This window comes from Macrosteles quadrilineatus, unplaced genomic scaffold (genome assembly GCF_028750875.1).
Source record: "Macrosteles quadrilineatus isolate MER2022 unplaced genomic scaffold, UCM_ALF_1.0 Scaffold_6__1_contigs__length_79288215, whole genome shotgun sequence".
NCBI lineage: Eukaryota > Metazoa > Arthropoda > Insecta > Hemiptera > Cicadellidae > Macrosteles > Macrosteles quadrilineatus.
Window position 1 is genome coordinate 51,792,032 of NW_026542599.1, and position 144,179 is coordinate 51,936,210.

Here is a 144,179-nt window from a genome sequence, read left to right on the forward strand (position 1 = left end):
TGGCGTATAACTCACAAACGGAGTATTTTTTTTGCAATAACTGCCATTTACTAAATTAAAGTACACTAAATTCCCTACAATATACGTATAATAACTTTATTTCTACGATGTTCCAAACTGACGCTAGAGCGCGCTAAAAATTCATCATTTTCTTTTACCTATTGGAAAACGTAGGAAACACCATTATAAATCCTTGGATTAGACACCCAACTAACTCTATTTTATGAATATTGATAATTTTATAATTATATGGTATCTTTAGGTCACATTTAGTGGTAAAAAATGTAAGTGAAGTTTATAGTCGGTAACCATGGCATAAAAAAAACACAAAACAATTTACATTTGAAAATTATTATTATAAATCATAGGGTCGATTAAAAATATAGTTTAATATGCTGGGACTGCAGTATAGATACAATTTTCCCCATATATGTACATTATATAGATAGTGTATAATATGGACTCACTATATACAGAAAATAGACAGGGATGTTGACTAAAATGCTGTAGACGAGCTTCTATTTATTAAATTAACTTGTACAACTATTGTTTTTATTTTCCTATTTTCACCTCACTTGCCGTCTTTATTTTCTTGACTGTCTTTAGTGCCTTTACTTTACCTTGTTGGAATAGAGCGGACGTCGAGTCATAAGACAGTTATAAGTCATAACGACCTACCTATCTTTGCTGGTTTTCTAATCCCAATTCAACAACAAACGAAATTACCGAGGCAGGGGAGAGACTCTTGGTGGCCTTGTATGGTGGTAACCATATCACTAACAAGCTGAATAAGCTGCGATTCAAGAGTTGTATTACATCAGCTTATAAGATGAATGGTAATATATTATCTCTTCTACCAACTGAAGCTGCAGCTGAACAACACTCCCAGAGGGTGTTTTACCAAATTCAAGAAAGAAGTAGTCACCCGAAAATTGTGGCTGGAGAAAGACTGCAAACTCATTTGTTCCTATTACTACCTTACGGAGCCCAGCCCCAGATGCTCTCTTGAAACTGGTAGCATGCTCATGCAAGAAGGTAACTGCGGCTGCCGACGAGTAGGGCTCTTTTGCTCAAAAATATGTGGGAAATGTGAGGGGAACTGCTCCAACTCCGAACCAACCATCGTAGATGATGAAGTAGAAGATGTTCCCTTAGATTAATTAGGACAACATCCCAGGTCTTCTACAGAACATCAATTTTAGCTCAGCCCACATCCCTAGCCAGTCAAGAAAATAAAGACGACAAGTGAGGAGAAAATAGGAAAATATAAGTTATAGTTGTACATGTTAATTTAATAAATAGAAGCTAGTCTATAGCATTTCAGTCAACATCTCTGTCTATTTTCTGTATAGTGTGTACATTTTATAAAGATACTATCTATAAAATGTACATGTATGGGGGAAATGGTATCTATACTGCAGCCCCAGAATATTAAACTATATTTACAATTGATTGATTTATAATAATAATTTTCAATGGTATCTTACATATAAACAAATTGTTTTCGAATTCTTACATCAATTTAAGATGTATTTCACCAGTTATAATTATATAATCCTATATATTTTGGTCTAAGAACTTTCAGTGAAATATCGGCTTTTACTTAAGCGATTAAGATAATGTATTGTTCAATCAAAAATCATAAATTTGATTATTTCTCCGATATTATATTTATTTTAACGCTGCGGAGCAGCATGGGTCCTCTAGTTTAAATTGAAAATTGTTTTGTTATTTATTTATTGCTATGGTTACCGACTATAAACATCACTTACATTTTTTTTTACCAATAAATGTGACCTAATGGTACCATATAATTATAACAATATAATCAATATTCATCAAATAGAGTTCGTTGGGTGTCTAATCCAAGGATTTATAATGGTGTTTCCTACGTTTTCCAATAGGTAAAAGAAAATGATGAATTTTTAGCGCGCTCTAGCGTCAGTTTGGAACATCGTAGAAATAAAGTTATTGTACGTATATTGTAGGGAATTTAGTGTACTTTAATTTAGTAAATGGCAGTTATTGCAAAAAAATACTCCGTTTGTGAGTTATACGCCAAAGAGTAAAACAAGTACAGTAAAACAAGTATTTTATTTGTTTTTTGCGATTTCTGAAGTTAGCTCACCTCTGGCGAGGTGGCAAAGTTTAAAATCGGATTCAGCGTCAAAAAATACATAAGAAACCACTGAGAAAAAAACTTCGGGAATTTTTTCCCGGGAAATTCCTTATATGATTGGACTAGAAGTGGTTTTCACATGTAGATTTTGTAGCATATAATTATGGAAATAATTACATCAAGAACAACACTATAATATATCCAAAATTCAAATTAATTATTCTAATATTATTTTTTATTTTTCCAATATCTTTTAAATCATTTGTTTTAACTTTGTTTAAAATTAATTTATTAAGTAAATATTTACTTTTTGTACTAATGTAAACACAGCCTGAATTTGGAAACCTAGGTTCTAGTAAATAAAACAAATTATTATAAAATTTGCCTTGTTGAACATTTAAATTTAGAAATACATTTCATCAGTGTGGTAGTAGTTTTTTCCTCAGTTTGTTACCGGGACATTACAGGATATCCAGTGGATTTTGTACATGTCCCGGGATGTCATGGGATATTCTGGGATATCCTATGGCATTTGTACATATCCCGGGACTTTACAGGATATACTGAGGTTAACTTAAAAATCCCAGGACATTACAGTATATTGTAGGATATCCTGTGGATTTCGTACTCGTCCGGGATTTTGCGGGATATCCTGAGGCTAGCGTACATATCCCGAGACATTCTGAGGATATATGGGACTACTATGGGATGTCCCTGGGATAAAGTGTGCTGTCTGGGAAGACCTGAAACATAGCTAAAATCGCAGGCTGGCGTGAGAAATATTTTGTAAAATTCCAAATAGTTCATAAGTGGTGTTCAAAAGGGATATTTTTCTATACTTTAATTCATTTAAGAGCAGATTATACACAATTTCAATCTTTAAAGGTCATATTTATCTACTAATAAGAGTTTATTGGAATTTTTAGTGCTTGAAAGGCTATATACCAACCAAACTCCTAAATTAACTGTAAAAGTTTTTGTTTTTGCCCTGCAATAGATCTCAAAAGGGGAAATCTTTATTTTTTTTTAAATGTACACTCCTTCAATTAAACCAGCCCAACCCAAAATATGTGGTTAACAATTGAAAACAATCATCAGTTCACTTCAAGGCCTGACATTTAGACATGAAATGTAGCTAAAATTGCAGTCCAGCCTTAGAAATAATTTGTTAAAGTTCCAAATAGTTGATGAATGGTGTTCAAGAGATATTTTCCTATACTTTAAATCATTTAAGAGCAGATTATACACAATTTCAATCTTTAAAGGTCATATTTATCTATTAGTAAGAGGTCATAGAAATTTTTAAGTGCTTGAAAGGCTTAAAATTTGCCAAACGCTTTAAATATCATACTATGAAATGAATGGTTATAAGTCACAGATACTTAAATTTCCTGACTCTTGACACTTTGAGACTGTTACATGTACTTTCAATTTCAAAATTTTTGGTATTTAAAAAAAAGTTAACTGTTTGGAAAAAACTTTTATCGTCCAATTTTACTGTAATTTTCAGTATTTTATTCATCAATTCCTTTTGCAATTTTTTTATATTTTATGACTATTTACGCTTAAAAACATATATTATTTGAAGCAAATAAAGGTTAAGCTTAACTCATTCATATCATAAATTTAAAGAAATATTACAGTTTTAACGGTTACAAGTCTAGATGTTTTCCACTGTGAGTAACTCTTAGTATGGGAAATAAATGGGAGATCTTGTAGAAATATGATTTATTGTTCTATATTTCATGTAATTGTGTAGCTTTTAGAGTAACGGTTTTAGAGTATCAGAGAGAAAATCGGTCGGTAAATAGATTGCATACAGCCAAAACTAAATATGTAGGCCTAAACTAAACTCTGAAAATAACTCAACAATTTTTGCCCTGCAATAGATCTCAAGAGATAAAACCTTTTGCTTTCTGTATAAGTGTCCATTAGCACGATAACTTGAGCAATAATTATCAGATTTTGATGAAATTTTGTACAAACGTGAAGACTTAAATTTAATTGAACAAATTCACGACCCAGCATAATTGAGCCATGGGAACAGGGTTATGGGGGGTTATATGGGGTAAATATGTTTTTTCCCCATTTTTGAACCTAAAAACAAAAGAAATTGCTATTTCTTTCTAAACCATTTTGTAGAGCTTAAAAAAGAAATAATTTAGTATATTAAAGTGTTCTTGTATGCCTAACGGTCATGGAGAAAATTAAGAAAAAGTGTAATTTAAAATTCCCATGAAAACAGTAGTTGTAGATTACTTGTTTGTGGATATATGTTGATAAAATTTAGCAAATTAATTTTTTTCATCTTATAAAAAAAACGTTTTCCTTCCCTGTAGAAGCAAGTAGAAGCACTCGTTAAATCTAATGTTATTTAAATTGGGAATACATATGTCTTATTTATAGAAATATTTTAGTAAAAATGTAATCAGACAAGATGAAATTCGCCTAGTATGCAGGTTTGCTGCTGCGGGGGTATTTCTTTTGATGATTGTCATGAACTTTGTACTTAGTTTTAATGACAATAAAGCATTTAATTTCATTTGAGAAGAAGAATATATTTTTATTTAATTGTAAACAGTCAAGTTTGCTAATTTAACAGTTTGCTACACTCATTTACTGACTTGGTTGAACCTTCATACGGGGTTGGCATATAAGTATAAAATGCTTATTGCAGTTGTATACTCAAGCTTTGCGTTTACAATAAGTTGCGTACAATAATAGTGCGTTCGGGGGGGGGGGGGGACACAGTTTGATAAAATTTGGTTTATAGATTTACGGTATGATATCGTATAACACATCTACCATTGCCATAATGTTCTACCGCTGCACCTAAACGATAGAAAAAAAATGAATTATCAAACATTCACACAATATCTCAAATTTAGATTAAATTAAAAACTCAAACCTAACTGAAAACAATCTTACTTTGACAGCTCTCATTGTGTATTACAGCTTTTTGTTGCTGCTTAGTTCAAATTAGGTGTTTTGTCATATATGCAAAAACAAAATAATAATAGTGTTGCACCCTGTTGGGAAACCATATAACTTTTAATGCTATTGCATATTATCTTTGACTATATTTACCTACCTGTAGGTATATACAGTATAGTCAATGATATTATAGAACCAACTTGTAAAGTTGAAACAGCTGACTAAATTCTTTAATTCCCTTTAAATATGAATACTCATAAGGTTAACATGGGGAATTACAGAACCACTGGGGCGGAGCCCGAAAAGATTTTTGAGATAAGAATATGCCTATATGTTAATCAGGAATGTGATTTACATCCCACACGCTGTAAATTAAACATGTGTTTGGAATTTCTTCAATTTGTTTAGATTTTCTGTTTATATTATGTTGTTATTTCGTCACCAAAATAAAAAAAAACCATAAAGCCCATGTTAATTTTTAAAATTTAAATTTAGTTTTGTTGAGTTTATTTTTGAGCCTATTTGAATTTATAAAGGGATGCTGCACATCTACAGGTAAATATCTTTCTAACAGTATGCGTAGATTTTCCCTGCGATGCCCGGGAACAGAGAAAAAAGGTTTTCAATAAACATGCTTGTCTATTGATATTTATAGAATTAGTCACTTCCTACGTGGACCTGTTTCCCTCCCTTCCAATAGCATTTTATAATTGCAGATACATTAATCTAAATGTCACAAAGGGTTCCCACACTCTACACTACTCACCTTGACCACTTCTTTCACCACTTCCTACATGATGGACCCGTTTCCCTCATCCCTTTCCATAGCATTTTGAGTATGTCATACCTATGATTTTAGTATAAAAATAGACTAACATTAAATTGAACAATGTAAAAGCTACAGTAAATATATACATACATATTTGTTATGTGAATGTGCGTTTTAATACTCTACATAAACTGTATATAACTGCTGACTAATATTGTTCAATTTATTATTCTGTACCGGTAAGTTGTAGAATTGTAATGTCATATATCCATTAACGTCAAACTGATTACTCCTGGAATTAAAATGTTTAGAAATAAATAAAAAAAGCCATCCTCTTTGTCTAAAATAGACAAAGAGGATGACATTTAATGTTGGTCGCAAAATGTAAACAAATAAAAATAAGAAGAAGGTTGCTTTCAACTTCCAAATGTTATTCTTTTGGTACAAATTTAAACATGTTTTTTAGAGTTTTATAATTACTACTGAGTGGAGTCGTCTAGAATTTTAAAGGTATATTCCCAATCGTGTAATAATTATTTGTGCAAAATTAAAACTATATTAGTGCAACGGTTCTTGAGTTTTAGACCCGAACAAACAGTCGCACAGACAAGCGGATAACTAATCTCCGACTCAGCTATACACGATACATAGATTCGTTCACTCATCTATAAGGGTAAAATATGGGAAGAATAAATACTTATCCTATACATAGCCTACAGATTTGTGTTAAATATTACTGTTGGAATACTAGTAATAACAATGATCCCCAAAAAAGGTAAATTCATATTTCATATTCATATAAATTCATATTTTCTTAGTCCACTAAATTCTACAACTTATGGTTAAGTTGCAAGCCACAAGCTTGAATTGTTACAATATGAACCAAGTAATCTGTCAAAAACAAAAAAATAATTTTTAGTTTTTTTATTAGAATATATTGTCATTATTTCAATACCGTATAGAGATAAAAATATTCAACAGACACACCAAAACTCTTCTTCAATCACATTGTGTATACCTCATCATGTGACCACGGCTTATGGCAGGGCTTTTGTTGTTACCGCTTGTCGTCTATGGAACGGCCTACCCCTGCAAGTCACTGAAAAACGTCCCCAATTTGAGGCGGCACTGAAGAAACTATATTTTGAGAAGATGGTCTCGGCTGGCGTGTCCTAGGGCTGCTGTTTCTTTGCGCGTTTGCTGATGCATATATGCGAGAGTGTGTAAATGTGTTTTTTATTGTTTTTTTTGTGTGTTAAATTTGCATGTTTTTTCTTCTGTTTTTCTGAGAAATGTACTTAAATTGCTAAATATGTTTATGATTAATTAGATTAAATTGTCCCATTATATTACAGTATTATTTCTATATATTTATGAATGTCGGGTTAAGTGTAAGAAAGGGCCATGTGGCCCTAACTTTGCCTGAAAAATAAACGATTTTTCATTTCATTTCATTTTTATTTTCAAAACCTAAAAAACTTATTTATACATATAAATAGAAAACTCGGGAATTTAGAAACGTATGTGACATTTTTTCTAGTATATAAAAGAAAGAACCATTTACTGTACTGAAGTTTGTCAGGGTTCCCGAGAAACACCCTGTATGGATTTGAACGAGGGTGTTTTTGGCCTCTGGGGACCTCAAAACGTAAAAGTAAATCGGTCGCGGGTCTAGTACAGTAATAGCTTATTTACTATAGGCCTATGCCTATGGACAATTCGCTAAATTAACAGTTTCTAAATATATCATGGAATAATATTATAATGTTATTACAATAAATGACTGACATAAAAATAATCGTAAAAATATTTAGCTCTAAATTACCTAAAATGTATAGTTTATGCTTAGCTGAAAATTATAGTTTATTTTTATTATGCACCATAAATTATCAGTTACTTTGTGTTTTTGGGAATACTTTCCTACTATAGTCTGTATTATGGAACCAGTCTACTGGCCCGGGCCTTAAACCTTTGGCCAGTCCATATGTGGAGTCAGAAGACAGGTTCCATCATACAGACTAACACTATCAGTCAAGAAATCCTCTCGATAGTATGTCAAAGCAATGTAAATAAAAATAGCCTACGTTGGTACACTCTGTCTTCTGTGTTTCCAAACGCCTTCGAATGATGAAACGCAATCCAAGTACATGCTGACCTTAGCTAAAGACACGTTGACTTTGGCAATCACTAATACTAACTTACTATCCTGGAAATATTATTATCACCGATGACTCATGATGAGCAAGCAAAACAGATTTCGCTCTTTAATCTTCCAACAGCGCTGTAGCCGTAGTCTTGCGTAACTGTTGGTGATATCCAATCAGCTTGTGAGGCCGGAAGAGTTTAGAAGGAAGTGCTTACAAGTGATACATGTGTGGGACTAATTGCAAACCGAATCAAAATACTTTCCCGCCTGACTGCTTGTGAGTTCATCGCTAGGAGAAACTGGGGAAAGTGATACAGGATGATTATGGAAATCTAAGTTTATTAGACTATCTGCAACAGGAAGAAAATTTATTTTTTGAAGAATGGTCCCCTATATATCATAATATATTTTGATAGTTAAAACTCTCTCTGGGTCGATACAGCAACGGTTATAGATTTTTTTCACAATTGACTACATAGTTTTAGAGTTAATAATCGATGACAAAGTTTTTAGAATAAAAACCTACCACCCTTATAAAATATACTTTTATATAGTGTAAAATATTTTAATTTGTTTGGATCAGCTGTCTGAAATCGAGGAATAAGCATTTGGCAGTTCTGCTTATTGACATTGAAATGTCAACGCAAAGGTAATCGTTGTGAGTTTTCTCGCTTCCTTGGAGAACAATTAATATTTACTTTTGAAAACCTCGCCTCAAAAATTTGGATGTCCACGTGGCGTACCCCGAGAGGAACTTAGGGAAGAGAATAGGCCTAAGGCATTCCTAGGTATGTACCATCTTTGTGCTCAATTTTGGCTGTATCTGTTTAGTATTTTAGTCGTGACAGCCGCTCAGACAGACAGGCACAACCTGAATTTTATAATATAGATAACTTTCTTCGACGCAGGCACACTTTTGAGAGAAGATGATTCTAACGATGAGTGTTTGATGAATGCGCTTGTAGTTTACTGGCTAAGATCAACTGGTTATTAGCCAGCACCATAATGTTTAAAATTACCAGACGAAAGCTGGGCCCTGCTTCGAACCATCAATAAGCTACTGGCCTTCTTCAGGATCGAACCTGTGAACTTGTGATGACCACACACTACAAGTGTATCAGTGTATTAGTGTTCAGCTCTATCACCACTCAACTATCCATACATATAATAACAATAATACCATAATAGATTTCACCTCCTCGCCAAAGAGACATACAGTATCATTGTTCCCTACAAAGGTTGACCCAAAGTGGGTTCCGTATCCCAGATTACGGCCTTTATCACCAGTAAAAGCCATTTATGATCGGGAAACAAGGCCTTCCAGGCTTAAGTCTCGCACTCTATAAACCAAAAGGTTATCCGTGCCTCATGAGAAGCCATTTAAAAATGGAATACAAAGCTATCTCCTACTTTGCCCAAATCAAATCTATTTAAAACTACTTTCTTACGTACTTCAACAACTTATGTTATGACCCTTGAGGGGGTGGAATTGAATGGAACGTGCAAAGCAATATGAAATAACTCATTCAATAGACATAATAGAACTTTATGTTGATTGGTGTCCTGGTGGTTGTTGATTAGGTAACGAAAACATCATTTATTTGTCTCCTGTGGTCATCAAACCCAACTGGATACGGTACTAAAGGACAGCATGGGTTACGATCGATACTCTTATAACATATTGGAAATGTTTTTTGAACCCAGTGACAAGACCTGTATTATACAGTAATTATTTACCTATTTTGCCTGAAGTGCGCATCGAGTGTTAATCGTGTGTTAACTACAAGACCTTCAGGCAAAATAGGTAAATAATTACTGTATATTGGAAATGTAACAGAAAGAATCGATACCAAAATAGATCTTTTCCATAAAAAAATTACATGTATATTTTTAAACTGCGTTGTAGTCCAAAAAGAAGTTCTTTAATATCATGTAGGTTATTCAAGTTTCATATTAAATTTTTGGCCAATGTAATAAATAAAAATGTGTTTTCCATTTGCGCTGGAAATACTGTACAACCCAATTATTAAGGTTGATAGTTGAATATCTCAAATTTATTGATATTTTATCGTTCCCAGTTCCCAAAAAGTTTTTACTGAGCTCAAAACGTTTGTAGTTTTAGCGAATTCCCCTGGGAAAGTAGTTATTACCGTAGGTGGCAAGGTAAGACCTGGAGCCGGGACCGATTAACTTTTTCATTTTAATGTCCCCAGAGGCAAAAAACAACATTCGTTCAAATTTTTACATAAGTATATAAATAAATAAATATAAAAATAAAAATTATATATATATATATGTGTAGTTTTCGAGTCATAAAATGTAAATGTGAATACCCAGTGATCAATGTTCAATGATACGTCCGTGAACGCGATAACGAGTAATTTTTGTCCGATTTTGATGAAATTTGGTTTGAAGGTGAAAGGCGGGATAAACTTGAATGAGTTCACGAACCAGCATGATCGGACTACAGAAACAGGGGTTTACCGCGGGTTTTATGGGGTAAAAATTGGTTTTCTAATTTTTGACCCTCAAAACACAAAGATTCCCAATTTCTCTCTAGACCATAAAAAACAAATAATTCAGTATACTAATGTGTTTTTGTACGGTTATTGGTTACGGAGAAAATTAAAAAATGCAAATTTAATATTAGTTATTCTTATGGAGAATATTGTAAAATGGTGTAGTTTGCTTGTTTAGGGAAATACTTTGATCAAACATGGCAAATTTATTCATTTTATACTAAACTACTAATATTTTACTAAATACACTTTATTAGCCTCAATGTAGCAACAAACCTCGGTAACATAAAGTTATTTAAATAGATTTGATTTAAAATCAATTCAGGCAAATGGAAATTCGCTTAGTCTGCAGGTTTGCTGAGGTGGGGGTATTTATTTATCGTGTTTCTCAGCACTGTCCGTGTACTGATTTTACGAATAGTTTCATATTCTATGCTCCTCCCAGTCGGCAGATCAGATTTCAGACACCAAAGAAGCTGGCATGTGACGAACTAGAAATTACAGAAAGAATCGTTCAAACAACAACATACACATGATCATCAAACAATGAGCCTTGCATTTAGATAAATGATAATAGAGTGGGTGGGAATGATAATACTACGGTGTGGAAGGGACAGATTCAATCCCCGGCACATCCACAAAACTCTAATGGGTTTGGACCGCTTTCCCTTAAACGTTTTTATGCTGACTTGGTTATAAATGTCACTGGCGTAAATATAAATAAATGAAATAGCGAGAAATAAATTAGGCTAAAAAATAAATGAGAATTACTACTGAACCACTGCATCGGAAGTTTTACGAGATACGTTCAGTTCAGACTACATCTAACGTATTAGATAGTGTGATACAATTAGGTAACCTACCGGTACTGTACTTTGATAAACTCAACTCTTAAGTCATACAACGCAGGGACAAGACAGAAATGTCACTCTTGTAGTTCAAAGAAAATCGGTTCATTTAACTAAGTCAAGTACACATAGGAAAGACACGTACACAATTTCAGTTCTAAAAATCAACTTGATATAAGTACAATGACTGAACAATGATCAATAATCTTAACAACTGTCTAACAGGTTTTACATTTGTACAAGTGGCATTTCTATCAGTCATTTAGCAATATGAGGACGGTTAGACGGTCTATAACACTGGGTGGTCCATTTAATGAAAACTGTATTAAGAAATGCCTTGCAAGCTGGCTATTAAGAATTCCCAAGACACTGGACGTGACAAACAAGAGGAACGTTACGATGATCACGTATTTTGACGGTTATTAAGAACGTGTTTAGTTGTGTAGTAGCAGCAGCAGCAGTAGTAGTAGTAGTAGTAGTAGTAGTAGGATTAAGAAGTTATTATCTCAAATTATGTTAGTGGGCTGGATTAGGTTAATGTATTATTAACTAGTGTAAAATACAAATAGAAACGAATATTTTCCTTTTCTTCCACAAAATCAAGATGTTCTGTAATATTACATAGGTATTGTATAACTTACAAGATTGCTACATTAGCAGTACGATTAAGAAGTGTATTTCAATGGAAACAAAAATAAATATCTATGGAGCGTTTGTTCAAAAAGGTATCTCGCACTTGGGTGAACCCAAAATCCTAACTAAGAGAACATATTTCTACGTAATTTAAAATATCAAAACATACTATATACATTATTGGAGGAGGAGGAGGGTTGAACTAGTATTTGCCAATTGCATTCCCAATAAACTGGCTAAGCTTGTAACTACCACAAGGTCATATTGGCAAATTCAGCGCCGAAGGAAGCATCAGCTTGGATCGTTGAGGCAATCAGAAAGTCAACCTTGAGCGTCAGGTGATATAGTGGTGGGCTGAACCTAGGGATCAAGGATATGGAAATGGTGGGGTAGGCCGGGGACCGTTATATACTGGTGTCCGGCCCGAAGGACCAAAATATTTTCAATAGAATTTGTAGGTTTTATACATTTTCTTGCTATCAAACTCAAGAAATGTTATTCAATTTATGTAATGTAAATAGACAAAAAATATATACAATATTTAAAACGTATCATTGAAAAGTTGTGGTCAGATATCCGGCTCGAAGGATCAAAAGGTGTTAAAAATATTAGCTTTTTTATTTCAGCTGGTTCAAAATAAAAGAGTTTTTATGAACTTGAATTGAAAAATTTTGGCGATCGTTTAAACATAAAATCGCAAACCTACTAAGAGAGGAGTAGGGAGTCTATGTCTCATTCTCCTATTCTGAATGAGTTATAGTTCATATTATCTTTAGCGTAGTAGTGTATTGCATCTGTGGTCTAGTTTATGTGTGACTTATGTGTTTTGCGCCTTTTTCTGGATCCTGGTCACTGCCGATAACATTTTATCAGTACAGTTCATCTTTGTACTGTACCGGCTCACTCCTTGCTTTGCTGTAAACGATCCACGTACGGGCGCTTAGTCTATGTGGACGGGCAAATGCAAGGTTAAAAGAGGCCGCCAACCTCTTAAAAAAAAGAGTGTTTTCACACTGGATAAGTGTTTGTCGGCATTAGTATTTTTAGTGACAGCGACATGATTATACTATTAGACCTCTACGCTTCAGGCCAAAATGGATCAGAAAAACTCATCAGTGAATTGAAGGCCACAAATTTACGAGGGCGCGAATTTGACAACTACTCTTGACATTCACTCTTGCTAATCCAGAATTCGAACTGTAGGTGGATTAGCTGAGCGGAAATACCCTGCTTTAGTGGTACATTTTATGTACGAAAGATAGCAGTTTTCTTGGCCCGCAGTGCTCAGTTTGCGTTCTAAAGTTGTCAGTTGTCAGTTTCCAGTTGAGCTCAGTTTGGGTGTGTCCGCGTCGAGAGCCTCACTGGAGACTGCTTGGCGCCGAGACAACCCAGACGTAGCCTCTTGCGACTGAGGCGGAGCTACATCTAGAACCTGCTCTGCTGAATAACCACTGCACCTAATTACCTGGAAATGGATATTGAGTTACTTTACATACCCGGGACAACAATAGATACACTCCCGTATACAAATCTCCCCGACCTAGGAATCTGCCCCTAGGCTTTCAAAGCACAGTTGGGGGAGGGGTTTAAGACGAAACTATCGGCCTCCATGGTCACAGAAAGTGAAATGATTATTCTGAAAAATAACATTGGATTTTTAAAACTAAGTATGATTATTTTTCCTCCTGAAATATCAGCTACTTCATTTTCTGCATTTAATCGTTCGTGATAGGCCTACTAAAATTGTTTCCTAAAGTTGTTTCACAGTACTATCTTTGTCTATTAGTGGTTAAAATACGTTGAAAATCCAGGATAAAGCTACTAGTTGGTGTTGGGGTTTTTTTAATAAAATCCTGAAAGGCGTCAGTTTGAAAATAAAAAAAGACAATATTAATAAACGGTATCAGCAGAATTTAACATTTTACATGGTATAATTTTATTGCTTTGACCATCTTACAGCAACAAAGAGACCAGCGTCGCTACGGATAAAGTAAATTTAATGGTCAATCTGTCTAAAATTTCTGAAAAAGGCCCTCTAACAATTAAAAATAGGCTCTAGGTCCAGTTTGGCTGCATGGGTGGGCCTAACAAGGGGCTGATGAGGTGGGCAAATTGAGACGAGGTTCGCGAATGGAAAGTAGCTGATGTGTGGTCAGTGATCAGCGCTGCCTGGAGCCTGTAATCACGAGTTGCCGAGATAGCAGCAAGTCTTCTGTAATCAGCTGGGCGGTGGATCAGAAAAACCAGCTGGTCCACTTATGAGGCAGACGGCTTGACGTCCACTACCTGCAGAATGGGTGTGCCTTTGATTGGAATAATTTGATTTTGGATGTTGTTCAAAATTTTGGTTTATTAAATGTATCTATGTCGAAAACGCATGGACAATTCAGTTGACAACCATATCTTGTGGATATCTAGATTTAAAAATAATAATGAGATACAGTTGTACCTATGTTGATCATGATGATTGGCTTCTCTACTTTGATTTAGAGTTTCGTGGTTTTGAGATAGCGTTGTTCTATGTCATGTGTGACAATTATGCTTACTTTGTCAGTTTCCTATTTCAGAAATGGCAATGTGAGAAATTTGGTTTACCAAGTCACGCATTAGGATCTTTTTTAAGATATTTTTGTTTAGGGTTAATATTCCCCTAATAACATTATTATGTGTGATGATCATGATTGGTTCACATAAATGCTACTTGCCAGGTTCTTATTCTTAGTTTCAATGTGAATACAGTATTTTGATTCGGTAAGGTCGCTTGTATCTGGCCATTGGTTGAGAGAATTGTTGTTGCATATCTTCTATGCGTCTTGAGACGTCTCTACTCCAGGAAATACGACCCCGATCACGGATCAATAGTCTATTCGGGGGAATAATTCCTTTTACTTACAATGTATTGTAATATTGTTTTTTATTTTATGGAATAAATAATTTTGACTTGACTTGACTTGAAAATACAAGTGAGCATTTTTCATGTGGATAGTCAATCAATCATTTTTTCAGAGTATAATTTAAGGTTTGAGGTTTTGACAGCAGTACACTCAGTCTTTCGTTGGCGCACTCTACCTCATCATTTTTATCTGAAAACTAACTTTAACCAAACCACATTATCTCAAGCCTCCATGGCCAATCCCTAACTCGTGGACGGCATGACAGCTTCACGGTGGTCCATGGGGCTTAGTTATACCTGAGTTAATTTTGAAGATTCCTGCAAATCCAATTAATTGTTGGCGAGTTGTGTCGGTTGGTCGGGAATCCCTGCGAAGGTCGCTGGCACGGTCTCTACAATTACTACGCTCGCTCTGCAGAATTGTTTGCGAATTATCCTCGTGTGGCGGGGTAGGTTAGCTATACAGTAATGAGGTCATTAATGACGTCAATGTTATTTGCAGAATCGCGCACACTCGCTCACGTGAACAACTAGTCATGACTAGAATATTGCAAACTGAACACATTTACTGAACCATTCACATTATCACTATCATGTAATGGACTTTGATGGAAGGGTTAGTGATTTGCTGGGTCCACCTTTAGAGAGTGTGAATATTGAAGAAACAAACGTACGAAGGTGTCTCCAGGGAAGAAATCAGAAAATCTTTGTTTGAAGTTGATTTTTTTATAACGATAAGTAAAGCTTTATTCGATGTATGCATTTGTTTCGAGATATATTATTCGAGAGATTATTGCGGCCATTTCCAATAAGAAAATTGTAAAACTTCGCAATAATGTTTTAAATAACAACAAAATTTTTATAGTATAGCATTATTTGTTACATACACAAACACAGCAACACTACATTCACCACAACAACAGCCAGTATAATGAATTTGATAAAATGTGTTTTCTTCAATTCAGCTAAAATTTGAAAACCCTTTACGTAACTCAAATTATATATGGATCTAAGTAGCTTTGGTTAAGCCCTAAAGAACTTCGTATTATGCCTCAGATGTCATGCATGATAGCTTCTATTAAACAGAAAAAGGTTATTGTTTACGAAAATTATTTAAACTTTCGATCTCGTCACTTTTAATAGAAGAGCGCAGTGAAGAAATAGCCGTTTCGCTTTTCAAATATTACTTTTGTTTTTAAATATATTTGTTTCTGTTAAAAGAGAGATTTATAAAACTGTATAGACCAAACTGTTAACAACTTGGCACTGACGCATTTGTATTTTTGAACGCTGGCCATCAAAACAAGATAACACTACTAAAAGATACAGATCTTGCAAGACAGCAATATATTTAGACTTTTCGAAAATAAAATAAAAAAATTCAAACACAAATAGAGTTGGTACGTGTACGTAATTGATTCATGAACCGACAATCCGACAAAAATGGCGGGAGTTCTGCCGATTCTGGCGGGAGAACTGCCAAGTGTAGCGCCGCGCCGTCTGCTCCAGCTTGAGCTTCAATTTGCTGATGTAATGTTCGGCCTTCCTGGTCTCCGCAGATTGGTTGAAAGCATTCCGTTTCATTTTGGCCTCCTTTCTAAAAGTAGCAGCAAATCGGCTCGTTAACGCAGCTAATGTGTCGGCATTGGGGTTAGGTTTTCTGCACGAAATCTCGCACAGAAACTGTTTGGGACGATGACACGGAGAGGCCATTGGTCGAGTGATTGCCAAACAAAACTAAACCTAAACTTGTTTACAGTGACTTTAAAATGCTTGTTTGAAGGTCATCCATATAGATTGGCAACGTGAGCAATTCGGTTTATACAAATATTCTCTTCCAGAAACTACAGTAACATCAATTTGATTTGCTAATCTTCTTATAGATAAAAAATCAGCAATTTCCAGGATTTTTAGAGGAAATCTTAATGTAAACTAAATCAACCTTATGCCCCATCTACACACAGTACAAAACTAAAAGGGAAAAATAACTCTGGCAGAATCTAATTCTACAAAAAGCTATTGAACATTGAACTACATATATCTGAAATATACCTCAACAATTGGCTACGTTTGCTTTTGAGGAATGTCCACCTTAACTAAAGAAGCTAGATAGCTGAGTAGAGAATGGATACTGCGTCTGCCTAGTAATCAGAATCTTTGTAGTCAATGTCAGAAGTTGTCGGTTAGATCCCGAGAGTAGTCAAAAAAACTTTTCATGTTTGAAAACTAGACCCAGCTGACCTTGATCCTTTTAATTAATGATCATGGCTAAAGAAACGGTGAATAACAAAGCTGCTATTAGGTTAAGTCAACACTCATAATTATTCACTAATCTTAGCCTTAAACCTGGTGGGTTAAAGTCGTAAAAATCTGATCGAGTATCTAAAAGTAATCCATTGTAACAGTGAAACACAACTATGTCGTTATTGAAAGTCTGAGTTTAAACTATCCTCTTGCCCAAGCGAGATATTTCAAGGTACTCCAAGGCTGTTTCAATAAATAACCGGTCTAATGACAATCTTTTATGATCCTCTATACGTGACAGGCATGCAACTATACTGCTGCACGTTTGTGACATTTTCAACCAGAGAAACTATTTTTACTCAACGTGGAATCAAAGTAATTTGTATTGTTACATTGACTAACGATATGTATGTAACGCAAACTCCTTGATGTGCTTTCTAGGATCGCATGCACTCGTTGGTAAAAATATTGTTTGGTACAGTATAACAAAAATAAAAAATTACAATCCTGCTAGATGACTATGGTTATTTTGCTTTGGGTACTCTACTAGTATTCATGAAGTCTCCGGTTTGAGTTTGGTATTGAGCAAACTCGCTTTTTGATGGCTCGAAACTGGACCCAGCTTTCATTTGTCTTTGGAATTGTTATTAGTAGTCTTGGTTGAAAACTGATGATTAGGTCAGTACAAAAACGACACTCCTCAATTCCTCATACACTTGTAAATGATAAGCTATAAATTTTCACAAAGAGTGTTCGTTTGGGCTTTGGATTAAGCTTTCTTTTGAAACTGGACTCAACTATTCTCGATGGGACTGTGACTAAAGAACCAGCTGACCTTACAGTAACAAAACTAACTGTCATCTTATTCTTCTTGGCCTTAAAATACGAATTCTGACGTGTCATAAAATTCTTATTTAATCTAGATAATTTGACTTACTAAACAAGCAGCCAATGCTAGTATCTGGTTTTAGTGACAAAGCTATGCAAGACATTTACTCACTCAATAACTAACTTTCATTATTCATATACTATGTCACTGAGATAAATTAGGCTATTATAGTGTGGTGATTAATCGAAGATGATATGCTGTTTAAAACTTCTCGCAACTGAACTAGTGAATATCTGGCTATTTTCTGTTTAAATAAAATATCAACCTGTAAATAAGAGTAAAATATGCCACTACTCTCACGAAACGCGATAATAAAAGACACAAACCGAATCAATTTCGGGAATTAATTTAAAAAATTATCACATCAAAGGTTCATTTAAAACCTCATCGATTCCACATAACCTCACGTCTACATGACGTTTCGACCCCGACAGTTGCATCAGCCAGTACCGGTTACTTATACTAGGTACGACAGGTAGCAGGTGGTCCAATAGCCGTTACTTTCTCGGCCACTAATAACTACTCAATTTTCGCACCGTTCGTTCGATATGCAAAGTGACCGACCGCACACCTGGCCGACGGCCGCTTTGATGGCCAGTCCTGTAATCACCTCAGACCGCCTATAAATAGATGATTGCCGCTCCGAACGATCAAAATTACTGATCAAGTTGAACGCTCCAATTTATTCTCGGAAGCGTTTAATTGCCCTTCTAGACGTTTCTTGTTTGAAACCTTTAAATGCCGGAATTGGTGGAGACGCAGAATTCGCAAGAAGGGACTTAGTTTTCAATATAGTCTTCTACCTCAGCAATCTGAAATCGAGGGGGTAGCAGATTTTTACCCCCCCCTGGAATTTTACCCCCTGGGCAAACGTGACGTCACAAACCAGGGGATAAAATTCCGGCCCGTACATCTTCAGTTGTCTAAACGCTAGTTATATGGACGGGGGTACAATTCCGGTTTTTATCGCTAATCTAATTAATCACGCTCTGGCTATTTTCATTAGACTTCCAAATCCGTGGGGGTAAAATTCCGGCCGCGAACAAACTTTTGGCCACTCAGGTTACTACGTCATAGTGACGTCAGCTTTGCCCAGGGGGTAAAATTCCAGGGGGATAAAATTCCGGCGACCCAAATCGATACCTTCTCTATGAGCTACCTATTTCAAAATTAATAAGTAAGTGCAGTAACACTTTCGTCTTGTACAGCATGACATAAAAATAAATATTGCCACTGGCAGAGAAATTACGGCTCTGACTTCTCCTTACCTCTTGTCTTTCCTAATTTTACTCTTTTCACATGTTTATCACAAGAAATGACATTAATCTTTGTAACCAAACTACTTTTTATGTAACAGTTAACTGCTGGGAAAGCAATTATCTCACCGGATTATTATTACAAATGTATTAAAACTATTTCTCCTAAATCACAAATTAATTACAGTATCTATAAGTATAAAAGAGGATGTTTGTATATATATATTTGTTTGGCAGTGATAAACTCAGACACCGCTGAACCGAAACTTGGTACATACGTGTAGAATTTCATGGAATAGGTTTATACACCATCAATTTCGTGATCCGTCCAATCGGCTCCGCCCCAGTGGCTCTGGAGTTTCCCATGTTAACCTCATGAGAAATGGAATTAATGAATCTTAACAGCTGTTTCAATTAAACAAGTTGGTTCTGTTCTATGATGTTCAACAGCATTAAAGTTACAAGGATTACCAACAGGGTGCAGCACTATTATTTCTTTTACATTTATGACAACAGCTAATTTGCAACCAAAAGTTGAGTGAGCGTAGCGAACGAACTTCAACCTGGAGGCGAGTTAGCGTAGCGAACGAGCTAACCTGAAGGCAAGTGAGCGCAGCGAACGAGCTCCAACCTAAAGGTGAGTGAGCGTAGCGAACGAACTTAAACCAGGACGTGATTGAGCCATGCGAACGAGATCATCTTGAAAATTAAGAAGTTAAACGGGGCAAAGCCCGCGGGTTACAGCTAGTTAATTAATATAAGTTTCCATATTGTCATTTAGGCCTATAATTATTTTTATCAATGGCCCTATATAAAAATATATCAATTTTGTATAACAACAGCGTGGAGTAAGACCGTACAATGTTGGTCACAAGTCTCCCTACTCGTTTATTCTATAATTGGGAAAATCTTTATACGACATCCCAAAACCAACACAGAACAAATGGTTTGTATACTCAAAATCTATTATTGAATATGTGTTGACATGATTCATACACAAATCATGTTGTAAATACAGTATATCTTATTTTATTTTATTATTTTGTGAAAACTATAACATAGTCAATGCTATAACTAAAATATTTAATAGATCGATTACACAACAATCGTCAATTATACAACTATCAACAACAAAAATGGAGCAAACAATTAGAACTCAACATTGTACTATTGTAAGTCCAACTTCCTCCCATATGTAGCCTACTCCAATCATCGAGTAAAATTCTGACCAGGTAGAATAATTTTTAACACTTCTAATTTTAGTACCAGACACCAAGTAGGTGATTTAAGATTTAAGTACCTGAGTAGAACTACTCAGTTGCCAATTTTTCTTTGGTCTATGAATACAAAGCTTTATAGTTATCTTTAACGTCAAATCTTAAACAGGCCCTGCCTTTACAAAAATTACTTTACAAAAATTCCCCAAAGGCCCACAATTGAAAACTATGTAATATTCTTGAAAAGTGTTTGGTCCTTCGAGCCCCATACAGATAAATAACGCTACCCCGTCATTTCCATATCCTTGATCCCCAGGTCCAGCCCACCATGATATCACCTATTCTGAAGGTCAACTTTCTGATTGCCTTAACTATTCAAGACTCGCGAAACCCCTCTTCCTCCATTGCTAAACATGTTATAACGGCCATGAGAGAAAGATATTGGTCCTCCCTCGTTTGGAACCAAGGTAGGCAAGTAGTTTGCAGAATGTTTTGCAGCAATTACAGTTTAACATAGACTCACTCAGCGATGGATTCCTAGAAGACATGATACTTGATCGACTTTATGTTTGCCGGCGCGTGCTTTGAGAAGTGATAGTTGATAGCCCATGACCTATCATTTGCCAACCGTATTTGGCTATGAGTTATTGCTGGACTTTGATCTATCGTATAGTTAGTTTATAGGTTATCGATCTGATTAGCCAAAGTTGAGTATGACGTCGTGTTACCGGTGTTTGTACACGATTTGTAATGGGAGGATTACCAGATGAAATAAATTAAATGGAAAACATGTTAATTAAGTCAACAATAATTTCCAGTATTACCCTTTTAGTATGAGTAATTAAATTATATAAAGTAGGATTAGTAGTAAATTATAGTAATTTAGGATGTACAAATTTACAACGGTGATTATTTTAAGTCTAATAAATAATGGACGAAAACTAAAACGTTCTTCGCTGTATTGAAGAAGTTTTTAGTGAATTACATCTACAGTTGACAATCCCTCGTTGGATCACCGTCGGTTTGACAGGCGGTCAAAAGCATAAACAATGGCTGAAATAAGAGTGGTCTTTGTTGATTGGAAGTCAATTTGTGGTAAAAATAGCCGTGACTAATACAGCTCAAACCACCAATTGTGTAATGGTAGGAAATTCCTCGCTATGTAGCAGGATTTGTTGGTTTGCATCTCGAAAGTGTATCTTGAAAAGACGTCGACCGTTTAACATACTGTACTCCAATGCGTAAGCGTCCACATCCCTAGCGATATAAACTTAGTGGTGAGTTTGTTTCAGTAAAATATATTTCATATGTATTACTATTATATTGATCAGGGAAACAAATATTAATAACTTAGTAACCTATTAACAATTTAACGCATTAAATTGCTATGCAAATCTTAATTCCTACAAACCGTAATATAAGTATTTAAATATTTAAATAATCAGGTTGTTAGCATGCCTTACACATATTGCAGAGCACATTAAATCTACAAGCAAAAAAATAGATTTTCGGTTAGTTATAAAAAATTGCAATGTTATAACCTAATTGACCAAAATTAGTTAAATATGATTGAGGGGCGTGTAGAATGGGGTGTTATGCCTTCATTATATTTGTTACTGTTTAGAATATTTTTATTTAGATAGGTCCATTTATTTATTTCCAATGCTCAAGGGCAGTCGTGAGAGGTTTCAAATTTAAAAACATTAATTTCAATGCAAAGCTTATAAATACAAATTTATAATAAATACTAAACCAACGACAAATAATTATCCGTTACAATAACAGCCCCACATTTAATTCCTCTCATATCAAATTATCTAAATAAAACAAAACTACAACTACCTCCATACAATCTAATACTATGACAGAACCCTTGAATGGAAGACTTAAAATAAGTCAAAGAGCACGTGCGCTCATCCGCGTATATCCATAGAGTAAAAACACGACACGAGGCGGAGAAGAATCGCGTCTAACTAACCTCTATGGCGAAGAAAGAGGAGTAATTCGCTACTAATCAGTTGGAGAAAGTTTGCCCTCTAGTTATGGTTAGGTAAGACAACATTGAATCGTGTAATCTACTCAATATATAATCTCGAGTCATTCATAACACGGAACATTCTGGTTGACTCAATGCTTTGCAAAATGAGCTCGAAATCGAGTATAAGCTAGGATAAATGTCAGGCGATGTGTGATTTTGTTGTAAAAACTATTATCTTCATCACTCCACTACTTTTTATTTTTATTTTACTTTATTTTTTTACTGATCTATAGTACTATCATTCTGATGACTCAATAATGGTTAAGAGCAAATTGTGTACTTAGTCAAAATTAAATATAGAGGGGAAATAGTTTGTGACGTTTATATTTGTTTTAAAATTAAAATACTGTCACTTAAGTCAAATTTAATCAACCTTTCACAGTGCTATCGGCAGAGTTGACTCATTGAAATTACAGCTAAATGTGTACTTCCTCAAAATCTAGCATTAGTAGTGCAAAAATGTCGGATATCAGGTATTTGTGTTGTAAACAATTGTCACGTTATTCAAATGGTTATCATTATTTATGACTGCCCAATTTTTCTATTATTGGTTACGTTTTAAGTTTTGTCATACCGCAGGGAAAACGGCTAATTTAATACATACTTTGGGGGATAAGTAGGTATTTCATTTCTAAATGTGTTCAATTTTCCGATCACTAATATTGGCAAAACATGTCGATAAAATCTCTACAGTAACTATTCACTTATAACACTCTATAATGTAATTTTGTTCTATACATGTAATTGTTCACTAAGTGTGTTTATTTGCTGTGGATCAACTATAAACAATAAGTATACACAGATGCGACTTATAAGATGAAGATAATGTGTAAAGTGATAAGATGTAATGGAGAATGGGATCAAATTATGTCAATACCAATGATTCAAACCATGAGGTAATATCGTAGTCCATGAGTGTATTCACATTTGGAGGAAATTTTTGGATCAAAAATGGTTGTATGACGTAGACAAACTTTTTTTGACTCGAATTGAAGAACCCATTCAGCCCTAGATACAGATTAAGTATAAAATATCGCAGTATTTTTCCTCATGGTGACTCATTATCCCACCATACTGGTGTGGCAATGCAGATTTGCACCGTTATTAATCAGAGTATGTTAGCATTATGTGAACAGAACAATGCTGCAGTTCTATGCAGTAATCTATTGTGACGTCATCACACTGCCCACTATGATCTCATGGTAAATCAGCTGGAAATTATCAGCTGGTATGATCTTGGAAATGAGTCCATGTCCAATTGTTGCGAAAAAACTAGACGTCCTGTGTGCGAATTTTCTATCTGAATTGTGTTCAAAACTGGTTTCCTAGGCAAAACAAACTTAATGCAACACGCTTTCAATTTTCAAAGATTATGTGTTTTACTGTGAGACAGTTTTTAGGTGAATAAACTCCTAATTTACGATAAATTAAACTTGTTGATTTTAGATCCAAAACATAAAGAGAAATTTATTTTTCTGCGGTCAACCGACAATGTTGGCTTCCTTGCACAAATTATAGTACAGAAATCCTTACTTTGGCGCACACCATTATTCCAACTAAACAGCACAAAACAGCGTGCTTTTATTATTATTAATTGTACCGTACACTATGATAACAACCAAAGAAATAAAGAATAATTACACAGATTTTATAATCTACCGCAACATGCACTTCTTCACATTCACTTTTATACAGAGCTGATTTCTATTTCATATTCGAAAATGCTGTCGAACGTTTTTTAGTAAAACAGTTCTGCACAGAGAAAGTTATTCTAGCATGATTTTGCGATGAGCTGCGTTGCGTTGTCGTGATGTTTCAGTGCGCTGAAAACCTACTGTGACTGTTTTAATTCACCGAATTTCACGATTTCTGTGTCATTGTGAATTGAAACCTGTCGCAGCTGCTGGTCATTGTAGTTGGTTGATTTGATTTTCAGAGTGTGCTTTGTTGTGACTTGTGAGTATGTGGTTGATGTTTGGCCAGGTGGGTTTCTGTTAATTTATTCATAAGGTAATGAACTTTTTTTACAGTAAAAATTTCTTTTAATGAATTTACCATATAGGGAATTGTTGAAATTAAAGAAAATAACTGTTAATTCAGGAAAGAAATTCGTTATTAAAATGACAGACAATCACATATCTTAACAGGAATAAGTTATTATCATAGGTCTGGTAGTAAGAGGTTTTGTGGTCCCCAGAAGCCAAAAACATCTTCGTTCAAATTCATATGAATGTCCGTTACTGTGATAACTCGATCAAAAATTATCAGATTTTTATGAAATTTTCTACAAACGTGTGAAAAAGTAGGTTTATTCTAACGAGTTCTCGAACCACCATAATCGGACTTTAGAAACGATAGGTTTTATTGGGTAAAAGTTGGTTATTCACATTTTTTAATCTAAAAACATAAAATTTCATTATTTCTTTCCACACTATTTTGTAAAGCTTAAAAAATAAATAATTTAGTATGTTGAAGCGTCGTTGTATGCCTAACGGTTACGGAGATAATTAAATAAGATTTAAAATTCCCATGTTTTTCTTATGGAGAATAAATAAACTGTTGTAGTTGCTTTTTATGGATATATTTTAATCGAATTTGGCAATTTTGTTTATTTCATACTAAGCTATTAAGATTTCAATAAAAAAACACATTTTAATGACTTCCCTGTATCAGCAAACATAAGTACTCATTAAAATAATGTAATTTAAATCTGAAATAATTATAAAAATTTTAAGGGTATATTTTAGTAGAAATTCAGGCAGGTAAATGTAAATTCGCGTCTGCAGGTTTGTTGCGGCGGGTGTATTTTATCTTGTTTTTTGTAAGGCTACATTCTTAAATTAATCTGCAATTACATGACACCAAACATCCTCTAAATGATTGTAACATCCACATTCAACCAACAAATTTAAGAAGATGCATATAAACACCAGACTTGTCCAACAATAGGTGTGGTTAATGCTAGCGGAAATTACGATCAGGTAAAGAATTATTTCCAGGTAGCGTCGTGATACCTTTCTGTTTTAATGGCGCAAAGTTCTCGGTAAGTTTTTAATCAAACAGTAAAACTTCCTAAAATCAATTATCTGACGAAAATAGCGACAACGTCATTCTTCCAGCGATATCTTGGTCTTCACTGATTTTCCCCGTTTGAAAGTAGGAACACCTTTATTTTGTAATTAAGATTTGATAACAAAATCCATTAGTTTTCCTTTTGACTTAAACATTATAAAAATATATATACTATAATATACAATATGAAGCCTAGTAGGCTTAATAATTGCGATTTAAGGTGTGTTAAGTACTGCAATAAGGTGCACGTTCGTTTGTAGTAAGGGGAACCAAATTTTATGTTATTCACTGGTTTACACTGGAATTATGACGTTTTTGGAAAATGCCATAGTTTTGGTTTTTTAGAATCTGTTTGCATTCGGGTTAATTTTTTAAAAGGGTAACAATTCAGGGTTGTGTTTTAACATAGTACGTACGTAATAGCTTGATAGATAACAGGTTTGCCATATATTGTAATAATTATCAAAATTAATTTGAATCGGTCTTGAATGATTTTGAATATATATTGCTTACCAAATTATTTTGATAGATAAGTGATACTCCTTACTGGTCAACTTGTGTTACTATCTAACTTATAAGATTACTATTTTGTCGACTAAAGTGCACTCAGATGTGACTGAGTTGAACACAGACATTAATTTGACTTGGCTAATGCATGTATATGTTGATCTGGCTTAATAAATGACTTATTGACTTATTGACACACATCTAAATCACCAAGTCTTCAGATTTGACAATAAGTAGTATGAAAAGTCTACTTTTCTTTTGGTACCCAATGTAAAAAGTAACTTCCTTCGAGAGGTGACGTCCTCACCTCTTTTATTATGATCATAAACCACGCTTATAACCAATGCTAAATCAAATACCATTGAATAAAGACAATTTCATGTTACGATCAGTGATTCACCAGATACGAAAGACGCCAAAATATTATCTTACAATTAGGATCTACAGTCCAGATGTGGTATGGGAAGTCAAAATAGCCTGAGATGTTCAGTTTTCATTTTGTCAAACACCGGATTATGTATAAAGTGGTGGTATTACATCAGCTGATCTGGTGATAAGAACTGCAGTGATAAGAGCTTGGCAGGACTGCAGTTCAATCACGTCTTATCATTATGGATCGTTATGGTGATTAGCGGCGCCAAAGGTCGGAAAACAATTAATTTAGCAGTCTACCTTACTGATAACATGTAATATACAACATTGAATATACAGTATTTTGTTAATTGAAGTTGTTATGGCATTAGAGATTAAGATTTTATAGCATTGTTAAAGTAAGTGGTAATTAAATTAAAGCAAATGAATAGCCTAATGAAAAAAGAGTTGGTTCAGGCAACGAGAAGATTTAGAGGGAAATGTTTGGAACACTATTTCTAACTTCGTAACTTTGTTTATTATAGTTAGCAGGGAAGCATGTCGAAAGTCTACTCCTAGCGTTTGAGCCGAGCAGGAGGGGGTATGAAGGTACCATATTTCTTTTTTTTTACGAAAATCACGCGTCCTAGCAAAATTAAGGGTCTGCAAAAATATAAGCTCATTAAATGTAAGTTAAGTTAAATGACATTTTACGATATCTTGTATAGTTTTTGCGTTATTCCCTATCAAAAGTTTGTAAATTTAGAAAAATACATTTTTTCTCTTGTCCTCGGTTTTTTGACAAGAAAACTACTAAACTATACAATCAAAAAATAAAATGCTGGGCATAGAGCTGTAGGAAATTATTTTTCCTTTAATAATACATATGACCCATATTACCCTTCTCCGTTCAGATTTTCCTATATCCTTGTGGACCCAATGACCGTATTCCTCACACTTCATGATCTAGATTAATGTAATGAGAAAATATGTTGAGAAAATACCCTTCGAATAACCTATCACAGAGAACATAGATACTGTTAGGTGAATGGACCAATATTGTGTTTATCAATATATTGTTTGTTTCCTGAATTACTTGCAGTTATCATGAATCAATAAGCCTTCAAGCTTTACATCCTACTCTTGTTTCTGTGTCACATGACAAAAATCAAACATTCACCAGTACTTTAAATTTTTATTACACGTTATTACTGCCAACATTTCAATAATATTAATCTAAATATAATCCAACCTTTCCGAATAAAACTTTTTATTTCGTGTGCAACTGTAAAATTGCTTCACAATTTTGTAGGGATGCTACAGAGGATTTGATAGAGATGGTTTGAACAGACGAGGCGCCAGTTAAGCTAAGGTTATAAATTATCCAGCGTTTGAATATTTCTCTCTCTGCCTTACATTGTAGCGTAAGAGACATTAATGGTTGTTCAAGTAATATGCACGTCAAAAGTTTATGACATGCATTCGTGTATTTTCAACTTTCAACATAACCTCGCTAATACTTTAATTTTTTATTTTGTGGATTTATACTTAAAATAACTTTGTCATAAATATAAATAAGAAAGACTTGGTTTTTGGATCTTTTCCGTTAATTCACTACCACTAATTAGTATTTTAGGTAAGGTTAGGCTATGCTTACGGACCTAATGTAGTGGTGGTGAAAAAGGAAAAGGTCCGGTCTTTTTTATTGTGAAGGTCAACTCTGCGTTGTTGGAAAAGCATTACCTGGAATCTTGTGACGTAATCTATAGTTAAACCACGTGATTGATCATGCTGCAACATCAACAACAATTAATCTAGCTCTCATGGACAACAATAGGATACAATCATTATAATCTAGTGAGGCTTAAACGAGATTAGCTGCTATAGTTTACTCAAGTAAAATCAAGCATGATTCAACTGTGTTTTTAATTTGAATAGGCTAAACCTTAATAAAATATTTTGAATCACGATAGTCAATATTGATGCTCTTTCTAAGAAACTGTATGTCTACCGAAATGTTGTGCTAATGTGTGCACATAAAGAGGACAATTATTTACGAATGAACGAGGTTTTGAGTTACCCAGGCTGTTTGAAGATGTATCATATTTTAATTTCATAGAGTTGTATAACATAATAAAAATCTAATAGCTTTGCTCGCTGAAAGATGTTGGTCAAGTTAATGAATTTTAAACAGTTTTTGTAAAACTACTGTGTACACTTTATGAATAAACGCAAATACGACAAAGTTTTTTATGTTTTAAGGATTTAAAATATAACTTTTACGATAGTTAATTTTGATTTTTTTAATCTTACCTACTTCTATCTTCTTTAAAAAATTAAAGTAACTTCGTAATTTAAATTGTTAAAACACAGTTTAACAGTTAGTTTTTACAATTAAAAACAACGATAAAAAAATATAAGAAAATTTATGTTTTAGAGACACGAGGTTCATTAATTTAAAATTTTTAAGCATCAAATTCTTCTAATTTTAAGTTTGATGAAATCATATTACTTACAAAGTCAAAAGAATCACAACATTTCATTCACTGGAAGAAGTCCAAAACAACAAATGCAGATGCAATCCATTAAGGATGAGTCCGCCCTCACAGTAATTTCAACAAAGTTGACGAGTTTTAAACTAATCATAACTAATTAATGTCTTGACTGTTGTACATTAGCCTTGGACAAAACATATCTACAAGCCAAATGGCAAGTTTACAGAACAATACTCCTCTTCACTGTTTAACGTTGTTGTCATACTTTTTAATTAAGTTCACTAATTTAAGTTTTTTGCTTGTTGTATTTTGTTTAGTGCCAGTGAAATTTCATTGTTTTTTTTAACGTCACACGACTTGTGGGGCGCATGACTTAATTCAGTTAATCTCATCAATCTTCTCATATCTTGGGGATTCAATTAGTCTGAATTAAATTAAACTAGAGGTCGTCCAGTGGTCGAAACCCCGACCAAAAATATGTAATGTACAGACTTTTATATTTTCACCCTACGCTGTAAATGATACATGTGGTTGGAATTTCTTCCATTTGTTTTGATGTTCTGTTTATATTTTGCTGCTATTTCGTCGCCAGAATCGCAACCCATAAGGCCCATGTTAATTTTATATAAATTTTAAATTTATGTTTGTGCTTATTTTTAGCCTATTTTAATTGATACAGGGATTCTACAAATCTACAGGAAAATATCTTTCTAATAGTATGCGTAGATTATCCTTGCGATGTACTCGAGCTGAGAAAAAAGGTTTTAAAGATACATGTTTGCATATTAATACATAGATCAACTTAATAACAAATTGGTATCCTGGGGTTGTTTGGGTAACCCTTATACACAACGACACAAATTTTACGATCAAAGCTTGAATTATGAGTAGTCTGTATCAAAAATAAAACAAAACCACTACTACTGACGCAATGTAAACTGTGTATCAACAATCTGTATAGTTCACAGTGGCGAGTTCCTTATTTTATCGTAATTTTACTAATTTCTGTATGGATTGAGAAAAGCCATTAATGTGCTAATTATTAACAAGACTGTACTAAATGCTAGTAAATAATCATATTACAAGAATATCTCGTGTAACAGATAAATACAACTTTAAAGTATTTAACGACATCTCTATTAGATTTCCCTTTCCTTTAATTCTAAATTTATTTAGGACGAAATCGTTTCGCTCTTTATGTTTTGTTAAATGCCGAAAATTCTTTGAATCTAATCAACATTTACTATATCGATAATTGAAAAAACTCTGAGTAGAGCAGTTAATATTTTAATAGAACAAATATTTCACAAACCAGCTTAGGTAACAAAGAGTTATTAGCGAATTTCCCTATAGGGAAGTAGCTATTACCGTAGGTCTCATGGTAAGACCTAGGCCTGGGACCGATTTACTTTTTCATTTTGATATATAATTATATATATTATAACTTGAGTCATTTTTGTCTGATTTTGATAAAATTTTGTTTAAAGGTCTAAGGTGGGATAAACTTGAATGAGTTCGCGAACCAACATGAACAGTACATGGGACGGGGTTTAACGGGGGGTTTTATGGGGTCAAAATGGGTTTTACTCATTTTTTACCCTTAAAACAAAAAATCATCATTTTTCCAGACCTTTTAAAAGAGCTTAAAAACATAATTTAGTATATCAAAGTGTTATTGTACGGTTATTGGTAACGGAGAAAATTCAAAAATTGTTAAATTCACATGTTATTCTTATGGAGAATATTGTAAAATGTTGAAGTTTGCTTTTATATGGATATATTCTGATCAAACTTGGAAAATTTATTTATTTTATACTAAGCTATTGATATTTTAATAAAAAACACACTTTATTAGTTTCCTTATAGCAGCTAACCCAGGTACTCGTGAAACATAAATGTTGATGTAATCAATAATTGAAAATCAATCCAGGCAAATGGGAATTCGCTTAGTCGGCAGGTTTGCTGCAGCGGGGGTACTTTTTTATTCTGATAACCCTGAGGCCAACCCATCATTAAGTTGGTAACATTAGGTGCAAAACGTAGCCTATCCATAACAATAATTAACAATTTACTAGGGCAACTTGAAAATTATCCCCCAACTTTAGCGAAGTGTCAAGTCTTGTTCAGTGAAGATCGTTAGATGACGTTGACAATGTCATCTCAGCCCACACCTAGCGAGTCAGGACCTGTTGAGTTTGTTATCACTGAGGGGGAGGCGTTATCAGTAGGGTGGCGGGATTATAACCCGGGAAAACTCATCCCTTGGTCCAGTCCACCGCGCGCCTCCTTCGACAACCCTCTAAGGTAAATACTACTCTTGTATTCTATATATAGTATATTTTTTATTTGTAGAAACTGTATTTCAAAAACTGTTTTTCGCTATGCTGCAGAAAAATTCCGTTTTAATACATGTGTTGTGGGTCTAAAGTAGCTATTTTACTCCATAGAGAGTAAAAGGTATTTTTAGTCCTTACGGAGTAACAGTCAGCTGTTGTAAAATCAGTTCTTATTAAGTAGTTCTTTATATCGTTGGTGGTAAACTTCGATTATAAGTAATTGCATGTATCGATTGATTGTCGCATTCCTTTACATAGTTCGACAAATCGATGGTATAATGTAAATTTTGTACACTGACACAATCGTAATAGAAAAATTAATTGGGTCACTTACTAAACAGTCACTTGTTTGCATTAGCCAAATTAAAAACAAGTTGGAAGTCGTTTTAAGAGAATATCTTTACATGAAAAGTATTTTTGTTTTCCAACTTGGCCTAGTTTGTAAAATAATGTGCAATATTACGAAAAATATAGTTCATCACACGGGCAAAAAGTTTCCTTTCAACCCTCGCTCATTTTCCAACCTCGGATTTGATTCGGTCGTAAAACTTGAGCTCATGTTGAAAATAACCACTTTACGCCGCCCTAGTGCAAAAATATAATAAATAAAATAAATAAATTTGATTTAATAATAACATCTTACTATTAAATATTAAGTTTAAAAAAAGAAAGGGAGAAAGATAAATAAATGTTTGTGATATGTATTCTATTTTTATTTTGGGAGCTTGTAATTTCACTTTTAGTGGAAGCATATTTGAATCATAATGGACAAAATATTAAATATGATTAATTCTTACAAAAATATATCTGGACCAAAATTATGAGAGTTATAAAATACGAATATAAACATGTATTAATTAACGTCTACGTGTTTTGCAATCACTCAGAAAGTGAAACGAACTTAAAAAGGTATATTTAAATGAAATTTTAATAGGTAGCCTATACACAAAATAAAATAAAAATCACACTGCTAAACCTTCAACAAACTAAAATAGGTTCAATATTAACAATTTGTAAAAATAAAAACCTCAGGTGTAACAAATACATTAACTGTTAAGTCAAATTAGTAAATACGGGGCAATCTTTTGCTTAAATTGTATTATTAGGCTGTAGACTATGATTTAAATTGAAAACAAAAACTATACCGAGTCTAATTCTTACACATTTTAAGTATTTTAAGTCTCAAGTTGTCCTTTCAAAAGTAGTACTTCACTTAAGAAAATAACCTTTCTACTTAGTTTAAACAAACAAGAATCATTATTACACTGCCACTCTACACGTTTCTAAACAATATGCATTTGATGATTTAAATTTGTTTTTTTCGTCCATAACATCTTTAAAAAAACCACGATATTCTTGGAGATATTTTTTTTTACTGCCACATTAAATTTATTATTGATGTAACTAAAATGTAAACAAACAAGAAATAAAGTTTAAACCCTACGCTAGGTCCAACACTTCATATACATATTTGATTCACGTTTTCTATTTAATCTCTGAATGTTAAATTTATAGCTCGGAATGTATGTAAATTGTAAGTTAATATTGATTTATGTTTTTGAAATTTAATATTGAAATACACATTTTTTAATTAAATACTCCTGTCACAGCAAACCTGCAGGCTAAGCGATTTTCCAATTGCCTGGTTTCATTTTTTACTAAATACCCTATTTAATTAACATTAAGTTTAATCTGTTTTTAGGTTTGCTGTCGTAGGGAAGGTGATAAAGTGTGTTATATTAGTCAAATATCAATAGGTTGGTATGAAATAAATAAACAAATTTGATCAAAATATATGCATACACAAGAACACGACAATAGTCTATTTATTATCCATAAGAATACAAAATAACATAGGAATTTGAAATTTACAGGTTCTTAGGATTTTCTCCGAAACCTGTGTAAAACAAAAGAAACCCTTCGACAAAGGAAGCATCACAAACCGTTAACCAACACATTGATGGTACTACTGTTGTCTTTAGCTTGGCCCGTTAAGTATTATAGGTCATTTTAGGGAACTGCAAATAAACTTATCCCTTTTGCCCTTTTGACTCAAAAACAATGTTTTGCTAAAATTTCAGTTGATTACGTTTTTAATAAAATTTATCGCTTTTACGTATCTAGTAGATTTTGTTTGTTAAAAGTAATCAATTTCGTGAGAAAATTATGAAATTTTCAGACGTGCGCAAGGTAGTGATTTAATTATTTTAGAAGCTTTATTATTTGTTTGTAGGAATATCTTTAGTTGACGGGTTTCCGAAAAACCGTGATTTTCACGAAGAGACATTATTATGTTACAAGTACGTAAAAATATTAAACTTAAAAAATGTTCAACCAACGTCTTAACGTTTGTTATATGTTTATAACTCTAAAACTTGGTTATGATAAATATTAATAGTGTATTTTTCACGACAGTTTCACACTAAGTCCGCACTTAAGAATACTTGATTCTAGGTGGCACATTGCATAATATGGTGAATTTGTCTTACGATTTAGCGAAAATTGCATAATGTTATTTAATTCTAATCTGTATGAATATTAAAGTAGAACCGTTCTAGTCATACAATATGCGAGGATAGCATTCACAGTTTTTTTTATAATTCTCTAGCGATATTCTTTTAATTACTACCATTTATCAAATATTTATTTTTGTTTCATTTGACTCGGAAAATAAAAATAAAACAGATAAAACAGAAACAGATAAAAAAAGATGAAAAAAACAGAGCCAATCGTACTTATAAAAATATAACATTAGTCATAGATAAATATGTAGTCGTTCTACTGGACTATATTAATTTTAATTTATTATTAAGTATATCGGAGATCAAATTGTTCCCACACCAATCTGAGACGATGATTCACAGTTAATCCTTCGAAATCTCTGTCCAAAATAGGAAGCATTTATATCTTGTAAATCTCAATCAATTATGGGATGAATCATTTGTCGTATAAGCAAAGTGTTCCTAGAACGATGATGTAGGGAATGACTTTGTAAAATAAAACAGGTATAGTCTAGTGAAAAAGCCCTAAAAATGTTTAAAAAAGTATACAGCAAATATATATATATACATATAATAATAATTAAATAAATATATATATATATATTGCATATATAAATTTATGGATCGGATGCTATCTAAATCGTTGTAAAAAAGAACATAAAGGGTTAAACTTCCCATCAAAAAGCATAGTGAATTGTTAATTTTCTAATAAATTAGTACACATCTAATAATGCACCTTACACTAAATATTTTGTTAATTCAAACTTGTTTTTCATAAAGACAGTGTTGTTACATTTACTTGATCAATAACTTAATAAATCTAAGGATGTATAGGACTTTTGATTCCTCGGTATTATGAAAATAATAATATATTTCTGCAATTTGAAATTCAAACGGATTTGAATGTGATAAATGTCCTTAACAAATGTAAGATTTTTGTCTTCTATTATTCATTGAGTGTTTTTCATAACTAGAAATATCTATAAAATGTAAAAAAAACAATGAGAAGTTATTTTAACTAAAAAATATAGATAAAAAGGTTTACTGATCGAAACAAATATTTATTCAACATAATAATATAAATACTTAGATTTTATTGATTAGTATAATTTTTGTAGGATGTTTGTGTTTTATAAATGCCTATAGTGATATTCAAACTTGATATTTGTCCAAGTATGACCAAGACGACCCGAAATGTTATTCCAATGTAAATGATGTCGCAAATCGAAACTCCGTCGCCAGCCTGTCGCCTGGTTACCATACAATGAACATTAGTGCAACGTACATCACGTCGTACTGTACATAATATAACATAAATTAATTATGCCACACTGAACAGAGTCATACTAGAAAGTTAACACAGGTAAAGTCCATAAAGTATTTGATTTAGTGGCAAACATGAATAATCACAAATCGTATGGCAGTCTTTTGTTCAATTAGTCGTAAGAAACTTATTAATGGGGTCACCATTAATTGGACTGCATTTCACTTGGTTGACAAGCCAGTTCAATGGCATTTTAAATAAAAAGTTACCACTTACGATTTTTAACATACTTTGAAAGTATATATTTTTAGCGAATTTCCCTATAGGGAAGTAGCTATTACAGTAGGTGGCATGGTAAGACCTAGGCCCGGGACCGATTTACTTTTTCATTTCGATGTCCCCAGAGGCCAAAAACACCATTAGTTAAAATTTTTATATATGTATATATATATCCGTGAACACGATAACTTGGGTAATTTTTGTCTGATTTTGATGAAATTTGGTTTAAAGGTGTAAGACAGGATAAACTTGAATGAGTTCGCGAACCAGCATGATCGGACCATGGGAATGGGGTTTAACGGGGGGTTTTATGGGGTAAAAATTGGGTTTTCTTATTTTTGACCCTCAAAACTTAAAATTTCTCAATTTCTCTCGAGACATTTTTGAAGAGCTTAAAAAAACAAATAATTTAGTATATAAAAGTGTTTTTGTACGATGATTGGTAACAGAGAAAATTCAAAAAATGTTAAATTTAATATTTCCATGTTATTCTTATGGAGAACATTGTAAAATTTTGTAGTTTGCTTGTAAATGGATATATTTTGATCAAACTTGGCTATTTTATTTATTTTATTAATATTTTACTAAAAAAACAACGTTTATTAGTTTCCTTGTAGCAGCAAACCTAGGTACTCGTTAAACCTAATATTATTTAGATGGATTTCATAGAAAATCTATTCTGACAAATGGAAATTCGCTTAGTCGGCAGGTTTGCTGGGGTGGGGGTATTTAATACTGTATATTTCATTTGCTGTCTCCTTTCAAAAGTACAACAAATGGATGCCCACAATTTGATCAACTTGTCATTTGGTCGTAGAACCAATTGACTGACATATTAATTAAGTAGTTTAACAAGGGAAATCACACTAAGATGTTAACACGTATTTTAAAAACCACGTCAAGATTTTAGTTTTCCTGATGGTTTCATCGTTAATATTGAAGACTAGCAGTTACCCGGCGCGCGTTGCTGCGCTAACAACTATTATTTTAAATGGTAATTTGTTCTTTACGACAAATAATAAAAATGTATACCAAAACAAAAATATAATATTTATTTTACTTAATTGCCATTGGATAAACAATGTTTTTGTTTTTCCATTAGGTGTATAAATATATAAGTCTTTAGGCGTACCTACCAACACCTGAGCACGCAACATACAGCCGTCCGTGTGAAAAGCATGTATTTTCTAAATCTAAACCAGGGATAGTCAGAGATTGCCCTTGTGCCTTATAATGGTGATTGCGAAAGCAAGTCGCAAAGGAAATTGTAGTCGCTTGAATTCAATTCGGATGAAATCATCGGTATGCTTGGGATAAGGGCTATTTCTCCTTTAAACTTACAACTAACTGATGATTGTTGCTTCAATCAAGTTTGGTGTCATTTTTTAAAATCGTCAGTCTGGTTCCGTTGCACAGCTTGGGCGAATTTAAGTTTCGCATTCCAGGTTTATTGGAGTTCCTTCTTTTAATGACAGTAATGTGGTGGGTTAATGACAAATTGGGAGGCATTTGAATACCTAAGATAGCATGCACGATTATTATTCTCTTAATGTTTTTGTTATATTGTGTGAGTATAGAAGAAAATATAAAAATATTAAGGCATTGCCATCCCTTTTTTGTTTATAATACTTTAATAAAGGTTTTTACGTTTACATATTTAATAGTTGAGAATTTAAACGTTGTTGATTGCACAGGTATGCTGCGATTGGGGTTATATATTTGGACTTAAATCCTAAAGTAAAATAGTTTTCTGTGCTGCATTCTGTGGAAACAGTGTGGCACTATTTCAAATCATGACTAATACAGAAAGTTTATTTTTTTATTTCCCACGGTTAAACCAATTTTACAAATTTGTGAACATCAAGATGGTAGCCTAAGATATTAACACTAAATAGAATATTGACTTATACAAACAATTGCTATACAGATCAGCAATAACAGTTACACATAGTTACACATAATGGTTCAAAATAACAATTTACAATTCTAAAATGCAAAGCAATACAACCATAACAATATAACATTCAATGCATTAGCAACAAATATAAATAGAATATTAGAAACCACATAACAATAACATAACTGAATCAACAAAATAAACAAATATAAATAGCAATAACAAATATAAATAGAACATTGATAATTATTCAATACAATAGCAACTGATAATAAAGATAATACTCGAAGATAACATAATTATTTGCAGCATTGTATTCATGATTAAAAATACAGGTAGCAGAACAGATGACAACAATAAGAGAGTTGTAATGTTGTGATTATTCAAACCTACAAAACAGTTGGTGAAAGTAAACATCTGCTTTTAAATTATATTTATTTGTAAACATTTTAGTTCCAAAAGTTTTACACTGGCCCACCTAAAACCCTCTGGGGCGGAGCCCTTTTGACGGATATGCACCAGACTTCACTTCACACAAACTATTCTTGAATAATGCTTAAAAATGCCTTAAAGTTTCATTACAATCTGTTCAGCGGTTTCGTAGTCTCATTTGTACATTTGTATGTATGTACCCTATGTGCATACATACAAATATACATACATAGGCCTACTTCCTCTTTTATAGATATAGATATCTTTGGCATATTTACTACTTGTAGACTCGATTTTCAGAGTATTAATTTTCATCCTCCTTTAGATTTGTTCCATTTGCTTATTCAAATGTAATTAAATAAAATTGTAAATAATACAGTAATAAACTTATAAATATCCACACAAACAAAATAAAAGCGAACACTGTCACTAAGACTATTCTACAACAGCTGATTGATAAAACGACTTCTCCTTGACAAGAGGTCAAGGTCATTACTCATCGCAGACCGCGAGTCGCCACCAGCTGATTAGGCACACACAGATGATTAACAGCTGATTTACAGCTTCCACAACCACAACAATGAAACTGCGGGTGGGTCTGTAACAATGAATGCACTTGGAGGAAGCAATAAAGTAGATCTTGACATAACATTGAGAGCTTCCTTAGAATACATCAATGAGTTTAAGCTCTGTCAACGGCTTGGATGATAGGGTCTCCACATTGTTTTTAGCTGTGCTAGTTAATAGCTTACCTGTAATTTTATTATATTTAAGGGGAGTCGCTACTGAAACTAGTGATTTTTAATAAAATCCTTTTAAAAATTATCATATATACTTTTTTAAGTTCATTTAGTCTTAGAAAAAGATTTACTGCCGTTAAAGTAAAAAAAAAAAAATTTTTTACATACTTTTTGGAGTTTTTTAAGTTTTTTGGCGGGAAAAAATGGGGTTTTTTAAATCTCTTATAACTATTTAACTACTGAACCAATTTTATTGTTCGATATCTTATTTTAAAGAGCAAGGAAAGCACATACTTTCTGTGCATACTCATGTTATTTTCTCAATTGGTTTATAAGTTATGGCTTCAAAAATAAGTTTTTGAAAAATTTATAGGTTATAAATTTTTATAATTTTTTTTTCATGTACTTTTATTTACCCAATTACAATATCCATGCACAGAAAGTTGATTTATAGTATAAACAATGTGTGGTAAAAATTTCATTCATATAGCTGCAATAGTTAAAAAGTTATAAGAACTTTTATATAAAAAAAAAACAAAATTTTAAAGTCGCGGAAAACAGCGGTTGAAGTTTATACGTTGGTTTATACTAGGCCTAGTTGATGCCCCAAAAGAGGTGTGCGCGCTTCACTTCAAATATTTTTTTCACAGTGAAAAAAATATATATTATACCATATGTTATGTTTTTCTGAAACCTTACAATCCATAGAACAAGATAAAAAAATAATAAAAAAAATCAAGTTTTTTACAAAATTGGTAGTTTTTCAGTAGCGACTCCCCTTAACATGGCCATAATCATAAACTCTCCACTTTTGTGAAGTTACAATAACCTAACTACACTACAGTCTGTACTCTCATATTTCTGTCGTCCCAATGGCTTGTTGTTGTTATTTCAGCATGTCACTGTCCTTAGCTAAAAAGTAAAATTAAAGTAGCCTTAATAGCAAATTTGGCAATTTTCTGCTTGCAATACCTAGGTGGTTACGAAAAGCAAGATTTGGTAAAATGATAAACATGTGCCTGCTTTATTGTACAGTTATGACACATTTTACGACACCACTTATAACTTTAAAGCTATTAAAAAATTAAATTAAATTAAATCAATTAATTAAAATTAAATTATATTTGCAAAACGACCATCAGCTCATCATCAATAGTCAGGTCTGGTCTTAACCGAGATACCCGTATTGTGACTGAATTGCACCTTTAGGTCTAACCATGCGAACATCACGAGAGTCATAAGACATTTTGCTTCAGCAAGTTTGAAAGTTTTGAATATTTCTCAAAGAAAATGTATAAGTTTCATTAAATTAGTTTAAAATATGCTACTTTTCCATTTTTTTAAATCATACTTTTTTATGTTTTTTGCCTTCTGGGGCTCATTTGTAACCCTCGAAGAATGCAACATTCTAAGATACTGGCACCATCTTTTCATAACAGAATTGCTTCAATCGCAATGCATATTTGGTCTGTTTAGCGAAGAAACAATTTCATATTAATACATTCCCTTCATTCGAGAAAGTTCTCCTTGTGTAAGGATCCTATCCTTTTTTGTATACGAACAATTCAAGATCGGCTCCAAGCCATCGGCTTACAACGACTCCAAAATAGAGGTCCCACTGTTTAACAACGAACCTTGTCTCAACATGATATATTTTGGTGGATTTTGACATTTCAAAAGTGGTTCTAGGTGTCCTTGATCGTTGGATTTGCAATTAATAGCCCTAAAAAACAGCTGATATAAGAAACAAATTCACAGAGATATCCTTCCATTTTACACCCTCTCAGCATTCACATTTAGTTTAAAACACGCACAAGTTTGTGTCGTTGTCTCAAACAATTTTATATGGCATTCAATATTAATTCATGGCGAAGGAGGAAATATGCTCAATGCTCAATGTATTGGCAAAGGCGGGCAACTGGAAGGCGCCTCAAAGTCTACTAAGACTGTTGTGTTTCCTCACTCATCCGCCACGTCCTGCAAGCGCCACCGTCGCCGCCTCGGGATACCAGCAGTTAGCATACATTAACCTTCAACATCCGAAAAAAAAACACCTGAATGTGCTGTCATGATTACCATGCAAATCGATACAAGCTGCCGTTCCCAGCAAAAATTGAGTGATTGATTCAGTTGCGATTAACCTACTGCCATGCGCGGGTGGCATGCCTAGTTGAAATCGTGCGTTGTTGTGGTGGTACAGGTCGATAAAAGATCTCTTCCACTTGTATTTATTTTAGGAAATCTTTGGGAATTTCAAATATTATTTTATTAAAATAACTAATTTGGTGTTTGGTCCTGCAACAGCTTCAGTCCCTTCAGCTTCGGCTCCTTGGACTGAAACTTCACGACGACGACGAAAGTCCCAAAGATTATAGTAATGCTATTTATGTAGCCACCTGAACTGAGTGGTTTAGGATATTTAATACATGTTTATGTATACAATCGGGCCCAGCTGTCATTAATCATTGGAGTTCAATAAAAAACAGCTGAAGAATTTGCTGAAGAAATAGCTAGTCTCAGTCAGAAGCGCCAAAGGCATCTTATTTCATTCATCCACTCATCCCATTCATATTTGGGCATAGCGCCAGTTGTGTGCCATCTTAATTTGTACGGTAACAAAAGTTTTGTCCATCAGCATATTGGTTCCACATGTAAATCTTTCTATGCACTTATTTTTTAGTAAAAAAATGTTGGGACCGATTGCAATAGGGCATCTAAAGTGGAACTTAACACCCGTATGACTAAATCCTTAACCTACCAGGTGTTTTATAACAAGATTGCTATAACGAGGTATTTTAATTTTCACAGTTTAGAATTCGTAGGAAAACATGTAATATTGAAGATTTATAGACAGCGTTTCAAGTTTTCGTTTAACGATTTTAGTTTTCACTGGAGAAAATGAATGAGTTTGACGTCGCCGATTGATATCAGCTAAGGAAGAAAGTGGATCAGGGCATGACTTTCTCTGTGCTCAACATAAGGAGCAGGATCAAGGATTCAGCAAATCAAGAACACTCTATGACGAAACTCTTGCTTCGATGGAATCAAAATGTTTAATACTTACAATCGAGCTGAAAAATATAACTTTATTAAGAGTTACTTGTCATTATTTTCATCAAACCAAGAAGTATTACTTCCACCCTTTTGGATTATCGTAATTTTCACCATAGCCTCTCCAAAGTATTCAATATAGTCTAGGTAGCGAAGTAGTCTTCAAATCTGAAGGTTCGAGTCTTCAAATCTTTGCGGTTCGATTCCGAGCGAGGTTGGTTGTGGACTCAAGTGCCATTTTGTCTTTGGAATATTAATTCATGATCAACTGATCACTCAGCAAAGCTATTAATAATACGCAGGACGCACTGTTCACTCTTTTTCCTCTGTTTTCTATCCAACGGGATAACATTTTAATATTAAATACTCTTCATTCACCAACCAACAAATCATAAACTATCATACACTATTCACAACCAGGCCACGTGGGTAGATTTGTACCACGCCAATCCCTATGATCAGGTCAGGGACCTTTTCCAATTGACTTATCACATACAATTTGTCACTTCTGACAAGCAGAAGCCTTGATCTTTCTTGAGTTCTCTATTTATTTATACCCAAGGCTGCAATTGGCAAGCCTGACGATCATTGCTTAGGTTGGCAGCGCTGATACCACCTGAGATACCGACCTTCGTCAAACTTCCTTGTCAAAGAGATTGGTAGAAAAAAGTTAACACTGTCAGATTCTCACATGCAATGTTGAGGTTAAGTCAACCTGACATGTAGTGTGGTGTTTGAAAACAACGTCACATAGGAGAACACGTGATTGCATGTGGTTTCAAAAAATGATACCTTCAGTGGTTTACGACCTAAAACGGAATCACTCGATACTATGTAGGTGTAAAGTGGGTTTAACCTCATAAAATCGTTAAAAACCCAAATTGGCAGATTTAAATACTCGTCTTCTTTTTAAATAAGAACTGCTCGTTCAAATATCTAGGTGGGGAAAGAAATCTATCCCCTCCACCTGACCCTTACTTTTAAAATAATAACTCAACAGCTGATAGCAGCATGCATTAAATACAAAAAAATTGTGGGGATCCTCCCCTCAAATTACCTAAATATTTTCAACAGAATATAGTAGTTAAGAAATCTCTTTGCGTTTTCTTAATAAGATTACTTATCTGACTACGACGTGAAACATTGTTGCACTTTTTAAGCTGAATATTAGGAAGCCTATAGAATTAAAGTACTATACTTAAGCAAGGCAGTGACCTACTTTTGGTACGTAATATTTCTTATTTACATTTTAAGCTTAATACGAATGAGAAAATAGTGAGATAAATGGAAAATGGAATGGGATTTGTTCTTGAGATGAGCAGTTTCTTTTAAACCATTTGTTAAAAGCTCAATGATCAAGGACAACTTGGTCCATATTGAACCATCAAACATCTACTAGACGAGAACTTGAACCTCTTATCAGCAAATGAATACAGAGCACTACTTAGTAATCGGTTATTCATTATTTTAGTTAAATGTTACAGTTTCACCAAAATAAACTATATTATATTACCAAAGAAAGACTCTACTTCAAGTTACCTACATATTTGATGGCAAAAATAAAAACCATTTGCAGTAAAAAAAAGTAAATAACAGAGGAAATGGGCAATTTACAGAAACGTATGTAAGTAGAAAATACTTATGTGAGAGAGCAAAGTTGCCTAATACAAAATATATTAAATAACATATTATACTTATTTTGTCTCTCATTTTTTACTATGAAAATGTTGAATACTTTTCGAAGATATTTTCTATTACTAGCAGCAAAATGTTGACACGTCTCATGTAAGACGTCATGGAGGATAGTGTCAACTAATCCGTGAAGTCCCTAGCGCAGGTGGCTTCTCCAGGACTTGTGCCAATTCTGTTTTCGCGAAGCTGTTTCTGGACCATGTCACACAAGCTGGTGATATTCCCCATGAAATTGGCCAACTCCACAGCCAAGCTATTTGCGAGCGTCTGCGAACCTTTACTTTGTTATGCTCTACTTTATAAAGTCCGGAAATAGCCATTACACAATTCCTCTTTTAGATTCTTTCTGGAACAGTTTTAACCTGTTTCTTCGCGTTGTTTACGGATGCGGATGGATCCCGTAAATCTATCGACTGAAATATTTTGGTGTGTTTGCCATCAGAAATAGCTGTGACCAATCTAACTGCCGGGTCTACGTAAATGTTTGTGGATTCCATTCTAGATTCCATTGGGCTATTTATTCAGGTATCAGTAATCAAAGCAGTTCAAGATCCAACAAAATAATTTGTAGATTTGATCACGTGAAGTAAAATTACTTGACAGTAAAGTATAGAGTACAGTTTATTACTGTAAACAGTGTTAGATGGAATATTTCCTTACACATTTCATTTGTGGTTATTCTGTTTCATATTCAAACTCTTCAATTGAATTTTGGATCTGTGCTATGGTTGAGCTTTCAATTCATCACTATTAAAACAGTGTTTACAAACAGCTTTTAAGGGAAACGGTAATATATTGTTCTGAACACTAAGTACATATTATGTTGACATTGTGTGCCGTAGTTTGCACATGCCTCTCAATATTCCATACATCCCTTGAGCCCTTAGATAGTTTTCTTCCTTCATGTAGACGACAAGATTTCATTAACAAGATTTGCTTAAGTGGTAAAATTTCAAACGTATAATTTTAAATGTCAAACTCATCATATCGATTAACACTTGAATTTCCTTTAGATTTCTTGTGGTCTCGGTGATGTTTCTTGTGATGGCGTCATCGTTGGATGTTTTCAATACTGGTTCTTGAAAACTCTTATTCTTATAACATTTTCTTTTGTTTTACTTCTGTTTGCCGAAATGCATCAGCTGGGCATCAAAAACACTCCAAAAAAGTCTTTAAAGCTGAACTCTCTCTTACTTAACACCACTACGCGATTTCTACCACCCTTATACCGGTCTTTTAACTCAACTTCCCAGTTCGTTGAACCTCTTGATAATGTATCTGATTGCTATCAACCTTTCTCTTACTTAACACCATCACGCGATCTTTACCACCCTGGTTTACAAACGCCGGAGTTCCCGCTCTTACCGATCTTTCCCGCCATAACCTCAGCCTCTTCTACTTTCTCCGTTTGACGTCAGTTGGCCACACTGACTCACGCCTCAGGAATGTCTTCACGGTTCATCTCCCTGAAGGTCGCTTCGGTCCCAGCCCAATCTTCAAGCAATTTCACAAACATTACCCCGCCCGCGTGCTTTCTTTGTCGTAAGCTATTTTTAAGTATCCATGATCCATACTGTGACTTTGACTCGATAAATGATTTGCTTTTTGGACTTCGTAGGTGGTTTGACAATTACGTTGGAATTGAATTACAATCGTATTTACCGTGATGGCTAGATAGAAGTCGCATTTAGGATTCCCAAATTACATTTGATAACGAATTTCAATAGACTTATGAAAATAATTTATCATAAGACGCATTTGTCCAAACTAAATTTGGTCCAGAGTCACTCTGACATCGGTAATGACTAAATAACAGTAATCTAATGGTCGTGGGTCTTAGCAGTTAGCAATCAGCAAAACGCCTCGCTTCCATGATAATCTTAAACAGAAAATGCAGTCTTTGAGACTTAACAAAATAAAGGGATTCCAATTCTAAATTCTCTATAAATGCCTTCTTTAGGAGTGGAAATCTGTTTGTGTACATTATTTAATGTGTCTTTCATTTTTAGCTTCATAAGCTAGTGCTATGTGGAATCATTTGTAACTCTTTGTCTACATTGGGGATCTCCATTTGGCTTGGTCGAAATTTTAACGAAATCTAAAGATCACAAGAAACGTCTTTTAGATCACCATGCTACAAAAATATACAGCGAATATCTCTTTATCATCTAACAACTTTTAACGCTACCGGTCCATCTCAGATTCAACTTACCATTTTTATGCATTTCCAGTTTGAATGGATCTACCAGGTCTGGTCGTTGTTGTACGGGACCCATGTCAAGGTCAAGTGAAGGTGAAGGCCTGACCTTACTCGAGCGTTCCCCCAAGCCTGGGTCTTGTGCAGGTAATGGCAGCCTGACTCATCTAATGGTTCTACAATGATTGTCCGTCAAGCCGCCTCAACCGCAAATACCTTTCTTGCGTAGGTTGTACTGGAGCTTTGGGCTATTGCAAGAGGTTCATCAATGTTCAATGTTTTGCAAGAAAGTCAGTCATAACCACCACATACATGTTGTATGAAGAACGAAGTTCACGTGTACGTTTACATAGCCTCAATAAACTGTGAGTTATTTGAATTAGACCATTCACAAGATCAATCCAACATCTTAGGCAGTTTCATTTATGATCTATAAACATTTTGCTTGCATCAAGTTTCAAATATGGGAACTCTCCAATACACTTTCGCAACCGTGAGTAAAGTCAGGAGATTTTTGATTTATGATTCCCGAAATAATTTAGCTGTTATTGCTAAGTTGGGTTCCATGTTATGATCACAACTAAAAATAAACTTGTCATTTCATTATTTCATCTGGCACTCATACTTTGCTTGCACAAAGGTATTATACCCCTTGCTGGGTCAATATAAAAAGTATAGTTCGTCTTTGTTGTGTTACTAGTTACTGGAGCTGCAACATTATGCGTTGGCAAAGTTAAAGATTAAAAATTCACTCTGTTCTCCGTAACGCTCAATAACAAGGTCTTAAAGTCTTAAGAGTAACAAAAACCATTATTTCCCTCAAGCAATATTAAGATTTTGTTTGTCAGAAAGATAGCTGATATGGTTGGTGATTACGATAATGCAAACAAGAAAACATTTGTCGACCTACACCTAAAATCCGGCTCTAGTCTACCATCTCAACTGTTCAATATCTAAGTAAGAGGTATATTGTTTCTTTCGTCAACTTTCATGTAGTTTATTTTGCTGTACGAGACTGTTATGGCACATTTACAATTTAGAATTGAGTTATCTTGCAACCCATAACAAATGGCGGATGTTGTTGCATTTCCCGGAGATAGAGAATTCGCCAACTATAAATTGGTCTCAACTCGCCCAACCCTACAACCTTCACCGGATTTGATATTTGAATAGTCAAGGTCAAGGTCTATAGTTACTTTAGCCGATTATCACAAATTAATACTTATAACACGATCAAGATCGTTTACATGATCTACTTTAACAATACATTTTACCTTGGAAAATACACATGAAATTCAAATCACGAACAATGGATTAAGAGTTGATATTGTCATAGACAAAAGAATTAAATATAATTATAATTGGAGTTAAACATTGTTATGCTTGTCGCTCGCACCGTTATACCCAAACTTTGTCATCAAATGTGTAAGATAAGCAAGTGAATGCCTAAAATTGAAGATGGCCATGATAAAAGTCCCCTTGTAAAATGTTCAATTCACCTAAAAAAAAATCATGAAAAAAATCCAGTTTAGTAAGAATCCTTTCAAATTCACCAATGATCATTGAGAATCTTCTTGTCACGAATGCTGCAAGTCACGTTGTGTAACCAATGGCAAATTTACGAGGGACAAACGTTCTTAGTAAACATGCTGCTGTAGCATTCCCAGGGTGTAATGCATGATAATAGTCGGGCGGCATGCATATTGATCAGATCAAGATCTTCCGATGAACATGATGCAAGTCTTCTTGGAAGTTGAATGTGGGATCCCGACTGTTTGGGACGCTCGAGGAGATAAGGTTATACCATACAAAGTACTCAAGTAATAACGGTTTATGCTACCTGGTTGCTGTTAAAATATCCAGTTAGATTACATGTGCTTCATGCTGCGGCAAATGGAGGACATCTTCCGGTGAGAAGGACCTGTGGTACTTACAAATCCTTCATTGTGGAGTCCTTGAGAAGTTTTAAACTGTATAAATAAGTAAATGTTTAGTAAAGTTATTTTAAAAAGTAGAAAGTAAATTTTAAATTTGATAGTAAACTTTTAACAGCAGTGCGCGTCTCAGAATTTGTATTTTGATGTCCTACGTTACCAATAAAATATGTAAGTAATAGTACATGAGTTGGTTTCTTATCTGAATGAAGTAATAAGTATACACATTTTATTTGTAGGTAAAAGACCGTTTTAAGTATGTAACTAATTGTTGCATAGCCACTGACTTTGGCAAATGTAAGTAGTATTTTTATCCAGCAGTAAAATATGGGGTAGTTATTATTAACATATCCTCCAAAGTTTGAGTAGGCTTATTATTTTGTCACCTAAATATTTCTCTGCTATTTCAAAGTAGATTTCTAAGGGTGCAGTTTATTTTTTGTCAAGAATGCCAGAGGCAAACAATAGTTTACAAATAAATAACTTTTCCTACAGTCACCTGACAAAGTGGACTTCCTTGCACTGATTATAGTACAGAAAGTTGCTGAATGCTGAATTTACTTACTTTTGTCGCACTCCAGTATTGCAACCTAAAATCACAAAACAATGTGCTTTTATTAGGCACGTAATCCGTGTACGCTTGAAAAATAAGTTTACTACACTTACTAATACTATGAGGTGTTGCTGTGTTTCCCATTTCGTTCAACGCTTGGATTAAACGTGTTGTTTAGTGTTTGACTAATTATTTCTACGATCTGTTACACATACATACTGTACACACTGTACTGTGTGTAACATACTGTAGGAAAAATATAATGGGTAACACGAGTGCAAATTGCCTTCAAATTTGCGTTAATATATTTTTAGTGTTGGTGAAATAACAAGAAATTTCTAGTAAACAACCGAATGCGCTCTACAAATACTGGAACGAAACAAATGCTTAAATTGTCTTCAGCTGATCCACAAGAATGGCAGAGCGAAAGAATATGTTTAATCTATGTTAGTAAGCAGTTTATCTCGTTGAGAAACTCCTCAGTAATATCCGCATTTGAGTGAGAGTTAGTGGTTAATATATTGCTTTATGAGTACGTGCTCGGCCATTTTATGCGCTATAACACTTAATAACTGACCTTCCAGCTAACTCGTACAACTCTTAACTTTTATCCTAGTAGTATAAGCAAAGTTTGCTATTTTCAATCTTAAGCGTAGCGGTACTGCAATAAAAAAATGTCTAAATGTTTTAATAAAGTCAAGTTAACCATGATACATCATTTTTATAATACAGTTCATCACACTTAATCACCATTAACAAAAGTTAGGTGTAACATTTTCCGGTTTCATTTTTAACACTTGGTTTTGGTTGGATATTATAATTATTTTCAACTAATCACTCTATTTAAATATAATTAAGTATGGTTGTATTACATATTTAGCTCACAAGACGTCCAGGGTATTTTACTTATTATTTACTTTATAGCACATGATCAGTGTCAGTGGTTCGGTAAACTTTAAAATTGCATACTACAATTCACTACCCATATAAAAAACCTTAAAGCGTACCAATAAATGTCTATTAGGGTAATTAAATTAGACCGATAAGGACCAATGTGTATACACCAATCCTGTACTATAGTTAGATATATGTAAACAAGTCAAACATTGCACATAAAGTTTACCATGCTGCTTGTTTCGAACTCACAAAACTAACCGCAGTCGTTTTGAAGGAAATTACGTAAAACACCACGTGAATATCGCACAGAATTAAACAAGAATACGAACTATACTAAATTAGTTTAAGATAACAAATTGTTAACAAAATTTGAAGACCTGATTATAAGGTGGGTATTGGTATTGTAAGAATTAAACTTTTAATAACGCTTGGATCGATTTTAAATACAGTACACAGACATGTTTTTAAACAGAAAAACATTCCAAAAGATTTCCAAATATTTAGAATTGAGAGCCGATCGCTGTCTGTAAACACTGTCCTTACAAGCTTTCGTTGCATTTTCCCGCCAAAAGATTTTGGCGCGAAGCCACGCCGCGGGAGTAGACCGTAGTAGCCCAGATAGTAGCTCTGATTTCCCAACATCGCGTCCGTAGGTCCGGTTATTGCGTAATGCGTCCGAGCAGACACATCGGCGTCGGTACAGCGCAGCTGCTCTGTGATTGGTCGATGCGGCTCCAGCCCAGTTCTCATTGGTAGGCGAGATCGCCTGATGCAACGGACGGCGCATTTGCACCATTCATGCGAAAACCGCTTGTAGAAATCGGATCAAGGCATTTCGCGTTAATATGTAAGGGCCGAAGTAATTATTACCCGTACATGGTCCGTCTGGAATTTTAATTCTCTAAATTGATCAGTTCGTTTAGGAACGCAGCGTTGAATAAAAGGAATATTCTGGGAAACTCGATATTGTTTATTATTAAATATTTATAGAGGGAATGTTTTATACTTAAACTTTCGATTTAGAAGCTGAAGGTCACACCGGTAGCACTTTTTTGTTAAAGAAGTCCCTACGTTTACTCACATTTCCTAGCTCTATACAAAATGCATCTAGTTTTTCAACATATGTCTTGTATTCTTATTAATTATAATTAATTCCATAGTAAAATACCCCCGCCGCAGCAAAAGTATAGAATAAATAAATTTGCCATGAGTAAATCGGTCCCGGGCCTAGGTCTTACCATGCCACCTACGGTAATAACTACTTCAGTAGGGAAATTCGCTAAAATGCCGACATACCGTGTCCCCCAAAAAACTGAACAATTTTAAATTTTTATATGATATGTCCAGGCATACCTAGTCTACTTTGAAGGTGATCATATGATACGTGAGCTCATGAAGTTTTGTTCAATATCAATTGTAACTATCAGCTGATTCATTGTTGTCGCTTGAAACTTGAAATTTTAAAACATTGCCCTGTCTTTAAGAAGGTACCATGAACGCACGAGAGAAAGCGCAATGCTTTGAGTGGTAAATTCAAAGTAAGTCAGATATTGCAGTGCAAAGAACATTTAGAAGACGCTATGGTCGACGTCCTCCATCACGGAACAGCATTCGAGCCTGGTATGACAAATTTATGTTAACTGGAAGCTTACAACATTTAAAAGGTAAAGGTAGGCCGAAAATCCGAATTGATTGAAAACGTGCAACAATTATTTCTTCACGACCGTCGAAAGTCTGTTTGCTGTGCAGCATGTGAGTTAAATATGTCAAAATTATAAGTTTATGAGACAGAAGTTTCCGATGTCCGAGAATTGAGGCAAAGAATAAATGCAGCCTTTACTAACATTACTGACGAAATGCGCTATAGAGTGTGGGCTGAATTGGACAGCCGTATTGACTATCTTTTTGCCAACAATGGCAACCATGTTGAAAATCATTAACACATATGATATCAAACAAAACTTCAGTTAAAGCGTCAGTTAAAATGTAATTAGTTTATCGTGTGATTGTTAATAAACCTTTTATAAGTAAATAAAATTGTTCAGTTTTTTTTGGGACACGGTGTATATACAATCGTATCCTTTGAAATATCTCCTACTAAGAAACTATGTTTGGTCATAATAGTATTAATCAGTTGATTATTCTTAAAATGAACTATCGTTGAAGAAACGTTTAAAGACAAAGAATATATCTAAAATTAACCAAGAGATGACAAGTCAAGTGCAGCTTTACGTAAGTAACATCGATCAGAACAGCTGTATGGCTTCCCGCTCAAACCTGTTGAGGAAAGAATCACATCTTTAGCAATGATTGAAGAAACGCTGTGCAAATCGATGAATAATTTCAGCAGCACCAGATGGTCTAGCTACAGACATAGTTCAATGGAACCCACATCAAATTTTTAAATCTTTATACACTTTCAATTTAATTTTAACTACATAGGTTACTCTCAATATTTACGTGTTGACTAATTTAGAGCACTCTAATAGTTTGTTTGAATGCATCTTGATTAAAATCTTTAAAATTAAATAATCTAAAATATGATTTAAGTAAAATATTTAAGTACTGGCTTAGAAAAAAATAAATCGTTCTCAATTTCTCAGGCTTCCTAATACTACGGCAACGAGAAACGCTCGTTCACCTTATTTTTAACTGCACAGGAGTATCTAATGCTATATCCATCGTTAAGTCGAGATAAACATCGTTTTCGGTGAACTAATAACCATCGTTACCGTCATTACCATGGTTACAGCTTTTACCATGGTTACCATTGTCACCATAGTTACCGCTTTTGCTATGGCTCCCACTATTACCATAGTAACCGTCGTTATTAATGTTGCCATAGTTACAATTACAATTGTTACGTAGAAGCATAGTAATGTACGGGTTGGTTTAAATTGTGCTTCATAGATCGTAGGGTTCACACTTGTATTTTTAATGTCGTTGCATCAGAGCACATGTAGAATGAATACTGAATCCAGCAATAACTCAATTTAAAACCTCGCTTTCCCAGTCAACTGTATAACACCAGATTTTTTCGGATTTTTTTCAGGATGATCCTGACAAAAATACTTTTTAAAACAAACTCTGTTTTTAAAGTAATCAACAAAAATCTTTGAAATGTGGAAACACGTTACTTCAAAGGATCCAAACGCATTCTTATATACACAAACGAATGGAAATCAAAAAGTTGTGTATTGACCCAAGAATCCAATTCAATATACGTTGGGAGCTTCAAATTGTAATAAAAAACTTCAAGGTTTCACTAACTGAAGGTTATACTGTAACATCTTGTTCCTGGACATATTATAACCCTAACGATTTGAAGTATAAACTGTAGTGTCTCATACAGAGATCTGTCTGTCAATGTCTTCTCTGACGACATCTGCATATGACAGCAATCACTCGCCTAGCTTCACTGGACGTCACAGGCCATGATCAAGTCCAAATATAGCTGTGTTTGGTCCAGATGTATTGCAATATGTGTACAAATATCTGCCATAGATCGTCTATGTACCTTAAACGAGTGTGTAATGTGCATATAAGTATATCAGTAGAATATCTGCAGTATAGCCTACCTATAATCATCGTATCAAAAACTTAACAGGAACACAATCTGTAAGATAGGATAGTACAATGGTACTTGTGTTGCTGTTGATTCATTGATTTGCTTTTGTTCGACAATGGTGTGCTTTAGATGTTGAATAAATATGCTGAAGGGAAAGAGTAGAATAGAGCTTTCCGTTTCTAACAATCAAATGGACTAATATTTTTCAAATTTGTTGTAAGTTAACAAAATGGTTTCAATATTGACGACAAAGGCTCAGCCAATTAAATAACAGAACTATATTTCAACCGACTTTCTTATTTCTTTGCATGTATCAAACAAAAAAAATGATAGGAAAGGGGGAAGTAATTGGGATGGATAAGAGGAATGGCACATTTTGTTTGGACTTTAATCGAATCTTAGGGTAGCCACCTAATAGTCAGTATTGGGTGGGAAATCGACAATATTCTTGATGGATCACGGAATTTTCAAATCCGATATAACTATTAGGATTCCTTAAGGTAGCCACCTAGTAGTATTGGATGGGGAATCGACAGTATGATGATGAAAATGGCAAATCTGAAACTTTTCTAAATATCTGTCAATTTTTAGGGTACATCAGCGTAATTTTTCCCTTTTATTGTGAAGACTCGATGTCCCTGAGATCTACTTGTGTGCTACACTCGACAGATTTCAGTTTAACAGTCAAATATAAATTACTCTGAATTTAAAACGGAATCGCAAAAGCAGTTTTGACTTACTTTCTTGATGATTTATCTATTAAAGGTATTTTGCAAGAAGAATGGTCTAACATGTCGCACTGCATAGTTCAAGACCAACCCTTAAATAATCTGGAATTGCAACGTCTAAATAGGATTGTCTCGGCAGATACCCTGATAGGCAGATAGCCTGACTTCTTGGTAGGGCAAAGACTATGTCTACGGGATCATTAAATTAATTGAAGGAAATTCTACAAAAGTAATGTAGAGAAGTGTGACGATTCAATGATCCCGTAGACATAGTCTTACCCTACCAAGAAATCAGGCTATAATTGGAGCGCTAGTGGTGATTAAATTACTCTTGACGCGATAGGGATATTTCTAGAAGGAAATATTCCATAATATCAAATAAGCTATTGAATTACCCATGGCGTTCCTGAGAAAACGGTGTGCGGAAAGATTTGCAGACTGGTCTAATATATCTTGCTTCAAGGGCCTGGGATTTTCCCTCCAGAACATTAGGTTAAATAGATCAGCGAGCGGGAAATTCCAGGTATGATCTAGAGAGTCACTTGACAAGTCCATTACATGTGGGACAGTTAGCTGATGTAAAGTCAGCACTTTCTAAGGAGAGACGAGTAATTAACATTGATCCAATTATTTGTTCTCTTAAATGTCACATAAAAACGTGTCTTGAAGAGAATAATCGATAGATTTTGAGGGTTTCAAGTTGTGATAGGAACAAATGAATCCTTTACATGCAAACAGGTCCATCGTTGACTATTTACTCGTTTGTTGCATCCAACAATACATTTAGTTTGACACGTTACTCTTATGATATTTTTAGCTTGACTCTTTGAGATAACCGTATTTGTATAGGGCTAAACACATTGGTGCGAATAAGAGTCTGATGGTTCACTCAACAATTTCTTCAAAACAATCGTGAATGTAAAAGGTCATTATTTAAATAACTGAATACGAATAAATAAATTACAAACAGTACTTTATAATTAAATTCAGGGAATCATATTTTTTAACCAGTTTAAAATCTTGTTAAGACAGTATTAGTGTATTTATATTAGAACCCAATAGAGGATGAGAGGTTTGATTTTAGTTAAGTCTTCAATATTCTGATGGTAGCTAAATTCTAAAGGATGATTGTAAAAAAATATAATCTCTTGAACATCCCTATTCAATCCAGTCATAACACCATCACACACTGGGTAAACTATTTTAAAGCTTTAATGCCAAAATCTATGTTTATATTATTATCCATGCCAGCTACAGTATTAACAGCCTTGAAAAATTCACCAAACAAATAATTTCGTGCAGGCAGATCTGTTATAAAAATACACCAAATTTAAGAAAACGAATGCTTCTTCAACAATGTCAATGTCATAAGATTTCGAGAAATATTGTACAATTAAAAAATCCTGACATTTTGATAAAAAAGATCCCAAAAGATATATCCAAGGACGAGGAGCAAGTCGATCCATCATGTAAAGTACCGTTTGATATTTCCTCCGCTGAGGTGCGACTGTTATCTTCCTGTAGGTGCGACAAGAAGGTGGCCTTCTGTCATTTCAACAGAACTGCAACCTTGGAAAAGGGCTGTCTTCCTGGCCCGAGTACCCTTCAAGGAATAACTCATATGGATGACGAGTCTCTTCAGTTACCTTCCAGTTCTGTTGACCTGTTGAACAAATAAAAAAAAACTATGGAAAAAGTTGAAGAAAAAACAAGAATCTAGGTAAAAAGGAAAATAAAATGGAAAGCAAGAGTGACAAAGGTAAGGAAGAGTGAAGCGAGATGAGCTATGTGTAAAAAGTGAAAATGAAGAATGAATAACAGTGATGGGGAAACGGATAGTGAGAAAGTATGACCGAGAAACAAATATTACCATAATAGAATCCAAAGAAGGAAAAGAGGTTTTGATTGTAAGGAAAGTTTTCGAATAGTTTAAACTCAGCTAAAGAATAAGGTATGATTAATTCTTTTTCCTGATGAATGCCTGTTCATTTAACTGAACACTAATGCACACTGGGCTTTCCTGGCATATATAGCGGGTTTTGCTGGAGTCGTGCTGGAGAATTTGAATAAGAACAAATGAGGAAGATGAGCCAGGAAATTGGTTTGTTCCAAAGAAAAATCCTGTCATCGTATATCCCATATACTGACAAATCTACGTCCCCGAGAAACAGTGAGCAACTGCAAAGCAGTAAAAGAGAGTCTTAGAACTTAGAGAGTCACGCTAAAGGATTTCAGTGAGAAATAATGAAGAAGATTAACCAAGAATTACGTTTGCTCTTAAGAAAACTCCTATAGTGGTATATCCCATTCATAGACAAATCATCATAACAAGAAAAATATTTATAAATATTTATAAATAATTATAAATTATAAAAAATATCGTAAACATAAAAAAAATCCAATAGGGAACTTGATGGAAGGAATACCACCCTTAGGAAATATTACTCGTTCTAGTTTTGGCACCCCTTCTTGCACACTCTTGGATTGGCAATTTTTTCAATTATCACCAGTAGTGAATTTCTATAGGTAATTTTCCAAACTCATCGTTGCACTTATTAGTCATACCGGTATTGGTAGTCTTCTTTAAGCTTCTTCGAGCTTCACGATATTCTGAAATGGAAAAGATTGTAATAGGATGGTGATAAGGTAAAAGTTAAGAATATTGATCAGTTCTTCTTTAACCTAATCGTCCAAGACAGTCTACGACCTTGTCAAGTGTGGAGGGCGAAGAGAACGGAATTTAAGCGCAAAGGTCGAAGTGTTTTGCATGTCAGACAGCTTCGTGATAGTCAACACCATAAAACACTTGGGATTTTATATCTCAGTGATACACCTGGTTACGTATAACTATTTCAGAAGAGACAACCCACTGACTGCTAAAACAATATTTTCAGGTAATTCTTATTACATTGTTCTAATTAGTAATTACTATGTTTGAATGCACAAGAGCACTCATTTACTTGTTTGATCGTACTGGGATGCGTATTTACTCTGTTTCAGTTATATTACATTATTTACTGCTACAAAATATTAGGACACCTAAATTGTAGCATACAAATTAAACATCATAGCATAAGTACGCATTCGGTTTACAAAACAAATTAATTGATAGCACGTAGCATTACTCTAATAAATAACGTACTACTTTATTAATCGATTTATGCGATGAAGATATAACTATTCTTCCTACAGTAGACAGTTATTACACTATTTTTGAATATGCTATAAAAATTTTTTTAGTTTAGTTTAAAAATTTGGGGGCAGGTATGATATAAATATTTTAGCATTCAAAATACAAATTAGAAAATACAACAAACCAAACATAATAACTTCGTTTTAGAAGAGGGGTGTTCTTATTTACACTGTTTGAGAAGAATTGTAACTTGTAACCAACATTTAAGCAGTTAGTTTTTCTGATAAGATTTCCTTAAATATTCTTCAAGGTTATGGCACTTGTAGCTTGTTATGTTTTCCTACGTTACTCAATAGATGATATTGTCACCACAACGTCACATCAGGATGGTATTTTAAGGGAGTTCGTTAAACTACTCTTTAATGTTTCACAAGATTCAGGAGTATTTTAAATTATTAGCGAATTTCCCATATAGGGAAAGAGCTATTACCGTAGTACTCATGGTAAGACCTGGACCCGGGACCGATTTATTTTTTCGTTTTGAGGTCCCTAGAGGCCAAAAACACCATTAGTTCAAATTCATATATATATATATATATATATATATATATATATATATATGTGTGTGTGTGTGTGTGTGTGTGTGTGTCCGTTAGCACGATAACTCTAGCAAAAAGCATCCGATTTTGATGAAATTTGGTACAAACGTGTAAACCTACATTTATTCGAACGAGTTCGCGAACCAGCATGATCGGACTATGGAAACGGGGTTTTATGGGGGGTTTTGTGGGGTAAAAATAGGTTTTTCCCATTTTTGACCCTATAAACACAAAATTTTACAATTTCTTTTCACAGCATTTTGTAGAGCATAAAAAAACAAATAATTTAATACATTGAAGCGTTATTGTGCGCCTAATGGTTACGGAGAAAATTCCAAAAAACTGTAAATTTAAAATCCCCATGTTATTCTTATGGAGAAAAAGTCAACTGTTGTAGTTTGCTTGTTTATGAACATATTTTGATCGAATTTGGAAAATACATTAATTTCTTACTAACCTATTAACATAAAAAACCACCTTTTTACCCTCCCTGTTGCAGCAAACCTAAGTACTCGTTTAACTAATTCTATTTAAATAGGGAAAAAATTTGATATTTTTAAGGAGGCATTTTAGTGTAAATCCTATCAGGCTAATGGAAATTCGCTTAGTCTGCAGGTTTGCTGCAGCGGGGGTATTTTTTTATTTAACATCTTTAGAACAAATTAAACAATCCAAAAACGATTCTCCATAAAGAATTCGTAGCTCTGAACCCCCAACAGTTGATAAAGCAATATCCAGTCGAAACATTGATCTATTACTGGATGAGTCAAATTTATGGACTCTCTAAGTAATTTATTGTCAATAGATAATTAAGTTGGAACCTCAAATCATGGGGGCGTTACGACTCTAAGCGGAGCATTGTTTTTAAAAATTATTAACCATAACAGAATTCATCTCAAGCCGGTTGCTCAGATTTATAGATTAAACAGATAATTTATTAACATGGGCTCGGCCCACTTGAAACGTAGGTCAGCCCTTTTCAAGTAGAAGCGCTACTTCGATGTTTCAATTTTAAATTTATACACCCTTCAACGAAATTTATTACAAGCATTACAACGCGTTCGTGATGTTTTTTGGAGAAGATAACGACGAAAAACGATTGTAAATAATAATTCTTCTTCAATGTCTTAATAGATTGTTATCAAGGGATAGTTATAGGGACGCTTTTGGTTTTGTTATGGGGTTAATTGGTATTTTAATTTTGTTTCACATAACCTTACCAGAATAAAAGATAGGTTTTTAAGAACGATACACATATTTGTTTGGTTACTTAACCCCCTTTAAAAATTAATCCAGTTATAATTACATTGAACTTTTAAATTAGTTTTAGTTATTTTTATCGCGAATTATTTTAGTCATGTCAGTTTTGACCAAAGTTTTGCCACCATCTTGTATTTATTGCGTCTGACGTTTTATTTACGTTTCTTGAGCAGTCGTATCCATTGTCTTCGCCTATCCCTTATTTGTATTTTTTTGTGTTTTTACCGTATTTTTCTTTGTTTTGTTGCTATTACTATTCAGCGAAGCTATTTTCTATTATTGGCTGTGTTCGTGTATTTATGTCTTAGGTACTTTCTCACCGTTGACGCAATTAGATTGAATTAAAGGTAAAACATAGTTTTTCACCTAAAATGATGGAAAATGCCATACAAATTTATAATCTACTAGCTACCCGTGCTTTGCAGCGGGAACAGGACACGTAATAGAAACATTTAATTCTTTACATCTGTTGGATATAATAGTTACACATCCGCCAACGCTTTTAGAAACAAAATTTAACTTTTATGGCCTTAATAGAAATGTTTAAGTTATGACTTTTAAATCTGGTAAGTAGTGGATACCACCATTTTGGTTTTTATTAATTTTAAATCTTGTGTAGGCTGACATGAGAAAACCTGGCCAAATCTTCAAATAAAACTTTCATATACATGATTTACCTTCATCTTTATTACATTTTTTTTCTTTATTTTATTTTAAATTTAAATTTTGAAGTTGCAAAAATACTTACTAAATTTAAATGAACATTTTTTAAATTACACTCTTCTTTATATTAAACTATCTGTACCCGCGGGCTTGGCCCCGTTTAACTTCATAAGTGAAGCTCACTTCAACCTGGACGTGATTGAGCCATGCGAACAAGCTGTTCGCATGGCTCAATCACGTCCAGGTTGAAGTTCGTTCGCTACGCTCACTCACCTTTTGGTTGCAAATTAGCTGTTGTCATAAATTTAAAAAAATAATAGTGCTGCACCCTATTGGTAATCCTTGTAACTTTAATGCTATTGAACATCATAGAACAGAACCAACTTGTTTAATTGAAACAGCTGTTAAGATTCATTAATTCCATTTAAATATGAGGACTCATAAGGTTAACATGGGAAACTCCAGAGCCACTGGGGCGGAGCCCGAGAGTCCAATCAAAATAAAAACAACTTAGTTTTCCTATTTAATGCCTAAAGAATCAGTGTACCAAATTTCAGCCTCCTAGATAAATGGGAAGTGGGAGAATTAGTGATGAGTGAGTGAGTCAGTGAGGTCTTTGCCTTATATATATATATAGATCACAAATCCTTCCATCTTCTTCTTACTCGCAATAAATCATTAGCAAAACTAAGTCAGCTGTTATAAACTTAAGAAATATTTTTCAATAGGTGAGTCGCCTGGACTTGTGTCTTTGACAATTTCGATGGTCCCAGCTTTTTACGGGTGTCGTATCAGTAACATTCCAATCCCTTACATCATCCGACACACCCCCGGCTCAAGGGACGAGGTCACTCCGTGTGAAAAAACAATTTGGGAGGGGTTGTTAAACGGTTCACATTCTCACGATTTCGTCGGACTTTCTTTCAATGTCCCTTTTTGGTATTTTGAACGGGAATGTGTTTTAGTTTCCTTATTGATGGTTGTAAAACGTTGTTTCTTTTTACTTTTGGCTGTTGAAGCAGATTTCGCACTCCCATGTTAAAGTAGTAGTCGTTTTTGAGTAAAATATGGATATGGTTGAATTGATTCAATGATCTAAAGCTCTGATGTCAAAACTTAATTTTTACCGAATACAGGAACATTTTCATCGAGTTAAATTAAAATAAAGCTTGTAGTAAGTTATATAATTTTTCCTACAGTCACTTGACAAAGTGGGCCTCCTTGCACTGATTATAGCTCAGAAAGTTGCTTATTGCTGCATTTACTTACTTTTGCCGCACTCCTGCATTCCAAACAAACACAAAATTGTTTACTTTTATTAGGCACGTAATACGTGTACGCTTGAAAATAAGTTAGCAACACTTAAATATACTACAACTACGATCAGCTGGTGCAGTGTTTCTCATTTCGTTCATCGCTTGGATTTAACCTAACCTAAAAACGTGTTGTATAGTGTTTGAAAGACTAAGTATTTCTATGCTTTATAGTAACTGTAGGAAAATATGTGTAACACGAGCGCAAATTGAGTTTGCTGCACTCGAGAAATTTTCCACACTCGCCTGCGGATTGTACGTAAAGATTTCCCTCGTGTGCAGCCAAGTGCCACTTCACACACTAGTTACACAAATAACTATTAAATCATGCCACATCGAATTATTATACAACCAATCACAACAACAACCAATTATTACATTACTAATTAGGTAATAATAAGATCAGGCAGTCTTGGTTCTATCTTCGAAGACAATTTTACAGTATCTGCTATATTCTGTTAATCATATTAGAGATCAAGCATAAATTACTAAATCTTTCAAGTAATAACTTAAGGGTAAACTATACAGTATCAAATAGATTTTGAATTCAATCGTGTTCTACATTAAGGCGAAAATATACCGTCTTCGGCTTGTGGCAAAGAATAAAGAATCAAGAATTAAAGATAGACAAAAAACTGTTTGTGTGATGTTTTATCAAGTTTAAGCTTAATCGTCTTAAATAACTATTTAAAATCTTTACATTTTTCAACTTTTGGAAATAGATATTATAAATGGGCAATGAATGATTTTATATATCTGTCAGTAAAAGAAATTATGATCCAAGAACACAACTCAAACAGTAAAGTATGTAAGAACATGTACCACTCGGGTAAAACTAAACTAAACATTACGGTCAAGGGGTGAAATTGTATCTAATTTAGCTTCTCTTAAGCTTAACACGTAAACTCTAATCCCATTGAGTCATTCCCATGTCCCAACAAAGATTACTCACAGTGTTTTGATCGGCTGATGTAGCTACAAATAACAAACATGAAAAACAACATTTACTATCTATTTTCAGCTTTGTTCCTAATATAGAAGGTGTCTCACCGTTGTTACGTTCTCCTGATCGTATCATCGGATTGGGAAAAGATTTGTGTGAAAAATCATGAAAGTAAGAGAAGAAGTTATCACAAAATACAATGTTCTTAGGGTATTAAACACCGTCATATACAGTATATTTTAGTGAAGGGTGTTTGTTATTGGTTATCTAATGCCATGAAAGATCTTCTTCTCTGACATATTTATTAGTTATGTTTTCTATATAAGCCCGTAGTTGCAGGTACAGACCATCGAGCCACGACATTATCACAAAGGCAAAAGCTATTTTAGATTCGTAGGATTTCAACCATCCATATAAGCATCTATTGGAAATGTGGTCAAACGCGACCGTGACTGCAAAATGTATTTCCACGTTAATTATCTAAGTTTTGATATCTTCCTATCATTTTTCCTATATATCTAAGTGTATTCATTTTACCATCGTTTTTTATCCAAAACATTCCATAAAAATATTGGGTTTTGTATCTGTGTTTTCTCTACATTAAAAAACAGTTAATCCATAGGTTTTCCGACCACATTACAATACACACATACACACACATAAAAAATATGTAGAGAATTCAATACATGTTTATCTCTTACGGTGCAAATATTTGGTTAGTGTTGCTTTTCAATTGTTATTTTTCAATTATCACAATTTAAGCTTGCCCTCTTATTTAGTTACACATTTATAATGTTTGGCCAAAATCTACATGTTCTGCAACGAATTTTAAACTGATACCGTACTTAAAAACACCTGAGCTTTACATACAATTTATTAATGGCGAAACTAGTTGTTCAAATGCCGCATTGAAGCAATTGTACAACATTTTGTTCAACGAAAATTGAAAATAAAAATATGAGCACTCCTCTCAAATTTGGAAATGGAGATATCCCAAACAATATAATGGTGGCCGAGCTTTCCTGGAAGAAGGGTGTTGGCCCACGTGCGTCACTGTGTTTCCATTACAGCGCTGCACTGGTATAACCATCTGGACCATTAATTATACGACTATCGTATGACGTACAACTCTTCTGGGAATGGAGCACTGGAAAAGTTTAGACATTTTGTACTGGATGTGAACTAAAACGTGGAGTAGGCCTACTAATGCTATAAAAATCCAAACTGAGTGAGGTGGCATAAGAGAAGTGTGCAATTTTTTTTAGATCTACTGAAGAAATTAGTTAAGTGCCAACTTATTTTATCATCATTTAAAAGTACGACTTAGTTTTATAAAATCATTGTGGAATGGTACGCTGACAGAAATTAATTAATAACCTTTTCGGAAATCATACTTTTTACGATTGAATTTTGGTTCTTTTGGTCAAGGATCATGCTATATGAAAATGCTTAATTCTTTACATATGAAAATTTTTCCTCTATTGAGATGAACTAAGAGTATATTTAAAAATAAACACCTCTTAGATTTTTGCATTTAATAAGTTAATGTCCGATACGCTTTTTAGATGTCTTGTATTAAATGTATGATATCAAATAAAGGATATCATTGCACAAATGATTGACTCATGGCTACCATTTGTCTAGGAAGATGGATTTGAAGATTTGGTTTGACATGCTGTTAATGCGCGAGATGTAACAAGCACAACACGACATAATAATACAATACAATACAATATGATGCCATAAGATGAAACGCAGTTTAATATATACAATACCGAAAACGCAATAAAAATGAGAGGACATGGTCCTAGAACAGTCTCAGTCCAGAGGGGTTTCGGCTCCCTGAAACATCGCGAAATCATACACAGCGTATATGAGGAAATACAATAGAACAGACAAAATATAGTCAAAAAATCATAACTAACACAGTCCAATTACAATGCAAAACAGAAAATATAATAGGCCTACAATACAACATAACGCAATATAATACAATACAGTGCCAACCCACATACACTGACAGTGGCCACGTTATGGTGTAGGCCCAAGCGTAACAATACCAAGAATACAGGAAGCCAACGCATGTAGCCTTCTTGTGGGACGATTCTATGATAAGTATACACATGGGATTTGTGCAAGTAGATACATTCTTACGTCTGGAAGTAGATAGAAGGAAGTCTGCTTACAATGCACTGGACTGAGTAGGTGTTTGGATCTAATTTTATAGGTTACTCCCTACCAACTAACAGTATGTTGCTTACCTAATGACTCACGATTGATGAAATTATAATTGTCTCTGCTGAAGGCACACCTTACACGTGAAGCTGTGATTTGTGACAAGGCAAAGATTAAAATATAAATAATTTTAGATAAAACTCAATTCAAACATTTAAACTATCATAAATTATATCTTAAATGTTCATAAAACTTCCGATTTTGTCTCTGAATAAATGGATAATTTTAAAGTCAAGGGAAGAGGGTTTATATGTATCCTGGAAATGTGATGCGTTTTTTTTATTTGAAAAAGTGTCAGTTAGTTTTAAGCTACATTATGGAATTTAATCGTCAAGTTTTAGACCTATAACAAAGATTTTGAGTGAAATTGTCTGAAGCCAAATTAAAGCAAACATTTTGAACGTCTCAAATGTTCCATTTCAAACCGTAGTCGTAGGTTATAAGAATAATAAATGCATCCTAATAAATTTTAACTTAAAATATCTGACCATCCTAGCATGTACAGTGTACACTAACAGGTTTGTATGCTATTCATAACCACTCAATCCATTATCGTGCGATAAGTTTCTCAAACTTTGTTATCTAAGAACAATATTGATCAAGTCCAGACAGACGAAAACTTCAAAGCGGTGAAGAAGGGAGACAAAATATTGTTAAATAGAAAGAGAAATATCAAACAAATGAAAATAAAACCCATTTGAAAATATTGCATTGATACGAGGCATAGTAAAATATGCTTTCATTGGTACCATAAATTGATTTATTTTGTCTACAGGGTTCTGGTTTCTTTACTGTCCAAAGATGTGTTAGCTTTCAACCGTTGTAATATTATATTAGTCCGGAAAGTAGGCGATTACCATACGAGTACGGAGACACCTTTTTGACGAGGGACATACGATATTTTTCGCCATACTGTTTTAAACTAACCTAACAATAAGAAAAGCTGTACAAATCTGTTATATATTCCCACCGACTAAAAAAAGGACTTAACAATCACTCACTACTAAACTTCTAAGAGGTTATGTTTTTGTTTAGTTGATCGTTGACTTATTGCCAATTATAATCAGCTTGTGTCCGGTAAAAATTCAATACAGTACAGTAGCACGTAATGAAACCTCATTTGACTAAGCAGGCTGCAAACTGCTGTTTTCTGGATTAATATTATAACAATACCCAGGAAAGAATAGTTTTTTTTTATCATGACTTATTTAATAAAAAATTGATTTGACCATTATAGTAAATGAATCGTTGGACTTCTGCCTAAAAAACGTTCAAACTTCACTAATCAGAATTTTGTTAACTATGTGATAACATCGTTATTCACACCTAAATTAATCTTCAGGTTCAGCTAATGAAGAAAACAAACAATCTTTCATAGGCGTAGAGAATATTCAATGTATTAGAGATTGCTGAAGAACAAACTCCTAATACTTGTTTTTTTCATTATTTTCATTTTCTTCATACGTCATGCGGTATGGAAGAAAAAGGCGACTATTACAATGGTAACTCAAAAACTAAGGCCTGATAAAACAATCAATTTGGTAACATAATTTCTTTAAATGTTTCCAAAACGGTTTTAGTGGAAACTTTATCCCAAGCTATATATAAAGGGTAATCCCGAGGATCATCACGTAGATCTAAGCTATCGCGTCCAATTTTGCTGTTTGTGCCATTAGGGAGTTCTTTCCCAGAAGCTTTTAGAGAAATGTGTTTGTAAACAGTGATTTTGGAAGTCTGTCTATATGGGGTGAGTGCATCAGTAAATGACTGTTTAAGCTTGAATCCGACTTGGGAAATATGCTATTTAGCTACAGCGCAGGGAATAGTTTTAACGTCTTGTCCGTATTTTCATGTACATTTAAATAATAAACTTAATCCATTATGTTCAAAAGTGTTGAAAATACAATTTATCACACATAAATCATTGCACCTGTGATCGGTCAAAGATTATATAACATTTAAAATTGTATTAACCCCCTTCCTTTTCACAAAAAAACCTGTTCAAGACTCTACGTCTGGGCACTGTTTAGGATCAAAATCACCATTTCAGTATCTTCAAAATATAAATTATTGTGAATCCATATAGTAAATCACAATTTGACCCGCAGTCAAATTTTGGTTAAAGTGCTACGTAATACAATACCATCAAATTAGGTAGTACCCAATACAATAAATATTCAAATGTATTTCGAATTAACTCCCTTAAGCCAAAAGTGTAATAACTCGAGTTAACACGAACGAAACATAAAAATCCGACTCCAAAAAAATCCTATCTATTCAGTGGGATTTAACTATCATTCATTCTACACGTGATATATTTAAAACAACTTATTTTGAAAGTGAATTCAAATACTGACTTTGAATTTTTTACGTCGGCCATTATAGTGTTAAATGTTTGTAATAATAATTATGATATTACTTTTATACAAAATAAGTTGAAAGTATATGTTATGACTTATAATTTTGATATTTAAAATTGTAGTTTTTTATGTTGAACGTAAGAAATATCTGTTCAGTTTGTAACAAATTGAATGAAAACTGTTTTGAAGGAGGAAAAAGATTATTTCGTTTTATTAGAAACTATTGAAATTAAAGAAGTTATAATTTTAACAATGGGTATATTACCACTACGGATTAACAACAGTTTTGTTCCACAATTTAGTCCTTTATTATTACTTTGGTCCAATAGCCATTGTTGTAAGTACCTGCGTTTACTTTAAGTTTTTTTTTGGTATTAAATTAGTTAGTCTATAGTTCAGTTTATGGACTTGGCCGTTCTTAGAATGTTATAATACCAAACCGCACAACAAGTGATACAAAATGTTCCAAAGTAAAGTTTTGATAACATTTATACAATCTACTAACTGGATTAGATGATTTGGCTGCACTTTACTTAAGGTCCTACACTCATTTGAATGAAAATATCGATTGTTCGATGGTTTCATTCGATATACCGTTTGGTTAGTTAGGTTAGGTTAACCTTACCTTATTAACCAAACGATATATCGAATGAAACAATCGATTAATCGATATATTGATCGATATTTTCATTCGAATGAGTGTAGGACCTAAAGTAAAGTGCAGCCACAAAATTTACAAGGAATATAGCCAACGCAGATTTAATCAAAAATAAACAATTAGTGTAGAAAAACATCGAATAAATTGTATTTATTTGTTTTAACGGTAGCTTTTACAACAACAAGTTTATTAAAATACATACATTTCTCCTGTAAATTGACTTATTAATATTCCGTTTACTTTTACCAATTACCAGGAATCGTATAATCTTTGTAGACTTTGAACCTTGACAGTCGTGCATTGTTAAGTCAGCAAGAGATATTATAATATTAGGCCACGCTGAAGAAAAATCTCACAACATAGAATTATTGTATTAAAAACCCTGATGGTAGAAAATCTGTGATGAGTTTCAGCACAAATAAAAGGCATACATTTATTAATTTTCAGTACCTAGTTAAATTAGAAGCAAAGAGTACAAACAATTATTTGTCTTTAGTAAAAGGAAATAACCATGAAACAGCTAATTGTGCTTAAGACAGTAACGTTTTATTTTTAGCACCATATAATAATTGTTTTTCGTTTGTTCTTCAGGCTTTTGTGGGAAATAATGAGGGAATGTTTGTGCCAAATGAAACAGCCAGCCCGCGCAACAAGCCATATGTTCAGCTTACAAACAAATAAACAAACTCGCCACTTTAGTGATGTTTATTTTCTTTAATCTTTTCACTTCCCTTCCCTCTGAGGAAATTTTGCCATTTTGGGGTTTTTCTTTAGCTTCAAATCACACTGTTACTAACTGAACAAATACAAATTGAAGATGATTTGTATTTTTTTTTAATCATTAGACTATTGAATTATACCTTTGAACACTGTAAGGTTTTTTTTATCCGTCAAACCTGAGTTTTAATATAATATGTGAAAAATAAAATATATGTAGTAGGCACTACAGTGTGAGAATGTTCTGTTTCCCTTTATAGTTAGTTATTTCAGATATTTTACACATTATCTAAAGTGAAGATAGTGCCACAATTGATTAACAATAAAACTAAACCTGATAGAAATTCAGCTCCAACATTTGCATTAATTTCTAACTTTAAAATCAGTTAGCGACCTTTCGTCTTACTATAATGCAAGGTAACAAAAATGTGCATATCTTAATGCCAATAATCATCGAATTGTTCGACAACACTAATATTTCTTATTCGACCTATATTCTTCATTACGAAATACTTGTTAACTACTAAACTTATTGTAGTACAGTTCGACCAATGAACAAACATTGTAAAATTTGCACCTTTATATTATCTCTGAGGCTTTAAAGCCAATTCAAAGGTATAATACAAAGAGCTCAAAATAATCATTTGCGTAACCCATTTTTTTATCAAAACGGGTTTATGTAATATTTAAAAGCCGCTGCAGAAAGTCCAGTTACTAAAGCTAAAATGTTTACGACTGTTACACACGTTCTTACTGCATTGCAGGGATATTATCATGGGCGAAACTCCGCTGACAGAATTTTGATACAAGAAAACCAAAACGTGAAAGATACAGCGAACTTTTATGTAGAGTGGTGCAAAACTAAAATAAGTGTTTTCGGATCCGTCGTTATCTTTTGGTTCAAAATTGCGTGGAGCTTTTTATTACAACCCTGAGGAGACATCTATTCATCTCTATTCATTATTCATGTATTCATATATTCATTCCTACAATACAATGATTATTTATTGGACATCTCCGTCCCCATGCACTCAATGTTTTACGTAAATGGTATTTAACTTATAGTTACGGTAATATGCAGCCATTGTGTTTTTAGTAAAGTAGCTGTCGAAACAGAAAAACGCTTCCCCGCCTAAAAATCTTAACTTGATTTATATATGGTATGGACCTAGGTTCCAAACTAACTAGTCGTGGCCTTTCACAATGTTTTATCTATATTACTTAACTTAAAGCCTTATGATTGGTCGGATTTTAATCCGAAACCCTTAAGACAGTGTCGCACATATCCTTATAAACCACTATCAGCCATTTTCCCCATTGCAAATGCAATAAATGAGTATAACTCTTGGAAACGTATACGTAATATGTTGGAAGTTTTCGAAGGTACTTTCCCAATATTAATCACCGCCCACATTTCCGATGCAGTCCCGAAGTGTTTAATATTTCAGTTTCCCACTAGACGTTACGCCCCTTTATGAAGGTTAACCAGGTATTCGCTTACTTTGGGTAAAGGTTTTGCGAAGGCTGAGTAGTTTATTTCAAGGTTAAAACAATAAAGACTGTGTCATATTTTTGCCGGTGCGATTCCTAAATAATTATTGGCAGCTAATTATTAAAGTCTTAGTAAGGAATCACTGTTGTAAACATTGCACATAGTTTCATTTTTAATTAACGAAAAAATTATTGTTTGTGTTTTAAAAGCGACTGATCGAATATATACATACTAAATGACCTAGGAACAAAAATATAATGTGACCTACACCACAACCTGGATGATATAATATATGTTCTTGTACAACAGTAAATTGACTTCAATGTAGCAATTGCCAAAAGATACTCTTACATTTCTTATTTATCTAAACGATTTTTTTTTAATACGAGTATCTACTTTATTATATACTAAACTTACCATTATTAAAACAAAGATCCCTCGAATAAACGTGCTAGATTAAGTTAATATGTCAATAGTGTAATTACTCATTGATAATCACTCCTAATTTATCAGAATACCTACATACATAAAGTAAAAGTGTTCTAAAGCCATATAGAGTTTATGGCATTATAGTTTATGGTACACACTGAATTAATATATTATTTTTAAGCTAATTTCTAGATTTTAATTTAATTTACATTAAGTGAAAAAGTAAGCCCTAAGAGCACAAAAACATGGGGCATGTAACACAACATTTTACACAAATGAAGCCCACTTCTATAACTTTTGTAATAATATTGTAAACAATGGTAGAGCTACCTCGTCATCTGAAAGAGGAAAGAATGGATTCAGAATATGTTTTTACAAAGTTGGTAAACTATAGGGAAGTAGAGTAGGGCCACCTGGTTTTATCAAATTACATGTTGACGTACGGAAACCTCCCACAGAAGTTACTATAATTATCAATTTTGTTTGTTGTATCAGTTTGAAGAATGCTTAATCACTACATCCATTCATTAGTTAATTGTGGGATTCTTGTTACCTAAAATAAACAGCAATCGACAAAGTTTAGATTCCAAAAATAAAGCCTGCCAACAAAATTGACAAAACAGCCAAATAAAAGCAAATATAAGTCAAATACAAGTTATTATGTTTAGTAAGTTTAATTTTTTTTGTGTACCGAGTATTCTCGAACTATATGCACTCTCAAACACAATTTTGACAAACATACTAACATTCTCATCGAATAATCGCGAAGGTTCCTTTTTATAAACTATATGTGTAAGCTCTAAAAGCGTTATTTTCAATTATGGCGTGATAAGATTAAATGTACACATTACTTCAATTTAGAGATATTTTTACATTTACTCTTTTCATCACATTACTCTACACATAACTAAGTTACTAGTTTTAACTTCTCCATGCATGGATTAAGGTATGTTAACGGATTTTAAAATATTCAAAAATTGGTTACCTCCCGCTATCTCCGCGTCCCGCCACCTCCTCGTCCCGCTACCTCCGAATTTCAGAGTGACCCCTTTCCGTCCAAACCTAACCTAACCTAACTTAACCTAACCTAACCTAACCTAACCTAACCTAACCTAACCTAACCTAACCTAACCTGACCTGACCTAACCTAACCCACGGGTTAAATTTTCATTAAATCTTCCATCCACGGGGCTTCGCAGCCGTAAAACATACGTTCGGAGGTGGCGGAACGCGGAGATAGTGGGAGCACACGCAAAAATTAACAACCTAATATTACTATTTAATCGTTTTAAAAACCATAAGCCGACCGTTAAATACGATCTGCCTAAAAACATCCTATTTTACAATTTTAAAACACGATTGAAATGTTGTACAATTGCGATTAGATGTCTCGTGTTTTAACTGTATGCCTGGAATGATATAACGTCTAAGGTTTAGTGTAAGGATGTTACAACCAAAATACCCACGAAACCGATTTACTAAAAAATCCTCTAGCTTCAATAAAAACCTGAAATTATGTTTTACAAAAGAAATTCTGATAAAAAATGTTATGAAGCTGCATCCCGTAGATAGATTGTTGTAGATTTGTGTTTACCACTTGCAGTGGCAAGGGTATACATAGTATTTATTTAATTCCTCCGTTATCTATGATATAGGTTTCAATAAAGTTAAATGTTATGATTGTTGTTAATCAATCCAGTGTGGATAATTTATTATCATTATCAATTCGCCTTTTGGATTATGACTTTTAATAGAATATCACAGAAGAAAATTAAATACCTTTGTATCTTATTTTAACTCAACATCTATGTTTTATACAACTTGCTTCAAAAATCGTTTACGTAACTTTACCCCCTCACAGTCACCATCGAGAGTTACATAAGCAAATAATTTGAGTCACACTTGCATTGATAGTTCAATTAATTACAAGGAAGCGAGAGGCTGCATACACAAGAGCCGCGCATGCCTAGAACTGACGTGCGCACAATACTCTAATTGGAGGGAGTTTCTCACTTATTTATTTCCTTCTTATTGTATACAAGATCCTTGTGCGCGGGAATGGGCTTCCCTGTAAAAGGATCTGTGGATTTAAGAGCATATTGTGATCAGCTTACGCAATTGTATTTATACGGTAACGGATTGTAATAAACATAAGTAAATTACTTAACTTGTTGTAAGATAAAATTGACGATTTTAATGTGTATAAGCAGATTAACTTACAAAATTATATAGAAGTATTTGGAATTCAGTTTTGACATTATTAGGTTGTAGCACGTAAACCAAGACACATAAAAAAACTATTTTTTAATATGTTAAACATTGCACATTAGTTACAAAATAGTCTACCGTGTTGATTATTGTTTAATTGTGCAATATTGGTTACCTGTATTAATATAATTCAATTTTGTGTATTCAATTAATCAATCGATCGAAATAGAATCGATACAAAATGGTTTGGTAATGTATGAACTGAATCCTTTTTTACATATTGCAAACATTTTAAAACTCTAACTTTATATTGATATTTTTTAAATTATTTAAATAAAGCATCTATCGTCTCAGACAGAATGGTGGCACCACAAGCACATTATTAAATTGGGGAAAATAGTTGGTTCTTTGCAGTTGATCTTTAATAGTTGGTTAGCTGATAACCTTAATGCACTTTTTAAAATTTTTACCAGCACAAAATTTTCTACTGATTGTTGTTATCAACGTAATGCTTTACCTAAATGAGTACATTTGAATAATTTGGTTAAATAATATAAATTGAGAATTTTTTGAGTATAGAGAATCATTTGGCGATACTTACGGTGTTTTGACCTTATCATTTATATAATGCAAGATCCTGAGTCATACACATTCATAATCATAAAAATAATATCTACTCAAAATGCCGTTGCTGTTTTTAGCGAATTTCCCATATAGGGAATAAGCTATTACCGTAGTACTCATGGTAAGACCTGGACGCGGGACTGATTTTTTTTTTCATTTTGAGGTCCCTAGAGGCCAAAAACACCATCCGTTCAAATTCATATATATATATCTATATATATAAAATCCAATGTATGTTTGTATGTTTGTATATTTGTATGTTTGTATATTTGTATGTTTGTATATTTGTATGTTTGTCCTTTATGGACTCCAAAACCGCTCGACAGATTGTAATGAAACTTTCAGGCATTATTAAGCATTATTCAAGGATGGTTTGTGTGAAGTTTGGGACAGATCCGTCAATAGGGCTCCGCCCCAGTGGCTCTGGAGTTTCCCATGTTAACCTTATGAGTACTCATATTTAAATGGAATTAAAGAATCTTAACAGCTAGTGCAACTAAACAATTTTATTCTGTGATGTTCAATAGCATTAAAAAGTTAATAGGTTTACCAACAGGGTGCAGCACTATATTTATTTTTAATTTATGAGAACAGTTAATTTGCAACCAAAAGGTGAGTGAGCGTAGCGAACGAACTTCAACGAGGACGTGATTGAGCCATGCGAACGAGCTCATCTTGAAAATGAACGAGCATGTGACATAAAACCACTATAGGACAGGACGACGTCTGTCGGGCCAGCTAGTATATTTATATATTTATATATTTATATATTTATATATTTATATATTTATATATTTATATATTTATATATTCATATATTCATATATTCATATATTCATATATTCATATATTCATATATTCATATATTTATATATTTATATATTTATATATTTATATATTTATATATTTATATATTTATATATTTATATATTTATATATTTATATATTTATATATTTATATATTTATATATTTATATATTTATACATTCATATATTTATATATTTATATATTTATATATTTATATATTTATATATTTATATATATATATATGTATATATATATATATACGTGTGTGTGTGTGTCCGTTAGCACGATAACTCGAGCAAAAATGATGCGATTTTGATGAAATTTGGTACAAACGTGTAAACCTACGTTTATTCGAACGAGTTCGCGATCCAGCATGATCAGACCATGGGAACGGGGGTTTACGGGGGGTTTTATGGGGTAAAAATAGGTTTTTCCTATTTTTGACCCAAAAAACATAAAATTTAGCAATTTCTTTCCAAACCATTTTGTAGAGCTTAAAAAAACAAATAATTTAGTATGTTGAAGCGTTATTATGCGCCTAATGGTTACGGAGAAAATTCCAAAAAATTGTAAATTTAAAATTCCCATGTTATTCTTATGGAGAATAAGTAAATTGTTGTAGTTTGCTTGTTTATGAACATATTTTGATCAAATTCGGAAAATGTTTTTATTTCTTACTAACTATTAATGTTTTAAAAAAAAAAAACAGTTTTACCCTCCCTGATGCAGCAAACCTAAGTACTAGTTAAACTAATTATATTTAAATAGAGAATAAATGTTATATTTTTAAGTAGACATTTCAGTGTAAATCCAATCAGTCAAATGGAAATTCGCTTAGTCTGCAGGTTTGCTGCGGCGGGGGTATTAATATTATATTTTGTTACTTTCGTACGTATTTTTTCTTGAAAAGATATTTCATACGACTGCTAATTTATTCAATCTTTTGCCTATCTTAAACCATCGCTTAATTTAAAAAATAGATTTCGATGTAACTTCGTTATCATTGTGTTTACATGCGAGATTATCAAACAAGCTTTTTAAGTTACATTTGATAACGCTAACAACGCTTTGATGTAATGTTGGGCTACAGTCCAAAGGGAATCGAAAAACATCCAAATTTGGAGATAAACTCTAAACTGTTACTCTTATATCGTAGTGGGCTCATTAGAACAGTTCAGTGGCTCATTGTACACAAGACCTTGACTATATCGGTTATCATTTGATAGTAAAGTTCCAGAAAAAATATTGATATAAATATTCTATTGTGGTTATGATGGTGAAGAACATTTGAAAAATTTAAAAACCATCACATACAAATAAAGAATAGTGGGTATATTTGTTGAAAATACCCCGGTTTGCAAAACCTGCAAATTAAGGGGATTATTGTAACGTTTTGGAACACTGTATTTAAATATAAATTTACGTTCAGATCTTAGCCCAGTATATTGCATCCCGTAAATTAAGTACTTGGTTTGATGATTGGAAGAACTAAAAAAAATCTGCTACTCCGTATTTTGAAACTCCCACCCTTTTCTTTTTTTCGAAACATGTTTCGATGTTTGTTTTTCGTTTCAAAACTGTGTGTAGTTTTAAATAAAACATTTCAAAGGTTTAAGAAAGATATTTTAATATTACCTAGCAGAAATTTGAACATGTATGGGTATATTTTGTGTAACAGTGCAATTTTCTGAATTACATTTTTTACCATGTGATTTTCTAACACTGGATTTCCAATTACAATAGAAAGACAATAGCTCTAAGAAGAAACGGGAACATTTTGACAAATAGAAACCTCACGTAAAAAATTAAATTGTTTAGTGGTCACTGCATCATCGTTCATGGTATACTATCCACATCCCCAATATTAAATAGTAAATTAATTATTATTATTATTTTTTTTTTTTTTTGGATTAGCCACTTTAATAAAGCACAACAAGCTTGAATGGAAAAACTGAATCTCCTACTTACTCTCCCCCCTTACACAAGACATTATGAAGAAATACTTCTCTCTTTACCACCCTAATGTACTTCAAAAAGAAAATTTTAAAATAAAAAAAATCACAAACGTATTTAACCCGCTTCCCTCTAATTTGACCTTCTCAACCAGTTCTTTATTGTCTTCATCTTTAACAGGTGGTTCATTATTTCAACAAAGAGAAGAGGTGGGCCCCTTGTCGTCTTATCAGTTGACCATTTAGCTAATCAGGGAAAGCTATATTTAGCTTATCAGCTTATCAGTATCGTTCTGTCTGTCAGAGCCAGTAGTTGATAGTCCGAATCCGTCTTATCCGCCCGAGTGACTTTGGTCAGGTGCTAGAGGACATGTAGATATCCAGGAGAAAATACGGGATCGGATTTATCCAGAACAATTATTTTGAACATCACGAAATCAACATAGGTCAACGAAGTAAACACTTCTACAAGGATTTACAACTGAATTGTGTTTTGTGTTAAAAGTGGGCATTTTTCTAGTGTTAACAATCTTGTTCTTTTTGGATTTTTGTTTAAGTGTTATAAAGTGCTTCTTGATTCAAAGTTCTCTCGGGATTTAAAGGATTCAAAAGATCCGCTGAAGAGTTCGGTGAGTAACAACATTTAGGAACACTTAAGGAATATTAGGAGTATGAAAAATAAGACAAATTAGGAATATTCCATAACAAAGGGCTGATGGGGAGGAAATTGTTTTATAAGTATTTCAAACATATTGTATTAGTAATTTAAATTGTCTAAAATAATTTTCCACGTGTCAGATTTATTGATAAGTTAGCAGTAACGAATTAAACATTTCAACTTTCATTCCATTGGTACGATAATAATTTTTTTATACAAAAAAAATGCATATGGCAATAAGTTATTGTAAATCAGGGAAAATATAAGTTGAAAATTAAAGGAAAAACATAAGTAGAGCAAATCATTCATGAATAATATGACTAAAACCAGTCCTCATTTTATGACCTTAAAATATAAGGTTTAAGTCGACAAATATTCAAACGCAGTTTTAATTGTTTAAAAATGTTAAAACTACTTCAAATTCATGTTGAAAGAAAACTATATTATTTGTAAAGCAAATATGTATGCATTTGATCTTATATCAAGACGTTTTAAGTAGATTTCATATTGGTCTTATCACAGATTAAAGAGTATACACCATTCGTGAGAATATCGAATTCACCTTAATTTCAAATTCTGTACACTAAGTTTGAAGTCATCCATGCAATACAAACATATCACGTTTCCTATTCCATTAATACACCAATCATGCATCACTATTGCATGTTCAATCTGGTTGCTTATTCTCGACATCGTCTTATTAGCCTTGTGAAGTATAATTGTTTTATTTATATGACAACATTGTGACATTTTACACATGATTGTACGTAACCTATTTGTAAGGCGTAGTTTTGTATGAACATTGGTTACATGTATGAAATATCATTTCTTTTATTGAGTGGGTCATATTTATGTATAGTTATTGCAGCAAATTTGCATTGCCCTAAGACTTGTTAAATTCACTCAACCTTATCTAAGGTTATAGTATCAAGTTTCTGTAATATCAAAGGTTTACACTTTGTAAATACTAGTGATGTTTACTGTTATATAATCAACGGTTTCATCTAATTTTATATCTAAAAAATTATCCAAATGTTACGTTAAAAAATCAAAAAGGTAAAATAATAAGATAACATACACAGATTTAAATGAAATAGGAATAAACTGTTTTCACGGTATGGATATGAATGTAACAACGAATATCAAAATTTTTTTTCAATTTATAGGTAGTGAAATTGTCCTTTACTTAATAATTCTTTTTGAAAATTAACTTGACACTTTTCTATTAAAAATTGGACGTTTCTCTATACAAGTGTATTAATATGTTTCTTTGATTTAATTACAACATTGATACACTGAGCATTTTTCAAGAACGTTTAAAACAGTGAAGTTCCAACAAACAAGTCACTATATCAGATTACATGTATTGCTACTGATAGTACAAACTATTTCAGTATTCATTTTAATGCACACGTTCTTCAACTTAATATTTTAGTTTACTATAATGACTGCAACTGTTTACGCATTCGTATTCCAAAAGCCATAACATAACAAAAATTCGCCAAACAATTTTCTACTATCTAAAAATTGTCAAACCAAAGTTTTATAATTTGCAAGTTTAAAGCTCTAAAATTAGGTTTGATTCCTTATGATTTGGATTATTCTAATTTTGTTTATCATCAGATACTGATGGGTCTCAGTAAGTTCAAGCAAGTAAAATTACCACAGTTAATTTTTTACCTTAAGTTGTTTTTGTGTTGAATTTGAGAGAGTGAGATAAAATTAATCTACTTTAAAAACCATTTAAAAGTATGAACTAATGAAACAAACGATTTAAAATATCGGGGAATTTAAAATGCAGTTGGATGTACAGGGGGTCATCAATTAATTATTGGACACATTTTAAGATTATATACAAAATAACAAAGCAATTTAGAAACATGGGAATTGTTTGGTGCAAATTTAAAAAAGGTTTTATACAGTGACTAAAAAAAATATAAAAATTACAGTAATTATAAAAATAGTTTAGCCCTCTAAAAAGTGTGTAACAATTAACTAAACCGTGAGAGTGAGTTATGTCTTTTCTCAATGATTTGTGATGTGACATAGTCAGCTGGCCAGCAATGGACCTTTCTACACCAGCTGTGTGTGACATTTGACGAATCAAACATTAAACTGATTTAACAAAATGACTATTGTGCAATAAAAAGCAAAGTTTTTGGTTTCATGAAAGCTAATTTGTAATAACTGTTCGAAGAAGGATTCGTTTAGATTATGGCCGTAATTCTCCGTGTAGCAATTCTATAAAAATGTGGTACAGGCAGTACAGACTGGGGAGTATCCAACATTAATCTAAAGGGTCCACATCTCAAAAGAAACATAACAGTTTAAGAGATTTTTACAGTCTTTTTAAAACTAATTTCCATAATTTCTGACATTTTTATACTTAAATTTGCGCAGTTACTGTATAAAACTGTTTTAAATTTGCTATTTGATGAAACAATTTCATTCTAAGGTACTTGGTTATTTATTTATTTAACCTTAAAATGTGTATAGTAATTTATGACCACCCTGTATCATTTATTCATTTAATATGCTGTATTTTCTCTTTGATCGTCATAAGGATTATCCTTTCGCTTAGATTGCTGCAGCGAGCTGTTGAACATTATTATTACATACGTCATCGTATATTCCCTTTGTATACCCAGAACTCCCGCGTAAACCATATTAACAAGCATGATAAATTAAATAACAGACAAAGAGTTCCCTTCATTTATTTTTGTATGTAAATTATACTGTTTAAAATCTTTTGGACGTGGTAGTACTCTTTTATCATGATAACATATCTTCTTATTTTTAAATATTGTTTACTAAAATATAAAAGGAAAATGTGGCTCCTTAAACGGGTATTAAAATCATTTTAACCAATAATGTAAATTACGTAGTTTAGTTTACTTTGAATTTAGGTTTTCGAACAATCATTATACACAAGCTAGTATTCATTCACAACAGCTATACAGTATCTCGTTTTTGGATAATTCCATATTGTCACACTTGCACTATATGTGAGTCAAAGCTAGTAATATTTATTTTTATTAGTAAAAGAAATACTTTATTATCCTACGAGGGATTTATATTTATAACATTATGATTAACACCAGTGATACTCGTATAATTTGCAGTTGTACAAATTAATAACTATATAAGATTGTTTGGTTATAATCTTTTCTAATTATATATTCAACTATGATAAATCTGTTTTGTAACATATAAAATCTAAGTAACTAGTATAGAATATTTACAAATCCTGTAAGAACACCCTCCCAAATCACTGATAATATATCAAAATAATCTCTATGAGACATTATCGACATTCTACAGTTGGATATTTGAGTAAGACGTTTACAATTAGTTTGATAAATATAGATTTTCTTTCACTTTTAAAATAAATTTAGGCCTACTATTAAATATTTTTGACAGACTTAAAAATGGGTGTTGTTTTTTGTAAAATTACTAGTTTTATTAATTCAGTGAGTAAATGAATATACATTTTTTAAACTTAAATGTATCTATATTTTCGTAGTACCGTAATCTTTCCCAAAAATATTTAACCTATACAACACGTTAAGGGTTATTCTATTTAATCTTGACCACGTTTATTTAAACATATAGGGTAATAAAATCAAGTTCAATTTTGTTTATTGAATTTTATAAATATTCATTAGATAGTTGTGGGTTTGTATAACATTCCGTAAGGGACCATAATGATTGGAAAGGCCAATTAAAATTGATTTCCACATATAACAAAACTTTAAAACTCTCTTCACTTTCAACCAGGGAAAATCGGGAGTTGGACCCTAATTACTTTAACTGCTCACAAAAATATCAGTCTTACAAAAAACAAAAATTAAAAACTTTTCTCTCAGTGAAAAAAATCGGGAGTCCCCGAGTCCCCTACCCGGCTTTGGCCGCAACTTGTAAAAAAACTCGTCGTGACGTAAGCAAGTGACGTAGTGAGCCGGGATTGGTTAAATAACGCGACGAGCGCTCCCTGGCGAAGACTAGTTCCCTCTGTCGCTCCCTCAGACTCGTCAGTCGTGTGTCGTTCGTTATGCTGTACTGATCAGTCTAGTGTGTGAAGTGTTGTGTCACGAAAGTCCTTCATTGAGGGATATTGTTGCCTACTTACGGTAAGCGATGATTTTGTGTTCTCGAGTGTTAAGATTTTAGTGTGAGTTAACCGGCAGTGAGGACGCCGACCTCACCGGCGGAGATGGTGATTTTAGGTTGTGGATGTTGTGGGGTTTAATTTTGGAATAGTTTCATATAATGTAATCGTGTTATTTACAATTTCATTAAAGTAGCAAAACTGTATTAGACCTGTGTTATGAAGAACCTTTTTTAACACGTCGACTGTTAAATTGAAACATTTTAGTTTGTAAATTGGTATGTAGTAATGGTTTGAAGTAAAAATCATTAAGTTAAAGTTTTCGTTTTACGCTTTATAAACCTGCCAAAGTGACGTAACATTACAACCGACCTTGCCTGCAATGATAAAGAAAAATTATTTTATAATTGGTTGTCAAATTCGGGAGTTTTATAATTTACATTAGTTGGGTCTTTTAGTGGCCTTTTATTTGTTATTGGTTTCATATAAGGATTTTACTGACATTCTTTAATTTACTGAAGTAGCAAATCATTTGATATAATACTGTATGTAAGTATTATTGGACCATTAATTAATTTACCAACCTGCTAACACAATTTCTCTTTTTAACATAAAGATTAAAGGTTTTTACCAGAGTCATTGTTGAAAATGTGACAGGTAATCTATGCAAAAAAAAGTAAATTTTTAATTTATTTCCGATTTTTTAAACAGAAAATCCGTTTTACAATTTAACTAACAGTGTGATACTATTTACAATATCTACCAACACTTTGGTAAAACTGTATAATTAGTTGAGTATGTGTTATTAAGTAACGACTGTTGGAATAGCTCGAATAAAAAACACTAAGCTGTGATACTCGTAGTTTTATTAGTGGTATGGTATAAATAACTTGTTTATGTTTACATACTGACAGCAGGAACCCGTTATTTATACTAACCTTGCTGCAACTACTTACTACAAACTGTCAGGAAATAAGCAAAAATAATATTACAATAAAATGTATCATTCATATACAGTAAAAATTCATCAATACGAGTACAATACATGACAAAATGTATGCATCTTATGGTGGAAATTGCCTTGGAAAAAATTTATGACTACCAGTTCCTGATACCTACTGATTTTTATGACGTAGTCTATGTATGTAAACTTGAAATTTGGTTTAGGGAGAAAGATAAACATATAAAAAGAAGAAAGAGAAAGAGAATAAGACGAGAGTACCGCGGCAGAAATACTTCTTTCCTTTTCTATCAACAACCTATAGTTCCAGGAAATGGAGTTAACGGTTTCATAAACAAGAAATACAAACCCATTCCATCTTAAAAACAGGTAAACAATGAGTGAAGTGTGGAGATTAAATAGATAGCGGTCGGTATGATAATACATGTTAGTTGACTAATAGTTCTAATTATCAAACCGTATGCCTTATTGTTGATAGAATCTAACTAAACATTATTGTACATACAAATGTAATACTTTGCATAGCTGAACTTTGTATGTAATGTGAATTGTGTGAATTTAGGGACATACAATTTTTGAGTTTAAAATATAATATACACGAATGGTAGACAAAAAGAAGGAAATAAAATCCCCTTTTAAAATCTGAAAAACATATGTTATTTTAAACAAACAATATCAGCATTCTTCACTGGTCATGACAAGCTTCTCTTTCTGCTTCCAAAGAATCTGGTACTACAATATTACGAACTATAACAAAAATTACCGTCGAAATCAAATTTAAAACTACTTGCACTATAAATATAACTAAGCTAAGAGTAGTTTTCTAAGTTTATCATCAACGATCTATTTCGGTTTGGAGTAAATATATTTGCGAAACTCTAAATTCACGACGCAGACCCCCTAAATAATCTTCTGGTATATATGTAGCATCTTATATGTATGTTTCCGGACCTTTCGTAACATTTAAAATTAGCAGTCGCGACTTATAAAGTTATAACTAAATTTTAATGAGTTTTCAGTTGTACAAAACTGTTTGTATTATGAACTAAGAGTGTTTATTTTTTTAATTTATAGTTTTCAACTGTTTAAATATGATTTTGTATTACTATTGTAACATTCCATACGTAAAAATAATATTCTATTATTTTTCTAGGTTATCCTATCGTAGATATTGTAAACAATACAAACAATGTGTTAAATTGTAAAAAAAAATCCATCCACACAAAAGATAAATAAACATACTTTTTTTATAAATTTATTGATGAATTTTTGACAAAAGCCTATGACTTTTACTTTAACGTAGACTTTTTATTCCCGAGTTTTATATTTTCCTTTATTTCTAATTAGTAACATTTATTTGAGAGGTTGTAAACTAAAACTCAAGCTCAAATTTTTTACAGTAATTTATTACTATTAAACGTATTCAGAATATTAAAAATAGTCTCTGACGCTTAAGTTAGTAGTTTTCGTTGTATGCACAGTTTGTTTCTGAAAAGTTGTGTTTTATTATATTTAAGATAGGCTAGTCCACATTTAATCACGTGTCTGGTATCAAGTACGTTTATACCGAGTGGTGCACTGGTTCTCCAAACAGTGATCGACCCCCAAACGTAATTCTCCCAAATTTTACTCGGAAACTGGTTTGTTATTTTCCAAATACACACATTCAAACTCAAATTATTCAATAAATAATTATGTTTTAGCCTGGCGGTACACTGGTACGGCCTAATACAGTGATCGTGGGACACAGCGGCATTTGATCAGGATGCTGCTCATCAACGCAAACTTAGACCCCGTAGCCCCGTGTGGCCAAAGGCGCTCAGTGGAAATAAAATGATATCACCTTCGAACAAACGTAATAACGTTAAACATAAACCCTTTCAAATAACTAAGAGCCACGTGTGTGGTTTCAAGGAAAAGCGACGAAATCCTGAGGGAACTCACAGTGAAATGACACTCGTAAAAAATTGATCGGCTTTGAACGAAGCAAGAGTGTAGTTTAAGTTTTTAAATCGCTCACAGCACCGTGTTTGACTAAGTTATGGGAAAGAGAGAGAACCGTAAAACTGCATTGCGAAATGTTTGCTAGGCGAAAAAAATTATATTTCCTTAGATCATGCCTTAACATAGCCTTTGATATCACTTTTGCCTATGCCAACGTATTTGACGATGTTTAGCAAAGGAAACTCACGACGGAACAACAGCATGGTTCCCTTGAAATATTCCATGACAGCATATTTTATCAAGATATTGGTAAGGGAAGTACAACTGACAATCTGCATTCCAAATCAACGTTTGCTTACATTGATAAATCCTGAGAATAGGTAAAAATATAGTTGGATGGATTCAAAGCAGCGTATTAAATAACTTTTTAGGTAAAAAACACGGGGGCCTTGCTTTTCTACATTGGCACAAATTTACGTCAGTAGAAATAAACGCATGACTGTAAAGTTCCTGTAATTTACGTAGGCCTATGTGAGGAACTCATATTTTAACTTTCCATTTCGATCACAGCACCAATCATAAGTATACTGTCTACCCTTGACCAATGAATATACAACTTTTTGGGATGAATAATGTTTCAATGTTTCACAAACTACATTCCACACAATTCAGTTATAATTTGTAATGGCGAAAATATATACGTGTTTACCCAACCTTGCCTCAACAAATACTCGACCTATATCATAAACGGCCTTGCAGATGTATTTAGGCTGGCAGAGGACATGTTTTGATGCACTTGTCAGTCAGTTTACATGAATGCACTCTACGCTATTGGCTCAGCCAAAAACTGACGCTGGTGTAAATTTAAACGGTGTTTCCAAATTGTGTCTCGCGATGCATTTTGCTTTTGTTTGTTTATTGTCATCGAATGTTGGACTAGTGTTGAGTTAGTGAGTTGGAAAAGCTTAGTTCAACTTGGAAATTTAAATAAAATACAGATACGTACAGTGTTACAGTGGGCTGTATTCTTATAAAAAAAACCTGTTAAAAGCAAAATTCACACGCCACTTTTTGGCTTAAATGTGGTAAAATAAATTGTTACTAAGGAAATACAATGTTCTCCCCCCATAAAACCCAAAAATATACTTTTAAAATGTGAATCGGGAATTGTTTTAACATCAAACCCTCCCAGACACTTCTGACTGCCCTGGAATGTCACTTTCTCATGTTCTCTTGCTCTGCAGAGACGTCTACTCCCTCAAGGTCACTCCCCCAGTAACGTTATCCTTTGACACGGTCCCTTGATCCTGTCTTGGATAGCACATTCACAAATGCGTCACTCCTCCATCCCTACCACCATTTATTTTACCTTCGCCTCAAATTCCTAGAGGATGGATACTACTAACGACTTTTCCTCGGGGGTTTCCTTCTTTACTAAACGAACTATAATTTTCTTCCAAGAACGAGTTGACCAGAAAGTGTTGGGTTTCATTTATGTTCGAAAACTACATTGTTCAAACATTAAAAGTGCAATTAGTACAATCTGTCGTAGTGGTAATCGTACGTCGGAGACATCACGTGGTATAAGTCTAAACTGTAATAGATTCTTGTTGTCAAACGCTGGTCAAGAAGTTAAGAAGATTACCAACTATATCAAGAATAATAAAGTGCAATGTTAGCTATAAAGTTTTCAGGCTATAAATCTATCACTGTGATGAAATTTGCATTGTCGATTCAAATAAGAAGGTTATTAGAAAGCCTCTCTTGAAAACACCTTTCAAAACCGTTAGACCATGACAAACGTAACGTCTCAGTTTAACAAATATCAAAACTAGATGAAATTCGAAATATATTTACAGTATACTTTTCAAGCCGCTTTTACCCAAATGTTCTGAAAACGTATTCAACACAATACTTTGCGGATTTTCCTTTATATTCGAACTCTCTTCCTCGCGTTTGCAGAACAATTATCGTTACAAGAACTCTCAGAAGTTGGTTTTGTCGGATTCATGCTGGGCTAAATGACACGTGCAGTCTATCTATTTCCGGACCGTTTATTGAGAGGCTAATAAAGATATCCCTAGGGTTACCCCCGTGACCAAACCCCCCTTCCCACATATTCTGTCCGCCCCACATGAATTATGAGTATATGATTTTAGCTGGGCAATGCAGAAGTATTAGTGATGATAGGATTTGTTACTTGTCACTTCTAAAACAGTGGTTATAGAACATGTTGTGAATTATGGTTTTCACAGAATACTCGTTACACGTACTTTTTACACACTTTGAGCGCAGATTTTGAATACACAGTTGTTGTATAGTCTACTCAAAAGTTTGAGTTAACTTCTTTCTTGGTGTTAACAAGTTCGTGAGCATTTGCTATACTATGCTATGGATTTACTATGTTCAACGATAAGTTGACAACTTTTAACCGTAGCTAATCAATCTACTTTAATTTTACTTAATTTATCATGTCTATGTATAGTTTCACTGATAAAAATATTTGTGATTCATTGATTGTTCATGTCTATCCAATCAAAGCGGCTGACAAAGGAAATCCAACCGATAAATATCTACTGCATATCATGCAATTTTTGTGAACTTTGTAAATTTAACTGGTTGTTGAATGTTGGATGAATAAGTTCCCGATATAGTGCTGATTTACTTCGCTGCATCTTTAGACCAACTGGATTGAAGGTTTCTTATGATTGTATTATAATTTAGGAAATCCCATCTTCTATATCACAGATCTATCCCAATCCTGGAATGATTGCGTATTCAAGTGATCTTACAGTAAGGTTTTGTCTGTTTGGGTCAAATACAAATAGTATATAAAAACATCAATTACTAGTGCAAGTAAATCAGTTTGTTAATATGCCTAGCATTAATCCCTTAGGTCTTTAGCCTTTATCAAGAGCATTTCCTTCATCAAAAGCATTTCCTTCATCACAGCATTCCCTTCATCAAAAATATTACCTTCACCAAGAGTATTCCCTTCATCAAAAGCATTCCCTTCACCAAGAGCGTTCCCTTCATCGAGAGCGTTCCCTTTATCAAGAGCGTTCCCTTCATCAAGAGCATTACCTTCACCAAGAGTATTCCCTTCATCAAGAGCATTCCCTTCATCAAGAGCATTCCCTTCATCAAGAGCGTTCCCTTCATCAAGAGCACTACCTTCATCAAGAGCATTCCCTTCATCAAGAGCGTTCCCTTCATCAAGAGCATTACCTTCATCAAGAGCGTTCCCTTCATCAAGAGCATTACCTTCATCAAGAGCATTCCCTTCATCAAGAGCGTTCCCTTCATCAAGAGCATTACCTTCATCAAAAGCATTCCCTTCATCAAGAGCGTTCCCTTCATCAAGAGCATTACCTTCATCAAGAGCGTTCCCTTCATCAAGAGCATTACCTTCATCAAGAGCGTTCCTTTCATCGAGAGCATTACCTTCACCAAGAGTATTACCTTCATCAAGAGCGTTCCCTTTATCCAAGCGCGTTCCGATCACAATAAGAAGTCTACTTACGTAATGTGAAGAACAATAATCTTTGACCTATGCCTAGTACAACCTGCAATCTCCAACTATCTGTCATTCTTGCAACGATTACTTGTGACAGTTGCCGCCCGGAGCGGTTATTAAGTTACAACTGTTACTACTTGTTCAAGTGCTGTAAAAGTCTTTGTTTATCGCCCGGAGATTTACGGTTACGGCCGTTTACTGAAGCTACCGGAGTTCGCCTCCTTGGCTCGTCGCCATCTTTGTAAATATTTACTCTCAGGACATGCACCCTAGAATTAAACTACAAATTTGTTTACTAAACTCACATTATTTTATCACAAAATTCATTAATGACTTTTGAAATGCGTATAAGATGGTTATCATGGAATATCACGTCGATAATGCTTGATACAACCATCATGATACACTTACAGCTAAATTCCATTTGCGCCTATTACACTTCAGGTGACCAGAAGTGGAGTAGGCCCAATGTAGCTTCTCCCAAACAAACAAACTATCGAAATACTCATCCCTATTCTTTGTACCGCTTCGTTTATTTACTACCATACCCCTAAAACATTTGCATACCCACCCCTCTTGAAACCTATATACGGGTAGGTACCTGAGTTAAACCATTTAATTCTTCGTGACAAATTCTCAGTTGTCATCAGAATTGCTCACTCATTCCAATTTTCATGGACTTACAATTGCTTTTCAACTATGTCTTTTCACTAATTGGAGTTTAAATCAACTCCACCTAAAGCCAAGCCACAGTACAATACTTGTCACTGAGGGGCCGTCACTAAATTGTCCATGGCGCCTGCAGACAAGCGACTTGCTGGCGCCTACCGTTTTAGGTCATTTTTCTTCTTTTTTTCATGCAGCCCGACTGTCGTCGGTTTTACTGCAAATTACTCTGTAAATGTCAAACGTTAATTACGGGTCGTTTCGTTTCTTAGGTTCGTTTTCGTGATGATTTTGCACATAAAAGAGTTGTTACTGTGAACGACAGAAGCCAAATTACTGTAATTTGGTGGATTCAAATTGTCTTTACGTCGTGGTTTTTTTACAGTTTACTGTTCAATTATGATTGTGAGTCAAATGGTAAAATAGAATGCTGACTTAAGAAGGGTCATTTGTGTAAGGGATTCAGGTGGCAAATTCCTAAATTACTTTTGTATTATGTTATCAGTGGCCTTGGCCTTGATTATTGGGATTCAAATAGGCCTATATGGTCCTGGCCAAAGAATCTAGTCATTAACAAAATAGTCATCTCATTCGTTCAAAAATCATTCTTTACACTTGCCCCCTAGAAATAGGCAGACTTGTAAGTTAGCAAGGTAAAAATATAATATAATCTAATCCTGGAACTCAAATGTAACAACAGTATGCTACTTCATTAAAATACATATCCAACAGCATTCTAATTTATTTTGTAAAACTTTTTATCACTTTATATCCAATTGTGCTGCAACAACATCTGTTTGAGATAGAAACCCCCCAAGTGGAAATACCTCTATAATCTCGTGAGGCTATTTATAGCCATGACTCACTCTGAACGGGCACCGTAGCGAAAGCTGCAGTACCAGAGGCCAACCTAGATAATATGTTTGCAGGACGAGTAGTAGCTTAGCCGAGCAGACAGCCTGGCGTCTCTCCCAGATCTACTACCCGTCCTGCAAATATGCAACCTTCACGCAGTCCCGCATATAATCTCGATAATTTGCCAAGAACGCTTTTATGCTCACTTTCACAGGTGGTTCGCTTCACCCGAGGTTAACTTGTGATCTTTGGCTTCACCCGTAGGTTGTTGTAGGTCCATTCAATCTAAGAATATTGCTGTTTGGCAACCTTGTTGATGAAATCTGCAAGTCGAGTCGCCTAGCAAATCTGAATCTCGTTGGTGTTTGCATGGTAAGGGGATTATACGAAAGCTGTAGATGTGATGATTCAAGCTTAAAGAGGCTATTCAAGCGGAGCCTTAAGGTTCTCTGAAGATTTACCGTGTTGATTTTTCAAAAATGCCTGACAGGAGTAAAACTAAACTATACAAAGAATTGCAATTACACTTTCTACAGCTTTCATTTGTGACTTTTGATACATACTTTACCAATTCACTCAAACAATTTTGATTTTTTTCTGACATTAAATGATTTTACTGGAAAGCATTTTTGAACCAAGTATTTAATTTTTGAAAATAATTAAGTTTAATAAGGAGTATCCAATACTTTTTCAATCTCTTTCTTAAGCTAGCTAGAAGAAATTAAAACAGCACGAACAACAAACACATGATTTGTGGACTGTTAGGTTCAACAAGTTAAATAAACAAGATTCGTACATTCAATCATTCATGCATTAAGAAGGATTCTTCTACATTGATGGCTCATCCCTCAACTAATGCCATGCAGGGTTGACTCTGCTTATTAATCCAAAACTAAATTTTAAAATCAACCATCATATTTTTTGGATTGTTACTTGAATAGTGTCCCGTTTTATCATCCATCCTCTAAAAATTCTTCTTATCTCAGCCTATTAGTACAACTAGGCCTATCATTTCAACCACTTCCCTTTAACCTACAGTCGCAGAGGTCAACCCACAAAAGACAGCTTATAAATATCGCTCGTGTCCGATAATTTGATAAACTCTCAACTTTATCCGACGAACTTTACAACTGCGTAGCGTCTGAACCATCAAGGACGTCAATAGATGTTTGTTATTAATGTCTTCTCGGCGGGAAAAGAATTGGAGGGAATCCAAAAAATTAAGTTCAGCCAAGAAACCAGAAGTGAATTATTCACGTGCCATAGCCTATAACGGATGTTCAGTTGTTAACATTTGTTTATCAAACTTTAACAACGGAAGAAGTAAAAGTGTGATTGTGATCTTCAAATTTTGAATCGTATTTTGATCATTAAACTGTCTCGGACGAAAGTTAAATTGCTGCCTGGAAGAACTAGATCCTGTAATATCAGAATCAGACATGGAAGCATTTTATTGTATGAACGTACTAATGAGCTCAAAATTAGACATAATTAATTCATTGACATAAACGTTGATAGAACCATATGTTTATAGCAGTTATCAATGAACTTTGGACTCACAACGCTAACATTATTTAAAGATCTGAATTATGCAACTCCAATTTTATAGACGTCAACGTCAACATTAAGTCCGTTTGCCTTGCTATTTTGAAATCCCGAATAGCCCTTATAATTATTTGCAAAACCGCCCTCGTACAATAAGTCCTAGAAATGTGTTGTCTTCAGAAATAAGGAAGTATGGATTTCTTCCTGGCTTTCACTTTCAATGCTTTCTCTTTTATCATGGCATGAACGTCACTTACCTTGTGTGTTTGTATAGGTTGGGCCACTTGTAGTTTTTGAGTTGTATGTATTCACAACAGTCCATAAATGCATTCAATCAAGTTTATCATCAAGGTTGGTAGCCAAAGTATAGGTATTTGATGGGATCAATTGTTAAATTGCTGAAGCGAAGCGATCCCAAATCATGACTTAAATTATCATTTGTCTGGTAGCCTAATTGCCCATAAAATATTCTCAAACCAGAAACTCCTGAAGCTATAATCGAAATTATAATACGACACTTGTTCAACATTTATAGGTATGAGCGTATTCTCTAGGCACACCAACTGTATAGTTCTCGTTGACTACTGCAATTGATCCTTAAAAAAACATTTCAGGATTAACAGCGTTCAGCGGGCTGAAATTATCAATCAATCATTGAGATGGTGATTTAAATAACGTCATTAGTTCAAAGGCTTCAAAAATGCCATTCAAGATTACAATCATAAATCAAAACTTCTAACCAAAATAAACTTACCAAAAACCACCATCTTCTTCTGTAAATGACTTTCTAATTTCTTTTGCAAAATGACAAACTCTATATGCATGTGTTCAATGAACATGCATAACGCCCACAATGTTGTTTGTTGATTCCCTCGCAGACACCAAGGTAGACCTTACATCATTTCCAGACCTGGCAGTGACGTCATCGGCTACCTTATAGCTCGTCCATCACCCCTTGGCTTTGAGCCAGTCTCGGCCCATTACAATTGGCACGGAACTAATTCGCAACACCGGTTTTTGTGGTGTGGCCTTTCATTAAATTGATTGCCTTGATTCTTCTAAGCGACTCTCCCAGCTCCCAGCCATTGAGGCGGATTTATCTCTCAATCAGGTTGTACAAAGTTCACTGACTTCTTGGTCAACTTTTGTGACTATTATTTGTTGCAAATAAATGTGTGATATTTTCAGCAGTGTTAATTATTTCATTGTACAGTTGTCAATGGAATGCTCAATTGGATTGGCTCAAGTTGCAGTTTTGAAACGTGCCTCAGCCTCCGCCAACTGTCAGAAGTCCAAATGGTTACATACATTGCGACGCCAAAGAAAGAAGTATTGTAGTAAGTAAAGATTAAAACATCGTGGATTTCTCTCTATGTATCTTTAATTGCCAAGCTTTGATGTAAGTCTTCTCAAAGTATTGTCTGAAAGTTTTACAATTCTTATCTTTGGCTTAAAATCTGTCTACCAGGACTTCACCCTAATCTTGATGTCGTGAGGGTCTTGTAGAACTTTGATTGAAACTGTTTAACAGAAACTGGTATGTTTCGATTACGGTGATTTTTCATCTATGTTCCAGACACATTTATGATACTTTCATCATAATGCTTCGTGTTTCGCGAGTCTTGTCACACCATTGAGTTCTAAAATAGCCTCAGTAGATTTTCAGCCCATTGGAACTTCACGACACTATGGTCACTGGTCAAACTATTGATTGAAACAGTTCAACAGAACCTCTTTTGTTTGATTTCCTTGACATCATCTATCTTCAGGACAATTTGTGATCCAGGAGGAGTGTCTGGTAACCTATCTCATGTTAAGGTCATCGACCTCTCACTTGTGTATTCGCGGAATCTTTTCCCAACAACAGAGTCCAGTAAAACTAACAAAACAAATTAATAAACGACTCAAATCCCATTACTGTCGCTCACTTAATGGGTTCTTTCCGTCGAACGAGACGAAATTCGCTAAAAATAATATAATTAGCTTCGACTTGAAGATTAATGATTTGATTAGACTGTTAATGACTCGACGCAGACACCTCGTTTTCTACCTGTTTAAGAGCTAATCCAAACTATCGCGGGGGTTGGTGGATAGAAACGATTTAGAAGGAATAAAACAAAGATATATACGATGTATATTGTTGTAACATTAACAATTTTAAGAACATAGCTAAGTAATCTTCGGTATAACCTACCTTGGTAGCTGAGTATTTATAGTTCTGGCCTACTGTTCGATGGGTCGCAGATTCGATTCTCCTCGCTTTTTGATAGCTTATAACTGAACGCAGCTGTTTTTGATCATCGTGATTTAAAAAAAATTGTCATGGCTAAAGAAACAGTAACATATAGAAAGATCTCAAACTTGGTAACAAATAAGCAACACAATGTAATCTTATTTAGTTTCACTCTTCATTCTGTTAGCCTAAAAATACGCACCTAGGTGTCACTGTCTTCAAGAACTGATTGATTTGAAGTAATTACAAAAAGATGTGTGAGTTAAAACACTGACAGAGTCATATTTCAAACTAAATCGTCAATAAACCTTTGGTTGGTTAATTTAATCTATAACACCATTCCCTGTAACCAACAGTCTAACCTCATGCTCAGAGACTCTTTTAACTTTATACCACACAGACTGGCCCAACCTCTTGGATACTTATCAGTACATTAGGCCGAAAGCTCTAAACCCTGCTCGTCCATTTACATTCCATCACGGTAAGATAAAGACATCTGCAAAAACTCCGGCTAAAAGTCAAATCAGGTTGAAAATGAAAAGTAAGTTTAGTCAATAAATATGAATTTGCTCATCGAAAATGAATTATGAATGGCCCTTTTGAAATTGCTACAACAGTTTCAAACATCAACAATGTTTCAAGCATTATACGAGTATATCCAATAGAAATTGACGATACCTTCTTGTTAACAAATACAGTTAATGTTGATAACCAACGACAACCTAAAGTGTCAAGATATCTAGTTTATATATCTCACTAATTAGTGACAACCCCTAGCGATAGCGATAGCCCTCAGTCGTAGTTGCTGTATACTAAACTAAGAGTTATCTCTCAGCTATGAAGGGAGGGGGTTGGAGTTAGATGCATCCCCTCCTCTTCGAAATGACATTCATCTGCTCGACGTCTAACCACACGCTTCATTCTACTCGAGGTATTGTGTTCACTAGGTTAATTAATATGTTGTAAAAATAGTTCTACCATAGATAACAAATACCTCAAAGGTTCTACCAAGGATTTATTTTTCTCCGTGACATGGTGACATGCTAAATGTCGAAAGCTTAAAAATATTTCACGTCACAAGTTGTCCGGGTTTTCTGTAAATTTCCGCTCATTAGAGTCTTTGGAACAAGGTCGAGTCGAATTCAGTAGTTTCTAAGTTTAGAGGAGTTGGAAATACAATATCTAAATCCATAGGCCCAAATTTCAAATAAAGAATATTTTTCATAAATAATAGTTTAGAAGTTGAATATTCGAACACACAATGAGAAAGGAATGCTATTATGAGAGTTGGAGTATTTGCAGAGTAGAATATTAAAAACAAGTTGAAATTTTCCCGGTTCGTCAACCTTGAGATAGCTTCCTGAAAGTTCTGGTCTACTATATTCTAGTTTGTAAACTAGTTAAAGTAGAACGACTTTTATTTCCATCGAAAAAAACATGCCTCTGCCTTATTTAACCGACTTACCCACGTTTATTTAAATCCTATAAACTACTTACTGCAAAAGCAGTCTTTAATGACGTTCTAAAGATAGTTATGATTTTGTAGCTAGCTGGACGACGTTTATTTTAATCCTATTAACTCCTATCCGCTCTACTGAAAGTGCAACCTTTAAAGACATTTTGTCTATTTGGTAAAATAGTTGGATGACGTTTTCAAATGCCTATAAGCCATGCATAACCATCGATATATAACTACTGTATAGTTAGTATAACTGTAGTTATATATCGATGTGAATAAATGCAGCCTACGTTAAGACATTTTAAGATATTTTCAGTTTTAAATTAGTCAGACGACAGTGATATTAACACCCTAGAAACCATTCTTTCTTGTTAGCCTTCGTAGCCTGGACTAACAGTCTTGCAGCTCTAAATTAGTGCCATTTAAGCTGCAAAGTTGAAAGTGAAGACTTCTGACTCGTCACAAACTACTCCCGTCTCAGTTTCGCGGTTTCATTTCATGCTGCAATTACATAACAAAAAGTTGGTTTTGCAGGGATAATTTGCGAAATTGAGCCGGCCCCACGACTAGGAATTACATTCAAGGCAAGCTACTGTGCCGGATGCGGCGGTTAATATGGTTACACCCGGCCGTAACCGCTAAAATGGTTAACACCACAAGTGGTTATCATCAGATCACGATGTTGTTGTACAATCCTTATATAACGATTCCTAATCACAGGTTTGCCGATTCTCGTTTTATAAGTTTTCTTCGCCTTTAAAAAATACTAGAACTGATGTATTGAAATCGTGTCACGTTGAGCTTTTGCGCAAACTTTACTCTATGATAACCTTTATTGATAACTGTACTGTGGACCGTCTGTTGTCTCAATCGTGTCGAATTATTTACAAAAAATGAATTGCCTTCTTTAATTGTTTGGTATTCAATATAGACCATTTGTTGAGATCTAATAACATCTACTAGCTTCCTAGTTTACATTTCCCGTTTCTATCGCTGTGCCACAATCAAATGAAACCAAGGACTATGGGAATTTTCTCACGTAGGCCCTACTATAAATGTCCATCCAAAATACACCCAAATCTCATTATTGATGATTGTTCATCTACTTAATTGCTTTTTACACTTACTTGTTAATCCCTGTATCCGTTATCAGTACCACGGATCTCCACGAGAGATCGCTGTACGCTTATCGTAATCTTTGTTATCCCTCTATCGGTGTTATACCACAAACCTATTAGTAGGACGTAAATAGCTACAACTTTCCCTAGCTCACACCCCTAGCTAAATATAGTCGTCCTTCGCTATACGGGGATTTCCATCTCTATTTTGGGAAATTCTACCTTCCAGAGGGATATTAGTTAAGGGGACAATTAATAGGATGATCAGTGTGTTTAAAAAACGAAACAAAGGTTATACTCATTCTTTGTATCCTTATTTGTGGTATATTATCTATAATATAATAATGATGAGTCTCGATTTATAACGAAATTTTAGCTTCCAACTGGTATGAAAGGGATTTTTACCTCTAAGTGGGATATTTTGTTGTGTACAGTGAGACACTCTTTGAATGACTAAGGGCCAGTTCAGTATAGATAGAGCCTTTGTGTTGATCAGTCAGTGTGTTGTTCTTTGTTTTAAACTGGTAAGTCAAACTATACGGTACTTCACTCACATTAGAACTGCCAGGCTAAAAAAACTACCTGACTTTTTGCCATACCGATTGTTTATTAACGATTTCTAACTGTAAACGTCACTAATTGTAATTTATAACTTCTTAGCAATCATTGCAATTAATTGATTATGTTTTACAGCTTACCAATCTCTTTCTGTCCACTCGAAAAACAATTAATTTAAAAAAAATCGTTATGGACGTATAAAACAATCTTTTAGCTCGTTAAGAACTTGCAAAAGCGTACACAAATTACCCTCTTCGTTGCTTCAAGGGTATTAATGTGTCATTTTACTTTATTTAAACTGTATATCTTGGTTTAGCAATTTAAAACATCTACAAACCAATAATAATAATGAAAATAAAGCGAACAAAACAACCTTGATAGCTGGTAGATGACGAAACGGTTTCGTTTAAACATATTTACCTCGATTCCTTCAAGGCTTGCTAGAAAAGAAACTAGTACTATTTTCGTCACAACACTTGTTACTTGAGCTAAGTTACATTTAAACTGGCGTACTAAAACAGAAGTACAGAGCGTTGCGAGCTAATTGTCATTCTTATCAATACATGCTCAATGCCTGCTCAGAGATCCCCGCGCACGATTCAAAAGGCTGTGTCAAGCAAGAGCTACGGGCAATAAAGAGTCAATAAATCCTCTTCGTCCTGGGAGGGCCAGAACTGGTTCACAAAGATAAACACAACCTCTTTAGAACCGACCACCTGCGGGACCGAACCAGTTTAAAAAATGGCAACACGATGCAATTCTATTTATACGGATGACTTAATAACAGATCACCGACCCGCCTTATCTTGAACCAATAATTGAACTTGCCAATCTTGCTACTGCAGCGTTCTCTTCGGTTTTGTAGTTTGGAAGCGCAATAATCCACAACTAAATCAATAGATTAATTCGAGTTGTTTATAATGATGTAAAGAAATGTCAAAAGTGTGAGCAAAATTAAAGTTCAGTGTTTGTCAGAAGACACCCCGGTGTTCAGTTCAGGCGATGGCGATGTACTCTGTTAGTATTCTACGTCGGATGTTTTCGTTTCTGGATGTCTTCCAGCAATCTTGTCAGTCCTCAGTCTTGTCCTCATAAATCACTTGTTAAACACCTGTGTCCCTGTCACCACGAACGGTGCGATTAGCACTTCGATCGTGTGTACTGTTTGTGGAAATTATTTGTTGAAGAACTTTGTGAAACTTGATTCAAGTCAGGTAGATTTGAATTTGAAAATCTCATAAATTCTCTCTTGAGGAACCGAAGCATTTTCAAGTTTCGAGAATTTCCCTCATGAATTGCATAATTCCTACTTCGTAAGTTAACAATTAACATGCGGCTTTGTCAAAACCGGGAATCCTGTAATATGATCCATCTGGCGTAGCTTTTGAGGTGGTGTTTTGTACAGAGGCTTTGTCGGGGCAGGTAGCAGGTTGATGACGTAAGCCAGGAGTTCCAAGGCCATCCAACAAAGGGCTATAAATAGAGCAGGACGACTGTCTGCAAGGATAACGACGCTGGCTTCTGGCTCAGATTAATTGGACATGTTAAAACAATCAGAGTGCGTGTGGCCGCCAATTGAGTCCAATCAAATTGCAGCTGGACAATTGTTTGTGAGTTCATAAGTCCAATCAGTGTTACTGCACAAACAATTCGCAGTCTAAAAATCTCCGTAATTCGCCACTGATGTTCTCAACATATACATTTAATTAATCGGTTTTATGCCTTAGCCTTAGCGCTTATAATTGTGTACCTATGTAAAATGTGTAAAATTTGCATTCCAACTCGGTAAATTCCTCCATTATTTGTACTTAGAGCTCATTTGCTTGCGATTTAGTACAAAACAGTCTCTTCATTCTTTACATAATCTAAGATGAATTATCAACAAATTTAAATCCTTTGAAGATGCTCAAACACATTATTCAAAGTAATTTTTCAACTATTACTTAGTTAAGAGCTTGAAGCCTCCAAGTAAGCAGGTAATGGAATGAATATCGACAATATTTTACAGTGGACAGTCGTGAAGAATGTCTACAGTTTTCTAGTCTAGAGTTTGGGAGTAGTGAAGCTCCGATTGCGTTTACCGTACCCGAGGTGTCGATGGCTTGTTTTGGCGCCTTCATTGGTTTGTGTGGGGATGGAATGAACATCAAGAATACTACAAGCTACTTAGTTTTACTCCTCATATTATAGTTAGGAATTAGGAATTATTCTCATTTTAAGCCCACATGAAAGTAACCTCGTACAGCCAGTGGTGCATGAAAAAAACCGGCAACACCTTAGTGTTTGCACAAGTTTACATTTGCAATACAACTACTGTTTCAGACTTAACCTAACGTCAAAATTATTCACATTTCACTCAAAACAATGACTTTTCCGCCCAAGTAAGGAAAAATACATTTCCGCTCTAGTGAGGAAAAATACATTTCCGCTCTAGTGAGGAAAAATACTTTTCAGCTCTTGTGAGGAAAATGACTATTCATCTTCACCATTCCTCATACTTATCCTCGACTGATGTATCTTCTGTTGTGTTTCAGATGCAGCAACAAGTTCGTGTCTTGGCCGGTGTAATGATCGCTTGTTCCCTAGTCACCTGTCTTCTCGCTGTTCCGGCGACGTTGTCTCGCCAGAAGAGGTCGTTCTACGATCTACAGTGTAAAGGTGTCTACGACAAAAGCATCTTCGCCAGGCTCGACCTAATCTGCGACGATTGCTACAACCTCTTTAGAGAGCCTCAGCTTCATCAGCTGTGTAGGTTAGTATCAGTAAAGTTTTGTATCTTCAAGAAACTAAAGGCAAGATTACTGTACAGCTATGTGTTCATATTTGAGGGTCATGCTATGTACATGCCTTTAACAAGTGGATATTCCTAGTACTATCACAATTATCAAAAACTTAGTTAACTTGGTATCTGGATTATTAAATTGTATTGACCATCTTAACCAGTAAACTCACTATCATCAGTATCACCACTTCCAATCAGTTTATGGTTAACCAGTTGATAGTTAATATAAGAAAGACTTTTTATAAGAGATTGCTTCCAAAAGTAGAAACATTTCATGAAACTGATTCAAAGTATTTATCAAAGGGTTAAAAGAGTTCATTTGCTAAACCAAGTTTGATAACCGTGGTACTTAAGTTAACTAAAATGTATTCTATAATCATTGGATCAAGTAGTCAGTTTAATGAAGTGCTGTGGGTCATACTCCCATTGGGGGGCAAACTAATAATTATTTAAAGCAGTAGAACTATGATGTAAAGCTTTTCAAATAATGATACAACGGACATTTCCACATTAAAAGTGTATTCTATTGTTTCTATATTATTTCTGTCCGTTAAATCCTATACTCTTATATGAACAATGTTTGCTTGTATGTATGCCTTTATGCTTGCTTGCACAAAGATCTCGAAAACTGCTTCGACGATTTCCTTTAAATATTGGAAATAATTTCTGTTTTAAATAATTTTTGGCCTAAAAACGTGTTTAATGCAGTTAAAACTTAACGTTTATTAACTGCCAAGAAAAATCTAATTAGGTAAAAAAAATGAAATTAAAGTCAAAACCTTTCAACATTGGCCTTTTGGGTTGCTAAGTAACCATGTTGGTTGAACAAAATAACAAGGAAAACGTAAGCAAATTACGTAAGTTGTAACATGTGTTCATAATAAGCCATTCACCGACAGTATACTAGCAAATTACAAAATACAGTACAAAAGGAAAAACATCAGTTGTTACTATTGAGCAAAGATTGCACTGGATATAACTTGATATAGGTGATAATAGTTCCAAGTTCCGATCAAATACTGATTATTTAACTTGGCTCTCTCCTACCAAAACGCAATTCCTAAAGTAATCAGCTGTTTTAATTTAAACAAAATGTTAAAACAATGTTTATGCAAGAATATGCTATTATAAACGAGCGGCCGTCGACTGTAAAATAAATTAATGTCTTGAGGATTGCCAGGTTAACATTTCCATCATTAATAAATTGAAATCCCCTGAAGATTAAATAATAATAAAAGCCAAAATTAGTTGTAAATAAAACGCAAGTTTCTTTTATATTGATTTTACAATAAAAATAAACTACCCCGATGGCTCGGTCCCCAGGTACTTTATATTTAAGTAGCAACAATAGTAAAGCAAGCAGAGGGTGCAAAAACAATTGAAATATTTTGTCAAGAATTAATAAAATTATAAGGTTTATGTTTGTTTTCAGAAAAAACTGTTTCACATCGGACTATTTCAAGGGATGTCTGGATGTGCTTCTACTTCAAGATGAAATGGAGAACATACAAACATGGATAAAACAGTTACACGGGGCAGAACCTGAAGTTTAGGTGCTTTTTATTTTGTTTTCTTTATTTTAGTTTTGATTTAATTATTTTAATCCCTTACTTGATTTTTGTACTTTTAGTTAACACACACATATTCTTATCTACAAGTTAAAAGAGTTTTTTTAATCAAACTACTAACACAGTTTTAACACATAGTAGCAAACGATACTCAGTAGTTAACATCCATATTAACCATTACCTATCTTTAAGAGTAGTCATTGTAGATAGGCCCTACACTAGCTGCTATTTTAGTAGAGATATATTTATAGGCCTACCATATATAGTTGTCCTAGTAGCAAATGTTTCTCTCTGCATAAACATTTACATAATTACAGTTTTGCATTCCTTTTCTAAACAGTTAAAACACATAATTGCATTCTTAAGTCACTTAAATTGTTATTCCAACACTTCTTGACATTTATTTTTACCATAGAAGGTTAGTTACAACATTTTAGTTTACTTTAATCATTCTGTCCATGACCATTTAGTTCGGTTAAAAGGTTTTTTATTTCTTTTTATAAACTGTTTTCTTGTTTTATTTTGCAAAGGTAGTTTTTGGGAAAGTGTTTTTGCACGAGACAATTTTTACTGCAATATTTTTATGCAGGTTTTGTCTCTGGGTGATTTTTGTGTTTTGAATTTTGAAAAATGATTTTTGCGTTCGTTTTTTTACTTTTTGTGTCTGTTTTTGCAGAAAAGACTGCTTCACAAGTGATTACTTTAAGGGTTGCATCGAAGCGCTTTTGCTGAAGGACGAATCTGGGGAGATCTTGGAGATGGTGGAAACCCTGGGCCGTTAGGAGCTGCATTCTAGTCTTGTCCCCAAAACCTCACGGTCCAATCCTCGACTTACTCCTTCTTTTAACTTATTTATTTATTAGCCTAAGTTCTTGGATGTAAAATACGTAATTAATTTGTATCAAAGTTTCAACAATGTTTCAAATTCAAAACTGGATATAATTGGTTTGCGCCCCCATGTGCCGTAAATGCACAAAAACTACTTCCCATTGTATAATAAATAGTTTTACTACGGTATACGAATGTATTCTGTAAGCCTTCTGATCATTCCATTCAGTAAATACTATCAGTATTTTTGGAGTCTCTCCCAGTGAATCTTAGATTTAGAGCAAAGTACAAGTTCGTTTATACTCTAGTACAAAGCCTTATAACTGAGGAATGTCCGATTGCCTTAGTCCGATCAAATTAACAATTGTGCCTTTTAAAAACCCTCCTGAATTCTCGATTGGCTAAGTACGATCATCACCTACTGTATCACAGGATAACTAACAGTTGTTAAACAATATTGTTAGCGCTTTATTGTTATGAATTAGTTTTAAATTTCTGTTTAGGTTCGAGTTACCAATTGTTTAAGTTCATTTTTGGCACATCTTAGCACTCTTTTGGAATTTTTCATTGTTTAGAAATCACTAAATTTAATGTCGGATTGTATAAAGGGTTACATGGTGTTAGTTAAGTCCAGTTATGTGCCAAATGTTAGGTAGGTCGGATGCTCCAATTGTATTTTTCTATGATTATACGAACATGTCCTCCGGACGTGAACACAGTATTAGTAGTCAGGCTTCTCAGCCGAGCACATTATTTTGTATAAAATCGATCGTGTGAATGGGAGTGTGTAGTTATTTAATTTATTTATGATTATGTTAAGTTTTTTTATACAGAATGCTAATTTTATTTATAAACATAATGATTGTTTTAAACAAAGACATGTAAGAGTGTTATGTGATCGACAGAATGTGTGAATATTTAATGTTTAAGTTTGTGTTTGTATCAGTTTCATGTCTGCACATATGCACATATTTTGTACATTTTATTTCAGCAGTTGAGTATTAATCATTTGTACTTATTGTTTGTTACATAGTACAATAGTGTAATATTTATTGTTCATAAAAGAACTGTATCATACATTTGCAGTGTTTTCATTTCCTGCCAATAAATCTCCTGGACAAATACACAGTGACGAATATTTACTAGGCTTTACCACATCCACCGTGTAAACTATATTTCAGATAGTGGAGTCACGGTTTGAAAAATTATGGTTTAGATCTGAGATTTTCAATACTTCTTGCAATATTGAATGTTGGCATTTAGCTTGGTTCCGGATAGGTATTGGAATTAAAAATAATCACATTGGTGATTGAATTACAATTGATGGAAGTTAATTCCTGACACTATACAAAGTGTCCAGGTCCTGTGCAACCTCAAGAAGTTATTTTTTTGCCACTTCAATGCTTATTTGTCTTCATAAAATGAAGCCTTCAACCAGCTCAAATAAAATCTCCGATGTTCCAAATAGCCTACTCGTTGCTCCAAATACTTTGCATTCTCTTATGAGATATTTAGTTCATACTCAGTTTCATTTAAGGCTCAATTCAATTACTGTACTAGTACTGTACTGCATAAGCTACTAGCTGGCTAAGACTCTGAATAGGCCTACAAATTAAGTTTACAGGCCCGGTTTTCTTACACAAAGTTTGTAAAGTAGTCCGTTCTCGCCCCACTAGCTTGCTAGCTGCTATTAAAAAGCTCTAAAAGTTGATTCTGTCGACGAATTTAAACTCTAGATTTTGAGCAAACTTCTTATGGAGACTTTATTTGGTTGCTTACCATTTGCCATCTGCAACAATTCTGATTGGAGACATGGGGATGAACTCAGTTGGTAAGTTTATTCACCAGACCCGATCTACTTCCACTCCACACATGATGTTCACCAACTTTTTACTGGAACATATTAACAAACAGAATACGTAGATAAATTCTGTAATCTTCTGTATTTATACTTAATACAATAAGGGGTTTCTTTGTAACATCTCTTTTCCAGACAGTCTACTTAACTGATTTTTAAAATTGAGCTGTCATTTCAAAGCTTATCCAGCAAAGGAATAAAAATGGTAACAAACTAACATGTAATTTCTTTAGGGGTTTGTGGTTTGCCATGCTCTTAAAATTAGTTGAATTTTCAACCACAGTCAGATTGTAAACAAGATCCAAAACCGTTCATGAAAATATATTTTAATAATAAGAAACGTTTTTTTATAATGGTAACCGGGTTGAGGTAGGTAAATCACTTTTCATATTGTAGATATAAAATTGACAAATTTAATTCATTGTAAATGAGCAGTGAACCCATGCAGCTCAATGCCGCAAAATAACATGTATTTAGAAAACAAATTCATCTATTATATATCATATATTGACTCTTATGTCTACAACAAAAAGGAAAGAAGTCCAGCCATTTTCTAGCTGTATGTGTCTTATATATATATAGTAAATTAATAAGTTTTCAAGTGCGTTATAGCTATTTTTAAATATTTTGAAACACATTTAAAACATTTTACTTTATAAATCCAATGTAGCTTATTTAAAGGACATAAAAATGCTGCTTGAGGAAAACCCTTTAAACACTAAAAACAAATATTCTAATCACAAAAGCACTTCCTTGAATATTACATTTTTAGTCAAAGTCACCTTCAGGAAGATTACCCTGGTCAGATATTTCCGTAATGAATATGTGTGTATCCCATTACTGGTTTGGGTAAGAACCCACCCCCCCCCCTTGTGCTTTATTGATAGCCATTGCAAATGCCAAAGCTAACGGAAATATCAGTATATTTATATTTTAAAACATTCTTTTTCCAAAATAGGTCCGATGGAGAAAAAGAGGATAAAAACGAATATGAGGATGGTAGTCCTTTTTAAACTAAGATAGCAAGGGATTGACTCAATAGTATGCTAACTTACTGATGTAATGTTTAATTTAATGGTTATGATTGGTTTCCAGTGTTATATAGACACTCTAATATGAATCACATCATATTTCCCCATTAAAATAGTCTAGCTAGATCATCAAGTGTGATGAAGCTGGTTAGGCAGCCCACAAGTATATATTTTCTATAATGGGTATCTGTGCTATTTTTAGACGCCCAGTACCTACTCACCTTAGCTATTTTATAGTGAACTAGCTGTGTGCCCGTTCTACGCACGGGGATCTTATCGTAGCCAGTTGAAACCTTCTTATATTAAGAACAGCAGTTGATTTGAATATTTTCAGATATGCTGGCAAAACAATTATAGATAAACCTTCGCAAATACAGTATCTGACAGTTTCAAGCACAAGGCAAAACAAATGCTTCGCAATTAAATGTCACCCGGATCATGTTGGTCCATATGTTAAATCCAATGATTAAACTAAAAAAATGCTTTATAGATCTATGAGGCATAGCCCTAAAGTAGGCCTGAAAGTTACTTTCCACAATGGTTAAAAGTATATAAGGTACTACATTAACCTCACAATTTAACACTTTATTCGGGTTGACATTTTTCATTATCAAGATGCGCTTGTCCTTTCCGTGAAATACTGAGAAATAAAGGACATTAATGCGTTACCAACAGACATACACACACAAATCCAGAACTTAATTATGGAATTTGCTACGCTTTAAGCATAACAAAGTACATACCTATAAAATTAGTATTTGAAATCTTTGTTAATGTCATCAAATTATATCATAACAATTTATATTTGCTTAGACCGAAGATGACCCGTAATGCTGTCGAAATGACGGCTTACTTTATGAAATGAAGTAGGCCTACTATAGACAATTTAGATTGGTAATTTATAATAAAAATTACCAAAATAGGCCACGAACTATTGATGCATAAACAACGTAAAGCGTTTCAATTCATGATGGTTTACTGAGTTTTACTAAAATGCGTTAGCCTATCGTTTTCTTAGCATAAACTAACATTTTGGAATCCAGATAGAAAAAGCAAAACTTATACAGTTAAATTGAATACGCCTGTAATAAATAAGGTGCAACACCAACGATAGCTAATTTGTAAATTACAATGATGTTGTAGTACGTTCTAAGGGAAATCAGTACCAAAAACCAACGTTTACAGTTAAGAACTGTAGTACATCCGACCAACTGTATGCGTTAATCAAGTCCCGAGGATATTGATCTCTTGGTTTTGGATTTTCTCGTAAAAGGTTATTGGCAGTCAAAGTTATTTACCATTAATTGCTTCTTTTATAAACAACTTTTAATGTAAACTTATCGGTGTCAGTTTGAAAAAAAAACCTTATACAAACTTTTGTTATTTAACAGATTACGTATTCTCTAAACAATGATTGGTATAGGCTATCCATTAACATTAGAAGGGAATGTGATAAAAATCACACAACGTTGGGTTTTTGGACGTTTGTAATTTTATTTCTTAAGTAGGTAGGCCGTGTATCTTAGGAAAAAGTACCGGCATCAAGGATCGTCGTCAAAAAGGTTGTTATTAATAATTGGCTAGGCGTCCGTACCCAAGAGATGGACTATTTGCCTATTGGCTGTATGGTCCAGCGATTGCATCACACGGTGAGTAGGAACTATTGACTATATATATAGTCAATGGTAGGAAAAGAAAGAGACACATTGGAAAATCGAGTTTAGCATCATCCGTAAACCTCTGTTACAATCACCTACTGCAGTTGTGATTTTTTTACTTTACACTTTACACAACCGCCATTGAAGCGCCGTCACTGAGTGGAAATCTTGTTTCTAAGCTATTGGCGACGATCGTTATTAAATTTAAGTTTCCCACCCGTATACAACACTGATTCAAGGTCTTCTTTCTTGTTATCAAAACTCAAGAACAATTTCATACACTAAAGAATTTCTGGTTCCTGACCTGGATGATACCTAGTTATTAATTTCATTTACGGTTACACTATTACACTATATTATTGAACTTACGATTAATTTAATCCGTTATGTAAGAAAAACGTTTTTAATCTCACTTCGTTGAGATTCGCTTTCAAAATGTGATCGAAAATGGTTGCGGTATTTGTAAACAACATTTGTAAACATATCAGTGACAGCTAGAAAAAATAATCTTGATCCGAACAGCTGTTCGTTATTTCATAGATGATTATGTGATAAAAATTTGACGAAAACTTTAAAAAATCACACAAAACTGCATTTTTGAACGTCCGTAATTTTATTTACAAAGTAGTGAGACCATATTTTAATGGCTAAAGACACTCTCACCAATCCAGTAAATACATTAAAACGACTTGGATCTTGATAGGTACTCTCGTTTTCCTGGAGAAGATTGCGTAAAATGCCATCTTGAGTGTTGCAGACAGACAGACAGAAATTTAGATGAGACTTGTTTCGGCTTCCTTAATGTATAAAACGTAAAAATAACCTAAAAATTTATGATTCTGAGCAATGTACAGACAAAACTCTAATTTTATTTATATAGATGATCAAACCAATTAGTTGACTGGGCAAGGTGATAAATTGAAATATTCAGTAGTCAACAGCTGTCGCAAGACTTCAAATTCCTTGGTCAACACTAGATTTTAATTTTCTTAATTTTTAATTTAATTTAAATTTTTTTTTTTTTTTTTATACTGACTGTTAATTTCCTTTAAAATCTGAACAGAAGAAGGTAAACTAGTCAAGTCATAAATATTATTGAAGGGAATTTGATTTTCTACAACCCTATGCCCAGCATTAATATTATAGGGTGCATAGTTTAAGTAATAACATTATTTGTAAAAAAAAAAACATATGAGGAAAGATTTATTTTCTAAATTTACAAACTTTTGATAGTGAATAATGCGAAAACTATACAAGATATCGAATATCGAAAATAGTAAACTACAAACTTGCTGGCAATTTAATGGTATTTAATTTTGTATGTAACCATAATTTCGTTTGGGCCCATGGTTTCCGAGATATAAGCGAAAAACTTGAAAATGGTAACTTCAAGACACCCCTCCCTCCACAACAGCACAAGGACCGAGGTAATATTAAAAACTGTCTGTTTAGGCCTACTTGACGACTTCTGTTGAAGGCTGAAATTATATCATCTTGATAGATAACAATGTTAGATGCAGCTGATGGCTGATCTGCCGCTAAAGAAACCATGCTGGGCTATTGATAAATAGTTCTTAAAAAAATATATAATCTAGTGAGGACCAGGGATTTTTCAACAACTTTGGCAAGCGATGATTGTATGGAAATTTGTCTGTAGTTTTTTTTTATGTCTGAAGAATTGCCGTTCTTGAAGCTAGGTGTGACAAAGCTTGTCTTCAGGCAGTGGGGAAATATACCTAAGCTAAGTGCAAAAACCAGTTGAGGTATACTGTCAAGTGCGGAGCAAGAATCCAGCTACAGTACTTTAATATTTATGGTGGAATATCGTCATGACCAGCTCACTTATTACCATCTAAGGTGGAAACCCCCTTTTCGGTGGAAGAAACAGAAAATTCAGTGAATGTGAACAGTGTCCACTGTTCTTCGAAGAAAGGATCTCTTTCAGATGGTTTGAAAACTGATTAAAAGTGCTCAGCAAAGAGCTCACAGATTGCTGGTGGGATATTTGAAGTTTTCTCATCAAGGCTCATCGTATTATTTGTTTTGGCAAAGTTCTTCGTGTTATTAATTATAATTCTTAACAAAAATAGGGTCTGACTTAGGGGAGGTACGAATGAGGCATTTAGTTCAAAATTCCTCCGTGAACAGCGCTGTAGTAGAGAGCACTTTGGCAATGAAGGTTTACTAATCGCAAAAATAGTTCTGTTCATAAAATAAAATTATAAATGTCTCAAATTCAATTTTATTATTTTTTAATTATAAAATTAAACTATCATAACCTAACCGAACTAACCAAACTTGCTGATAAAGAAATAATATAACAAAAGTTTAGTAATCGGAAAAATAATTCTGTTTATTAAATAAAACTAGAATTTGCTCACTTAAAATTTTGTAATGACTTAATAATAAAATTTAACTGTAATAACCGAACCAAACCAACCAAACTTGCTGATAATAAAAAAATCTTGGACAAAAAGTTAATGCTTCCAGCAGGATTCGAACCCGGGACCTACAGTATATCAGCCCGGCAAGCTAACCATTAGACCACCGAGGCCGATGGCTACCGACCGTTTTGTTACGGTAATGGCGTTCCCTCAGCTAATAAGAAGCCCACAGCTGTCATCGTAGCCTCTTCTATACCTCCCCTGAGTAAATACCACAAAAATAGGTCTTTTTATAGATAAACATTTTTTGCAAAATCTCAATGCTGTATCTAAAATCGTTTAGGAGTTATTAGTTTTTTGTAAAAAAAAAACTCACATAAATTCAGACAGATGGTAAATTAGGCACCACAGACCCATATTCCTATATGGTATGTTGAAATGTGTTTGTCCTTGACCTAAGCAATAACGATATATATTGTACATGTGTCCAGAGAGTTGCGGGACACTTTGTATAACCAAACAGTAAAGCACAAATAATGAAGGTTGAAGGTGTAGCCCTAATTTAATCTAGAATCAAAATTTCGTTGACGTTAGCGATCCGTGTCACCAAAAATGAACTAAATACGAAAAACGAGCTTAATTTTACAATTGGATGAAAAGTCTACTTGTGTTGGTTAGTCTTTATGGTTCTACCATAGAAATCACATTTTACGATTTTTTTTTAATTATTATTATTATTTTTTTTTTTACTCTCCCACGATAGGCGTGGAGATTGTAGGATTTCCACATTTCTTTCAATGGTCATCTGTTTCAGTTCTAATTAATATTGTTTACACCGTATGAGTCAGTCAGAAAATAGATTAACCAAAAATTGAGTATTTTTAATCTATGATAATATGTGGTGTAATACATTCTATGCTCTGTGGTGGTGTATGACAAAGCTGCATGTAACCTAAGCCTGCTTAAGAAAACTGGATAAAAATACCTAACCCAACCCTCCTTCTGCTGAGTCGTCCCCTCCCCCTCCGACCTAACCTAAATAAATAAAGTTTATAGGCTCTAATGTAATGCTGAAAATCAAAATCAAAATAAACCTAGGTATTAATAAATAATATTCGTGGCGTGAGCAGTTTAAAGTGTTAGTGTAGTTTTTTTTGGCACGAAGCCTAGTAAGCCTTAGGCTATATAGAATCTGTCTATGAACGAATTGCCCTTAATAAATTAATTGGATCATTTTTCATTTTACGTGTTTACAATTTACATTGTTATGTTATGTTAACGTTGTTAACAGTAATACAATACCGTATGAAGTTTGGTTGGGCTAAGTTATATCTTACATCTAATTTAAGCCCTAAGACCTAGGGATCATGTCTGTCCAACCACCCAAAGTGTTACCCAAACCAGGTAGGCTAGGCCTATGCCTAAGTATAGTTAACTTGCTTATTAATTTTAACAATGTTAATCAAGGCTACACTTTACTTTAGGTCCTACACAAACAACCGAATGAAAATATCGATTATTCGATTGTTTCATTCGATTGTTTTATTCGATTGTCATATCGTTTGGTTAGTTAGGTTAGGTTAGGTTAGGTTAACCTTACCTAACTAACCAAACGATATATCGAACAATCGATGTATCGATCGATATTTTCATTCGAATGAGTGTAGGACCTAAAGTCTAAAGTAAAGTGCAGCCTTAATCAACCCTTTTAAGATCAAGATTCATTAATAAAAGTGTTTAAGTTAACTTAAATATCTTTTTTTGTCGCCTAGACTTTAAATTAACTCGCAACACTAATTTATACCTAGCCCTATTAACTTATATTCCTTGCAGCAGCAAACCTAAAACCTCTTAGGGATAAATTCATTTAGGCTATGTATCTATGGTATCATTATGGATCTTGTATTTATGAAAAATTCATTTCAGCAACATTTAAGTTAGGCCTAACTCACCTGTCACTTTGTTTACTGTAACAGCATAACTTATGGGCGAAGCCTAGGCCTAAGTATTTTGGGTTAAAATTACGTCTTATTTCTTGGGCTATTCCTTACATTACGGACGGGTCATTCCACATCAAATCATCCACAAAAAATTTAACTTAAATTGTCACCCACCATTTCAGATTTTAATGAAACTTGGAGGTTATGATCTTCCTACTAAGATATAAAAATATTCCAAATTTCAACTCTTTATCTCAAACGGTTTTTGATTTATAGCATTTTAAACTTTTGGAAAAATGGACGTTTTCGCTCTTAGAACGGCGAATATTGTAAAATTTCAAAAAGCTGTAACTTAGGCATTTATGGTTTAAATCTTATGAAAAAAATCAGTATTATCAAGTTAACTAAGTTATGCTGAATATAGGGGAAAATATGACATTACTCTAGCTACCTTCAATTAATGAATAAAAAAATAAAATGAATTGTTTAAGATCAGTAAAATGTGTAAATGCAAAATATCTAAATTTGTATTGCCAAAAGACTTAAGTTATTTATTGGAAAACTTCAAATGTTGTTTGATTAAAAATGTAAAAAATAGGGAAGATGTTTTGTAGCCTTGGCTATTCCAATTGTTTATATCAGCTAGAGTGCACTTAGACCTAGGATTGGACATGTTGGCAACACTGCCCTCCACTGGGCCTGTTGTAGGGGCCACACTTGTGGTGGTAATTTTTCTGTCAAACGTGGCAAATTTGAACATGAAATCTAATACAAAAAAGTGAAAAAAACATTTTTATTTAAGAGTTACAAAAAAAATATAGTGGTGATCTAGATGTAATTCTGACCAACCTCATTTACCTTTTTTAAGGTAAAACCCCATGTGTCCGCAATGTATCAATTTACCAAATCTTGTTTACAAGCCAGCCTATTGCATCTTTACATGTTTACAATAAAACCTGTTCTTTCTTTCTTTGCTTTATAGGGCAAGTTAAAGTGGTTCGAGCTCTTTACAACTACTCTGCCCAGCAGGTGAGTTGTTTTTATTGTATTTGTTTTTAAGCTAGCCGAGGCCTTAAAAGATCAGCCTTAGATCAGCGCAATCTATCGGTGGCCCGGGGAAACTACCGGTACCGCAATTAAAAAAAAAAAACTGGCAACAGCTTTAACATGGGAATGGAGTGTCTACTTAAGTATTAATAGTCAAAGCTATTACCCACGGGTTTGACTTCATAAGTAAAACTAAAAATGAATAGTGCTGCCACCTGTTGGTAAACCTTGTAACTGTAGGCCTATAATGCTATCTATCTATATATTAATAGGCAGGCATGTTTCTTTAAAACCTTTTTTCTCAGCTCGTGTGCATCGCAGGGAAAATCTACTTATACTGTTAGAAAGATATTTGCCTGTAGATGTGCAGAATCCCTTTATAAATTAAAATAGGCTAAAAAATAAGTACAAAAAACGATTTTGAAAACTTCAAAAAATTAACATGGACCAACTGGGTTGCCATGATGGTGACGAAATAACAACAAAATGTAAACAGAAAATCAAAACAAATGGAAGAAATCCCAATCACATGTTTTATTTACAGTGTGGGGAGAAAATAGAGTAGTCTGTACATTAATTATTTTTGGTCGAGTTTCGACCACAGGACGACCACTAGTTATTATTATATCATAGAACCAACTTGTTTATTTTAAACAGCTGCTAAGATTCATTAAATGGTTAACATGTGAAACTCCAAAGCCACTGGGGCAGAGCCCGAAAGTCAGAACAATAAACCTCACTGTGATGAGAACAATAAAGAGTTTTCATTAATTAATTCATTATATTTTTGTTTAATTATTTACAATAGATATAACTGTTGTAGCCAGACGAGTTGTCATTCAAAGCTGGGGAAATCTTGTATGTTTTTGACCAAACGTCAAACAAGGATTGGTGGAAGGCAAGATGCGGAAACAGAACAGGAGTCATCCCAAGTAACTATGGTAAGATTAATTTTAGATTTCTTGGGTAGTTTAGTTAGCACTGTGTTATTAAAGTTGACCTTTTGTTAGGGAGCATCAATTGGCAGCTTGGGTCCAAGATTGAGTCATTTTAAAATTAAATGAAAAAGTCTAAGAAATCATTTTTTTATAATTTATACGGCAATAGTAGTGAGCCCGTTATAAGTTATCCCAAGAATCATGCGTGATACAAACTATGTGTTACCGACAGGCAAACATAGAAACATAAAGATTAAAGACAAACAGAATTGACAAATAATGGCTAAACGTACCTTGTCAGACAATCCTTGACATGTAGTGACAAGTGACACATGTTTCGGCGGTCATAGAAATATCTCCGCCATCGTCAGGCTAACAAAAGGATCCACTTGATGTGTCGTCAGAATAAATAAATAAATAAATAAACATTTTACACAACAAATAAAAACAAACATTATAGTTTACTCATTGTTGTGGATATTAACATTTAACAATAGGTTCTCGGGGACAGAATACAGGCCTATGTTTTCTTAACTGTACCGTCACGGGAGCCGTCTTATTGTACCGTTAATATGTCCGTGTCCCAATGTGTTCGTGTTTGTGTTTATGTGATTTTGACGATGTCCAAGCGACCGACTGTGACAACGATAACAATGCTTTGATTCTCAAAATTTCCTACGTGACCATGACGCAAATAGCATCAAAACCATAGTTGTAGCTTCCATACAACTTTTTTGAGCTGGAACGAAAATACAAGGTAAATAAACCACTATGAACATTATAGGCCTAATAATTGACACACATTGCCGTGGACATGGCAGGAAGCAGACTGAACTAACTTTGCTATGTTGTGATAGACTGACTTGACTCTGGGTTGTCGTCTGCGTTATCAAAAGCTGATACTGGTCTACTGTAGTGAGAGAGGAGAGTATTGAAAATATAACGAGATTCGTAAAATTGAGTTTTTCATTCAAAATGTGTGCGCTGTCCTTGGTTTTTATATCTTTATATATTTTGAATTCTTCAAGTGTGTTTTATAAATTTCATTTCCCACAATAAATGAAGAATATCGAGACCATCATTTATGTCTAGCATATCATGTTTATTGTCAATGATGTGTTGAGCAAATTAAGATTTCTGTATTTTATTTAAATAAAAAATACAAATACAATTTTAGGGTAAATCTTTAGGGGCTGGTCGGTGCTCTTTGTACCTGATTTTAAAAGGTCGGCCCACTTTGTCCTACAATAGGTGTTCAGGCAATCGGCACATTTTATGATACACCTGTCTTATCATACTTATCAACTTGTGCTTGTTTACCTTTAGATATGTTTCGTAGCCGATTGGAAGTTTTAAAAGCTAGTTTAAGTTGACTAGGTACGTTTAGCCATTATTTGTCATATTAACGCAATCCTTGGGCTATGAAAATGATTTTTTTAAAGAACTGATTTAGGGATTTACACAACTTGTATTTTAGTAGGCCTATAGCATATTGCCCACAATTCACATCAGAATCACCACACAGAACCAATTTTCTGTGATTAAAGTTGCCCTTTTCCAGTGGAAATGCAGACAGAGTCCGTTGATGTTCCGTTACATGAAGCAGCGCGTAGAGGAAACTTGAGTTTTCTACGAGAGTGTTTGCAACAAGGCGTGTCAGGGACAGGTCTGGACATGGTTGGCAACACTGCCCTCCACTGGGCCTGTCGTAGTGGCCACACTGATTGTGTCAAAGAGCTCTTGGCACTGCCTAAACCTCCAGTCAATGAACAGGTAACCAACGATAGATAACACTTTGCACACTAACTAGCTCATTCCGATTGACAACTAAACAAAACAATATTTTTGTTAAGATTACTGTCTATATGTAGTACAGTCTATATGGAGTAATTACTGACAGGCTGGGTAGCTGAGTGGTAGTGCTCGCCTAGTAATCAAAAGGTCGCCGGTTTGATCCTGAGAAAAGTCAGTAGCTTTTTTATAGTTCAAAACCAAAACTGGACCCAGCTGTTCCTGATCATTTGGCTTTAAATAAATGATCCTGACTAATGAAACCGCTGATCTTAGTCAGTAACAAAGCTACACAGGTCATCACACACCATTCTACACTCATCCTTCACTCATATTTGGGTTAAAATACGCACCTAGGTGGCGTCCCATCTCAATGATTGATAATTGATAATAATAATAATAATAATTAGGTATTGCTTCATTCTTTTTAAGTAGCCTAAATTCACTCAATAAGCTTCAGAGTACCATACATAAATCACATTACACATTTCATAAATATTTTACTAGGCCTACTGTATTCCTATATTCTTGTTTTTTCCACATATTAAGTAAGTCACTGATAGCGACTGAACCTACGCACAGGCTTCCAGCCCATGTAGGCTTATTTCACAAAAACTTTATATTGAACTTTCTGTGAAACCTATAATGATTATTTCTAGTTTTTAAGTATATTTTTACTAAATGTTCTATAATAGTAAGCTTTTTTCACTGAAGTGTAATGTTCATGTTTTCCATTGTCCATTTTTTGTTGGAATTAAAGTTTATTTTGATTTGATAAAAGAGGAAAAAGATCAATACCTAAAACTATTCTTAAATTTACCACCTCAAAGATTTAGTAGAAAGCTTGAATATCAATATGAACTGCTAGCGTCATTTCTTAACAAAAACATAATTACAACTACTATAAAAAGTATTGGTGAGCAACACTAGCTGTACAAATAATTTGTTCAATTTCATCACCAAAGTAATGTAACTTAACATATATAAATTTTTTCAGAACAAAATGGGAGACACTCCATTACATCTAGCAGCTGCGCACAACCACCTTGATGTTATACCTCTATTACTTCAGGCGGGGGTGGACTGCGCGATAAAAAACAATGACGGACAGCTGGCAGAACATCTCGGATCTACAGCAGTGGCCAACCTGATTAGGCTCAATCACCTGCGTATTTCTCACCCAGCGTCTTACACAGCGGAGGATTATGTCGACGACTCAGATTAATGGCACAACGGTTAGCTGCTTACGATCAACATAAACTATACATAATTCCTTCTGGTTACTCCTGGAAGAGTAAAAAGAAGAATATACAGTGGGTTCTCAATAATTCAAACTCAAAAACCTGACGCTATAAATTAGTCATATGGGATTTGATTTGTGTTTTCACAGAGTCTTGCATCTTACAGTGTATTGGAGCTTTGACGTTGGATAACTAGACAATCCATTCCCGTGTTAATCCTGTCACCTGTGTTATAATTTAAATTAAAGTACAGTAAAACTTAAGGGGGCAAAGCCATTACGGATAACCTTTTTTTTGGTTGGCCAATGGTAGGAATTTTAAAGGCTGTGTCTTGTTTAAATAGATCTACAACTGTATATCCAAAATTGATTTTCTAAAATAATTTATCGTTTATCTATATTACAGTATGAGATCCACATTCCGATGGACCAACTACTTGCACCAGAAGGGAGAATTTCCATTGCCTAGCTCATTTCCCAATTGATTTATATTTTTATTATGATTCTCGTTAACCCGGGTTTTAGTTTATCACGGTCCTGTTAAAAGGGGTTAACTTTACAAGTTTAATTAAGCCACCAACAGAGTGTGCTGCTGTCAATTGCTCATAGTAGCCTATACACTGTATTTTTGCAAGCCAAAAAAAGGACAACTTACTGTTAACCATAGCATGTTATTTGACGTGAATTAGGTATCGTAAATCAAGGGAGATTATAGAATTTGTACAGAAGTGAACTCTATATAATCAATCAGCTCAATCAACTAGGTTTCTATTTGCTTGAGGAATTTGCTAAAGCTGGTCCATATAGATAGTATGTTTACTTCAGTACTCCAAGTCTATGATAGTAGTGATATTTTAAGTACCAGCTTTGACTATTAATACAACTAGACATTCCATCCCCATGATAAAGTTGTTGCCAATTTTTTAACAAAATGCTTCGTATTTCATGTTAGGCTTAGATTGAGCTGATCTAAATTACTAATTTCTGCCGAATAAAAGATTATTTACCAAATCTTACTGTTATGACCGATAATAATGATGACCGATGATAAACTATGTCGGCAACAAAAACTAAGGTAGACAATCAAATTTTAGACACTACCGCTTTCTGTGACTGGTTCTCACAACTACATTCAATTTTAGTAAAGAATTGGCAACAGCTGGTCCATATAGATGGGAGGTCTACTTCTGTATCCAATATTCAATGGTACCGTCAGCATTCCTTAATGGCTTAGAGCGAGACAAAATTGGTAACAAAGCCACGGTACCGGCCTGCTGAATCAGCTGTTGCACTAATTCATAATGGAGCGTCTATTCCATAGTAAAAAAAAAAATAATGGACTGGGGCTGTGGCGTCGTCCTGTAATCCAGCTACTTGGAGGTCGCGGATTGTGAATATTTATAGGCATGATCATAATGGATGCGATACTCCCTGGTGTGAATTAACGTCCGCACTAGTGAGCACTATGACTACCTAGTATTATCCTGGTAATCAGACCAATTCATAAATTACAAGGCAAAAATGTGGTTTGGATTCCACTATAAACTGTAGGTCCCTTAGTTTCCATTGGCTGTATGGACTAATAATTAACAGTCCTGTCTAAGAAACATGTCGGCCTTAGTCAGTAACAAGAACAAGACTACAAGATTGTGCCTTTCATCCTACAATCACTCCATTCATACTTGGCTTAAAACACCTACCTTCGTATGGTCGCCATTTCAATTAAAAAGTATTTTTAAAGTCTGCATAGTGTCAATGTTTTTTATTACTGTTATTACCATAGCAATATACTGGCTGGTGCGATGTTGCAACACACCAACTTTGTAAGAGGAGGCTATAGTACGTGTCAATTGGTACCTGACTTTTTTAGCATTTCAACTAAAAATGTGCAACACTGGGTGGTCTATTTAACACGTTCGCTGCTGACCGCTAGATGCCGGGACGGCACCAGGAGCTGAACTAACACTCGCCCCTGCGTAAACATTGCTGCCGATACACTGAATTACAGTAAAAACAACAGTAGTTGTACTGGATGGCAATGTTCTGCAATAAAACTGGCTTTGGACAAAGTACTAAGTGATTCTGATAGATAGCAGCACTACCCAGGTTACAGTCGGTAAAGTAGTGTCGCTATCTAGCAGGAAAGAGGTGGGACAAAGCCCTGTTCTAAACGACCCTGGTGGTGATTTTGGGAAACAATATATTTTTATTGTCAGAAAAGTACGTCCCCAAGAAAGAAATAATAGGACGCTCGTGACGAGCTGTCTGATCCATGGTAACGTTAAACAACAATGAACGGCGATGTTCCGGAACGTCCGTAGCAGCGAACGTGTTAAATGTTGAATATATTAGGTTGCACTTATATATTCAAACCAAGATACAGCTGTATGTGCGAGTTTATAAGCTAAATCATGTTGTGTTTTTGTACTCAATAGCATTGCTTTTTCTATAAAAAATACCTAAACTGAATAATTGAACCACTAATAGTCAAAGAGTACATAATCAGGTTTCATAAGTTGATTGTCTGTCATATTAGTAGTAATTTCGCTGTTTCGACATTTAGTAATCCCACACCCTCCTGCCTCCCTTTAGTGTCAGGCTATTGAGTCATCAGGCTACTGTATCGTCCTACTCTAGAGTCTAGCAAAAATTGTGAGTCGTTGTGCCAGTTGTCTGTAGTTTTATCTGTTGAATTTATATATATATATATATTTACGTTATTATTTCAGTAGTTCAAATATGTAATTTAATCTTCTATATTTAAGTTTTTATTTTTGTTAGTAAAGGATCTTTTACCTACATGTTTTTACTATAATTTTTATAAATATTGACCATTTCTATAATTATTCGCATTTCAATTATTTACCAATACCATGATCATTTACTCTTGTGATGCAGGTTTTAAAATGATGTATTTTTTCTAGATTTTGTACACTTAAGCTAAATGAATTTAGAGAGTTTAGAAGAGTTAATAGGCTTATAGAACCACGTTTCTTTTAAAATGCTTACAACATTGCCATTGCCATGCTATAGTAGGCAAAGTAAAATTTTAAATGGAAACTTTATTCACTTTCTGTATTTAATTATGAAGTACTTTAATTCCCCGAATAAGGTTGAAAGTAATTCAACTAAGATTGCTTAGAGAATTGTTTCACAATGTATTATTCTTTGATCTCTTTTATTCATTCCATAATATTGTACTTAAAAGTTTATAGTTTACTAGGTGTTATTGTGTGTTAATCGTTATTGGATTTAAGTTTATCTATATAATTTTTATTTAAGATATTTCTATTTTATCGTTATAATTAATTGTTTTGATTCATCCTGTCCTGATCTTAAGTTTAGGTTTGAAATTTTGTATACACAGAATCAACATTTTTATATATTTTTTATGTTGGTTGACTGTTGAAATAATTTTTCCTACAGTTACCTAACAATGTACATGTTCTCTCACTGATTTGAGAAAGCAAAGTGGCCAATTCGTTCATCAGTGAGACAATGTTAACATTGTCTCACTCCAGATTTGCAACGTGAAGGCACGAAATAGTGAGCGCGTAACATGCAGGCAACGTTGTATGCGCGCGAAATACGTTGGCAGCACTGGCTGTAAATCAGCTGGTCGGCTGTTGTACTCACTGAGCTATAATAATAACTGGAGTTACCACTCTGTGTTTTAAAAACGTACCACTGTTTTTGCTGGTTTTGTTTTAGAGTTTTATTTCGTTAGGTTGGCCGGGTGATCGGGTGGGACTTGTCAAATTAGAGGCAAAATCAAGATGGCGTCATCCTGTTTTGTTGACGATAGTAAACAAAGATTTGCCAACTCAACATTATGATTGCAATATAAGTTTATTTATTTATTTTACGAGCAAGAGCAACCCATTTTAACAAGATCATAAACCGATGGTCGTTTTTTAATCGAATGCCATAGGGCTATTGGCCTAAACCAATATCTCCAAACCAGGAAACTTGACTAGCCTATTTTCACCACATAGCTTGAAAAGAGGAAAATAAGTTAGTATTTTTTATTTACTATCAAACAAAAACAATTTATAATGTTTCAAAATAACTTTAAGTTAAATACAGAGGGTTTAACGTGCAATCACTTAAATAAGTTTTTGATACAAGTCCTTGAAATAACGGATAACATAACCCCAAATAAATAGTATGGTTAGGTTAGAATGAATTGGAATTATTTGACAGCATCCCACCAACCGATCACACGGCCAACCTAACAACACGAAACACCAAAAACAAACCAGCCAAAACAGTGGCAGTTTTTCTCTAACGTTTAACCAGAGAGTAGTGACTCCAGTTATAATCTATATCTCAATGGTTGTACTGTTGTATTTGTCACTTCACATTAAATGTTATATTGAAAGTTCACTTCTGTGTAAAAATAGGTTATGTTTCTTCACCAATTTATTTGTTTTATGGTAACTGTAGGAAAAGTATAATGTGCAACTCGAGTTCAAAGTACAATTGCCTCACTCGAGAAACCATTCCTCACTCGCCTAAGGATTTCTCTCGAGTGAGTCAATTGCTCACTTTTCTCACTAGTTGCACAAATAACTATTCAGTAATGTAAGTATGCAAAGTCTGTGTTTGAATTTTTGCAACAATATGATATTGAAAATCTTATAAAAGGTATATTTAAAAAAAATTATCATATTTTACTTCATAATATTTGTTCTTAACAGGCTGTTTAAAGTGTTGTAATTCTGTCTTCCTAATAAAGTGTCTTGATTTTTATACTGCTTTATAGGGTAAGTGGCCCACTAAATAAACATTTTATATTTTTTAAAACAAGGATTTTTGTTTGGCAAATCCTATCATAAACGGTCTTAAAAGTAACTTTGGTGCCTGATTGGAACATAGAGGTCGTGCGGAACGAGGTGAAGCCTGAGATTTTCGGCAGGAACGGTCTAAAGCGGGGAAATCCATTGTGGGGGTAAGAGACGAGCCGATCGTCGCCTTGCATAGCGACACTTCCCCCGCCACACCACTATTCCCCTCCAAGCTTCACCTCGTTCCGTACGACCTCTACCTTGTCACTGGTTCAAAAAGAAAGGGTAATTTGTCATTTTGTAACACAAACGAAATTCAGTTTTCCAACCAGTTCATCTTCAAGCTTCCCAATCCCACTATAGTGTCTTGTACAGTCAAGGTTGGTTGCATTTGTCATGTTTATTGATGTTTTATTGATGTAAACTGCAATATTTTACATGTAAATCACAATAAACGTGTTAAACTACTGTTATATACTAATGTTAAGATCAAAATTCTAACTTCCAACCAATAAATTATTCAACCAGCCAGTCATTTACTGGATCAAAAACTTGGGTATAACCAGTTAATGACTGTTTTGGTTATTAACTAGATTTGAAACAATTTCCTTTGAAAGTTTTCTGAAGTGATAGCTAGAAATCACCGAATTTCTACAGAAAGAAATAATGTGAATACACAACAACCAAAATTTAACCGCGGGTTGAAGATATGATAATCTACTAAATGGAAAGTGGCATTCACTAGAATCTATATTTTAACAATCCTGAAATGATTATTTTTATTATATACAGAGTAACCAGCTTCGACTTGACAGTAGTGAATGGGTTATTTGGTAGAAAACAGGAGGTTAATATGATTTTAAAATTTGATTTAGTATGTTGTTTACTGGTGCAATTGATTTTCAAACGTATTTTCAAAACTCTGTTGAATTTAATATATTAAGTTTAATCATTCCAAATTCATTCAGTTCTAATTGTGTAAAAACTACTAAAACAAATTTTGAATTATTGGGAAGGAATCATTAAGTCAATTGCACACAGAACAAAACTTAAATTAGCAAGCAACACACTCATTTTTTTTAACTTCAGACCATGATTAACTTTTGTGGCTCACATAATTTTGTTTTGGGATATATTTTTGGGGTCTATGTACAGGGTTTACACGAATAGGTTGAGAAAGTTATTTTATATTACTAGCCCATTTATGCAACGAAAGCTTTAAAACTTAACACAATTCATAAAATAATAGGTTTTAAAAATATTCTGTGAAAATTTCAACTTTCTAACATTAGCAGAAACAAAATGGTGGTTTCTATAACAATGACTTTCTTGAGCAGAGATATCACCTGATTTGTTAACTGTGTTGCAATTTTGACATTATTGTTGAGCAGCTGTTTGATTGAAGATTATTGTTAGAGCAATGCAAACATAACCTAACCCTCTCAAGTGCAGTTTTACTGGAACTAAAGTTTGAGCAATGCCTTTTGAGTTAGAACAAAGAGTTAAGTGTTGAGGGTGGAATATTGTTTTTGGTAACTACAGAAGCAGTTAGACAAAGTGTCAAGATTACATTGAAGTAAAATACCCAGTAATAACTGAAAAAAGGTTTTTTAATACCAATTAAATAAGTTGGCTAATTTATTATTATACCAACATCTTGTTTCTATAAATTTTGGGAAGCTTCTCCAATTGTGTAATGTTTCAAATCTTTTGGTGCATAAAATGATAAAAAATAAAAATATAACATCCAACCCTATTTGTGAGACATCCTTGTTCAACATATTTCTATTATAAAGCAGGTGTATTTAAGGCTGTGTTAAAACTTACCTAATGTTTAGTATTATTCAAAATGTTTATACTGTATATCTAAAAAAGCTATTCTCATTTATGTTTCTGATATGAAATGTGCTATAATCTATGTTGTATACTACTTAAAGTTATTTTTATTTGTATTGCCTTCCATTAATGCATTAGGATATACCTATTGTGTTTTACCTTTAATCTGTCTTAGATTATAAGATAATTGTGAAGGTTACATATTAAAACCACAGAAAACATACTACTATAACCCTGAATGCTGACCGTGTGGAGCTTTGCCTGTCAATTTGTAGGCAGCGCCACCAGCATAGCAATTAGCATAGCAATGATGGTGGCGCCACCTACGAATTGACAGGCAAAGCTCCACGCGGTCAGCATTCTGGGTTATAGTAGTATGTTTTCTGTGATTAAAACAATATTATACCATCCTTTCTATACACACTTATCATTTATATTTATTAGGAAACTAGACATGTTAAATAGATAGTTCTTGGTTATTTACGGACTCTATATTAATCCTAGAATTTGATTTATTTTATTGATTGTAAAATAATATATTAAAATAAAATGTATTTCATTTATAGAATAAGAGTAAATTGAACTTAATTGGGTTTGGAGTAGGCCTAATAATAAACCAATGAGATTCTCTATACTGGGAATTATTTACTGTAAATGAGATTCGTATTCCACAGATATATAGCCTTATATTTTCAATATTGTACATATTTTTGACATATTTTTCCCCCCAGTGATATTTGAGTGCTAGTTCTACTAGTCAATAATATTTATCTGCAATAAATATGTTTCAAAACTAACACTGTCCATTGAAATTGCTTTCCCAAAGTTTGTTTTGCTCATATTAGGTGCTATGATGCTACTAAATCCATTCTATGTTAACCATGCAATATGGAGAGCTCATGCCATGTATTTTAAATAGCAGTCTCAGCAATACTAGCCGACCTGAAATCGTCAGGACCCACAAAGGCTCTTTTACTTTTAAATTTTACTTTCTCCCCCCATGTATGGAGAAAGTATTGTTTTATACTACCTTAAGGTTTGAGTTTTGCGATGAAATATTCAATTCCCCTGAACCCAAAAAATGGGTTTTCGTAGTGATGTCTGTGTGTTGTGTGCATGTGTTTGGATGTGTACAGAGCTATTGCACCTGTGGTTTTTTTTGTGCTTTTAAAGTTCTGATTTTAAATGGATATTTTCCCATAAACATTCATGAAAAAAACACAATAATCTGATTTTCACAAATGTGATGTGAAAAGGGACCTCTTGCCGGCAATGCAAAATGTTCAATAGGCCTATGTCTTGATATTTAAAGGTGATTAAGGTGGAAAATATCAAAATTCAGTTTTTTATCGATTTTTATACTTTATTTACCATAGAACAGGACAATATCGGTTAAAATATTGAATCCATTATGTAAAAGGCCGAATCATTTTGTTAGTTTTATATTTCTTATTTAGATAAAAAATCACAGGTCAAAAGAAACTAAACTGTTTTGGGTACACTTCCATATCTGTTGGCACAAACAACCGAATGGAAATATCGACCGATATATCGATTATTCGATATATCGTTTGGTTAGTTAGGTAAGGTTAACCTAACCAAAGATATATCGAATTAAACAATCGAATAATCAATATTACTCATTCGGTTTTTAGTGCCAACAGATATGGAAGTGTACCCACTGTTTTTAATAAAGACAAAAATACAAGACAACATCAGTAAAGAAAGTAAATAAACACATATGGTTAAATAACTTAAATAACCATAGAGGTTGAACATCCTTCCCTTGGAAGGAAATGATCCAAACTTCTTTAAAAAAACCTTGTAATTAGATTTGTCATTGTCATTTAACCTGAATGGTTAAGTATATCCTCTGCTCTCCCTTTTCCCCCATACAGTAGATAAACATGTCAATTTGATGCTTACCAGAACCTTTGACTATTAATACAACAATATAGTCAGTGCCAGAACGTAGACTTAATTTGCAAAGGGAGCCTTCCATGTCTTCCGGTCGTGAGGATTGAAGGAGAGAAGGAGGCTTTTCAGGGATACTGGTTCTTCATTCGACTGCACCATGTTCTTTCTTATTTCGATGAAAATTCAAAAATCAAAAGAAACTAAACTGTTTTTAATATAGACCAAAAATACAAGACAACATCAGTAAGGAAATTAAATAAAAACATATGGCTAAATAATAATTCAATAACCATAGAGGTTGAACAGTGTTAGCTTTGACTATGAATACAATATCATAGATAAAACATACTCCCTTAGACAATATAGCATAGACCAACCAACGTTTTATCTATGCCAATAGTCAATGGTGTTAGCCCACGGCCGCCTTTAACTACAGGCCGCGGCCTTCGAACTGGCAACGTTGCAAGTGGTGTTGTAACAGCTTTTTTTGTTTGGAAGCAGCTTATTTGTGTATTTACTGAAGATTGGTTAATGGACTATGATAATATTGACTCTGCTTAAAAATGTACAGATATAGATTTTAATTCATATTGTTTCGGTTTTTAATTCTGTGGGTTTTATTTTCAATATTTTAATAAATTTATGTTCATAAATTTAAATTTAAATCAATAAAGTGCGAATTAATGAGCTGATGTCACCTGTCTGCCATGTTATCTTATGGGACGACTGTCGCTGAACACCACTTGCGACGTTGCCAATTCTACCAGGCCGCGGCCTGTAGTTAAAGGCGGCCGTGGTAACAATACGGTCTGTGGCCATCGGCCTCGGTGGTCTAGTGGTCAGCGTGCCGCGCTGGTATGCTGAAGGTCCCGGGTTCGAATCCCGCTGGTAGCATTAACTTTTTGTCCAAGATTTTTTCATTATCAGCAAGTTTGGTTGGTTTGGTTCGGTTATGACAATTTAATTTTATTATTAAGTCAATATAAAATTTTAATTGAGCAATTTCTAGTTTTATTTAATTAACAGAATTATCTTTTTATTACTAAACTTTTGTTATATTATTTCATTATCAGCAAGTTTGGTTATTTCGGTTAGGTTATGATAATTTAATTTTATAATAAAAAATTTATGAAATTGAATTTGATGCATTTATAATTTTATTTGATGAACAGAACTATTTTTGCGATTAGTAAACCTTCATTGCTTAAGTGCTCTCTACTACAGCGCTGTTCACGGAGGAATTTTGAACTATAATGCCTCATTCATATCTCCCCTAAGTCAGACCCCTGCATGACTTGACTTCCATGCTTCCATCCATATTCCAAGATTGTCATTCATTAATTATTGTCAATCGCTGTATAGGTTATAAATTGTATTTTGTAATATTGTAATTTATTTATTACTAGTCACTAATATAACTTACGTTCTTAAAAGCACATTCATTATTTTAATATGGGCGACAGAGATGACCTAATTTCTCAGTTCACTGGCATTACTGGACTAGATGCAGATAGAGCAAAGTTTTACCTAGACTCTTCAGCTTGGCAATTGGATGTAAGAAGCATGCAAAAATTTATCTAAGCCTCCAAGAATTTTTAGATAAGATTCTTAGTCCTAACTGTGTAAAAAATGTTATTTTGTTAAGTACAGCCAATATTTAAAAACTGAACATAGCTAGGCTAGACCTAGGTGTAGGCTAATCTTATGTAGGTCTAACTTAAGAAAATATTTTTGCATAGCCTAAATTTAATGTTGTTTATGGTTTAATGAATGCAGTGTTTCCTAGATAGGTCTTAGTTAGCCTTTATCTAAACTTAGGCCTACTTATTTAATTAGTGTTTTAGCCTACAGTGTATAGTCATAAGCTAAGTTTTGCAAGTTAGCCTATTGTCATAGGTACCCTAGGTAATAGAAATGGTAGGCCTAGGCCGTAATTATTTATATTGTAGGCCTAGGCATAGAGCCTATCATTAAGTTAATGCCTCGTGGTGAGAATCTCCGGTTTCAATGCAAGCCTGACGAAATTCACTCAATAAGTTATTAAGTTGACACAAATTTTGATCTTTTTCCCATCAAATAATGGGCTGCACTTTACTTGACGTCCTACACTCATTCGATTGTTTCATTCGATATATCGTTTGGTTAGTTAGGTTAGGTTAACCTTACCTAACTAACCAAACGATATATCGAAGGAAGCAATCGATTAATTGATATATCGATCGATATTTTTATTTGAATGAGTGTAGGACGTCAAGTAAAGTGCAGCCAAATAATGTCACCAAACCTTCGTTATAAAATGTTTAACTTAAGTTAGCATACACTGGAAGAATAGTTTCTAAGTAAGCTAAGATATAACTTACGCATGTCTAACTCGTAGCCTATGCCTACCTACAAAAGCTAGCCTACAGTAATTGTCAACAATCTTACTTAGGTAATGCCTCTCGTAAATTTAGGTCTAAGTTTGGATAAGGGCGCTAGACCTACTGTATCATATTGCATCTGTCCTCTTCATCGCAGTTGTGGGGACCGGAGAATTGTCACTTCTTTCTAGTATCCCCATTATACCCATATGTGGTTAATTGTGGGGAGCGAGCTGGCGTAGTGGTTAGAGCGCGGGACTTCAGTCCCTGAGGTCCCGGGTTCGATCCCCGCCAAGTCACCAATGGATTTTATCTAAGTGATAATGCCGTAACCCCTAGGTCTAGCCTGAAGTAATGTGAAAAACAATCCCAGGCTCGTGCCTAGCGTCCTAAGGACAAAAAAAAAAAAAAAAAAAAAAAATATGTGGTTAATTGTTGTGATCTTCATCGAATTCTTTGATAGTGTTATGGTTTTTGAAAAAGATACTTTTTAGTGCCTAGGCTGGGTGAATATTTTGTTTTACTGTATTTATTTTTTGAGATGTTGTGGCAGTAGCCTAGGCCTAAATTTTAGAGTTTTGCTCCCATTGCGGTGGGTGTTCTTTGATAGCTTTGTTTAACTTAGTCAGTTTTGTTCCGGGTGTTATAATTTGATCTTGATCTGATGTGATTGTGGCATTTTTGTAGATGCTTTCAAGCAGATTCTGTTTTCAAATTTATGGTGTCAAATATGTATTGAGAGGTTAGGGTTAGGATTTGGTGGTTAACTTATGAAAAGGGGCTTGCAGTGTTCAAGGTAGTGGGATTAGTTTATGTCCTGGCTGCTTTCTTTTGAATGACTTTGTAGGCCTACCTGTACTTCTTTTAGTTGGCTTTCGCTGCCGGCCCCTGGGAATTTTAGATGCAAAACAAAGATGGCAAGGTAGCTTAGGCCATCTTGGTAGTTTATTCTTGGTGAAGAAGTAATGTAAAATAGCCTATACATGTTTTTATAGCCTAGAATACATCTCGTTTTTGCAGTATTTTAGCCTATCTTATAAGTAATTTTATTCATTAATGCCTTTCCGTTGTTCTAAAGTTCTGTAAGCTGCTACCGTATTCTAAATTAGCATAGAGGTCCTAATTTTGTATAAACTGCCTATAAATACGTTGAGAATAGTTAAGCTTAGAATAACTTACCCTTATAATTTTTTATATGAGAATGAGAATGTTTCAAGCTAACACCTATAAGTTACAATAAGGAAAAAGGTAGGCAACATACCTACATACACATAAAAAGTTAGTTTAAGGTTAAATAGGCAGCCTACTCTAAGTAATTTTATGTTTGATAACTAAGTTAGTTTTTTCCAGGTCGCCTTAACAAGTTACTATGATACAAATGAAGGTGAGGGCAATGATGATGTACAAGTGGTGGGGGGTGATGATTTCATTGAGGAAGTAACACCTCCCTCCCCTCCAGTGGCAACAGGCAGGGTTGTGGAACCAGAATCTGCAAAACCAAAACCCCGAGTTGGCGGTGTGAGGTTAGAAATATTGCTATCAATAATGATAACTTAATTGTTTATACAGATTATTTGGCTATCAGATTATTTAGTCTGTTGGGTGATGTTTCCAGCGCTAGGCTTCATTATTTATTCAATCAGTGTAATTGTGACATGTAGGCCTAACGTTTGAACTCATCCCGGGCTTTTGACCGACAGGTCTGTCTTGTTGCATTTATCAGTTTGGACAAAAACAAATAACTATTGGAAATTCCAAAAATTTCTGTGCCGATTAAAAACTAAAACCTATTCTGCTTAAATTATCTGTCCAAAAACCAATAACTTTAGCCTACTCATCATATAATAAAAGACACCTATACAGTAAATAAAAGAATGTAGAAGGAAATTTCATATTTGGTTAAAATTATAACCGGTAGCCTACCTTGAATGTGTTCCTGGTGAAGAATACCATAGACAAACACTTTTCAATAGTGTTAAGAATATTCAGGCCTATCTTATAGGCCTACTTAGGCCTACTAATAGGCTAAGTTTGAATGTGTCCCACTATGTATATTTCTTGTAGACTGATTATTGGCCGTAGGCCTAACCTAAAATAAAAATTGGATGTTGTTTATAGAAATATAGTATCTCTTTCCTATTCTTAACTTTTCATTGAAAATAGGTTGGCCTACATTTTTTTTAGTGAAGAAATAAAATAGGTAGGTAGGTAACAAGAAGACTTGGACATGGACTCAAATATCCGTCCAAAAATTAACCAAGGCATGTGTGTGTTCTGGTTTTGCTCAGCAGAAACATGGTACGGTAACCAAAAGTTAATCCTAGTCTATTCTTAACATTCATTAAACTATATAAGTTACTATATTTTTTTACGTCATATTTTACAGTAGTCGAGTAGCCACTCTTAGCAGTCTCCAGGCTGCAGCCGCTGGGGGAGCTAGTTCTGATGAGGAGGAGGGGCAAGCGTTCTACGCTGGCGGCTCTGAGCACAGCGGACAACAAGTGCTAGGTCCGGGGAAGAAGAAGAAAGATATTGTTGCAGAAATGTTTAAGTCCGTTCAGGAGTGAGTGAAACTCAAATTACTATATTATTACCGGTAACTAGTCCTTAAAAAATATTAAAAGTTAAGTTATGCTAACCACTTAAAAGTGCTGTTTGTTTTGAGAATTAGTAAAGTTTTCTGATTGCTAACTTTTTTTTATTTGTTTGTTAAGCCTAGGCCTATATTCCTTTGTCATTTTTACCTTTTTTTTAATAGAACATCAATACCATGGTTTGGTTATTTAACATCAACCTTTTCTTAGACCATCTTTATAATGAATTGAAAGCTCAATTACAAATGGCATATGGGTCCAGAGCAATCTTACTTGGAATTGAACCATCTTTTTGAAATTTTTATGTTTAATGATGATTTTAAAAACCATAAAATAATGGAAAGATGAGATTTTAACAAAAACAGCTCAAACAATTTTGACTTGGCCTGCAACAAATGAACCACCTTTTTCAAAAGTGATTTTTCTATTATTATCAGACATGGAGCTGAAGTAGTAGATCCAAGTGCTGGAAGTAGCAAGAGACCCAGCACCTTTCACGGCACTGGGTATCGTCTGGGACAGTCTTCCAATGACACTGAAGGTACTGTTGGTGAAATAATCTTCAATAATTTATACAATCAATAGGTTAAATTACCTTGTTTATTACCAAAGATGTAACATAGAACACGGGCCTAGGGTTTTAAGATTTGTTGTGACTACCATTCATACTGGCTAAAAACACCTACTTATGGTCGCCATTTCATCGAAAAGTATTAAAGTATTAAAAAGAAACAAAGCAATCAATAGGCTACCAACTTAGGGGAGAAGAAATATCTTTCAAATATACCCATCTTTCAGATATTCTTCAAGTGAGTACATCCCTACCATAACGGGTTATTCACTGTTTTTAGGTCATCAAAGACCAGTTGGTTTATATTGTCGGGTAGTTGAGGTTGAAAGCAAAATTAAATTCACTAGATGTAGGTCTAATATGTTTTTAATGTGTTGAATTAACACACTCCGTCCATATTACATGTGTTGTTCTAAACATTCTTATTTATTGTCACAGTGGTAGCCTTACCTTCAGGACGGAAAGAGTCTCACACAGAAGTGACGCTGAAACTGTGGAAGGAAGGATTCAGTGTAGACGACGGACCTATCAGAGAATACGCAGATCCGGCCAATAGGGAGTTTCTGGACTATGTCAGGAGAGGGTGAGTGAGATATTACAGGAGACTTAGGCTAATTCTTCTTTAAGAATACCTTGTTAAACAGGAGCACTTATTATTGTTGTCAATGTTGGTAGAATTTTTCACAGGAGTTATTATGTACGCTAACGTTTTTTAGGGTAAGCGGTACTAACATATATTTTTTATGATGTGCCAGGAATCAAACCCATCCCTCCTAAGCCAAAGTCTGAGACACTAATCAACACACCCTATTAGAATTAGGTAGTCTAATAGTTGAAATTTCCACGGTTAATTAACTTTTAATTTATTGCTGCTCAGTTCAATAAACAAAAGTATATGAATAAAAAGACAACATGGAAAGAATCAGCACTTTCAGAACAATTAAGATACAAATAACAAATCATATGCTTATGTAGGATCTTGTGTACGAGACAAGTACGGGATTGAGACCCCTAGCTGTGTGGAATTGTGAAATAAAGTCCATTTGATATATTTACCACAATTCAATATTAAAAGCTTCACCTCAGAAAGCCAATGGGGCAGAATCCTGTATCAGGATCAAAGTGGGAGTAGTTTCAATTTTTTCCGTGGTATAGTAGCTATATTTTTGTATATTTTAAGAACAGTCTGTTCTGTAAGTTTTACATGAATGAGTAAAAGACACACATGTACACACAAATAACAGACAGACAGCATTAGATTTGTAGTAGAACCCTCATATCCAACCTTGACATAACCCACTCCTCGAGATATCCTGCCTTAGGTCTCATACACATCTCTAGAACGTGCGAGGGTCTCACTTTTTAAGCCGAGCCATGCCTCGCCTATGCTCAGCAAAAGAGACCAATGAAAACAAAAACACTTACTGAGAGTACTTAGTTAACAATTATAAACCTTAAAATTTTTATTAGTATTACAAGGTGTTAGCCCGTCCTACGTACGGGAATTCAGTAGTCAGTTAAAACCGTGTACAATTCAGATCAGCTAGTTTACACATATAAAGACAAAGTTTCTTGCAGTTTTAATGTGAAAAATCATCTTGTAAACAAATGTTGTGTGACCAAACATGTTTTTATTCCATCATAGGCCTATACTATATGCATTTTAAATCCGATAATTTTACAATAAAACAGCAATTCTGCAATTTTTACGATGTGAAAAGCGTTGAAGTGAGATTTGCAGCCGATTCGCACAGACACTACTGTGCTGTGAGGCTACTTATAATCATTCATGATTATAAGTAGCCTACAATAGAGAGAGTAATAGTCAATTGAGAAGTGTATAGACCTAGTCACGATACCACCTTCCATCGCATACTATCACCTGCCTCTTCCATAATTATTATCACCACAATACAAATACTCATACTATACACAATTTCCAGTAGGTCTGAATAGAAACGACCTAAAATAAAACGATAATATCCAATAAAATTCACAGTACACATAATTTAACTTTGGTACCCTAACATCAAAACTAATCGTCACACCTATCCTTTATATAAATTTCACTGCATTAATTGCTAAATAAATAAGCGTAAACAAAGAAAAGTAAAAACAATAACAGTTTGTTATGAAACAGCTGTTTGGTTCAAATAACATTTATTTGAAAAAAAGAACTGGTTACAAGGACGTAATTGTCAATGTTTATTATCCATACCGTTATCAGTTCTATCCTTGATAATTACCCACCCTCATTGAATAAATGTACATCGTAATTTCCCATATTAGTTAATTTAAACTACAATATATTCATAGTTGAAATAAAAGTGATATTTTCACGTTTGGGGGCGTTGATATAGGCGCCCCCAAACGTAACCACAACTGAACACGATTTCATAAAAGGATGGTTTGTCTAATTGCAGTATCCTATATAGGTCAATGTTGACGTTGTGTTCAATCTATGTCATCCATCTGTTTATCTTTGTATAAAACCCGGCTGAGGTTGTGGTGGTAATTTAAAATCGTGATTCCTGATTATTCTTGATCTTCTTTTTATGACATCAATATTTCCGGGCCTAATCCAAACAAAGTTAAAGCAGACAAACATTATTGTAAGCAAAAATCTACCATGAAGAATTAAAACATGTAAACATTTTTATTTTTCTAATCTTTCCTTGAAAAGTGTAGCAGTAAAATAATTTGCATTTATCCTTTTTTATTAAGATTCGTGTACAGAGCCTCGATTTGTACTGTGGTTTAATTAATTTTGGTTAAAACTGTGGTCTAATTATCTCTACATGACCAAGACTTACTTATTTACTAATCTTACTTATTTCCTATAATCAATTACAAAATAAGAGTAAATAAAAAAACCTCATAGTTCCATAGTTTATATTTAACCAGCTGTTAGTTAAAACAAATCGATTTGTAAATAAAATGAATTCACAATTTATTTACAACTGCAAACAGTTCTAGTTTGTGCTAAAAACACTCAAGTTGTATCGGTATGTATTTAATTGGTCTTTGTGTTTTGTTTTGAGTAAGATTCAATTTTAATATTTTTAACCAAACTCCTCTGACATAAATCAATAATTAAAACTATGTAGGATGGAAATAACAACATTGTATCATCATAGGTGAATTATATTTGTCAATATTTGTAAAATACATAAATCAATACTCTTAGAGTACAAGTAGTAGTAAAATATCCCTTATAATATTGTAGGCTTGTCGAAGTAATGGTTTGTACAATTCAATAACCTTATTAGTTCATAAAAACCATAAACTAAAGTCTTTTTTTTATCAAATAAATCTTTCACTCATGAATTTAGATATCAACAAGCTTGACATTTTAGAATTACATTGGAATAACTATATAACGCTAGTTTCTTTAATAATTTTGGAATAGAAATACATTTTTGTGTTTCTTAATTTTCTTTTCTTTAAGCTGTGTTGCATGATAGAACTATTGCTATGATTTGTATTATGCATTTTGCTTCTAGCAGTTTAGTTCCCAAACCTATCATTATTGTTTTTCAGAAAAAATATTTATAAGGATCGAGATTGTTACAATATTTTGTTACTTTTACTGTAATGTTTTTCCCTAACACTTGCAACACTTTAGCCTATGTAGTGTTGTCTACTTGCGGCAGTGACATACACCATCGCGACACCGGCCGCCACGGAAGCCTCTGTTGAGAGTGATGCAGTGTGCAGCACAAGCAGCATGGTTAAGAGAGTTGCCGTTGAACGAGAAACTGAGCAGGTCGCAAGTGGCTCTGGGGAGACGAACTCCGGCCATGTCTAAAAAATGGAAATAGTTTACAATTTAATTATAAATTCAATATTATGTGGTAATACAGGATTTTCATGAAATAATGGTGGAATTTAGTAATGAAATGAAAAAAAAAACTAGAAAAGATTAAAAAAACATTTATTTTATTGAATTCCTGACATCAAAAAGATTTTATACATAGCAAATAAGCTTCAACATGACAACCATGTCTTGCCCTACAGACGTCCAGACGATGATCTAATTCAGCCTACACATGCAAATTTCTCTTGTTATAATGGAGACTGCGTCTCTGGTTCTTTCTAGGAAATGGGCTTAATTCCGTTATAGTCATTGACTTTAGTTTACTTAGTTACACAATTAGCCTTTTCTTGGCGGAAAACATCTTTATAGGAAAATTCAACTTGAAGTTTATTTAAAAGAATAAATTATCGATTAGCACAGCAGTTAACACAGCTGTTTCGAGTTTTGATTAATGTAAACAAAACTGTTTGAGCTTCAGAGTAGCAGAGGTATCAATATGAAATATTTAATTTGTATTATAATAGTTTTACAGATAGTTAAAACCCCACCATTATTTTATGAAACCCATGTATATAAATTGTACGTTGCCATTTATTTACGGACAAATCTGAAAGGCAATAAATAAATAAATTAATGTTTGATTTAATGGCAGTTTTAAAAATCCTCAAACAAGCGGCAAGGAGTTTGAAGAGTTTCGACAAATTAGTATTTTTTGCTACCTTAAACTTTATGATTATATCATTTAATACAGACAACTTGAAATTAGTTGTGAAGTTTTACATCTGTAAATTACACCAAAATAGCCATGGGAAATGCCTTTGCTACGTTTTAGCTTATCTGGTCCAAACTGTAATAAATGTTATAATAGTTGGAATCCAGCAATATAAAAATAAACTACTTCTTGATGTTTCATCTATAGTCGTGAAAAAGTTAACGTGGACCCAGGGGTTGGGCTCGTGCCGCTATTGTTTACAGGATTGGCAGCTGCTTCCATATTACTGCTGCTTGGCTGAACTCACACTTAAAGGGACTAGGAGTCCAATAATGAAAAGTCCCATATACCAATTGCCAATTTTATACAAAATAGTTTTATAATACTCCTAATAAATTCTACATTTTTTCTCAGTTTGGAAACTAATATTAACCTTTGTTTTTAACATTGAGATTCAATATATTATTAAAACAATTTAAAATCTATTGTTAATTATATTTTATACAGTTTTGTAAGTTTTACTAATTTCTAAAAGGGAAACAAACGTTAACTAAGCAATTAAAATATAATCAGCATTTTACTACTCTAACACTTACCCTCTATAAAAATTGAACAATGCAGTACGGTATTGTAGTTTCTTAAAAAGGTCTGATTATTTGATATCAAGTTTCACACACATCGGTCAACATTTGCAATAAGTAAAAAAAAAATAAGTGAACGTTGACCAATTTGTTTAAAATTTGGTAGCCTATGTAATTCAAAGAAAATGTTAAGTGAAACACAATATGGCATTGTGTTATTTATATACGTTTTATAAAAGAAATCTCTTATTATTAGGTTCCCTAGCACCCTGCATTGTGAGTTAAGTCAAGACAAGTAGTAAGGGACTAGCTTTCATCCGGTAACCAGTAGTCAGATTAGAACTTCTTTGGATCCTTATTATCTTTTTCATTATACGAAGTTTTATTAATGATAAGATTTAAATATGAAGCAGACTTTAAAATTAATTAGACTTGAATTATTTGATGATTTAAAAATACAAATATGTTGAGTTAGTAATCAAACACATTAGAGTAGAGTAGAGCAATACAAACTGCATGTTTTAATTTTGTCATAAATGAAATATCTATTGGCTTTTTTTTTTTAAGAAAACTAAATATATGTGTACTTAATTTTCATAAAAATAATTTCAACTTGTTTATATGTAGCCTATGTAAGAAAATTTCAAGTTAAAAAATGATGTTACCCCACTGTCTAAAGTTAGTACAGGTTGGATAGAATATATGTTTCTTGGTCTTGTTGTAAAACAAATTATTTTCTAATGCCTAAAAGTTTAGCTGGTATGAATCTGCTGAGATAATATAATCTATTATTGATAGTTAATTTCTTAAGGCTTTTCAAATAAAAAAAACCAACCATTTAAAAGGATATTCTATTTTATTCAAATGTCATTGTTGATAACAACTAATTAATTGTAGTACTGTTCTATAGTGCTTTATCCTAGTAAATCTTTTTCCCATATACCAATTGCTAATTTTATACAAAATAGTTTTATAATACCCCTAATAAATTTTACATTTTTTTCTCAGTTTGGAAACTAATATTAACCTTTGTTTTTAACGTTGAGATTCAATATATTATTAAAACAATTTAAAATCTATTGTTAATTATATTTTATAAACACTAACTAAGCAATTAAAATATAATCAACATTTTACTACTCTAACACTTACCATCTTCACTGTAATAATTGTATGTAGGCACTGCCAGTACAGTTGTAGCCAATAGCAGGCAGAGGCAGACAGAGAGAGAGGGAGACATGTTGAACAGCTGGTTGCAGGTCACTGACAGCTGATCTATGGTCAGCTGATTATATATTCTCCCTCCCTCCATCTAGCAGATCTCTGTACTGTACAGCACTTTGATGGGTTTTGCCCAGTGGGCATTACAGTAACTGGCTTGACCCCTAGAGATCTAGATTCCTGTACTCTACTATTTTTTCTTAACTTCTTATGAAGCTCAGTAAAATCTAAAGATAGTTTATTTATAAAAAAAAGTAGCAAGATAACAAAAGTAAACATATAGGCTAAAGAAAAAACTTCAATAATAAAGTAAAAACCTCTGACGATGTAATCAAAACAACTTGGAGTTTAATTAACAGTGAAGTTGGTGTTAGGCCTACTGCTATAGATCATGTCCTAAAAATTGAACTAACAAATAAATCAGGAAAACTGGTAGAACCGTTGGAAGTATCTAATATTTTTAATGACTTTTTTATTAATGCTGTTGAAAGTCACATTTATCCCAAAACATGATTTATTCAACTTCCACTTCTTTTTCTGACAGTACTTTCAAGTTCATGACAGTGACTGAAGATGAAACACTTAGAGTAATTTCAAGTAGGCCAAATAAAACATCTTCAGGATTTGATGAGGTCCCAATGTCGTTAAAATCAATCAAACATGAAATTTCAAAACCGTTAATAATTCTAAATAGTAAATTCTTCTTTAATCTGCAGTATATTTCCCAAACAAATTTAAAATAGCAAAAGTTATTCCAATTTTTTTTTAAAGGGTTAGAAACCAATCCTCTCAATTACCGTACAGTTTCCCTATTATCAAATTTTTCTACACAATGTTTGAAAAAGTTGTGTACGACAATAGTAGATTTTTTACAGAAAAATAAATTATTTGATGATGATCAGCATGGGTTTAGAGCTGGAAGGTCAACGACAACCGCTAGTGTAGATTTTGTGACATAAATAATTGAAAGTATTGTAAAAAAATAATAAAACTTTGGGTATCTTTCTAGATCTTAATTGCGCTTTTGATAGTGTGAATCATTCAGAATTAATAAGAACATTGCAATCCTTAGGAATAAAAAATCGCCAGATGGAATGGTTTAAATCATGTCTTAATGATAGGAAACAATGTACTGTCACAAAAGGGCTTAGTACAAAAAATGTTTTACAATTTCATAATTCAACAATACAATCTATCAAGTACTGTAATAACATTAGTATATGTTTTGTTTGTAGAGAGGTTCCCAGAGAGCTGCTACAGAATGTCAGTGGTGGAGAGGTCCATCTCAACATGGAGGACCACAGACATGAGGACTACACTCAACCCAAGTCTAGGGTGAAGGCATTCAGCGGCAAGGGTCAACTGCTGGGCAGGTAACACACATAGACATTCTATCCAATGCTCAATTGCCTCCGATTAGTGAGTTGATGGCTCAGTCGGTAGCACGGCAGACTACGAATCCATGGCAGCAATGTCATGGGTTCGGATTCTAGTAGGCCTACCTTGCACTTCTTTTTATCAATACAGTTACACTATACTTCTCTCTACTTCAGTCACATGTACCTACTCACCCCTTGCTTTGCTATATACGCACAGGTCCGCCTGTGTGGACAAAGTTGAAATTGCTGTTTCCGATAAATATTTTAACCAAGCCAAAATGACTGAAAAAACATCATATAGCTATAGCACCGCTCATGTTATATAAACTAGCCTATTACAGGACTAAGAGAGAAAATAAAAAACTTATCTGTAACTCAATCTTGTGAGTGGCTCATTCAGCTGTTCTTTTTGAAAAAAAATAGGCTACTGCCATAAAGTAAGGACGTCTATTTCAGTATTCAAGCAAATTAAATCATAATAATTAATTATTAAACCTGTAATTTGAATGACACTACTGTATTAGAATTTTGTAATATTTACTCCTACATAACGCTCATGTTACAGCCCGTCGCCCACGACTGTAGGTACGACTAAGCCGCTAGATGAGAAGGACAAGCTGGCCAATGAGAAGGAAGCAGCTGCTACAGTAGCCTTGGACCAGGCGGCACCGACCACCTCAGTACAGATACGCCTGGCCGATGGCTCACGCCTGGTGGCCACCTTCAACCACACTCACACTGTCGCCGACATAAGGCGGTACATTGCTACGTATCCTTACTCACTGATGTTGTTTTGATTATAAGTGTGTAATGTCTAGGTTTGAGCTTTGAGCCAAACTTTAACTAAGCTTTAGCTGAACCGATTTCTACACTCCATGGACCAGGCCATGGTTAGAACGGCCAAAAAGTCAGATATTAAGAGAAATCTTTTTACAAATTGGAAAAACTGGGAGCTATGTATGAACTGTGAAATTTAATCAGGAAAACATGATTTTTGTGTCATTTTGTTGTATTGGATTTAGAACGAATTTATAAGAATTTCACCTCCAGCTAAGTATTGTATTTGCTTGCATAAACACTTACTAAATTGTTTGAGTTTTTTTTGTTGTTGTAAAAATCTGTTTTTTCCGGTATTTTATAAAAATCCCATAATAATAAAAACTCTTGGAGATATCCTAGATTAGTAGGTATCCTTATACCAGGGCTAGAGATATACAAGGGCTGGCCCACTCCTCTGATGTTAGCGGCTGCTGCCCGATCCTACTTCCCCTCTCCCGCCCCTCCTCAGTGACGTAGCGCTGGTACATCGGCGCGTGGCAGGCGCGATGGCAGCGCAGCAAAGCAGTGCATACTGCGTTAATGTCACCCGGCATCTATTCGCATCTTAATAATTGTGTTTAATATATCATTGAGTCTTTTAATTAATATAACAGATATTATTTCATTAGATATATTTTAATTTTTTATAATTTTTATTAGATTTAAAATGTGATTTTTAAAGTGGGTTTCGTTAATATGGTAGCCTGTAGTGTAGCTGCATTACATGTAAAAACGACCCAAGAAATACTGAAAATGTTATTTACCACGTGTTCCCGAGAAATACGTCACTAAGGGCTGCTTGGCTTGAAATATAAAGGAGCCGATAACTTTTAGTAGGTATATGTTTTCTTACACCAAAACCTTTTGTAGATTATTCATTCTTAAATATAACACAAGATATGTAAGTACAGCAAAAAAATTTAAAACAAAGGCCAATTACATTGTTTTTTTCTGTTTATTTATGGTTGCGAAATGATAATATAGTTCGGCCGCTTAGAAAGCGACCTCCTCCAGCATTGGTTTAGCATTAGCGCGCAGGTCATTTTCTAAGCGGCCGAACTATAGTATATAATTATCATATATAATTAATTGTAAAATTTATTATTAAAAAACTTTAAACCAAAGGCTAGTTACATTTCTTTTTTTCTGTTTATTTATGCTATTACCCACGCTTCACCCCGTTTGACTTCATAAGTATCAATAAAACTACTGGGCGAACCCACGATGTTATTATTATTAATTTCTTGTTTATTTTGTTAACACTTCTTTGTTTATTTTGTTGAATAATGTCATCATTGAACCACCACAGGTGAAGTGTTGAGATCTGTATATGTAATGTTTTTTGTCTGTATTATTGCATCACCTTAACTTTGTGATCCTTAACCAATTCACAGTGCTCGTCCACAATATGAACATCAGTCTTTCACTCTACTGACTACGTTTCCCAATAAAGAACTGACCCAGGACTCACAAACACTAGCAGACGCTGGTCTTCTCAACGCAGCAATCCTGCAGAGGCTTACATGATCATTTCAATTTAATCCCCATTCTTGCTACTTTAAGGAGGCGAGTTTTCTACTAGTTAAAGACAAACCAAATAATTTGCTGATTCTGGAAAAACTCTAGTTCCTCCCGCTAATGTATTTTTTTAATTTGGAATCGGAAACTTTGCATTTTTCTTTACTTTACACTGTTGTATTTCTGTGTACTAAAAAGTTATGTAAATACATAATTGTTATAAATGATATTTGTTTTGAGTCTTTCAATAAAATCCTGGAGTTGAGCTAGTTTCTTCCTAACCATTAGTTCTAAAATATTGTACAACTCTGAAGTCAGCATTTTAAAATCAATTTCCATACACATAATAGGTTTGATATTTTCACAAATCGATAAGACAGTATTGTAGTACATTAGTCCATCAATGATGCAACTTATACAAAAATACATACCATACAATAAATTGATAATACCTCTAATATATGAGTTGGATTGAGGGTAAAAAGAAACAAAATTATAGAGCAATTTTTATTTTTAACTACAACAGTACTATTCCAACATAATAAACACTACAGTTACACTAAAATACTTGTTGAATTTCTGTGATTTGTGCTCTCTGAATTTGTAAATATTTGAGCAAAACTTCTATAAATAACAACTATGTATACAATGTAAATAGTAAAAGGCATTATGAACAATCACAAGCTTAAAACTATCACAAGATTGTAGATGTTTAAAGGGGTTATTTAACTAAACTAGTACTACATATCAGTGGAATGCAATGATATCTCTAGGGTAGTAAGAGAGATTATTGATATTTACAGAAAAAATATTTTAAAAACATAACATATTAATACTGTACAGTTCTTAAATCATGTGAAACTTTAAATATTATGTTTTTACCCAAGTATACAATTTTATAGTTTAAGAGATTCATCATACTTTTTTATATACAAAAGTCATTAAAAGTATACACTGAGTAAAAGTAAAAGTATACTGAGTAAAAGGTATACATTATTCTCTTCTAGGTTGAAACATATGTTTCTACGATAAAACATTATACATTCTCAAAATAAATTGCTTTGCTAGATTTGGTTTCAAACTTATTGCTTTGCTAGATTTGGTTTCAAACTTAATATTTTTAGATTAGGTAATCTAAATACCCCCGCCGCAGCAAACCTGCAGACTAAGCGAATTTCCATTTACCTGGCTGGATTTCTACTAAAATATTCCCTAAAAATTGCCAGATTGATTTCCTATTTAAAAAAAAAAACATTAATTTTAGTGAGTACTTAGGTTTGCTGTTACAGGGAAAATAATAAGGTGTGTTTTTTATTGCAAAGTTGATAGCTTAGTATGAAATAAACAAAATTTCCAAATTTGGGTTGAAATATATCCATAAACAAGGAAACTACAACAGTTTATTTATTCTTCATAAGAATAACATGGGAATTTTAAATATACAATTTTTTAAATTAGGCTATCTCCGTAACCGCTGGGCATACATCAACGCTTCAATATACAAAACTATTTCTTTTTTTAAGCTTTACAAAATGGTTTGGAGAGAAATTATGAAATTTTGTGATTTTAGGGTCAAACATGGGAAAAAACAATTTTTACCCCATAAACCGTTCCCATAGTCCGATTATGCTGGTTCGCGAACTCGTTTGAATAAAATTAGGTCTGCACGTTTGTACCAAATTTCATCAAAATCGGATCATTTTTCGAATCGATATATTGTACGTTTGGTCTTTTGACGCAAACCCCCCAAATCCCTTTTTCAAGGAGGGGGCAAAAATTTTAATCTGGCCCCGGGCATCTATTACCCTCGGGGCGGCCCTGGCCCAACGTTTACCACTCAACCTTATGTTAACAACACTGGTTATTCTGATAAATCAAATAGTAATCAAATAATAATAATAAAAATTTTGCTGTTGGAAGTCTATAACCATGAATCAGCTAGCACCTACTTTAAGGCTAGGCCTACCGTTTATAATCATTCATTTAATAGTTATTTATTTTACATTGAAGTTTCTGCCACAAATAGATGTTTTAATTTGAGGTTACTCCAAACAAATCCAATGCTCACTTAACAATCAGAAACATCACTTATCCAAACAAATAATTCATTTTCATTTAGTACAGTAGCCTATTTTATATCAAATCAAATCAATCTTTATTCATAAAAAGGTATAAAACGTTTCCTTTAGGGCATACTCATTAAAGGTCTTTTACTTTATTAACTTACCGTAGTAATAATAATAAAGTTTTATTTAAAACTACGCTACTCTACGTTTAAGAAGTATAGAAGGGACATACACTACCGATATAAAAATGTCATAATGCTTAATGTACAAAGCTTTTAAAGCAAGAATATAGTATTAGTTATGTGGTATAAGAGAGCTTAATATAGGTGGGAAAGTTGTAAAAGTCAAATTTGAATCAGAAGCAGCTTAAAAAGTTACCTACTTAATAAAAAAAAAAAAAAAACTTAACTAGGTATCAGAAAAACTATTTGTGCTGCCATGATATGTGCTTTTCCCACCTTAATTAATTCTATGGTTTCAATCATGTGTGCAGGCATAAGTTAACGACTGGAAGACAAGATTAAACATATTGATAATGTATCCTACTACAATATAGAAGTGATATTTAACTTACCTACACTTACATAATGTATTGCACTACTTACACATGGCTATCAATTCTTAATCTAAGACACGTTATAGCCTAAATTATCATAGATCAGTTTTTAAGGAACACTTTCATTTCATTTCAATTTTCTAATCCTTGCATTCCAGTCAGTTTTAGGCCAGTTCCTACTAAGGTAATGATATTGGCTGAGGAAATTTAAAACTACAGTAATTCTTAACATAGAAAATCTATCACAGCATCAACAGGTGATTTAGACATGAAACATTTCAACATAGAAGATAAATAATAAACTTAGACGTGACTAACTGAAGTTTGAATACAAAAAGTTAATCTGAAACTAAATAACAAATCAGGTGTAATTTATGTGTTATATTTGAAGAACTTTCATCTGGAAATAGTTTGCATAAAACCATTTAGCGGCTATTTAAGACAAATTATTATAGCTCCAGTTTATTTTCTACTGTTAGAATCCTTGAAAGAATAGGTTATACCGTAATGATTAAACCACAGTGTAAGTTTAAACTAGGTTAAGTTATCATTCTTTGTAACTTCCTCGCTTTAAATAATAAAACAAAATTTTTACTAGCATTTTATGTTTTATGATGTTAAACAAAAATAGGCTATAATAAAATATTTACCTGAATAAAGCCTACTCTACTTTTACCTAAGTTATAGCGTATGAATGGTAGTGCCAAAATTAAGTAATATCGTTAGATGTAAAAGTGTTCGAGGACATATTTTATATAATAACTTAGCCTATGGGTAAGTTTTATTTTGAATTTCTCATTAGACGCAATTCTGCTTATGTATATATAGGCTAAATAAGATTAATAACCCCCCCCCCCTCCTCTCTACATATAAAAAAGGGTACTTTCCTGTTAGAGGGAACATTCATTATTAACGATTATTTATGTTCGATACATTGATATTTTATTTTTGTATATATATTAATATTAACAAATTGAAACTTATCAGCTGACAACTACGATAAATAAATATTGTTCAGCATCAACAAACAATAAGAAAAATGGTACTTTCCTGTTATTTGGTACCTGCGAAAAAAATTCTTTAACCACAAGTACAACTTGGTCGATCCGGAGTCCGGAGCACATACTACCGTTTAGGTTAGGTTTGGTTAGGTTAGGTTTGTTTACTTACAATACTCATGTTATTGATAAACTAACCTAACCAAAAGTACAACTTCGTCGATCCAGAGTCCCGAGCACATACTCAGACCGTCGAACGCATGTGGGGGTCGAAGCACTGTTAGAAGTAATTCGTTACTTCTGGCCCCCCGAAACTCAGATGTAATCATTGTTTGTTGTTTTTGTTTGGTTAATAAACGCAGGTACCAGATAACAGGAAAGTACCAGAAAAATATATTGAAATGAAACTGTTCTAAACTAACCTAACTAACCAAACTTCCTGTAACATTTCAAAATTCCGTTTAATAGCATATTCCCCATATGCCCTTTCTGTTATCAAACGGAATTTTGAAACGGTAACTTAGCTTACAGAGTACCGGTACAGCAAGTTTAGTTACCGTAGTCTATGTTAGGGTAGTTTAGAATAGTCTAATTTCTTAATCCAATATATAGGTAGGCAATTATTTTTGCCTAAACTAGATTAGTTCTTAATCCTATTCTCTAATAAGAGCTATAACTCAATAACTCGGCGTTTGAACCAAGTATAGGCCTAACTTAAACATAGGCCTATTTACTATGTCTGTTTGTCTGTAATTTAAATGTGTTTGAAGATATTAAAACAGATGGAATATGGATCGTAATGGAAATCAAAAGTAGGCCTATCAATATATCAAAAAGAAATCATTGATAATAATGAATGTTCCCCTTAACAGGAAAGTACCTAAAAAAGTAAAGAAAAATAATCAGATTGAGCAACCCTGGTAGCTCAATAGACTACAGATGATGGGTTACGTTAAATATAAGTTGAAATACTTGAAATTTGTATCAGACTTAACAAATCATATCAAATCACTGTTTTGGCTCTTGGTCAATAACTTATGTACATTTCCTGTTTAAGGCTTTTGCTGGATAAAAACCGTTTAAGTCTTTCATGAAAAATTAAAGTAGCCTAACTTATTAAAATCCTGTAACAAATTCACATTTTCTGACTTTCGTTTAGCAGAGAGCCTGACTTCCACAGTTTAATTAGTGTACTTGTAATCATACTACCCAAAAATCTAGCCATGATTGGATCATATTTAGTAATTGTTTTTAACCCGCTAAGTCTGCATGGCCTATAAATATGTACTGCACCTGTGGATGACGGCATTTTGTAGTTGCTGGGTTCAATGCCGACAACTGGATACTCAACTACCAATTGCCTCTTCACTTTAATGCTCATTAACTGAGTTTTCCGTAACGCAACAGGCCAATTCTTTTCAGCGCGCCTATCATCCTTCAAATCAGTACAACAAATAAATGACTCGAATTCAAACTGTACTGGTATTTTTTTGCTTGGAGTAGCTTCTTGCAACATTTCTTTTATTGAATGATGAAGTTTAGGTACAATGTACTCATCCCAATTAAGGACAACCACCGTTTCAACTTGACCAGAAGTCCTTGCAATGCAATCCATTTCCAACACTGTGGCTTCAACATCTAGATCACTGAACGGAAAGTTCCAATTAAGAATTGATAGTGATTCACTGAATCCTTTTGTCCCTGATAATGTTTGCAGAACTGACAAGATCTTGTATTGTAGACCATTATCATATGTAATGAAATCTGTGACACCAACAGCTTGATGATAACTAATAAACTCAACAATGGTTGATTTTGATGCACCACTAATATCAGCACGGACACATGCTGCCACTTTACCAAGTCGGCTTTGATCTGAGATTTCGGTTTTGAATATTGGTAAAAATGTTTTGGTTTGTGTTGTATCTCTTTTGTAAATCAACACCCATCCATAAGGCAATCCCTTGGATAAGGTCTCCACTGGCTCGCAGAACAATTCATAAATATTTACAGGGTGTTGCTCCTTACTTTCATTGTAAAATTTTGGTACATTTATTAAGGAGTATCCAAATTTACCCATGACTGAACTTAGATAATCTCCTTGATCAAACCATATGTGGCATTCAAAATTTATGAAAGCGGATGGGGGGCCAACTGCTAGAGCTCTGACATGTAATTTTTCTCCCTCGTTTTCCCAAAATGAAGAATAGACAAAATGCTGTTGAACTTTGGTCCAAGACGGCTTGGGCTGAGAAAACAAATACTTGTTTCTTTCTTTTTGCATGTATGTATCATTCAGAAGTAAACAGTCCTCTCCACCTCCTTGTGGACTACCAAAGTAATTCAAAACTTCCAAAACGTACCTCAGCTTCAAATATTCACGTCTGTAAACTAATAAAGTCGATAGGCTTATAATTGTTATAACAAATAACAGAAGCTGGTGGTATTTTCTCATTTTAAAAATAGTTTTCAGAGAAAGATACATTGCTCAGAAATCCCAAAACCAACCTGAAACGTAACTCATTGTTGACCAGCCTAGCCTAACTTTTTAACTTTTATAACACGTATATAACTATTTCAAAGGTTTAAATGATTTAATCTTCATATGAAATAAATAATTCCTAACTTGTTTAAATTCTTCTAAAGAGTGGATAAAATACCGAACACAACCTAAATGTTTTACAGTATTATTATTAAGCACTAGCAGAACACATATTGATAAATAACTTAGCCGATGCCGATATAACGATTTTTTTGCCATAGAGTAGTGTTTTTTTTAGGAACTTTTGGCTGGTATTACGAGCATCACACAAATTTAAATGCTTTTTAATCAATGCTACATCAAATGTAACGAAATAAATAAAATTTACTTTACATCATACTACCATAGATAAAACATACTTTGGTTAGTCTATGATACTACACAGAAACAGGTACTTTTCCATCCGTATTGGTAGGCTGTAAAGTTGTTCTTCACACTGCCTAAACACGGAAAAGTAGGTAACGTTATGTAATACCGTGCACTTAGTTAACTGATGAAATAGACAGCTAACTGCAACGGCCTATTTTCTTTTCTGTAATATAAAAATATGATAATATATGAAATGAAATGAAATATATATGTTATATTATAATATATGTTATGTCATAAATACAAATTGTGTTATGTGTTTAAAATGTACTAATTATTCTGTGTATTATGATGTAAAGTATCGTACGTTACTCACCTTTAACGTTCTCGCACGGAAATCCCGCACAAATAGACTTCCACCCCCTTTGTTAATATTGAAGCTCGTTTTTCGTGTCTAGTTTATGTCCGGTGACATGGTGTCGGCGAAATTTTGTTTCTATTATTTTAGAGTTGTTT

At 33.7% G+C, this 144,179-nt stretch overlaps 5 protein-coding genes across 7 annotated transcripts; 3 read left to right on the plus strand and 2 right to left on the minus strand.

The window, feature by feature from the left end:
- The first annotated feature begins 31,163 nt into the window (after positions 1 to 31,163).
- LOC128996827 (ion transport peptide-like) lies at positions 31,164 to 100,272 on the plus strand. Of its 3 annotated transcripts, none has more exons than XM_054422315.1 (4): positions 31,164 to 31,234; positions 96,550 to 96,767; positions 98,230 to 98,350; positions 99,042 to 100,272. In XM_054422315.1, exons 2-3 carry the CDS (start codon positions 96,550 to 96,552, stop codon positions 98,348 to 98,350), a joined length of 339 nt encoding a protein of 112 aa, XP_054278290.1. In that variant the 5' UTR covers positions 31,164 to 31,234; the 3' UTR covers positions 99,042 to 100,272. The 3 variants fall into 3 exon arrangements, with proteins under 3 accessions (XP_054278290.1, XP_054278289.1, XP_054278291.1); XM_054422314.1 differs by lacking the exon at positions 31,164 to 31,234 and adding an exon at positions 79,067 to 79,181; XM_054422316.1 differs by lacking the exons at positions 31,164 to 31,234; positions 98,230 to 98,350 and adding an exon at positions 79,067 to 79,181.
- A 6,971-nt stretch (positions 100,273 to 107,243) lies between these two features.
- LOC128997127 (osteoclast-stimulating factor 1-like) lies at positions 107,244 to 113,451 on the plus strand. The gene is made up of 5 exons (XM_054422709.1): positions 107,244 to 107,528; positions 109,047 to 109,093; positions 109,935 to 110,052; positions 111,611 to 111,822; positions 112,838 to 113,451. Exons 1-5 carry the CDS (start codon positions 107,492 to 107,494, stop codon positions 113,063 to 113,065), a joined length of 642 nt encoding a protein of 213 aa, XP_054278684.1. The 5' UTR covers positions 107,244 to 107,491; the 3' UTR covers positions 113,066 to 113,451.
- A 9,474-nt stretch (positions 113,452 to 122,925) lies between these two features.
- On the plus strand, positions 122,926 to 137,419 carry LOC128996370 (NSFL1 cofactor p47). Its single transcript, XM_054421663.1, has 8 exons — positions 122,926 to 123,174; positions 125,331 to 125,503; positions 126,367 to 126,543; positions 127,012 to 127,115; positions 127,584 to 127,728; positions 134,712 to 134,849; positions 135,421 to 135,624; positions 137,069 to 137,419. The coding sequence occupies exons 1-8, from the start codon at positions 123,073 to 123,075 to the stop codon at positions 137,199 to 137,201; spliced, it is 1,176 nt and encodes a 391-aa protein (XP_054277638.1). The 5' UTR covers positions 122,926 to 123,072; the 3' UTR covers positions 137,202 to 137,419.
- Positions 130,275 to 133,575, minus strand: LOC128996371 (defensin coprisin). Its single transcript, XM_054421664.1, has 2 exons — positions 133,408 to 133,575; positions 130,275 to 130,949 (listed from the first exon to the last, which is right to left on the minus strand). The coding sequence occupies exons 1-2, from the start codon at positions 133,565 to 133,567 to the stop codon at positions 130,786 to 130,788; spliced, it is 324 nt and encodes a 107-aa protein (XP_054277639.1). The 5' UTR covers positions 133,568 to 133,575; the 3' UTR covers positions 130,275 to 130,785.
- A 4,040-nt stretch (positions 137,420 to 141,459) lies between the features above and the next one.
- Positions 141,460 to 143,514, minus strand: LOC128996826 (uncharacterized). The gene has a single exon (XM_054422313.1). It carries the CDS (start codon positions 143,295 to 143,297, stop codon positions 141,948 to 141,950), a length of 1,350 nt encoding a protein of 449 aa, XP_054278288.1. The 5' UTR covers positions 143,298 to 143,514; the 3' UTR covers positions 141,460 to 141,947.
- Between the last annotated feature and the right edge of the window lie 665 nt (positions 143,515 to 144,179).

Coding starts and splice junctions, on each gene's coding strand:
- LOC128996827 (XM_054422315.1), top strand. CDS start 96,550: ATGCAGCAACAAGTTCGTGTCTTGGCCGGTGTAATGATCGCTTGTTCC. Junction 96,768..98,229: donor CAGCTTCATCAGCTGTGTAG/GTTAGTATCAGT, acceptor GTTTGTTTTCAG/AAAAAACTGTTTCACATCGG.
- LOC128997127 (XM_054422709.1), top strand. CDS start 107,492: ATGTCTGTCCAACCACCCAAAGTGTTACCCAAACCAG. Junction 110,053..111,610: donor AGTCATCCCAAGTAACTATG/GTAAGATTAATT, acceptor GCCCTTTTCCAG/TGGAAATGCAGACAGAGTCC. Junction 111,823..112,837: donor AACCTCCAGTCAATGAACAG/GTAACCAACGAT, acceptor AAATTTTTTCAG/AACAAAATGGGAGACACTCC.
- LOC128996370 (XM_054421663.1), top strand. CDS start 123,073: ATGGGCGACAGAGATGACCTAATTTCTCAGTTCACTGGCATTACTGGA. Junction 134,850..135,420: donor AAGGGTCAACTGCTGGGCAG/GTAACACACATA, acceptor CTCATGTTACAG/CCCGTCGCCCACGACTGTAG. Junction 135,625..137,068: donor ATAAGGCGGTACATTGCTAC/GTATCCTTACTC, acceptor ACCAATTCACAG/TGCTCGTCCACAATATGAAC.
- LOC128996371 (XM_054421664.1), bottom strand. CDS start 133,567: ATGGAGGGAGGGAGAATATATAATCAGCTGACCATAGATCAGCTGTCA. Junction 130,950..133,407: donor CAATTATTACAGTGAAGATG/GTAAGTGTTAGA, acceptor TCCATTTTTTAG/ACATGGCCGGAGTTCGTCTC.
- LOC128996826 (XM_054422313.1), bottom strand. CDS start 143,297: ATGTATCTTTCTCTGAAAACTATTTTTAAAATGAGAAAATACCACCAG.